The sequence below is a fragment of the Lepisosteus oculatus genome, chromosome 7 (genome assembly GCF_040954835.1).
Source record: "Lepisosteus oculatus isolate fLepOcu1 chromosome 7, fLepOcu1.hap2, whole genome shotgun sequence".
Taxonomy (NCBI): Eukaryota; Metazoa; Chordata; class Actinopteri; order Semionotiformes; family Lepisosteidae; genus Lepisosteus; species Lepisosteus oculatus.
In genome coordinates this window covers 11,175,698-11,319,876 of record NC_090702.1, presented here as the reverse complement: position 1 = coordinate 11,319,876, position 144,179 = coordinate 11,175,698, and the positions used below count along the sequence as shown (strand labels likewise).

The following is a 144,179-nucleotide window of genomic DNA, read 5'->3' as shown; positions in this document are numbered from 1 at the left end:
TCTTAGAACAAAAGAAAGTTCTGGCACTCGGACACACTGGCCGTTCCGTGGTTGTCCGGGCTGAGTCTCAGGATGGTCAGGAGGCGCGCTGCGAGAATGTCCTGCCCTTGGGAGCCTTCTGCTCCTGGGCCGTCCTGCCCTGGAATTCTCCTTTGAATTCCCTTTAGAATTGTTGAATCTGAATCTGAATCTGAATCTGAATCTGAATCTCTCAGGCTCTCTGTGTTGCCTGTTTTTACCTGGAGGAACTTCAGCTCATTGATTGGCTGAAAGTTCCATGGGCATCAGAGTCCCACGTGGGTTACTCGGCCCTACCAGTCCCTGATTGGTTGATCAAGGTGAGATATGAGTCACTTAGTTCTGACACTTAGTAATGCAGTCCAGATGTCCAACTCGCACTCCCTAGACAGATAGGCGCCAATGGATAACCATTGATCATGATAGCCAGGCTTAGCTAAGTGCATCCCCCTTTGGGAGCTGTCCTTATCAAAAGAAAACATCTTGCATGAATGGTTTCTCTGTGGCTGCACCACAGAGATGAACAGAGAAATGGGGCCTCATTTGGGAAGCTCAGAAACACTTAATTCTGCCTTATTATTAAGCCTCACCGCTACACAAGATTTAAAGTCACTGTTCAATTCATTGGGTATCAAAGTATTAAGATGTAAACTATAAGTTTCATAATGGTGAGATGTGTGTTTTCTTTGTGTGAGTAAGGGTTAACATAGTGAGTAAGGGCAATATTTATCTTACAAAGTATAATGTTGGGATAGCAATAATTCATATTTGGACAATATATTTTATTTTCTTGAAGCAATGGCTTTACTTATAATTTGATTTAAATAATTTTGCAGAAAGTGAAAGGTAAAGTTGTAGAGTCTCTTTCAAGGAGGGGCATGTTCAAGTACCATTAAACCAACACATGGCATGAATGTCTAAAAACCTACTACACCTGCAATGACTTACTGGGCAGAACCAGCAGCATCAAACATCTTCTTCCTGCCTTCCATTCCAGACATGGCCTCCACATTCTTACGCCAGTCTCCAACCTCACTGGTAAGTACCTGGGAGGGAAAAGGTGTTAAGAATTATTCTTCAAAATTTCTCAAAGGAAATATTCTATTTGACAACAAAATTAAAAACACATTGGCCATGGGCATAATACCTCACAATATAGTTTTAAGTATTTTTAATACATAATACATAATAGATATAATCATATATAATCATAATCATATTATAATCATATTACAAAAACTATAATTCTGGGCAGTGCAAAACTGCACAATATACCAAAAGTACCTTCTCTGTGTCCTCCTTCTTCACTGACTTGAGGTTGGCCCTCAAGTCCAGGGATGCTTTATGTTTGGAGCCCAGCAGAGAGTGCAATATAGCATCAGCAGAGACACGCACTCTACGCAAAGCAGGCCGTTTGAACTTTCCTCTCAGGTCCATGATCTTCAGGTTTAGATCATGAATCTGGATAACAAGTAGAAGCACAACCAGCAATGAGTTACAGTATACCTCTAGGAGCTTAATGTGAGTGGTAAACTGCCAAACTGGTGACATCAATAAATCTCAGAAGCCCAGAATCTGTGTACAAACCTGTTTCTTTATTGGTAGGCTAATACTGCTACAGTATAATCTTGCAAACATTCTCAACAAATGAACGCCCAAACAGTACTAAATGTTTAGTTCTGAGACCATAAAATTTTATTAGATATGTTTAACATCATGAACTATTTTTAAAAATAAATTTATTGTGAATACCGTGAAAAATATTACTTCTTTTGAGACAAAGAGAGTTCCTGCCAACATTTAAAAGTATTTTTCATTAGGGTGGTGTTGCTGAATGTCCAAATGTCCACAGATACTTATATTGCAGTAATATTACCTTTTAAAAAGATGTTTGAACAGAACCAACCATATTAGCATTTTGCTTAAAAATATAGTATATTAGCTTAAGTGATCTGTCCCCATAATAGTTCAGGTGGGTAGCTGCGTCAGCATGCGTAGGCTGCAAAGGAACAAGTAATAGGTTTATTCCATGCTGAAAAAAAAGAAGAAAGAGAACACAATGTTTCAGCTGTGGAGCCTTCTTCAGGTGTGAGAGAGACAAGGCAGTAGGCAAAGGTAATGTAGCGGGGGAACAAAGGCTGGGAGGGAGGAGGAGTGAGAGGCGATATTGATGTTTTCTAGACATCATCTTCTCCATCAACTATCCCCGACTCTCCACTTTGGTTTATTACAAACCCATGGATTCACACAGCTACCTCCTGTATAGCTCATTTCACCCCAAACACACTAAAAACTCTCTCCCTTTTTCACAGTTCCTTAGGCTATGATGATTATGCAGCGACGACTTCGACTTTGAGAACCAAGCCCTCAAAATGTACTCCTTTTTCATCAACAGAGGATACCCCAGCAGTGTGATTGACAGGGCCCTTGCCCGAGCCAAAAACACCCCTTGGACCATCAACTCGATCAGGAACTCCTGCCGTAACAACCACATTCCTTTGGTGCTTCCCTACCACCCTAACACACGTCCTATCCCCAGGACTATTAACCACAACTGTTCCATCCTACAGGATGATCCCTCCATTGGGGCCCTCTTTTCATATCGCCAACCACCTAATCTGTGTAACCTCCTTGTTCACAGCTCCCTTGACTGCCCTCAACAACCATCCACACCAGGCACTTTCCCTTGCAACAGAGCTCGTTGTATCACCTGCAAGTACACATCCAACACCACACTCATTCAAGGCCCCTCAGGACAATTCCGGATCACACAGATGGCATCTTGTACCTCCAGCAACCTTATTTACTGTATCTCTTGCAGTAATGCCCAGCCACCTACATTGGAAAAACAGGAAGGAGACTTGGAGACCGCTTTAGAGAACACGTCAGGGCTGTGAAGATTAAAGATCTCTCCAAGCCCATTGTTTCTCATTTCACCTCTAATGGCCGCGACCACTCTAATCTCTCTGTCTGTGTTCTCAAAGACGGTTTTCCGAACTCATACATCAGAAACTACCGAAACCAAAATTATTCTGCATCTAGGATCACAGATTCTGCCTTCTCTTCACGACAGACTACTGTTCTTTACAATTTTCTCCATTCATTGGAAGTTTAATTTCACACCTCTCTACACCTATTCTGACTACACATCTTGATTGGTCTCTCTTTCTGTCCCCTGCTCCCGCCTCTCACTCCTCCTCCCTCCCAGCCTTTGTTCTCCCACTACATTACCTTTGCCTACTGCCTTGTCAATTCAATTCAATTCAATTCAAGGTGCTTTATTAGCATGACCGATGGGTACAATCAGTGTTGCCAAAGCAAATAAAAATAATAAAATTAACATAGAACAAAACAAAAAATAGAAGTAAAATAAAATCTACAGACATGTTACAGACATTTACAACAAAGACATATTATATAATATCGACATATACTGTAGGCGGCTGGAGCATTATTGGGAGACGGACTCACTGTTCCTCAGGCTGTGACAGGAGATCACATACTGGGCTGCCAGATCAACTGAGTTCCCTCCTCCCTCTCCCAGTAGGATTGGGACCTGTTGTGGTTTTGGCAGGTGTGGGAACTCTGGGATTAGATTTCTGAATTTCGGGAAGAATGTTTCTCTAATCCCAGAGTATCTGTCACAGTGCAGTAGGAAGTGCACCTCTGTCTCTATTTCTCCCCACTGGCAGTGGGAGCACAGCCCCTCCTCTCTGGGCAGCCAGGTCTGCCTGTGTCGCCCAGTTTCTATGGCCAGGTTGTGGTCACTGAGCCTGTACTTCGTCAGGGTCTGTTTCTGTTTGTTATTTTTTATTTTGGTCAAATATTCAGCTAGTGTGTATTGTCTGTTTAAAGTTCTGTAGCATTCCAGTTTATGTTGTGTTTGTGTGTGTGTGTCCCAGTGTGTGAGATATTGCTGTTTGATCTGTGCTGTGATGTGGTTGAGTCTGGGTTGTGGTGGTCTAGCAGTCCTGTCCTGATCCTGGTTAGTGTCGGTGTGGCTCAGGTCGGTGAGCCTCAGGACCAGCTGGCTCAGGGGGCTCTGTTTTGGGCTCAGCTCTTGGTTTAGCAGGGCTTTGTGGTGGTAGGAATTTTGGTCACTGTTTTTTAGGTGTAGCCTTGTCTCTCTCACACCTGAAGAAGGCTCCACGGCCGAAACGTTGTGTTCTCTTTCTTCTTTTTTTCAGCATGGAATAAACCTATTACTTGTTCCTTTGCAGTCCCCATAATATTCAGATTAGGACTTGGAGTGGGCCACTCAAGAACATTCTCATATTTTTTTCTTAAGCCACTCCATTGCAGATTTGTAAATTTGTGCTTTGGATCATTCTCCTGTTAAAAGGTGAACTTTGGAACTTTGCACCTTCTGTGTTCCCATCAATCTAGACAAGCCTGTCAGTCCTGTCTGATGGGAAGCAAATTAAATCTGCCACCGCCATGCTACACAGTAGGGATAGTGATGATTGAGTGATGCTGTATGCTGGATTTGCATCAGATGTAACACTTTGTATTTAGACCAAAAACTTACAATTATTTTCTTGTTTGACTACTAAAATGTTTATGGTATCACTTAGGTGCTTTGTTGAAACAAAATGCAGGATTTGAGATGTTACGATTCATATAAGTTCCATTTGTGAAGTGACCAAGATATTGTTGAGCCATGAATATTTTCTCTTATCTCAGCCAGTACCCTATAGGTCTTTTAAAGTCACTGTTATCCTCACAGTGGCATGACTTAACAGTTTTTGCTTTCCTTCCTGCTCAGTTAGGAGGGACGGCGTGATCTAAGAAGTGTCAGGGTGCCTTCAAGTTTTTAATAATTCAGTTCACCTCACTAAAATAGATATGAAGGGTTTATTTTACAACTTACAACAGAATTACTTTGAAAGCACCTTGTTCTTCATGGCTACATCTTTCCATCTGAGAGACCTTACAAAGATACTGTAGGTGTATCTATTCTGAAATCATATGAACTACATAGAGACCCCCCTCAGCTAATTTTGAGGCTTGTTAAGGAACATTTCACTGTTCACCTATATTAATCTGGGTTTGCCGTAACAAATGTTTACTACTTATACAATCACAGCTTTTAAAAATTTTGTTTACATTTATTTGCTGTTTCTTTCTTTTTTGTTTTGAATACATCGATTAGGTTTGTGTAGATAATACATTTGAACTGCTACTTAAAAGTGTCAAAACTGCAAGCTTTACAGTGAAAAAACTTTATTTTTGCAATGTATTTTGCTGAAATATCTTCATGCATAAAACATTTTTTGTTTGGTGACGTTTCTTTCCCTCTGAAGAAAGGCTTGTACTGATGAAAAACAATTGCAAATGTTTAAAAACAAGTGTTGAATTGGGTAGTGCAAGGGATCACTTTAGACACTACTCACTCCATTACCTCTCGAGCGTTCTTGTTGACTTTGGCCTCGATGTCATATCGTTCCTCATCCACCACATCAATCTTTTCATGAAGCTGCCTGCACAGTTTCTGTAATCAAGCAGAAGACAATCAAGCTGTTTAAATTTTAGAGCTGAATGAAGATTGGCTTGTGCAGGCACTGCAAAATACCTATCAAGAAATATATCTTGTGCAGTAAATTTGTTCCACTAAAGAACATTAAGTGTAATTTAAAAAGTGTGCAAAAAGTACAAGTGTAAATAACAGACAGTTATAATATTAAAGGGAATGATTAGTAAAGTCATCTTAAGGCATAACCAAAGTTACACATTAAAAAAAAAAACTTTCCTTTAGTTAAAAATGTTCGCAGAATAAGCAATGATATTCTCTCCACATACAGGTGTGATAGTGTAATGAAAACCCTCACCTGCAGATCTTCCAGAGTGAGTCCTGTAAGCTGCAGGGGAGGAACTCTTTCAGCCAGATATTTGACCTTCTCTTCATCCCTGTCTACCTTCTCTTTTTCCAGCTCCTCTTTAGCTTTACCCAGCATTAGCATCTGCAGACAGGAGAAGTTGCCTGTTACTGCAGGAACTGCAAAGGAGCAGTGTAAAGCACCACCCCTGTTCTCCTTTCACAATCCATTGAAGTTCAAGCTCACCTACTTTATACAGTATTTGATCTTTAAATTATTTTTAAAAAGCATTTATTATCTTGGCTGGCATGGTCGTGTAGTGATTAGCATTGCTGCCTAACAGCACTAGAGCCCTGGGATCAATTACTGGGGTGCAATCCGTGTGGAGTTTGTAGGTTCTCCCTGTAGATAGATAGATACTTTATTGATCCCGTTAGGGAAATTGCAGACCCACTGTACCCAAGTGGGTTTCTTCCAGATGCTTCAGCTTCCTCTCACAGTCTAAAGACATACTGGTAGTTAATTGGCTTCTGTAAAATTTATGTGAGTGTGTATTTGTTTATTTATCCTGTACTGGTCGTGTGTACTGTACTGTACTCTAACATCTGGAAAACGGTACCGTAGCATTCGGGCCCGTCTACCAGACTCAGAGACAGTTTTTACCCCCGCACTATCAAACTATTAAACTCCCAGAATCTCTCACTCTCACTCTCACCTCACCTCTCACCTATGATCTGAACTTCACAGTACCTTCTTTCTTACCAAAAACCCAAACACACATTGAAATCTACCTCTACCTTACATTTCAAAAAGCTCACTCCCCATAATTTCTATCCATTGATTTCATTCTGTTGATGCATGTTTTTGCACATCTGATGTTGTTTTGCACATTACCTGTTACCTTTTTGTTGTTTTGCACATTGCCTGTTGTTGTTTTGCACATTGCCAGTTGTTGTTTTTGCACACTGCCTGTTGGCTCTGTCTTTCTTTTATTATACAATTGTGTTGTTGTTTTTTTGTACTACTTATCATCTGAGAGCTAGCTAAATAGCATTTCGTTATACCATATACCTGTATAATGACAATAAATTTGAACTTGAACTTGTACTGGATAAATGAATGGCTGGACTTATTATCTTATTTTCTTAAGTGAGACTTCCATACAGCTGTTTATGCTTAGGTGTTCATTGTGCCCTGCTACAAGTTTCTTCCAGCATCAGCAGAACTTCTTAAACCCAGAAACGAAACAACGGGAGAATCCAAATCACAGTATGTGATGTTGTAAAAGGGCCAATGATGAGTTTAGGAAGAAACCTTGTAATGTCTAGTAAGGTGCATATGCATTTTCACAGCCTGTGTCACTTTTGTAAAACATTGTGTTTCCCACAATATGTGAAAATTTAATATTTAATACTCACGTGACTTATGCAAGAACTGCAATCACCATTGTAGACCTGCCTACTGTATATAGCACCACAACCGCCCAGGTGTGCCACAGTATACAGTATACTGTTTTTAACTGACTGAATATTAACAATTTAAAGTCTTCTATTGTGACAAAGATATTGTATTTAGACATAAACTATGCACTGGATTTTGATCTGCACAGTAAATATAACTGAAGTGAAGGATTTACCTCTTCACTCTACACCACAGCAGGCTGACTGGGAATGAAAAACATTTTCGTGTATACAAATTAGAGTAAAAGAAGGCTATCAACACAATCATTGCTATTGTGGCCGCACTTATTGAGAATAAAAACAACAAGCAAACATGTTTTATTCCATATGGTACTTGGTGACTCTAAGATGTCAGGCCAGTACTTACATTACTAAACACACCATACCTTGAGAGAAAGCTTTCGAGAGGCTGATATCTTTGACTTAGGCTGTCAAACAAAGAAAAAAGACAACATTATTACAGGTATATAAGAATGTGAAGCACTTATACTTCCTTTCTGTTTTGTTTTTGGACATCTTAGGAAATGATTATTCAATTTAATATTTTCACACCCAAAGCATCATTTTACTACAAAACATTTTAAATAACTACAATTACGTGGTATGAAAATAAGAAAGTATGGGCCTAGATACAATGTTGCTTATTTAACCTTTTGAGATTTCATAAGATACAGTATTTATTGATAGTAGTTGAACTACTTCTCAACATGAATTTGTACTTTATACAAAACCAGAACAAAAGACCTGCACACTCCAGACCGAGCACTGTGAGTTTGATTCTCAAGCTTATGTAATGATCCCAAAGAAACTCTTGTTATTGCAAGTCATGCAAAGAGAGAGAAAAAAAAGACAAATTCTTAATCAAAGGTGAGGACCTACTGTAGGTGTCCTAGCTGAAAGATACCTTGTCATGGGTCTCCACTACTATTTTAGATGGTGGTTCTGTATTAGGAGACGGGGCAGCCTTTTTTGGGGGTGCTGGCTTGGGGGGCTCAGGTTCGGGTTCTGGTTCAGCTTCCTGCTCCTCCTCTACTACAGTCTCCATTTCAGTCTCTTCAATGACAGTCTCAGTGAACAGCTCTCCCTGCAGAGACAAGTGAAGAGTTGATTATATAGTGCAACCTACTTACCACATTTCTTGCTCAAAGTAATGTTGAATAATAAATCAGCATTCTTGTTTTGTGAATCTTTTACTGAAAGTTTACTGAAACAAAATTGAATAAAAATATATAATTTATTGATTCTAGATTATAGAAATCTCCTGACTTAAAAAAGTATAGCTACTGCATGTATGCTTCAATTTCTTTGTGAGAGTAATGGTGTTCTCTGGTAGTTTAAATAGTTGGATTTTTATTCTTCATTTATATTTTGGTTTCTGCAATGAAAATGTGTGCATTACAGTGAAGAATTTTGTTTTGAAATTAGATTTAGTATCCTTTTCCTCTGCTGATTCTTTTTCTAATTTCTGACAGGGCTTCAATTGATAATTTGGCAGGTACTATATGTTAAATTAATTCATGGATACTCCGCTCAAGCTGAGTGAAGACCATGTCATGTGGTTGTCGCATTAGGTTCAAGATTTGTAGCTATGAGAACAGGTGAGGGCCAGAGGAAACCTCAGGAAAACTGATGGGCTTTGAAAATATTGTTCGCTTCTGGGATGGTGGAACAAGCAGCAGCAGAAATTATGCCAGGCACAGCTGACATCTGTAAATTCATTGTGCTGGTAAAAAACAAACCTAAAACAGGCCTTTGCACTAGATCTATCTTCACCTGTAGTGGGCGACAAGAATACTGTTATGTATTCCTGTCCTAGCACTATTGTGAGATACTGCTGTGTAATGGAATTTTCATTGAATTATTTGCCACCAAGCACCAACAGATGCAATCACCTGTCATGGTGTTGGGTGCAACTGTGCCTTCTTGTAAACTACACTGGTATTCTTTGAATTCTTTTTAACAATAACCCAGTTACACAACATTTTCCATCATTGATTTCTCGATATCTATACCAAAGATCATCTGCCAAAAAAGTGAACTATTTTAATTTGAGATAGAAGAGAAGGTGGAATTTGTGTCACAGCTCCATCGTAAAAGGCTCAAATAAATAGACATGGACCTCACTGAGCACATGTGGACAAAGCATAGTAATCTAATGTGGCCTTTTGGGTAAGTAACATACTGTATACATGATTAAATAAGCAAAATGGGTGAAATGGCCTGTTCATATTTTTAACATTTTTGCTCTTATAGTCTGTAATTAACATTAACTAACTATAATGTCAATACCGTTTTAAACCGTCTTAACTTTCCAAACATAAAACAGTCACAGTACAGTGCAGTCACAGTACAATCCCATAATCAATAGTATTAAGTATAAAGGGTATATTGTATTTCTTTCTATATTTTCTATATTGTAAAGTTTCTAAAAAGAAAATAAACAAATACCATTAGCTAACAAGTTACTTCTTTATTTTTGCCAATAGTGTCAATACTAGGCTAGACCATATAAATATATAATTATGTTAGCTGGAACATTACAAAGTCATACAGTATGTTTCGAATATGAATAGAATATGGAAAAAAGAGAATAAAAGAGAAAGACTTACCTCTCTTTATTGAAAGTATTTGCAAAAAGGGAAAGGAAAAAATGTTATCGTTGTTTTAGAGACAGGAAAATACAGGATCAAAAGCTTTTAAATGGATGTCAGCATCCCATGAAAAACAATAGCTATATTTCTTAGTCATCTTCTGCCAAATTACATCTGCCTAAGTACTATTTATCTTAAAAGTCATTCATACATGTACTGTACTGAAATTAATCACTTACTGTACAAAGAAACTTTAAATAAAACATTTTTTCATTACGTGGTTCCATTCCTGACAGTTTGTAGAATTCAGGTAAGAAACACTAAATATTAATATGCAATTCTAGCGTTTAAAACAATTCCAGCATGTACAGTACAAACACATTTCCATGAATGCTTAAATCCAGATAACACATTTGCTATGATTATGTATTTTGATTCAAGTTAATATTTAAAACCAAACAGACAGTACTCACTGGTCATCGGTCATTGTTTAAATTTAACCTGCGAGAAAATAAAAAGATACTATGAAAAAGAAGTGTTTAGATGCTCGCAGAAAAGTGCTGCTTTACTAAGGGAAAATATCTTAGCAATGTAGTGATAACTCATCAGTACTCTTTACTTATTAAATTATTAAAAATATTAATTATTAAAAAGGCTAAAAACACATTATAAACTGATACAAAAATTCTTAAATAATAAAATAATCTGAAATAATCCCAGAATTACATACAAAAACAACACTTGAAAAAACATTATACTGCTACTTACCTGTGTGTGTTACAGATCGATAACGTTTCTACAGCCTGTGAGTAACAATGGGTGTTTTTGTCTCTGCGCAGTGACAGGACAATATATATAGCTTGGAAAAACTTGTAGCTGGTGCTCAAGGAATGAAACAATACCCGGCCCGACAATGTGACAGGGTTGGGGCGAACATTAAGGTGACCAACAACCTATGTTCCCGGGTAATTTTACTTGGAAAACAACACTCTGATGACTTTTGCAGCTCAGTGATCGAACACTTCCATGAATTTCTGAAGAATGACAAAAATAGTGGTTCAAACAGTGGCAAACACATTTTTGAGGTAGTTTCAATTAACTTTTTATTATCCCCAAGAGTCTAATACATCAATACAACAAAACAAACACCAACAACAAAGAGTTTAGGACAAACAATATTTCAGGAAATGAAATAATTATTTTATATTATTTAAGAGTGAAATTACACAGGGGAGTCTATTTCTCTTATGCTTTGGAACACAGAAGCAGTAGTATAAACACACAGCGCAAGTGGTGTATCACACACCCCTAAATGCTGTTAGACTTTATAATTATCTTATATACTGTATACAGTATATAGAATACATTTATGTTTACCTGATTTACCAAAATTATATTGCTATTTATGTTAATTATTTTCAGTAATGATGTTAGTAAACCAAAAATAAAAACGTTTTAAAATAGTTCTGTCTTACTTAAATAAGTTAAGGTTCCTTTGGAAGGTTCCTTTTTTAAAAATAGTCTCACAACATTTATCCCATCTTAAATCAATCCAAAATACTTGTGATCATCAGTCTGACCATTTATTACAATGTTGAGTCATTTTGTTTAAAAAAATTAAACTCCAAAGAGAACACATTGTACCATTCAATAAAATAATTTAGAATACGTTAAAAATATTATTCTGAGTTCTTTAATAAGATGACCAGGGGTGCGTCTTCAGGAAATGTAAAACAAAATGTAGAAAAAAAGAATTAGCCTTGTGGTAACCCAATAGAATTGACACATAGTCCACTGCAAAGACCTATTCAAAATGATAGTGTGACATTACAGGACAGTGTGGATAATAGTCTGCATTATTACCCATGTCAGGCTTTGTACATGAGTCGTAGTTTTAGCATTTTTATATTACATCTGCAGTGGCATTTGAATTTTCCTTTAATTTCATTTTCAAATACTGGTATTTATGTATCCCATGACAGTCTTTGTCCCAAATTTTGACAAATTATGGTACTGACCTTCGCAACGAAAAAGTAGTATTAATATAGTTGCCATGCCTTTATATATTTGGGATACTGATATATTTTTTCATGTCACATCTTCTTTTAATCTAGTTCTCATGAGATGATCTGGTGGTTTTCATAGAATACTTTTGTGTGAAGCTTATCTGTCTATACCAGTCTTACCAATAAAAGTCAAGTCCATTTGTATCTGTTTCATTCTCTTTTAATGGGAACACATGACAAAAATGTTGTCATCACAATCATAGTCTACAGCTTTCCGAGCGTTACCAGATGTCTATACTATTTATTCATAACCTTTCCATGGCTATTCATAACCTGCATTCTACATGTACAGTATGTATAATACCTGTTGTTATATTTATCAGTTAATAGCACAGAGTGTGACACAATGATTGTATGTCATGGTAAAATAGTTTCCCATGCATGGATCAAATAAATCTGGATTAATCTGAGCTACTGGAATTAGCACGAAAGGATTCTTGTCACCATGAGAAAAAGTAAATGATATAATCTACAATTATCAGCACTTTTCTTTAAATATAGATCATAATTAACTGTTATTTCCAACACTTTATATTTTCATCTCTATATAATCACTTTCTGTAAATTAATAAGCATCTTCCACAGATTTCTAATGGTAGATATAATTGGTTTAACAATCCATAATTATAGATAGATACTTTATTGATCCCGTGAGTGAAATTGCAGTGCAACAGCAGCTTAACGCAGACAACACAGACAGTGTAACGAATGATACAATAATAATAATACGATACATACAATACAATCAGTAGAAGAGTTACTCGCAGTCCAGAACACACAAAGAACATAACAAAACCAGAACAGATCAGTACACAACATTATACTCAACAATTATACTCAATTATACTCAACAATTCAAAATCTTTTAATCAAAAAAAAATGTTTGAGGGGTAAACTTACAATGATTAAGGTGCAGTATAAAAGATTGATTATGATTCTGCTTTGTTATTTGAGATCTTGTACTAATTTTCTGGAATAGGAATAGTTTTGCCAAGATCACTATATGGCATGGTCTAGATTAGATGGTAAGCATTCCTAGATCTTTTTAAAGTAAAAACACATTTTATTCTTGCAAACCTCAAATATCCAACAGTAATCCCAGATAGGAATTATAGGATATAGGAATATCCAGTCTGGATAGGAAATGAAAATCTCCTGATATACCTGGAAATACGTGGTATTTTTAATAAATTCAACTCTTGCTTGCTAGCCTATCTAAAGTTTTCCCATAAATCAATATGGTGAAGTAATGTCTGGTAAAGCAAAAGGTCCCTGCTGCCATTTAAAACTGGTTTAGGGTGTGCCACCATGATTTTAACAGGAAGAATTGAAAAAACGATTTAATAGCTCAGAAAGAAATGCCTGTGTGCACTGCACCCTGAAAGAAAATGAACCTGAGGTTGGAAAGCACACAGTGGCTGCACCCTCCAGCACCCAGTCAGCCTGAAATACACAGTCAGGAAACAATAATGAACAGGAACTACTGTAACACAAATTTTTCTAATTTTTCTGTCATTAAATATACTCAATTACCACTTGAGTTTATAACAAATGTCCAGGTATCCCTATATTTAATATATTTATATATTTATTTAAATCAGAAAAGCTTAAATAAAAACCAGCTTGAGAGAAGTACACTATTATATAAACATCAGCCATGATACCAGTAGAACAAGCATAAGACATATAGCTATGACACATTTAATTAGATGTCCTTCAGTCCTTTATGTCTTCACAGCTCCATATCCATTACAATTATATTTTTTGCATGGCCTTCTGTAAATGCATTAAGGGAAGATTATTTGATGTGCTATCTGTTCTAGTAGATGTAGTGTGATACCACAACAAACTTGCCAGAACCATTTGTCAAGAATTGCATATGTGAAACAAATTAGAATCCAAACATTACCCCCGTGTGTGTCGTTTTGGTGCAAGGCTTAAGTGATATTTTAACATAAAGACCAATTAAATAACAGGACAAAATGAAATGAATTATGTCTTTTAACAATGAATAGCCTTTTTCACTGACAGAGCCTGCTTCTTACTTTAAAAAAGAAGGACATTTCAGTGGCAGATGTTTTAGAACCTGAGATGACATGACATGGGTGACAATACCTCAGTATGCACCAGCTATTTGATAATAAATCTTCACTTTGAAAAATGTTAAGCCAGTAGCTGTTCAAATAGAAGAAAACCATTTACAAATCACTGGTAGTAAGATGGAGCTTCACAACATGAAACAATTACATCAGTGGATGTAAAGAAATGAAAAAGTAATCTTCCTTATACATAGCCTTCTTTTACTGTTCTTCTGATGTTAAATAGCTGGTTTGTCCTCTACCAAAGCTGGCATGCCTTGACAAGTAACCTTGATACAGATGAACAGTATTTTGGCTGTGAGGGTAAAAAAGGATGTCATGGATAGCATAAATTCTCAGATCGCATAACATCATAACTAAATATATCTGGCTATATTAGCACATCTCCCCCTAAGGCAGGCCTAAATGACCGACAAGTCCAGTGGCTTGTCATTCAATTTATCTTAATCCACGAAACACAGAAGGCTCAATTTTCAACAGCATCTGCTTCCTTCTGATAGTTATCTGGAAGTAAAGGCAAATTTTCCTAAAAGTATTCCAAACAAAACTGGACAGTAAAGCGGTCTATGAAAAATGCTTAGATTATACTGGAGGTTGCCGCTTTTTATGTAACATGGCATTTTTTACACTCAGAATATGTTCGTAATTTTTTTGCCTGTTCCTTATTTCACATTTCTGTAAATTCCTGTAATTATTTGTCCTTTTTCTTAAACATATGCAAGGTGGTTTAATGTTTTAGTTATTTGCATTCAACTATTACATTTTTTTTACAATTTGTCTGTAATATGGAAAATGAAGAGCATAGTCTGTTTCCCTTTACTTTGGGCAGAGATGGCCAATTTTGCCTAATTTTTCTGTTATTAAAATATAGGCATGCACTACTTGAGTTTATAACACAAAATCCAGGTATCTCTATATTTAATATATTTTATATTTTTATCAGATGAACTCCAATAAAAAACAGCTTGAGAGTAATACACTATTGTATAAACATCAGTCAAGCCTTTATTACCATAATGTTGCAAAGGAACAAGTTAAGGATTAGGGTGGTGAACACCCGTAGAACAGTGTATTTTCTTTCTCTTTTCAGCATGGAATAAACCTTTACTTGTTCCTTTGCAGCCTATGCATGCTGACACAGTAACCTACTTGAAATATTACCATTATGTTGTCAGGAAGCAATACTGAGTTAAAGTTAAAGAAAAATCTAAAACTAAAAGGTCATACTGTATGGTTACGGAAATACCTTGATTTAAAATAAGACTTATCCTAGTGTTTCTTCTGGTATTAATTTATTTGTCAGTGACATTTGGGGTGATGTTTTTGGTAAAACATAAAACAGGACTTCCCTATCCCTGCCATGATACCTATACCAGTGTGTCTGTTGGTTTTTGTAACAGATCAGTATTTGATCATTTAGCTGAGCACCAGTTTTAACTAACAATTTACTATTTATACTATACACATTTAATTATTTTTAGCTCTGCAGCCGTATATAATTGTTAAATTTGCTCAAAAATGCATATGTAACCTTATATCTATATTGTCTTAACAGCAGACTACGCAAATAAACCATTTTATTAGTTCAGTTAATGTTGAATTAAACAACAGAAACTTTCACTTCTAGAGTGAAAAACAGCTGACACTTGAATCACCAGGATTAGAACTAGGATATCTTCACAGAGAGCAATGCTTGATACAAACAATGGAAAACCACTGAAAAGCTTAAACAAAACATGCTATTAGGTATGTAGTTGTTTGTGACTTTCAAAGTATTAACTTTTTTCCCAAGGAAATTGTCCAGTAGTAAATATTTTTGAAAAATGCTTCATTGTTGTTTTTTAGCCATTCATGTTGACAAAGTGTTATTGTTATATAAGTTTCTAAACAATGCAAAGCTTGAAAGCGTAAACCCCACCCTTCATTGGGATGAAAATTAAATTCACAATCAGCAATTCTCGAAGTTTCTTGTTTGGTTACTGGAAGGTGTCGCTTTTTTGGATGTGGTGCCATCTAGTGGATGAAATTAAAGCTATATGTACTGCAGTTTACATAATTTTGTTTTCAATAAATGTATCTTGTAATAAAAATAATAATAAAAAAACTTTATTTTATATAGCGCCTTTAAAGGTGGCTTCTCAAAGCACTTTACTGGATGACAACAAACAATAAAAAGAAGAATACACAAGATAAAACACAATTACAATATATAGAGGAGACCGTGGATGGTGGTACTAAGAAGACCAGAGGGGTGAAAAATGGAACCAGTTAAGTAAAGGCTTTTCTGAAGCAGAGGGTTTTGAGTCTGGATTTGAGGAGTTTAGAGAAGGTAACTTTCTGATATCCTTGGGGAGAGAGTTCAAGAGCTTGGGGGCATAACAGGAGAAGGCCCTGTCACCCATACAATGTAGACGGGCTTGGGGGACAGTAAGGAGAGCAGAATTAGAAGAGGTGGGGAGTAGGGCGATAATAGTTCAGACAGGTACTGAGGTGCCAAGCCATGCAGAGCCTTAGATCTTGTTATGTTATGGCAGTTAAAGTACTGTATTAGCTTAATGTGCCGCCTTCAGATTTATTACAAAAAATTGGAGAAATTGGTTTAATCAAATGTCTTTTAATTATGGACACTACCATTTTCTTAATGGTTTTGAGCACGTACCAGAATGACACTATGCATATTTCTGGACTATACAGTAGCACCTCACTCCAGTACAAACCACCACACAAAGCTTTCACCTAACTATGAGATTTCAACTGGTTACTGGGATATACTGATGTTGTAAAATTGTAATCAGGGACCTCAGGTCCTCATTATCTCAATCATGAGTCAAACACCTTGATGATTTTTGTTTTAATATGCCTTGGTATTTAATCTTGTACTTTACTTTGTTTAACAAGGATCTGATGGGTATTTGTTGCTGGTGCTTAGTGGGGCAGTTGTGCTGATTGGGTGCTTCTGCTAATGCTTTTTCCATGTTTCATCAATACAACAGAGTAGTGGTTAATGTCCTGGACATCTGGTTGGAAGGTTGTTGGTTTAAATTCAGAATTTAACCTTTTTGGTGGGATTCTGACTTGGAAGCATTTGGTCATAATACCACAGAAGGTAATGTTGCACCATTGGCCCCTTAGCCCAGCACAGACATCAAATACTTCTGGATCCTCTTGTCATGAGTTGGATTGCTAGTGAGACAAAACATTATCAACGAGGTGAAATTAACATATCTCACAATGGTTTAAGCCTTGCTCACACTTGCTGTCAGTGGGTGAATTGGTGCTGGAAGCTGAAACAGTCGACACTGCTGTCATAAAATTGAGCATGAAATCCCACATGCCAGTTCCAGGCCTTTTCACCACAAATTGTTTAGTTACCCCAACCTTCTGTCTTGTCCTACTCTTTCTATATAGAAAAATAAATAGCAAGGAAGATGCCATTAATTAAGGGAGATATACTGTATAAGGGTGATTGAATATTGTGAATCTGCAAGCTAGTTGAAAGCATTACTTTCTGCTAAAACGAATTAATAATTAGCGCACTGTCATTAATATACTCTGGCACTTTGGGTCAAATTTGCTTTAATATTGCCAATTGTGAGACTTGCATTGGTATTTACACATAAAGCTCTATATTAATTTACAATAAATTGCTTTACACTGTATGCTCTCTTCAGTATATATCTAGGACCATGCCAAACGTTCATTTTTAAGGAAACATTCTGCGCACCACTGATTTGAGTACTCTGATTAGTTCTGCACTCACCATGAATGCATGTTTGCATAGAAACGTTTATTTTTTAGTTAAAAACTTGAAACATTTATACTCATATGTACAACGTTATCTTTTTCGTTTACTCATGGTTTGGTTTGAGGCGTGTTTCTGCGTCTACATTGAACTACTAGACATGATATATAATTGTATTGCATGTGTATTTGTCCTTTGAATACTACTGACAATAATATAAGAAACAACATTTTCAAAAAATGGCAATTATTCTAATAATTAAAATACTTATAATAGTCATACTTAAAAAAAGTAAATTACCGTTTAAATCAGGGTATTTGAATTGTTCTCAATGTCTTTGAAAAGATTCCACTCACTAGAATTGGGGTAGTTAGGACTACTCCAATTTCTGTATCAACAGCAATTTTCAGGTTGTTTCATGATGATCTGTTCAAGGCTATGAGTTATAAGTTTGTTTTCAGAACTGTCTCCACAAAGTTCTATCACGTACGCCCCTTGATAAGTAAAGAATATACGTAAAATATTGCTTTTGACAATTATTTTTAAAGTTTTTTTTGTAAAGCCCAACAATGGCTAGATTAGAGTACCGTGCTACTAACTACGGGTCGCTTACTCAAACAAGCTTCACGCTACTCCAGATTAGAGCGCTGCAAAAATACCCCGGATATCCTTGCTGTATACCCGGAAGTAGTTGTTTGTGACTTTCAATTTGTTCCTGAGTGATTAACAGTCGTGGTTTTTAAGGATACATTGATTTACATCGTAGTATGGTATAATAAATCGTCCCTTTTTTTTCTGGCTTTTGGAATTTATTGTTAGAACCTCATTCATTCATGAATTTCAGTATGTGCATAAAAGGTTAAAGTATAAAGCCAAATCATCCGTAGACCACTCTGCATTTTCATGTTATGGGCAAGAACAGGAGGCTAAGCTGTTGGAGGTTCAGTAATGTCAGACTGAAATTTCGTATCCTGCAGCAAGTTTATGTAACATAGTACCAGGTGAGTACAGTTGGTCTCTAATGTAAAATTGCAAATTGTCTTTTATTGTCTGTCGGTTTTCAAACAGGCCTGTCTTATATTAATTCTAATGTGACGGTTGAAGCATCCGTAAGACGACGTGAATTATTATGTAGTGTTGTATTTTGTTTTATTTATATAGTAAATGGTTATGTACGAATTTTATCAATGGATCAGTGCAATCAGCACATTGGATTTACTGGGTATAGCTGCGTCCAGAAAAATACATTGCTGTCCTATTACACTGCTCATTATAATCGCTTTATAGTTCTCTTTTACCTTTTTCTATTAAAACATTAAAAAAAAGTTTATAGCGCAAGAATAACGAAAATCATCGTTTATGCAAAACGGTAGTGTTTCTAGGTGCAAGGTACTGTCACGAACAGCTGTCAGCAGCATAGGCACTTTAGTTTTCAGAAGCCGGCAGCTTCCATTTGCACCCGGAGAAAAGTAGATATTGGCTGTATGTTATTCTTTAAGATATTCTATAAAGATATGTTTTCTTAACAGCAGTAAATATGCCTGGAAAGCTAAAGGTCAGGATTGTTGCTGGACGGCATTTGCCTGTCATGGACAGGGCCAGTGACCTGACAGATGCTTTTGTAGAGGTTGGTATAAAAGCTGCTAAAAATTGGTTGTACATTTATTTGTATTTGTATGTTTGTGTATATTTGTATGTAGGTTGCAAATAGAATTTCATTTTGTTATCCTTGTGTGTTCATATATTTTTGTGTACATACAGTATAGTAGCTTGTTGGCTCTGAAAAGATTAATGTTTCTGAATACTTACTTTATATAGAGCCCAAACTAAGAAACTTTAAAATGTTAGAAGATTATAAATAATTAGATAAATGGAGTACACTCATCCCTTATTATTCGAGCGCTTTACTTACAAGTACTCGCTAAAAAGAGCGGTACATCTACAGATTTGTTTTTTGTTGTTTTTGTTAACTTTATTAAATTAGTGAGGGAGTTAACTTCCCTCACTAATACGAGTTCCAAGCATGTTGATTCGTTCGTCCATTTGATTTTTTTTCTCCCCTTGGCTGTTGTGATCTTAGTAGAAATTATGCTGTAGAATAATATTTTGAATCCATAATTTGTAAAGATAAAATTGTTTCACAAATATTAAATGAAACATTTATTTTGAGTATGCACACTCTAATACATATTTTTCTTATCTCAGACAGCTGCTCTTTTACAGTTATGGGTTTTATTCCATGACTGCACAAGGTGTATTAACTAAGATACTAACATAATAAACAGTAATAAACTAGAGCTCATGCCAATTTTATTTCTCCACATAACTGCTTTATATTACTTTAAAAATTGTGTTAATTAATGTTACTTCTTGTGACATAGATTCCTAAGTATATAGTGCAAAACTGTTTTGATACATAATATAAATACCTAAACTCAACTTAATTATGTCCAATTTCAAGCACTTGGAACAAATCATGTATTGAAATTTAGCGTAGGTTTTACTGAAATTTTGCTTGTGTTTTGCAGGATGAGTCTACTATTTATTTTGGTATAAATTCTTTGTGTCTTCCAGGTGAAATTTGGAAACACAACATTCAAAACTGATGTTTATCCAAAATCTCTCAACCCACAGTGGAACTCAGAATGGTTTAAGTTTGAGGTAAATTTGATTAAAAACAAATTGTGTGTAAGAGACAGTAGAATTAAAGTTTTTGGCCTGTGATTAACCCCATTTTTTATTTTTACCTATGAAATTTATTATTTGTATTTTCACAGAACGGATTGGAAAAGGGAACATAAGCATTAAGCCAATGAAATATGGGGGAAGCATCTGAGAGGGATTTACAAACAATGATTATGATGTTGATAATAAGTAATATGTGATAATTCCTTTATTGAAATTCAGGTTGATGATGAAGACTTGCAGGATGAGCCCTTGCAGATCACAGTTTTGGACCATGATACCTATAGTGCTAACGATGCTATAGGGAAAGTCTATATAGACATTGACCCTCTGTTATCCAGTGAAGCGGCGACTGTTATTTCTGGCTGGTTCCCTATTTATGACACTATACATGGTAAGTTAATTTTTTAGCTAAAATAAAAGCTGAATTAAGTATACAAAAAGGAGGACGCACAATTATTGTCTTATTTTAGTGAAGGTTTAAGAAAATGCAGTTGCTTTTGTCTGTGAATGCTCGCGTGCATGAAGTCCTTGGACTTCATGGCTTGGTTTTTACTCCGCCATGCACTGTGAACTGTGGGACCTTATAAAGACAGGTGTGTGCCTTTCTAAGTCATGTCAAGTCAAGTGAATTCACCAAAGGTGGACTACAAATGTGTTCTAGAGACATCTCAAAGGTGATCAAAAGAAATAGGATGCATCTGAGCTCAATTTGGAGTGTCACAGTAAAGGGTCTGAATACTTATGTAAATTGGAGATGTCAGTTTTTTATTTTTAATAAATTTGCAAAAATTCCTAAAAATGTGTTTTCACTTTGTCATTATGGGGTGTCGCTTGTTGATTGATGGCAAAAACGAATCAATTCAATCCATTTTGAAATAAGTCTACAACACAATGAAGTGTGGAAAAAGTGGAGGGGTCTAAATACTTTCTGAAAGCACTGTATACCTTTCCATGCCATGCAGTGATTGTATTAAGACAGTAATTGCATTAAGTAATTACATTGCATTTACATTAAGACTGCTGGAAGCATCAGAATTATTGTGCAAACTGCCTTTGAGACATTGGAAAATAATTATTATAGCATAACAAGATATGACCTCACCTAAGTTGATGATATTACCCATGTGATTTTCATTTCTTACCATTTATATAGTTGGATCTTTTTTGGAAACAATCTGAGTGAAGCACCTTTCTCAAGGGTGCCACTTGGGAAGTAAACCCACCATCTTCCTGTTATGACCCCAGAGCCCTAACCACTGCTTAGCTTGAATCAGCATAAAAACTCAGTGACACCTGTATCTTCCCATTACAGCATGTTTTGCATGACCCTGGGTCCTTTGTCAGCTATTTTGAACAGAATAAACTTTTTTAAAAAGGTGTATATTTTTAATAAAAGTCACCCCCTCTAAAACAGATACATACAAGTACATGGGAGCAAATTCTCTATTCTGACAATGCTTAATTAAATACCTTGTTTATACCTTGCGGATTCAATAATATTTGAATTTTCTAAAAGAACACTGCAATTGCTCTTATAATTGTGTTCCAATACCCTATGCAGAATTTAGTTCCAAGTCAGATTAGAACAAGAATCTCTCCAATGTCCCAATATTTGGAGGAGGAGAAAGGTGGTGGGTTGATGGAGGAGGATGGATTTCCTTTTTCTCTTCTTGTTCTCTCCTTCATCTCTTTTGTCTTTCCCTTCTCTCTTTGTGTCCTTTTGTCCTGTCCTGTATCTATGGGCCATTCCTGGCTTAACCTCCCTAAGAATGCCAAGTCATCATTGAATGTTTACAAGCGGCCATCTCAATGATTTACCATGAAGTTAATTAACCAGAATAGCAACAGCCTTTGATCATCTCTGTCTTTCCCTATTGTTTACTTGCCTCTTAGTTCCAGGACAGCTACTAGATTCTGTCAAACAATGCACTTTGTTCAAAGCTTGAAATTTCTGAATAGGGCAGTCTAGGTGGGAAATTGGGAAATGTTGCTAACTTAATCTCCAACCCAGCCAGCTCCCACTGTACTAAATACTATAATGTTATGTAGCAGTTCTTATGCACGTATATAAAAATTAAAGGTTATGTCCCAGACCTTGTGGCATTTTTCATAAACCTATACTCTTTTATTTGCAAAAAATGGGTATCTATTATCATCAATAAACCAAGATCTAATAAAAAATGGCAAGTAGCTTTTTGTAAAGTTTTCTTGTAAATGTGGATGTAAACTCTTTTTAAATCAGTCATTTATGATTAGCACAGTGAACATCATTGTATTACAGTGTAAACATTATATAATTCTGCATCTGTACCTCCTAGGCAGGTAGCTTTACTTAGTATGTCTTATTCAGATAGTTGTCAAGTTCTGACACTCAACTGTAATGTTACTTCCCTTACTAGAAATATGAACACACACTGCCAATAAGCCTTTGACCAGAACTTTTTTAAAGCTGGTAAATTTATAAAAAATGTATCAAAAAGTTTGAAAATGTAGTCAAACAAGCTCCTTGCTGAAAATGTCACCAGGAAGAGAAGACATGTGGTAAACACTTAGTGAGCCTTTTCATTTCTTAGTACTGGTGCTCTTTATTCCAGAAATGGGCAACTCTAGCCCTCAGGGGGCACCAAGTTCTTTTCAGTGTAATTGATGGAAAATATGTGGTAATGTAGTTAGTTATTCTGTTTGTTATATTTTAATCTATTACTAAGGGAAGTATATATGTACAATTTACAGCAGTCTTGGAGTTTACTAGACTATTTTATAATCCTAATTATTCACTGGAAAACAAACTTAAGACCCAATTTTTGGACTGTAAAATGTAATATTTCTAGATGTTACAATTTCAACAATTAAGGCTTCAACCAAGATTCATTCAATTTGATTTTCATAGTTCATGTCTGTCAATAGAGAAATGTTAGGTATGATGTGTAAACTTACACTTCATTTCAAAACACATGGAGACCGTTGTTGATGTCAGCTTTATTCTAGATTAAGTGCAAGATGTTAAATGAACTGATTTTTGCTATTGAACGTTTGAACTACCATTTATGTTTTTCCTTGCATGAAAATATGCCCCTATAACCTGCTACTGTTTTTTTCTATTCCAGGCATACGAGGAGAGATTAATGTGGTTGTGAAGGTGGACCTATTCAATGATTTGAACCGTTTCAGACAGTCTTCATGTGGAGTCAAATTCTTTTGCAGTAAGATGTTTGTTACACTTTTGAAACATGCTTGAATTGTGTAAACATATCAGTTTGAATAATTTATAGTATTTAAAAAAGAAGAGTGCTGGATTGATTTGCTAGGACTAACCTAATTTGGAAGTGTCCTATCTGAAAAGCAATTGTATCTCTTCGTTATGAGAAACACAGTATCTTGCAAAAATATTCTTTATAAGTTGCTTTTGTATTTCGTTGGTCTAAAGGAAGGGTTTTGTTTTGGACAAATTGGTGAAATGGAGCTTAGTAGTTTATCTAAAAGATCTGCCGTGTTTGTTCTTGCTTGATGTCATTCCTCTTTTATTTGTACGCACCACAACTATTAGTCAAATTAAAATAGTTTTGGTTGTTGTGTTAGTGTTATTTCTTAATGAACACTTACTGGTTTGAAATTGTTGCATTGTTAAAACTGTTTCTCTTTCTTTTCAGCTACTTCCATCCCTAGGTGTTACAGGGCAGTTGTAGTCCATGGCTTTGTAGAAGAACTGGTGGTAAATGAAGACCCAGAGTACCAATGGATAGATAGAATCCGAACCCCCAGGGCCTCCAATGAAGCTCGGCAGAGGCTGATCTCGCTGATGTCTGGTACAATATTAATTTCCACCTGACCAAAATCTAAATCTTTGTCTTAAACAGCACTATGTATTTGCATGGTACATTTTTACGTATTGTTTATGTTGTAGGTATTAAGTAAAGGAGCAGTAAAGAGGTTTTGTTTTCCTCAAAAACAGTAAAGTCAATCTTCATACATATCTGCTTTCAGTCTCTACTTTTCTGAAAAATATTTAGCTTATCAAGTTCATTTTTAGCTGATGTCCCACAATACTTCCCAGGTGAGCTTCAGAGGAAGATTGGTTTAAAGGTTCTGGAAATGGGAGGCAATGCGGTTGTGGGCTACCTGCAATGTTTTGACCTGGAGGGAGAGTCTGGGCTGGTGGTACGAGCCATTGGAACCGCCTGCACTCTGGATAAAATAAGTAACCCCTCTGCAGCTAACCTACCTGCATGCAATTCCCCGTCCAAAGAAATCAAAGAGTAAGTATAAAATATAAGGGGTTTATACTCCTGCATGAAGCTAAGTACTGTGTTTGATGGATCTGTGTTCATTTCCTGTATTGCATTGAGAATTGCAATAATTATAGGTTAACATTTCTTTTATTTCAAGATCCCACATTCATAATTTTATGAAGAGGAAGTCTCAGTATAATAACTTGTGAAATTTACATGGTATTCATCTTCCAAACATTGAGTAGAATGAAGTATGTGTGCCGCATAAAGGAATGGGTGTTATAAATTTCATTCATGGGCAAAGTTAGGCAAATGTATGTGAAAAAAAGATAGATTTGAAGGAAATCTACCCATTAAGTTTAATAAAGAATAGAAAAAAAGGAAATTAAAAATCTTGTGAATTGCCGTGTTTGAAGAAGAAGTTGTATCAAAATCTTAAAATAGCATGATAAAGTATGATTTTAAGACACCCAGATTCCTGCTTCCTCTGATAAAATGTGCTGCATCCTGAGAATATAACATTTTTGTTTCTCCACACGTACAAACCTTCCCCTAACTTACCGTTCCTGGCACTTGGCACTGTCTTCCATGGTTAATTTACGCTTGTGCACCTGCATGTTGAGCTTCCTATCAGTTATGTAACTTGAATCTTAGCGCACATACTGTACATTGTTTGGCGAGTAAATCATTTAAAATTTCAAATTTCAAATTTCAAAATTTCAGATAAACATGATATTTAGCCATTGATTGACTGCACAAGTGAAACATATAAGATCGGGGCTCTCTAAGACCACAGTTGAAGACTATGCTGAATATGCCACATTTCACGGTCAAGTGGCTTGGGATTCTGCCACCACTGCTTTAGCCAGCAGCTGCTTGTGATAAGTGATGATATTCAGGGCTGTTTTGCCAGCATAGAGTGGTCTGCCCCAACTACCACACCTCACTGTTTGAACATATAAATCTAAAAAATGTCTTTGGTAATACTTTTTAGCATGGCATTCTCTATAACTATGCATTGTTACAAAGTATATGTGACAAATTATATTAAAGAGCCCATAGCATTGTGTTCCTATTTAAATAGACTATTAATTGCAAGTTATTTGTGTGCCTTCCTTTCTATATAACTGTTCATATTTTAGTCCTATTGGGTTTGGATGTGTGCCGTCCACTGTATTTAATTAATTTAATCCAGATATTCTATATATCTCAACTGAAGTTAAACTGCAGTTGTTTTACATTTGTAGTACATGAGGTCAGTTTAGGTTCACTTGTTTTTGTCCAGCTTTCATTGAATTTAATTCACATAGCTGAACGGAATACATGTTTTTGTAGTACAGTGAAGATAAATTATGTACTTACTGAATTTTTCATTATATATATCAGTGATTTTTTTTAACGCCACATCTTAGCAGCTGTGCTGTATGCAGGTAACTGTAAACAGCACTGTTGTGATATTTTCAAGTACACATACAACCTTAGCATCATTCAACACAAGAAAACCTACCTAACTCACTGATATTTTATCATTTTTAACTACACAGTACTTTTATGGTGGCTTTTGAAACTCAGTATGAATTATTTGGCTACCAACTCAGCTATTTAAACATTTAAACTGGTTATCCAAAGACCTAGATTAAAAACTAAATCAAAGAGAAGCTTCTCATGCTTCAGACTTGCTGTTGTAGACCATGCATGTTGCTTATTTTGCTTTTGTCTTCTGCTATTCATAAACTAATTACAGATTATAGCAGAAAATAGCAGCTACTTTTGACTTGCAGCTTCCTGGAGGAGTAATATTTTATGTGGGGGGAGGGAAAACACTTTTTTGCTGCAATCTGTTGTCTGTGTTGTTTTTCTTTTCTTTCTTTCTTCTTTGGCTGCCAATTGTCTCAGGTCTCCACTGGCTCACCCATCCAGCCACGGATGTCGCTCGACCCACAACAGCCCAATTCACACTGCTACCGGCTCACGACTAACTCAGAACTTCTCTGTGTCTGTTCCTACTCTCATCTACACTGGTATGAGACTGCATAGCTTGGAAGCTGGGGAGACAGGCCTCGAGCACAGGGCTCAGATTCTAAGGTCAGGCAGGCAGTGTAGGCAGGTACCACGTGTCTGTGCTCCCTACCAGCTGGGGAGAGTGTCGAAAATCAACAGGTTGAAACCCTTCAGCTTCCAAGGCATTCTGATCCTGATCAAAGCCTAATCATGGCAGGTCATACATAATCTGTATTTGTTTTTTCTTTTGTTTCTTCACTTTATGTTCATTTAATTTTTTTCAGATACATGATCAAAGCAATTGCATCAAAACATTTTTCTCCCATCTACAATCTTTATAATTTGCTATTTTGTTTTAGCTGCAAAGTATTATTTTTTTTACAGATTGACAGAATTCAAGACAGAGGAATCATATAAAGATCCTACCTGTTGTTTTTTATTTGCTTTGGTTAGCTTAAAAAAAAGCTTGTTTTGATTTTTGTGTGATTATTTGTTTTGTTTTTTATTTATTGCAGTTCTATTTCTGTGTATATTTGTACGTATTTACATATCCTTGCTTTGTTTTCTGAAATACACCTGACTCTCAGCCATTGTCCCTGATCCAGAATTAGAAATAGCCGAGCAGCCATCTTCGGCCTCCTCCCCAGCCTGCACACGCACAGCTGTCGGATTCCCCTGCTCCACTCCACCTCTGCCACCAAAACGGGTCATTCCAAACTTGCTGGCGTCTGTCAGCACAGGGTTACTGAATGTGTTTCCACCTTCTTCTGGCAGGGTTCCCTTCAGTGAAGATCCCAACCCTAATACTCATTCATCTGGACCCTCCACCCCACTGAAAAACCAAACCTATTCCTTTTCACCTTCCAAGTCCTACAGCCGACAGTCCTCCTCTTCTGACACAGATTTGAGTTTGACACCTAAAACTGGTAAGGCTCCTTCACCCACTTTGTTTTATTTTAGTTTTCCTTACTTTTTTTTCTTTCTCCTTCCCACATTGTTTGCTGTTGATTTTTATTTTGCACTGCACCTGTCCTTGATGCCATATTCCATTTAATGCACCACTGATTTTTGGCATTGTTATGATTTTTCAGAAGTTTAATGTTACCTCTACGAAAAGGTAAAATTAAAACTTATGCGCACCAGAAATGTATACATAAATTTTCAATCCAAAAACATTTTAATTCTTACCTCTATTTTAAAAAAAATCAGTATATTTCAGAGAAATATATATTCTCTGGATAGCATATCAAAATCTGCATAGTCATTTTAATCCATCTACAGTATATGCAAATACATATAACACATAATATAAAAGGCTTTAACAGTAAAATGTCATATAAATTCCAGTATTCTATTGTTTGCCCGTTAAGTTGTGTTTGCAGTGGACTATCAAGTGCTTGCGAGGTTTTAAGAGGTGGATAAACAATTAATTTTTAATAATATAAAATTATCTTAGGAGGTTCCTTCCTATCCTTATAAGCGTCTGCTTCTGAAAACATTTCCATCATTTATTCTGCTTGAATTTACGAACCTTCTAAATTGCACAATTGACCTTTGTTACGATTGCCAGGTGATGATGATTGAAGTATTTTATTAAATGCAGGATTTTTGTAAACTTAATTGTTACATGCAGTGAACTGTATAATGAGAAGTGTGCAATCTAGAGGAATGGAATGGGGACCATATCCAAATGGGTCTATGGAGAACAAATTACAATGAACGATGGGGTGAAAACACACGGGAGGAATACAGATTTTTTATTTAAAGTCCTAGGAATGCAGCGCCACCTCTCAGGTGAAGCTGATGCCTGTCCTGTTGTGTGTATTACCATTTTTCAAAGGATTGTGTCCCCTGTGGTCCCATTTGTATGTGTACCCAATTTCGTTGTGCCACTCTTCCCTGTTGTAGCATATAACAACTAAGCTCATAAGCACCCTCTATATTTCTTCTTTAGTTTAGGCTTTGACAGGGGACTTAGGAAATGTGAAATGATCAAAATTCGTAACAAAAATTTAATTCTAAACAAAAATCGCAGAAAACTTACGTCTAGGCTTCTAAATGCAGAATTTGATGTGAAATAAGCTGTGAAATCCACTTCTTAAAAGTTTTGATTAGTGCATCAGCTACCAAAGACACAATTGTTGAACACATCTATTCCTTGCTTGTCTGTAAGATTGTAGAAACGATTGTTACAGCAATAGTTAAAGAGTTTGCAGCATAGCATTAGTTATGGTAATAGAAACCAAACAACATTGTCCTAAATCAGTTTGTCAGTAATCATTAGAAATTAACTGTGTAAATATTTTTTATTGAAATGGCTAGTTAGTAGCTCTTGACAACTATTTGTAAACCCATGAACATATGAGCTAACTGTATCCTGAAAAGTTGTAGAATTTAGAATTTCCTGTAAGGTAATATAATGTCTAATATAAGGGACTAGAATATCTTGTTTTTTAGCAAACGTTTTAACACTTTTTGGATCATTTGGAAAAATGTTCATTTCGTTTGTGGGAGGTTTCCCAGTAACTCATCCAGTAAATACCTCCATAAAAATGTGTTTTCTAGCTTGGGTTAGGTTAGGCTAGACTAGAGGGCTAGTTCAGATTTAGGCTTTGCCATTTTCTAACTGATTTGGAAATGCCTAGCAGCAGCAACATAACATTGGCTGAGCAGTGATTGATTCAATGATGAGTCTTCAGGATCAGCACTGCGTGCCTTTTTGTGTCTTTTGCTCTTGTGTCTTTCAGCTGCATGATTTTTACCTGGTTTTGCTTGAGCCTTTCTGTTTTGTGGCCATTATGTAGTCTTCCTTTTAACAGTCGCTGTACTGAGCCTTGACCATACTGTCCTTCCAGTTTGTCTGTCATACCCATTATCTTGTGTCTCCTCATCTCTGTTCTCTACCACTTTTTTCCTCCCACAGCATCCCCCATGGGGCCTAGGATTTTCCTGTGCCCTAGCTCCCCTGCTCTTTCTTCTGATTTCCCACCTCATACAAACACTATCCAACTTCCCCTGGGGTCTGGGACAACACACAGTTTTACTCTTCCACACTCTGGCCATTCAAACCCAGTTGTGCTGAGAAAAACTGTCTCTTTCAGTGAGGAGTTGCTTCTGGCTGTCTCCGGTAGGACCAAACAATTTATAAGAGATGTAGCTGTACACAGATTCACTCCCCTCTCCTAAGATATAATACTGTAGTTTATTTCACCTTTTTACATTAATTGATTTCACTCTGAGTGCTGTCTTTTTTCTAATTTGTTTAAAGAACTAACAACTTATTTTTGGATGTTCACAAACACTAGATTTTTGTTTTTTTCAGAAATCAGTCAGTACATGGTGTGCAAGTGTGTTGATCATGTCAAAATCCTATGGTAGCAATTGACTTTACTTTCTCATGCACGTTCATTTTTACCTGTATTTTTTCTGTATGGTATGTACAGTTATTAGAAATCATAATTGTTTTGCAGAAATTTGGATTTATAGAACATCCCTCAGTTTTTGCCACAGGGGCATGTGAACTCTCGATTACGTTCCTGAGTTTTCCCCCACGTTGTGTATTTTAAAAATTAAGCCTGGTTTGGTTTCTAATTTTTTTACTTGCTGGAATGTTGATGGATCATTTGGTTACTAAGGAAGGATTTTTCAATGTATTGAATGGTTCTAACTAAAGTTTACTTCAAAATCTTTTAATTCAAGTGTACTTTACAGCATTCATAAGATACTCCAGTTGCCTCATATGATCCACGTTTTGCTGAAAACAATCATTTTAAATAGTGCCGAGAGATGCATTTAGATATTAAAAACTTTCATAAATTTATCTGAACGTAAAAAAAAATGTCGGTGCTCATTAGAATTTGCATTTACGGAAGAAGTTCCCATAGCAAACTGTGTGGGTATACTGGATAATATTAAGCCAGCTTGCCCGAGTGGTTTGCTTTAAAGAGCCCTTGCGGATTGCTCCCACTCCCTAACATTGTTTTTGAGTGAACATTCAAATGTAAAATCGAGGATGTCATACTGTCATGTCTCTCATGATCCAAAACGGTATTATTTGAAGAACATAATAAAAGCACAACTGTTAAGATAAAAGAGAAATCCAAAGAGAAAGAACAGTGGAGGTCACTTATGGCTTTTCTTTTAGCTTCTTGACAGGTTTCCAGAATTTCTCACATGTAATTTTAAAATGCCATTATTTTGGTGAACCTGGAAGTCTTGATTCAGCTCTGTCCATTTTATATTTTATATGAGTTGAGGCCGACTGGAGCATACTTGAATTATTTGTCTATAGAAACACTTGATTTGAGGATGTATTTTGTACCTGTTTACCTTAACAGTGGCCATAACATGGTCCTGTGGATGTGGAATATGTATGTTAGACTTAAGAGCTTACTTTAATGACTTACCTTTCATTAATAAAACCCTTATTGTGGTCATGCTGTTTTCTGTCAATAGCTTACAGCTCTTATCCTGGAAATGCCTTGTTGTAAGCTATTCTTAACATGTAGTCCTACTGAAACTTGCACCACAAAAAAATACTCAAAAGTTCTAAATGCTGAAAATATTTATTGAATTGTGAAAGCTGGAAGTAAAAACCAAGCCAAAGCCTCTGTACTTTAAAAATGTTTTTCTGTCATCAGTTTGAACGAATTCAAGTTAAAATAGTTTGGAAATCAACAGACTGAATCAACCATCATGTTCATATTATTATATGCTTTACTAATGCTTAGTTAGCTTTTAGGTGTTTTTTGATGCCATTCAACATGAATATCATGAAATACTTTTTCTCACATACATAGATTATTGTTTGCTGCTGAAATCGTTTTATTAGAGAAGAGACCCTTTTCTGTAATGTTGACTCTGAGCTGTTAAGTACATTTTGTAGAGGCTGTCTCTCCCATATTTAACTTATAGTTGTAAATAACAATAGTGTTTAGTATAAACACAATAAAGCATGTGGTAAATCAAATAAGCAAAGACATGTGGGAGGATTTTAATTATTTTCTTATCTAGATGTTTTAGAGCAGCATTTTGATAAAAAGAAATCTGCGATTATCTTATTCACTCTGGAATGTTCACATAATGAAGATTTAAGGTTTTAAGAACTAGTCTTGTCTTGATTTTATTAAAGACAAAAGTAAACTTTGTTATTGGGGGGGTGATGTGGTTTTTTATGTTTCTTGCCTTCTACCTTGTAGGAATGGGCAGTGGTGGCAGTGCAGGGAAGGACGGACCACTAAAAACTCTACTGAGACAACAGACACAGTCAGCACTCGAGCAGAGGGTAAGGCTGTTTTAAAGCCTGCGTGAACTCAATTTTAAAAGATACGCATTATTTCATATCATTATTCTATGCGTTATTCAAATATTATGTACACATAGATTAAGCAGCGTTCTTTAAACATTTTAGAATTTTAATTTGTTGCTAAACCTATAAAGCTCATCTTTTACTTAAATAACTATGCTTTAAAAGTTGATTAAAAATAATATTAACTTTCCTTCATGAAATAGTATTAAAATAATAAAGAGGGATTTCAGGATGTTGGAGAGTATGAATGCAAGAGAGAATGAATTTGTTATCTTTGTATAGAGAAATGGGTTCAAGCTTGGCCACATTCACAAGAGAAAATATACATCTTTTACCTTAAATCCTATTACTTCCATTATAAGGAGGTCTTCTATCCAGGTACTGACCAGGCTCACACTTGTTTAGCTTCAGTGGGTTGTCAGTTGTGAGTTGCAGGCTCTGGCATGTTCATCCGTTTCTATTGACTATGTCATGGATTCAGTGAGCCCATCTGTGGGATCCAGGGCCTTGCAATTCACCTCTGTGTCCCTTTTGTGACCCTCTGTCACTGTTACTTCTTGTTTCTTGCCCTCATGCTTGCCGCAGCTTGGGTATTCCTGTTTTCCCCAAGACATACTGACTGCATTTCACCTCAAAAGGAACATTAGGCTATTACCATGACTGGTCCTTTTAAAAGAAATAAAGTTATTTTTCTTCCAAGTCACTTCACATTTGGCCTGGGAGGGATACTTATTTGGCAAAGAACAATTTTGAGCTCTCCGGCTTGTAGGAGAAGAGGGTGAGTTGGGTGACACTGCAAAGTTCAATTGGGTGACTTTGATATACAGTATGTACTTGACGGAGGCAAGGGCACTTTCATAAGAGGTAAGGATTGCATTTATTTTCAGGGAGCAAGGATTATGGTAATAATCTGTTTTGAGTCATGATGTTAAAGAAAAAGAGATGGACTTATGCCTTCTTTCTTACCAAAAACTCAAACACACATTGAAACCTACCTCTTCCTCACATAGAAGCTCACTCCTCATAATCTTCTATCCTTTATTTCCTTCTGTTGATTTATGATTTTTGCACATCTGATGTTGTTTTGCACATTACCTGTTACCTGTTGTTGTTTTGAACACTGCTTGTTTTCTCTGTCTTTCTTTTCTTATACAATTGTGTTGTTGTTTTTTGTGCTACTTATCGTCTGGGAGCTAGCTAAATAGCATTTCATTATACCATATACCTGTATATGAGTATAATGACAATAATCTTGAACTTGAACTTGAATTGGGCTGATTTAGGCTTGAAATTCCTGCACCCTGTAGTCCAGAATAAACTAAAGGATGTAGATTTTGAAGTTTATAGCAGGATTATTAGGTTTCACTCAACTCTGTTATTAAAGGCGGCAAAGGCATGCCAAAAAATTGGTTATTTAAGAGGTTACCATTATAATGGGGGTATAAGACTGGAGTTTTATGATTGTGTAATTAAGGTTTTGTGAAAATCTGCAAAGCTGAGTTTTGTGTTTACTCTTCACTTAAGTAGAATCACCAGCAAATTGAACATTACAGTAATCAATTCTGCTAGAAATAAAAGCATTACCATCTTCAGACATGAGCTCAAATATTGCTTGAGCAATATTATTTAAATGATATAAACACAACATTCCAACAGTGTGAAGTAAAGTTTGAATCTTGAGACTATCACAGTGCATGCGTGGTCAACAAGAGTATGATATAATTATTTTATATGGATTTTCAATTCCAAATCAATAACCTGTTCTGCTTTACCTTCATATTTTTTATTGTACAGTATATGTATTATCAAGGTAACAGGAAATGCATTTGGACTTGTGTGTCAAAGTTCCTCCCTTTCTGGAAGAATGGCATTTTCTCATTTCTCATCTAACTAAAAAGGAAAACAATGGATGTTAGTCAAAATATCTTGTTTGATAACATGAATGCATTGCATTTGCAAATTCGAGTTTTATTCTAATTGTAGTAGACATAAAGCATGTTATGCCTTTAATCTATTTAATTTGTTTGTTAAGTGAATTCACCTGAAAAAATGCTTGGTTCTCTTTTTATTCTAACTTGTCTTTGTATTTTCTGAAGGAATTCCCCTTTTTCACCTTGACATGTTTTCCAATGGGCTTTCTTGTCCATGTTGGGGGTGTCGTCAGTGCACGGTCAGTGAAGCTTCTGGATCGTATCCACAACCCTGGTAGGTCTGCTTATGTAAATGGTTCCAATAAGCTGCATGTAACCCTTCATACTGTCTTGTAGTAGATTTTGCATACAGAAGCTCTTTTTGATTAGATATAAATGTCACATTAAGACAGCTTATTACACCATTAGGAAACAGGTTATATTATACATTTAATAGTCTGACATTTTTTGAGACAGATTAATTTTTCATTGTGGTGGGGGAGATTCGCACTATCTTTGCACCACTGCATTATGATCTGTGCTGTTTTGCTTTTCTATGGTGCTGTCGTTGTCAGTGGAGGGTTCAGTGCATGACAAAGCAAGCTTTGTGTTTTGTAGACAGTGATAAGGTGTCTGCACAATTGTGTCTGTAATAAAGCATCCAACTGGTGTTGAATTCTGCTAGAATGCATTACCGTTACATTTCATTTAATATGATTAAGACTTTATGAGCAGTTGTTTAATAAAGTTTTGAAAACAGAAATAAAGAGAAAATTACATTGTTTAAATGGATTAAATCAAGTACGACAAATGATGAAGTAATTCATTTTGTAATTTATTATCAGAGCTATTAATTTGATGAGTGTCAGGTGACAAAAACAACCTCTTATAAATCAGCTACTGGACGAGTACCAAATCTAGTCAAACCAAATAAGCTAGATGGATTGAGTGGACTCCAGTATAACCTTTGTTTCTTTTTGTAAAAAAAATTGAATGCTGAAAATCTGATCGAAAATCTTGATTATGTATTTTAAAGTATTACTTTGATTGATATTTACATTCTTAAAGTTAAGATCTGCTAGTGCCAAATTCACCCCATCCAGTCACACTGAGTGCAAACATTTAATGAGTGCTCCAATTTCTACAGTAAAATAATGCAAGGGTTTTGGAAATGTAGGCTGAATCTCCCCCTGTTCTTGGATTTTGGAAAAAGTTGTCTTAGAAAGTTGAGGTATGTTTTGACATTTCTCTTCAGACAGCTGGCCTTTGTTGTGCTCATTAGTGAAGGTAACATTAAATTATGTAGTGATCCTAAATTAGACACAAAAACTCTGGGGAAAAAACAATGGCATGATTATGTCTTTAAAGACCAAGAAAAAGTAACAGCATGGTTTGTCAAGCCTTCAGTGATTCTTTTATTAACATGTCTTACAAAATGTAATACTTTTTCACTTAATGCAAGAATTGCTCCTTCAGTCCTTAGAATTGCAGCTGCTTTCCACAGAGCTTTAATTAAATTGAGGACTGGCCTAGTCTTTAGACTGCTGCAGCATGCTCCTTACTCTGTCTTCTCTGAATAAACCTCTGATTAACTCTGTTGTCTGTGTCTTTCCAGTTCCTGTGGAGTGTTGTTGTCCAGTGTTGTGCTCATGTTTGTCTTGTTTGTAGATTTTTTCCTTTCTCTTTTCTGCTCCTTTAACTGATCTACTAATTTGCTGTTTTGAACTCAGCCTTTGTCGGAATTATGGGTAACACAAGATCATACAAACTGCTAGACTGGAATAGTTTCACTGCAGGTATTTTACTACTCCTTCAGTATTGCACATACTGACAGAAATTATGGCAGCTCAGTGAAGTTAGTCTATTTGTAAAAGTGAAACAATCCAGAAATATTACTTTTTTACAGACATACGAACTGGTGATGGGCATCATTATGTTTCTTTTAAAAGGTGTGTAGTAAGACTTTAAATTCTACACTTTGATTTATTTGTCACTTTGAAGACCTCAGCTAAGAGACGTAAGAAATCTTATGTAATTAATTAAGGCTTTCATTTCAATGTGGAAAAGTTAAAATGATTATTGCTAAAGAAACAGAGAGAGAGTTATGTAAACTTATATGTACATTTTTTCCTACTGCAGATTTTTATAAATCACTGCCAAACCAATAAGAAATACTAGGCCTACTATAGTGTAACCTACTCTGTAGATTACATTCTCATCAACTCCCAACATGCAAAATAAACCCAGGTGTAATTAATTGACATAAACAACAGAAAATAATGGGTTTGATACATCAGCTAACTAGTTTTTCTGTCCAGTATTTATATGCTCCAGTTGTCTATTCAATATTTTGTGTTTGGCCTAAAGACTTCTTAATGGATAGTCCTAATTCCAAAGAGCTTAGTTAGGATTTGTGTGTGTTCTGCCTGTAAGTCTTCAAAAGAGGCTAATTCCCTTGGCGGCACAGCTGTTGTAGTGGAGATTTTTTGCATAAGATACACAATTCACTGGAAACAACATTTTAAAACAGTTACATTATTTTATCATAAGCTACGTCTTATAATTTGTTCAATAGCAGAATGTATGCTTTTGAAGTGTGCTTTAGTAACATGTTGTGGAATATTTAATTAACATTTTTAATCTCTTGTGCCAAATTTTATTAAAACTGGTATTTAACAAGAAATGTGTGCACAGAAAATGACCAATTCAGTGAAATTGGTGTGACAATTGGCCAATTGATTGATTGTTTTCTAATATGCTAGATTTCAGTGTACCTTTACTTTTGTTTCTTTAATTAGACATTTTAATTATAATCATTCCTAAATTAATGAGTTCTTTCAGACTAACTTTAAAGAGATACTGTAACTAAAACAGTATTTTTTACAGAATAATTTGTATTTTAATTAGTGTTGTCACTTGGGTCTTTCTGAAAGACATTCTGTGAAAAGAAAGATTCAAGTAATAGTTTTTGTTTTATATCTCCAGTCACTTAAGAGGTATGAAACTTGTGCTGCCCATCACCATACAGTAAAATAGAAATTTGGTACACATGGGCTACATATCATAATAATATGTTTAATCAATCTTTAAAGATTTAAAATTGTGAGTTTGCATCCCTCTTCCTAGTCCGAAGCATCAGTTCTCTTTTGTAACCAACAGCATTCTTGACCACCAAGCATGTTTCACAGATGCTTTTTTGTAAAACAAAACAGTACATTTGTTTAAGCTACTTATGGTTGTTAAGGAGGTTGTTTGATATTTACTGTAATTGTGGTGACAAATTGTATGAATACATTTGCTTTTCCTATCCACTTGTTCATTTCACAATATTTTGCTTAGATGCATTTTTTCACTTCTTACATTTCGGTAAGCTTCCATGACATTAAGAAAGAGTTGGCCTTGAAATGTCAAAGCCTATACAGTTTACTGGTAAATCATCCTGGTCCAATTGCAGTTATTCACTTAGGTTTCAGAAGAAGGATTTGCCTCAAACATTTGTTTGGCTATCTGTTCTCTGAAGAGCAATTGGAAGGGGAAATGCAACGTAAAAATGTAATATCCATGCTAATGGATACAAATGGGTCTGAACTACATGATAAAATATTCTTCAGTTAAGCATGTAATAACTTTGTAGTTTTAACTGTTAATTGGTTGCTTTTATATTTGTATTATTTTAAGGACTAAATTTATTAAAATAGCAATACATTTATACAGAGGAAGTCTAATAAGACTGTACAGGGCTGCAGGAGGTAACATTTTCAACCATTAATGTGTTGGGTCTGGTATTGACGGTAGCATCCAGGCTCAGGATACATTAAATATAGAATTGCATGTTATGCTTTTTTTGCAGATTTAGGGCCATAACTTCTTTAACCATTTCAGTGAGCTGCCATACTTTTCAGTCTGTTCTGTCACGTGACTCAAGCATGCGCCAAGATAACCCACCATTTCTGGTTACTGTCTGCTGAAGCTGCTTTTTGGCATTTCCTTTGCACTTAAATCTAAATGCTTGTCTAAAGAGCATCTTGAAGAACCCTTCTGGAAATAAAATAAATAAGGCATGTGCATTCCTGTATCCCAAGGGCCGTATTCATATTGTAATGATAATTTGAGCCATGCTCCAGGTTACCTCCATGCAGATCCAGATGCAGACATTAGGAAAGATTATTCTTATTGGTTTTACGATTACTTTCCAGAAAATTCCAAATGTGGCAATCAGGTAACACCTTTGATTACTGCTCAGTCAGAACTCTGATCATGGGCAGCAATATGCCTTTTGGGAAATAATTCTCAATACACTCTTTCAGACAGCAATAAATAATGCATAATTATTTTTTAAAAAGCAGTACAAATTAAGTCTAGGATAGCATTTGTCATGTTGATCCAGAGAACCCAGCAGGTCTCCTGTTTTTTTCTAGTTAAGCTCTAAATGATTTAATTTGCCTAATTAGTGCACAATTAGAATACTGTACATTAATGGGACTCCTGGATCTCTGCTCACTGGTCTTTTAAAGCTGTCTCTTCAGATCTGCAAGACTTTGACTCTACAAATTATTGTACTAGTAGGTATTCCTTATTGCAGGTAATGGGTTTATTCCAAGCTGAAAAGAAAGGAAACACAATGTTTTGGCTGTGGAGCCTTCCTCAGGTGTCCAAAAAGGCTCCACAGTTGACACCTGAAGAAGGCTCCACAGCCGGAATGTTGTTTCATTTCTTTTCAACATGGAATAAACCCGTTACCTGTTCCTTTGCAGCCTATGCATGCTGACACAGCTACCTACTTGAACCATTATTCCTTATTGCAGTACATGTCTATAATTAACTGCCAACTCCAGCACTAACCATTCTGGTTATGCAATCTATTGTATCTGTAGTATTTTATCGACAGTAAAATGTAACTGCTGTGAACCAAGAAGATTAATAGATTAAATTTAATATATGTCTTCTAAACATGCCTGATTTAATGTAAAACCAAGAAATCCTGACATTTTTCTCATTTGCTGATTATTTTGTATTTTTAAAACTGTAAACTGTATCTGTGCAGGTAGCCAAAATATTGGGGGAACACCTAGATGAGTGTATTCCTCTCCATTTTAGAGATTTTCATCTCTCCTTGATGAGAATCCGGGAACGTGATCAATGAATATGGCCCTTATACCCCACAGCCAAGGTCTTAATAAAACATCCTTGTGAAACTGTGTGGCTGTTTTGTAAGAAATGTCTGCTGTTGTGGATACATTATGCCAAGATAATTTATTGGGCAGTCTTTAGAATTGTCTCTCCATTTTCTTTTTTCTTTGGTTTCAGTAAACAAATGCAAATCATCTTTTAACCATTCATGTATATTGTAATAGTACTAAACATATTTGAGATTCAGTGTTGGATGTTTCTCTTTAAAATCTTAATGGATTAGTTAGTGGATTCAGCTCTTTTTCTTGTGATTTATTTGTTGCGCACATTATAATTACTACCTTCTAAATGATCAAACTGATCATTGATAGGTTAAAATCTTTCTGAAAATTCTAATCAATACATGGTACTTTATACAGTATATAATCAATCACAAGTGCTTGAACTCTTCAATCTGACTAATAATAAATTAGACTAATTTATAAAATCTTTTGTGCTGTAATATAGCTTATATTTTTATTAATAAGATGTACCTTTTTGTGAGTATTAAGGTCTTACAGGTCAAACATGTTTAATGAAGGAGCCTTTTTATTATTTTGTTCACGGTAAAGTGTATTTGTATCTTTCAGATGAACCTGAAACTCGTGATGCCTGGTGGGAAGAAATCAGACAGGAGATCAAATCTCATGCCAAAGCATTGGGATGCCATGCTGTAGTTGGTTACAGCGAATCAACAAGCATCTGGTAGGTCAGAAAGAGATAAGTCTTATTTTGTATACTCTGTATGTTCTTACATGTAGCTTAAAGTCTAATTTTCTAATAGTTTTAAGCATGCTTTCTGATAGTCATTACCCTATTTCAGGAACTTCAAAGCCACCCTTTGCTGATAAATAGGTGCCACATTAGATTTAGATTTTAGATCACTTTATTAGCCATATACAATTTTTGGCATTTGGAATTTGTCTTTTCGCATACCCCAGCTTGCTCTCCACATTAGGAAACAATTGTGAAAAGAATCATTCTCTTGTAAATTCAAAGAGTTGCAGTTCTTTATTTTTTAGACAGTCCTGTCCTATTTTACTTTCTAGTCATTCTTTCCACTGATGCTTAGTTTTCCTTTCTTAAACATAACGTCTTAGTATAAACATATCATAATCTCCAGTTGTTTGATGTAATTTTATTCAGTTCTATTGAAATTCTGGTGTAAAGATTGTAAAGATTGGCTACAGTATTTGCACCATAATATTGCATAGTACAGATTGCGAACAGATTTATTAGAGCTCTTAATCTGTTTGAGATATGCGAAAAAGGGATCCTTTTCAAGGGATGACTGATACCTTCGTTGTTTGATTTCTGTTTGGCTACAAGGAGCCAGTTTGTAAATATTGACTGTTTTATAGCATTTGTATTTAGATGTTGATATTGTTCATAGGGTGTTCCACGGAGTTCTGTGATGGGACCTTTGCATTTTAGTGTTTACTTATTGCTTCTTAAACAAATATGTTAGCCATCAGGGATTTGGGTTCCACTGCTATACTGATGACTCTCAAATTAAATTTCAGACCAAAATCAGATACTAGTCCTGCAGCAACTTCATTTGACATGTGTCTGCCTGATTTTAAGATCTGGATACTATAGAACTTTCTAGGTAAAGCATGGCAAGTACAAGGGTATGCTCATAGTTTCTCAACATAAACTTATAAAGTTGGTAACGTCAGTATTGTTCTTGACAGTGCTGAAAATCAACCCTTTTCTAGCGGAAGGTAAAAAACTTGGTGCTCCTTTTGACTTTATGTTGTCATTGGAAGTGTTTGTTAGGAATATCACAAGCATTTCTTCCTTCCTGCATAACTTTACTTGATTTAAATCCTTGTTTTGCCTGTCTGATGCTGAAATATTGATGTAGTGCCTCATTTACTGGGGTATCTTCAGGTGCTAAATAGACTTCTTTCCAGAAATCCAGTAACTCCCTTCCTCTGTAAATTTCCCTTACTCCCTGTGCAATTTAGAGTGGACGTCAAGGTTATTCTCTTAAAATTAAAAGCACAAAACGGTCGAGCTCCAGGTTATCTTTTCTGAGATCTCCTCAGTTTTTCGTTTTACTTAGGCAAAAATTGACTTCAAATTATTGAGTGACAGAGCCTTCATGTATACAGAAAGTCATAGGCCAAGTCCATCAGACACTTTACAGCCATCAACATTTTTGAACTTGCTTAAAGACCTTTCCACTGGAAAGGTTTTCACTAAAACTATTCATTTGTAATTAAGGTTTGCTATTTGGTTTTTGAAAGTCATTTTGCTGCGCTCTGTTTTTTTTGCCTAAAATGTACATTATGTATGCTATTGTCCAGCACTTTGTTTTAGAACATTTTGAGGCACATTTTTAAAATTACTTTTCCTGTCCACAGAGATATACTCATAGTGCTATACAATTTTAAATTATATTATATGTGTGGAAATTAATATGATCTGTATTCTAGATTTTCTCTGTTGGTATATATTGAAAATTAAAAGCTTCAGTAGTTTTTTTTTTTCAAATTAGTTTAATTAATAACTCCAGTATATGCAAACTCAGGTAGGAAAACATATTAACTAATATTTGGTTCAATTTTAATTTGTTTTTCTTTTTCTGTTTATTTTGTAGTGAAGAGGTTTGCATTCTTTCTGCATCTGGCACGGCAGCAGTTCTTAATCCCAGGTTCCTCCAAGATGGCTGCTTGGACAGCTGCAGTGAACACAGGTTGTCAAGGCAGCCTGCCTTCTTTTCCACAGGGTCAGAGAAGGGAGAGTTTGATATTTTTCTTCAGAGCAAGGATAGTTCTTCCATGTTAGGGTAGGTTACAGAGCTACAATGCAGGCGAACAGGACCGAATACTTAACTCTACTAATATGCTTTGGTATGTTCGCTATGTCTTTGTTCAATTTATTCTCAGAATTTGTTTCAAAATGACTCTCATTACTAACCAAATAATACCGACCAATTCTTTGTTAGTTTACTGTGCTAAAAAAATAAATATTCTACATGGTTTGATCCTGAGATAGCTGGCTGAACAAATGACTTCTGAAGTACATTGTCCATTTCAAAACTTCAAAAAGTTCAATTTATACAAAAAATAGATTTACAAATGGAGTTTGGCATCTGTCTCCCCTTCTGTCTCCCCATTTCTCAGATTTATTTTTTTAATTGTTGCACAAGTAAAGCATTTTCATCATGATGTTTTTTAAATTTTTGATACTTTTTAATATGCAAATCCATTTACATTTAGATAACAATAGAAAACAAGCAAGACCTGTTTTTTATATACAGTGATTTAATTATTTGGATCGCAGTTCTAATGTCCATCCGTCTTTGCCATTGCAGATTAGAGGAGCCATCTCCTCCTAGCTGTGGATTTTGCCATATTCCTTATGATGAGCTGAACATGCCTTTTCCAGCACATCTTACATACTGCTATAATTGCCGGAGGCAGAAAGTCCCAGATGTTCTTTTCACCACAATAGACTTGCCAGTTGAAGCTGCAGTAACTGGAAAAGGCTGCCTCATCCAGGCCAGGTAATATTCAAAATATTGTATTCAGCCTGTTTTTGTTTTCGGTGGCTATTCCCCCTACCATACCCTTCGTTTTACCATTGTTTCACTAATGCATAACAACATATTATATAGAAAATTTCACTTTCCCTCCCAAGTGCTTTACAGTGTGTCAGATGGCACAACAGAATAAGCATGAAGCACTTTAACAAATTACATATTACAGTTAATCTGCAGTTTAACTATACAAAAACTATTAAAGAATATTTGTTATAAACTATGAGTGTACATTCCCTTTCTTCACCTAATCTTTTGTACAAATGATATTATTAAATCACTAACCTGCACGTGCTCACCTTTACAATTAGTTTAGTGTGGTATCGAAACTAGTCTTTGAAAAGTATCCTTCCTATCTACTATCTCAGGATGTATTACTTTATCCCTGTTTGAATCGAGACAGAACAACTGTACAACAGGTAAACAGACTTTTTTTTTTTTAAAAGTCCTGAGCTCTGTTATTACTTCTCAAATATTCTATTTAGTTCTGTCTGTAGTTTAAGTTTGTGATGTTGAGAAATCCAAGACTATACCGTTTGCAAAGACTTACTGGATAGGTAATACAGATATTTGCAAGAACATAAGGAAGACTACAAATGAATGGAGGCCATACGTCCCATAAGGCATATGAAGTATCATTTTACAGACAGTGTTTAAAGTTTGCATCTGTAGTTTGTTTTTGCTACCTTCATGTAGTACTTGGCTCTGCATTAAACAGAGGTCTTTATACTGATCCCTATCATACTCCATCAATTACAAATCCCCAATTGGACAGCATTTATCACACATTTATTCTGTCTTCTGTCCATTAACCAGTTTTCAATCCAAGAACATCAATTACCTTGAATGCCTATTGCTTTCAATTTGAGAATTCGTGATAAAATATGAACTTAATCAATTCGTCTTCTGAAAATGTGTATGTGCTATACAAAATGCTCTAAGTGTTCACTAGTGTTGTTTTTTCAGCAAATGTTTTGTTTAGTAAAAAAGATTATTGACCCACTTATTCTAAAGCCATGTTGACTTTTCTCTTGATTTGTATTTCCATACAGACAAAACTCTCATTCTTGTTTTTATTGTTTGCAAAACAAAATGCATAATAAAGAATTACTGGTTTTAATTACTTGTTTGAGTTTTTGTACTGTATTTATGGGTGGATTAACATGAGCAATTTTCCAGTGTGCGGGCACTACCCCTTTCTTGAATGACTGTTGGAAGATTTTTTCTGTCGACATATGAATAGCATACAGTAGGTTAAATTATTAAATCAGTCTGCCATTTTGTTTTTGGCAGGCTATGCCGTCTTAAGAAAAAGGCTCAGGGAGAGGCAAATGCTACAGCCATCAGTAACTTGCTTCCATTCATGGAGTATGAGCTGCACACACAGCTGATGAACAAGCTGAAGCTTCGTGGGATGAATGCTCTCTTTGGGCTCAGGATCCAGATCAGTGTCGGAGAAAACATGCTGGTTGGCCTGGCAGTAAGTGTTCGATCCTTAGTCATATTTTTGTGTCTGGATAAATGGATACATTTATTTTTTAAAATATTTTTATTTTTTTAGGTTCATCATTGATGAAAAGCCACAGCAGACAGATATAGAGATGAGAGAGATGGCTTGCAAGTGCTGTAGGAAACCACTGTGTTGGACATATCCAAAACTTAAAACACTTTATAAATATGTACTTAAACATTATCATTGAAGGAATTGGATAAAAATGTAAAATACAAGTGAAGTACACTGAATGTTTGATGTTTTTTTTTAATTTTTTGTTAACATAATGTGATTTTTGTCTTTATTTCATTTAGTCTGCCACGGGTGTGTATTTAACTGCCCTGCCTACCCCAGGGGGTATCCAGATTGCTGGTAAAACTCCAAGTGACATGTCTTATGAGCAGCATATATCAAACATGCAAAAGAAGATCAATGACACCATTGCCAAAAACAAAGAGCTGTATGAGATAAACCCCCCTGTAAGTAACAAACGTTGTTCAGCATTTTTTCATGGCAGTGTTTCATATTATTGGCAATGTTTGATACTATTTCTAAATGTATTAGTTACTGGTGTTACTGCTTGGGTTGGAACTGTAACAGGTACTTTAAAATAGGAGAATCCTGGGCAACAGATACGTGAAGATATTTGGCAAATAAGATGAACAAATTCTCTTCATTTACAGTGCAGGAAATGCTAAAAACCAAAACAAAACCTAACTCGTTTAAAGAACTTAGTAAACATTTACATGTATTAGGGATTATATTTTATAAATATATTAAAATATTAGATTAAAAATAAGAAGCTATGGAAGGTACCATCATAAAACATCTCTTCATTCTTGCAAAATCACGTCCTTAATCCATAGTTACTCACTTGCTTGGCTGCTTCTCCTACTGGTGCAGTACTTTTACTTTTAAATTGTCCCACAGCCTTCTTTTCTCAAATTACAGAGTGCAGTAAAGCCAGTCATGAATGATCAGTTAATCAGTAAGATGCCAAAAATATTTGATCAATAACCAAAGACATACTTTTTTCTGATATTCAGCTGTAATTTTTCCCTGTGTTTGTGCCTAAAGGAGGTAATTGATGAAATAATTGGTTCACCGATCCCAGAGCCCCGGCAGCGATCCAGACTCTTTAGGTCTCACTCGGAGAGTTCTGATGAGGTGTCTGAGCTGGATCTGTCCCATGGGAAGAAGGACGCCTTTGTCCTTGAGGCAAGTCAGACATAGACAATATATTGCAGTTGTGAATTTATGAGCTAAAAGTAACAACAGACCTTAATGCCTAAATTTCTAAATGAAAAACAACACAGTCACAACATACAGATGCATCATTGCGGGCTTCCTGGACTGGACTGTCCTGGTCTAAACTGACTTCATTTTGTACTTACCTGCTTAAAGTTAAAGTTAGCAGCCACTGCTCTCATTAAGTCTTAACAGCATGAAACTCCAATTTTGACTAGTGAAATTGACTTATACATCTGTCTTGCAAGGAACATATCCTTAATGAATTGATCCTTAAGTGAATTAAGGATTAGCTGGAGTTGCTGGAGAAATGCAGTGTAATGGAAGTGCCTAGGTTGACTACTGTACCCATGCTCTAAACAGACTTAATTCTGCTTTATGTATACAGTTGCAAGAAAAAGTTTGTGAACCCTTTGGAATTACCTGGATTTCTGCATTAATTAGTCAGAAAAATGTGGTCTGATCTTCAACTAAGTCACAATAATAGACAAACACTATCTGCTTAAACTAATAACGCACAAACAGTTGTACTTCTTCTTGTCAATATTGAACACATCATTTAAACTTTCACAGTCCGGGCTTGAAAAAGTATGTGAACCATTGTATTTAGTAACTGGTAGAACCTTTAGCAGCAATAACCTCCACCAAACGTTTCCTATAGCTGCTGATGAGATTTACACAAAGGTTAGGAGAAATTTTAGACCATTCCTCCTCACAAAACTGTTTCAGTTCATTGATATTTCTGGGATTCCTTCCATGAACAGATGTCTTCAGGTCATGCCCCCGCATCTCAATTGGGTTGAGGTCTGGACTTGGCCATTCCAGAACACGCATTTTGTTTTGTTTAAGCCATTCTGTTGTTGATTTACTCATGTGTTTTAGATCATTGTCTTGTTGCATCACCCAACTTCTATTAAGCTTCAGGCGACGAACCGCTACCCTGACATTCTCCTGTAAAATTTCTTGATACAATTTTGAATTCATTGCTCCCTCTATGATAGCAAGCTGTCCAGGCCCTGAGGCAGTAAAGCAGCCTCAAACCATGATGCTCCCTCCACCATGCTTTTTTTCTTCCAAACATAGCATGCGTATGCCAAAGAGTTAAACGTTTGGCTCATCCATCCGCAGAATATTGTCCCAGAAACATTGTGGAACATCCAGGTGGTCTTTTGCAAACTTGAGATGTGCAGCAATGTTTTTCTTGGAGACCAGTTGTTTCCTCCTTGGTGTCCTTCCATTAACACCATTCTTGTTCCGTGTTTTTCTTATAGTGGACACATGAACAGAGACTTTGACAAGTTCAAGAGATTTCTGCAGGTCCTTTGCCGTTACCCTAGGGTTCTTTCTTACCTTCTTCAGCATTGCACGCTTCGCTTTTGCCGTGGTCTTTGCAGAACGCCCACTCCTAGGGAGAGTAGCAACAGTACTGAATTTCCTCAGTTTGTAGACAATATGTCTTACTGTGGGTTGATGAACACCCAGGCTTCTAGAAATGCCTTTTCCAGCTTTATGCATCTCTACAATTCTCCTTCTAAGGTCCTCTGATATTCCTTTTGATCAGGGCATGGTTCACATGAACAGCTCTTTCTTGAGAAGCGCAGACTCTGTCAGTAACCAAACTTTGTGTGCCTTTTTAATAGGGCAGGGCACCCCCAACCCACACCTCCAATCTCATCTCATCTCATTGATTGGAACACATGTTAGCTTTTGGAGAAGTCATTAGCCTAGAGGTTCACATACTTTTTCCAACCTAGACTATGAATGTTTAAACAATGCATTCATTACTGACAAGAAGAAGTACAATTGTTTGTGTGTTATTATTTAAAGCAGATTGTGTTTGTCTTTTATTGTGACTTAGTTGAAGATCAGACCACATTTTTATGAGTAATTAATGCAGAAATCCAGATAATTCCAAAGGGCTCTTTTTCTTGCACCTACTGTATATAAACTCAAACTCAAAGTTTGCAGTCATGGACAGCGTTCCAACCCTTAGTTGGGCTTATCTTCATTAATGGTCACATTTCCCTAAAATATTTGTAGTGTTTTTACATATGTGTTAATTAGTGGGGGCTGGAGGGTGAAGAGAATATAGTAATTTAAAAATCTTATATTATTTCTTATTTAAGCAGACAGTTCCTGAATTTTCATAGCAGCACTTGATGTGCTGCTCACAATGAAAACCACAATTCTGTATGAACGCAATCATTTAAATATTCCCTCCAATATGTTAAGATTAAAATAACAATTTGCATTTGTGAGCCAAACATCCCTGAGGTACTCATCCACATAAACTCTGACATTGTTGCTCTCTTTTCAGATTGATGATGCCGATGCAGTAGAAGATATCCATTCTTTACTGACAGATGCTCCTTTGCCACCAGGTACAGGAGAAGATTATTGGACAGGGTTCCTGTACAGCTTACAGAAAAGAGATGGTTCTTAGACACTGTGTACCTTGATGTTTTCTTTAAATTAGTATTTATAATTTTTTATTATTTGTTCTTTGTGGATAACCTTTTTCCTGTTGTGAATTCACTTAGTCCTCTAAAGTATTTTTTTTATTCTTTATAGGGTTTTATAGTTGCAATACCGAGATAATGCCAGGGATATACAACTGGACAGCTGGAGTGCAGGTAATGCTACTAGAATATTTTTTTTGTTTCTCGGTACTTAAGCACCTGTTTTGGAGTTTAAAACATCTCTTCTTTTGCCCTTTAGATGTTTACCTCAGTGAGAGTATTCAGGTTAAACAATGCGATCTTGACAAACCAGGGACTCAACAAGACTTTTAATGATCTCTGTGAGAATCTGCTAAAGGTATGATTTTTCCCATATTGTACTGAGCATAATGGGGTTTTAATGAACTTTGTGAAATGTACTTAATGCTTTTCTTGAATTATTCCTTCTCTAATGTGTAAACAATACTTAAGCACAGTTATTTACATGTTATCGGGAAATGATGTATCATAAGATTGATGTGTTTGGATTTTGAGAATTTGGGATTAAGGCTTCTGTCTTTGCCTTACAGAGTCTATATTTTAAACTGCGTTCCATGATCCCTTGCTGCCTGTGCCATGTGAACTTCGCTGTGGCTGTGCCTGAGGATGAACTTATTCAGGTTGGATAACAAGATGTTTGTTCATCCTTTCTGTGATTGTCATTAATTGTATTTTAGGGGGTAGATTTATAGTGAGTTATAACATGCAAATTCTTCGGTTCTTCATTTTATAGTTCTTCAGTTGAGGCATATCTTGAGAACATAAGAAGTAATTCTTTCCATCTTGATTGCTTGGTTGCTACTGATTGTTAAAGATCTCATCCACACAATCTTTCTAGAATCCCACTGTGAACCCTCACATGGCTAGTAAGCAGACATTTATAAATAAATTTACATTTATTTCCAAGAATCCAAGTTCCCCAGCAGCACTGGAATAGAAAGTGTTTTTTTCTGTTAAAATGGTATTAAAAATCCATTACAGACTACATTATTACATTGATGTAAAGGTAAAATATTACACTTGATATTGTCACAAATTTCATGAATTATTTCAGGTGGCTGTCACTGCTGTTGCAATGACTTTTGACAAAGACCAAGCCCAAGAAAACTGGAAACTCAGTGTGGATAAGTCACTCATGAAAGGTATGATTTGTTTATTTATTAATGTGTTATTATCTATGTATTTATTAATGTGTTTTATCTTGTTTTATAGTAGCTTTGTACAAAAGTTTATATTTAATTTAATGTTAACAGTGACCATAAAATTATTTTGTTTGCACAATATATTCTAAATAGTGTGATGCAAGATTGTAAATCATGTACTGTATGTCTAAGATGGGAAATAGGTGTGTCATATTTATTAAAGATCATAATGAATGAAAATCAGTTGTAACTGCAATTTGCATTTTGCACAGTAAACAGGTGACCTTAATTATTCCGTTGCCTTTTATTTCAAATTATTTGCAACTACCTGTAAGTCTTAAACCAAGATGTTATTAAACAAGATATTGCTTCATTTGTTGTTCATCACTTAAAAACAGCCTGACCTGTTATCTACAGCAGTTTGGGTTTGTGTATCTAAACAGACAAACTACATCCTTGAAGATTAATCAGCATTTTCTTTGAAAAGATTATGGCATCGTTATTTCAGAATACATTAGTTTTAGTTAAAACCACAAGCTCTAAAGCCCTAAACCTAAAGGTTTGCAGTGTATATAAAAATGATAATTCCTTCAGCTTTGTCTTATTAACATATTTTAGGTTGAGGAAGAACTAGCATATTGACACAATTATTTAATTCCAAATTATCTGTACATATTTATTAATCTTTACATATTTTACGTATTATTATAAGTAGATTTATAAGGAAAACAGTGTTGTCTTCATGGCATTGCAAGGAAAGATATTTTGTGTGATGAAGATTTAATGGTGGTAATTTAAAAAATTCAGATATCTGATATCCAATTTAAATTCAGATATCTAATTTGATCAGCTATCTAATTTCAATTCATTATTTAAATTAGAAATTCAGATATCTGTTTTTTTTTTGCAGATCAGATTTTCAGTTAATCTGGCTGTGATTAATGTGTGGGTCAGCAACCTTTCTTAAAAAAGCTTTATTTTTAAAAGCTTTTCTTTCAATGGAGTCCAAAATAGTGTGAAGTATATAATTTGTTTTCAGTATGCAAATATATACGTATTTGAGTTTCAGTTGGAAGACGTAAGATTCAATAAGAACGCTGATAGATCACAGCTCAGCTTTTCATTTGTTGCCTGAAATGGCCAAATCAAATAACAGAAAATTACATTTTAATGGTTGTTATTAAAAGGTGAATATTCTCCTGGTTTGTAGGAATGGAACTTATGTATTATGTTAGATAATGTTACTTGTTTTTTATTTTTAAAGTGATAAGTGAAAATGAGGAACAACTCCAATTTCCATTAGAGCTGTGTTCCGACTCCCCATGTGCAAACCCCTTCTCACCCGGGAAAAGCACAGGTACGTAGAACCTCACAGTTCTTTACTGTACATTCACTGCATGTAGTAGAAGTAATCACACTAACAATACATGCAATCCTTATTTAAGCTGCTTGGAAATCAGTTCAGCATGTTTGAAGTAAACTGCATTCAGAAGGACTGCTGAAAATAGCATACATAACATGCCTAAAGTAATTTAGGGGAAATGTCCTTTTTGCTGCCAACAGATGTCACTTTTTTCCTTGAAAATGAATGTACCAAATGTAAATTACTGGACCATAGCAACCTAAGCTGCTATCATAACAGAAAACTAATTGAAGAAAAGACTATTTAACCCATCTTGCTTGTTTGGTTGTTAAATAATCCAAGAGGATTCAGATGTTCTTTGAAGGATCTTAGGGAATCTACTTCAGGAAAGTGGAAGGGTAGTTTTCAAATCTCTTTATTTTCTTCCTTGTTCAGTGCTGAAAAGATAGTTTAACCCATCTGTATTTGATGAGTTATTGTTCTATGAGTTTATATCTGATTTCTTTCCTGATCAGTGGTGTTTTTTGTAATACTTTTTACTTAAGTACAGTGACATGTTCTTATAATATACAAGCATGAACATCTTTTATCTGATTAATTTTAAAGGGAAATTTTGGATGGGTGTGTTTTGAACTTTAAAAGTTTAGAACATAATCTGCTACACTTTCAAATCCAGTTTCTCATATTACCCAGGGGTCTGGGACACAGGGGTATCCTGAGTGACTCTAGCAATTACCCAGAAACAGAAGTGAATGGTTTTGCACAGTGGACCTCCTTCATCAATATTTATGATGCATCTTTCATCTGTATTTCTTTTTTAAACAATTAATAATTAGTAGTAGACTAATGTCTGTTGCAGTTAAGGTAGCATGGTGGTAGCAATGCTGCTTCATAGTTCAAAGATTTGATTTAAACTTTACAGAATTTGTATGTTGTATTCCAAAGATGTGACGTTTGATTGGTAATGCTAAACTGTCCTTTTCCGTGAGGTAGTCTTCCCAATGACAGTCTATGGTTAGTAATTGGGTTGCATATTGACTTGCAAATTTCAATATTGGGAATTCATCATTATTCCCATAGGAATTATACAGACAGGCTTTGAGACATGCAGCAGTGTCACTGAATGACTGCATCTTGTAATTGATTTTTTTGGTCTTGTTAGGACTTCAGGAGTCCACAGGCATGCACACAGTCCCTGGTGCTCAAAGAGGTTAGTTATTTCTGCTTTGGCTCATTCTAATTCATTGGAAGAGGGTGCTTTAATTCTTTTTTTCACAGATTATTGATTCATCAGAGAAGCACTGAAGCAACAGACGTCATCCATATTTTCTTTTTTCTTTGTCTTTTTTTTCTGTCTGTGTGTTTTCAGCCACCTCAGTTGATTACAGTTCCTTTGCAGACAGATGCAGCACCTGGATAGAGCTCATTAAACTGAAAGCTCAGACCATAAGACGAGGATCAATTAAGACAAGTAGGAAAAAATGCTTCTAGCTGACTATGGTGACAATCTGAGCGGTACCTGTGACCCCTCAGTGGTGACAGGGTGGACTTTGCTGCCCAGAAATGGCATTGCAGATCAAGCACAGCTGATTTCAGAGTGTGAAAGCTGAGGAATGCACTCCTTCAGGTTCTCCTCTGTGGAGTAATGGTGACAAAATGTTTTGATTACATGAATGTGTAATGAGGCAGAATAAAAGTAATCTAAAATTATTTAAGAAAAAAAACAATCCACGTCCTGTTAATTTTGCTAAAAGCCTGTTGATCTGTTGTGGGCAAAAATCGATTTGCTAAAAATAATTAAGAGGTTACATTTTAACAAATGTAACATCTTTCACACTCTTGCTCCAAGAACCTTTCTTCAGCAGACAACTTTTTTGTGTTTCTTTGTCTTCATTGTCTGATTATTGTTGGTAAACCGTGGCCTGTTGTCCTCTTTTCTGGCAAATCATTTATTTCAATCTTTTTTTCTATTTACTGCATGCAGTGCATGATTACATTTTCCTTCATGGCAGGCCATGCTTGATGTTACATCGCTGAAGCTTCAAAGATTGCTGAATGCCATCATACAACTACTCTGATACACAGTGAATTCTTGTCTGCGTATTATGTATTTCATTGTATTCATCTCTCCTGTGTTGGAAATTCATTCTACTAAATCCACTATCTTTTCTGTTTATTCTTACCTCTTTCTAGCTTCTTCACTTGAAAAAGCCAGTCCTCTGGCTGAAGGTCACTCACGTCTTCGTTCTACTACGTCATCCGCAGGCTGTACTGTCACTGTTGTCAAAATGACTCCGCTCTCTTTCATCCCTGGTGCAAAAATAATCAAATACGTTGGCATCATTAATATGTTCTTCATCCGAGAAACCACATCGTTGCGGGAGGTGAGCAACAATGTAACAGACATAGGCAGATATAGTCCTCAGGGACTTAAAGGTGTGGAGCTAGACACCAGTTAGGTATAAAAACTGCCCACATAGTTGTTTCTTTCCAAATGAAAATAAAATAAATTTTGAAGGTTTTTTTTTCCAAATGACAATACATTTCCAAATGATATAAGATAACGCAGCACAGAGTCTGCCTTGCAGAGTTGGGGCCCTGGGTTCAGTTCTGGAGCTGGTGTGCTACGTGTGTGGAAATTCTATGTTCTTCCCGTGTACACACGGAGTTTGCCTGGGTGCTTCAGATTTCTTCCCACAGTCCAAAGACATACATGAAGGTTAATTACTGTAGCTTCTGTGAAAACTGGCCCTGTGAGTGTGCACCTTTGTTTTTGTGTGTGCCCCGAGATATACTAGCGTCCTGTCCAGGGTGTATCGTTTCTAGCCGGGATAGGCTCTGGCTCCCCCTTTTCACTGTATTGGATACCATGGTTAGAAAATGGATGGATAAAATAATGCTAAATATGTGATTTTAGTTTTTCTTAGAAAAATGTTGCATAAAATGTTTTCTTGCCTTTGCATCTTCTGCTGAATGTAGTGATTGGTCAAAATAGGCCTGTCACAGTAAATAATGCTTCTCTGTTTTTGTCTTGGTTTGTTAAAATTAAAACTGATTGATTGTCCATTGCCAGTGGTGTTCTTTAGATAGATTTGTGAAATGTTTTGTTTTTAAAAACCTAGAAAAATAGAAAACACGGTCATGGTGATCTGTTCATTCATGTAACTGAAACATTTAATATTTTCATTCCAAGGTCCATTGTCATGCATCTTGCAGAGACTCAGACTTAGACTTTTTTGAGTATTTTTGAGTGATAACCATCATGCCCAGCCATGGGCCTAGAAGACCTCAGTGCAAAACAAATATATTTATTTTCTGTGATTTGTGTGCTTCACAGATTCTGTATGTCGGTTAAGATTTGATGTTTGTTTTTATGCAGGAGGGTGGTGTCAGTGGCTTTCTTCATGCATTCATTGCTGAGGTATTTGCAATGGTCAGAGCCCATGTCGCAGCACTGGGTGGAAATGCTGTGGTCTCTTACATCATGAAGGAGTGTGTTTTCATGGAGAATCCAAACAAGAATCAGGTATTGCTGCTGGATTTTTAAACTGTACTGATTTTAAAGCTGTTTGGCTTTTTATTTAATATACAACTGCCTCATTTACTACTTACTAAACTTTAATTTAGTGCAAATAGATGCAGGATGCACAACTCAGTTTCTACCTGTACTGTATGTGCATCACAGGCAGACAGACATTTAGCTTTTAATGCAAGTGTATTTGTCGTAATTTAAATAATGGCTAGGTCAATGAACGCTATGATGAAATAACGATAATAGAAGCGTAATAGTGTGAGGCATTGCTATACTCACACATTCATTAACTATTTTTGCATTTGTTTTTTTCCCCCTTAGGCTCAGTGCCTAATCAATGTCAGTGGTGATGCAGTGATCTTTGTCCGTGAGTCTGAACTGGAAGCCATGCCTGTACAGCCACAGACATCAACAGCACAAAGTTCCAGCAGTGGAGGAGACATTACTACATGAAGACAATTATGTGCTATTGCACACGTAAACAAAATCAGTTCCAGGTTGTGGCTGCCTTAAATCCCGATTGCTTCCTTTTCAACACTCCTTTAATCTATTTTTTTTTTCCACTGAGGAGTGAATTGGTGCAGATCTTTCCAGTACTCAAGAATCAGGAGCCATCACTCACTTAACCATCATTTTGCATTTTTGCATGAAAAGGCATCTTTAATTAGACTCAGATGACTTTCCCTTGTTTGTAGTTAAGAGCATAGAAGTTCCTTTTGTGAGAGCATGGGCAAATTTATGTCATTTTCAATTTAAAAAATCTGTCATTGGAGACTTCTAATGTTTCACCCTACATTTAGGTACTAAAATTCCTGTTTATCAGTACTTATGTTTATTGTTGTTTTTTTTTTTAATGCAACGAGACATGCCACTGTTACAAAAAATTGTACATTATGAACACCAAATTAATAGTCCTGCTATTTCAATTTCAGTAGCATTAGCTACAGTACATCTATAGCTGTTCTACCATATTTTTTACATTAATTCTTTCCACTAGATGAATCATGTTAAATTCCCGTTTATCATCCTTGACTGTTATTTTGGTACTGGGCTTTATCTAACCTGGCTAAGGGACTTAGGTATGACTGACTGAAATGCTGACTGGTTTTGTTTTTTGGTTAAACCACAAAAGCATTGCTGTTAGAGTTGGTAAATAGCTTTAAAGGAGCTTAAAATGTGTTTTTGAAATCTCATGAACATACTACTGAACCTTGATATTTTTAAATTGTCAAATGTTAAAGTTTCTGACTGCAGTAACAATTTGTAGAATAGGTGCCACAGAAAAATTGTGTAAATGTACTAAAATCTAAAATAGTATTTTTGTAATGAAGTGAGAAATCAGTCTAAAGTCCATATTTTGCATGTGTATGTGCAACTTAATCTTAGGTTTTGAATTTATATTGTTTGAAAGGTGTTGGTATATAATGAGCGTATTTGTTGGTAAAGGTAATGCAGGTTCAAACCAATTGAGACTTGAATGTATATATAGACTGCTGCGTAGTTTAATTGGCAGCTTGCTGACCTTTCCTGTCAACCTTTTTCTTTGTTTATTGGCTTGAAGAGTCTATCTTGAAAAATAAAATCATATGTTGAAATAATATACCATATACAGCATTTCAATGTATTTTTTAAATTGTATTATTTTGCTTTCCAATAAGAATCAAGCACTTGGTATAGCTTTATTGTTATGAATTGTTTGGAACCAGAGAGACAGTTATTTCCAAGTTGCATATTAAATTAATGTTGTGGTATTTAGATACTCAAAATTAACTATCCAGAATTATTGATGAATGATTTATGTAGAAAGACAAAGTGATACTCTTATTGGCATTTCACTATACTTTTTCCATTTTTCATGGCTGCAGATGAGTACCAATGTCTCATTGATTCAAGCTTTTGCAATTATGTGCATGAGAGTTAGTGTTTACATTCTTTGTGCTTTGGAAATGTCTTATAATGATTGTGACTATTGAAAAATCCAGACATCTTACATGAAAAGGATTTAAGTTTGTTCCTTGCTAAGAAATGTCCGATATGTTCAGACAAGCACAAATATGCAAATAAATGTCTCAAATATCGCCAGGAAATAGTTGAAAGATGGTGTTCAGTAATAGTAGAATGAAGTGATTCACCATCTGTGTTGCTAGAAAGAAACCATTCATCGACAGAAGGAAACGTTTATTAGGCATAAAATAGTATGTTGAAACTGGCTCCAGTTAGAGCATTTGGCTTTGCCTGCCAGGAGTTGTATGTGTTCACTTATCCTAGTAAAGACCCTTGTGGCAGAATTTTGTGTAAGCAGTAGCCAAATAATGCTTGTGTTGTATATCCTGAAAAAAGAGCATTATGGTTCAATCTGAAATCATGGATTAGGACAGAGAAATGTGTGGCTCAAAAAATGTTTCCCAGATTCCTTTGGATTTTATATTGGCTGTTAAGAAACCATTTTTAGCTAATTATATTTCTGTTGTGTACCTAGTCAATCAAGATACTGTATCTTCACAGAGTTTAGTTTCGTAAATGTCGGTAATACACTCACGGAAGACTGATATTGGGGTATTGTCACCAGGCTTTGCACACTTGTACAATTTTGTATCATCAACACTGTTGTAAAAGTAAACCATAAGCTTTGTAACTAATATGACTCAATGGTAACCTATATAAAGAAAATAAAATTGGATCACAAATACAACTGTTTTAAAGTTTTATAACACGTTTAAGCTTTCTTGCTAGAACTGGAGCAGGAATCCATAAATAGTACTGTATTTCAGAAGTGTGGAATTCAACATAGGCTTCAAGTCTTTGGGCATTCTTTTCTTAATGTTCTTATATTGAAGCAGTCTAGCAAAAACAAGATAAAACTTTTAATTTTAGGACTTAATATAGTTATTAGATTGTAGTTTGCAATTCTCTGCAGCTACCTCCAACATCTCAGGATCTTCATGCTGTCCAATACTTCAGTTCTCAGTGTATTGAACATGACAATGCAGTGCTTTTCTACAAAGTCCTAATCAGCTAGGGGCTGGAACAAACAATTCCAACTGGAATCCCACAAATGATAGGGTTGACTTTTAATGTGTTTTTCACAGTTCATTGTAACCAAAATAACCAGTATAGTCTAATACAACTAAGCGGAAAAATGCAAAGTACTATATCCTACAAAAGATTTGAAAATGAACCAGAGAAAAATAGCCTGTGCTTTACAGGAGCAACTAAGCTTTTTCTGAAGAGGGGGAAATGATCCATTCATTGATGTGAGAAAGGCTTGATATAAATGTCTCACAAGAGACATGATTGTTGTATGTTGCTCTGGTGTATCATTGAAGACAATGTCATTGTCTCTTTATGGTGTGATATTCAGACAAGGACTTATATCCTTAAGGAGCCAAATATATACTTGGTATTACATATTGGTTGCAGTATGGAATTGCATTTCTGCAGATTGGTCTTAGTTAAGCTAGCCTTTTCCAGTACTTCCTTTCACAAGAATGTTTGTTAGATGCAGGAACAGGAATCATCACTCACAAAGCTATTCTTATTTAGAGACATAGTTAATTCTGCATGCTCTACTTTTTGAAACTTTGTGTTAAAACGTTTTTAAAAACAAGATGAGAAATTTGCTCCTTAGGTCTTTTCTCTGTTGTATTAATATTGCTAATATAATTGTTGAACTAAATAGCTGTTCTACATATTGCATTAATGTTGTACCAGTACTTTTAAGAGTGATTTTAATTAATTCATCCACATTTCTTCTGAATAAAATAATAGTTCCTGAAGACATATTCTTCTACAGTTTTCTCCCTTGTATTTTGCTCCTTTTATAGAGCTAAGTATTGTACACTTGGAAATGAGAAATTTGTATTTTCCCCTATACTGTGTCTTGCAAAAATATTATTTCAAAGTTTTCACATTTTGTTGGTTAAAAACTACAATCATGACACTTTATATTATTTTTTAAAATATTTTTTTTCATATACACAACCTACTCTTCACATGCAAGGCAAATACAAAAAGTACATTTTTCAAATATTGAAAAGTCATAACTGCAAAGTATTCAAACTCCTTACTGTGGCAAACAAATTAATTAATAAAGTAAATTAATAAAATAAATTAAATGACAAGGGACCATTTGGACCATCTTGCTCTTTAGGAATCTAATTGAAAATTTTATCCAGTTATCCAGCCATTTTAAAAAGGTTTTAGGACTTTAAAAAGGTTTTTAGGACAGAATTTAGGACTCAACCACCTGGCTGGGAAGACTTTTCCAGTTCTCTTCTAAATTATTTTCCCTTAAGTTTCCAATTGTCCTTGGTTCACTACTGAGTGGGAAATAGTTCCCTTGGTTGAACTTGAAGAGATTTAGTTCCTGCAATCTATCCGTATATGACAATAACTCAAGACCAGGAATCATTTTCATTTCTTTTCTTTGAAGTCTGGTTAAGGCTATAATATTTTTTCTATGGTATGGTGACCAAAACTGAACACAATGTTCTAGATGAGGTCTTTCTAATGAATTGTAGATCTTAAGCATAACTTCCTTGGATTTAAATTCCACACATTTCGCTACAGTTCTCTTAAAAAGTATTTGCACCCTTTCCGATTTTCTGAATTTTTGAAGATTTTTGCCACTGAATGGTATCAGATGTGGGTCCTAGTGTACGGTAAAAGGAGTCTACGTAAACCAACACCAAAGTTTGGTGCTTGTTTCATTTATTTTGTAACAAAGGTCAACCAACATCCTAAGTAACTGTGTGAAAAAATTAACACCTCCTTTGATTCAGTAAGAGGTTGCACCATCTTAAGCTGCAGTAACTGCCACCAAACACTTCCTGTAATTGATGATTGATGAGGTTAGGAAATTTGGATGTATTCCTTCACGAGAAACAGCTTCAACTCAGAAACATTTGAGAGTTTTCTTGCATTAACTGTTTCGTATCCTGCCATAACATTTTATGGTTCAGGGGTTTGTCCATCCGTTACCAGAAAGCCATTTATCCTGATGATAGGGGCCTTCCCCAGAAGGATATAAGATGTTGAGTGATATTAATTTTTAAAGATGCTTTTAAATCATACTTTTGATAAGTCTGGATGTGGGATTTTCAGAGTTTTAGCAGAATAGGTTTTCTAACAAATCCTTCAGGATGTTTTCCACCTCTGATGACAGTTTGATTTTGTGGAAAGACCTCTGGTATCTAATATTCTAAACACCCATCCCTGCAAATTAAAATTCCAGTGCCTTCTCTCTGTGATCCCCCTTGGCGAACCATAGAACACAATACTAATTAAAGCACACAACTCACTGTTTGGGAAAACAGAAATGCTGTAGGGGGAATGTTAGATAATAAAAAACAATAATTTATGTTTAAGAGAGGGTTTTGTCACCTGCTGCTCATTACAGTTAAAAATTAACTGCATTTGGTTAACCAGCTGAACCAGCTGTCACTGGAGCCACTGCGAGCTCTTCAAGCTGGATTTAATCTCCATTCCACTGGTAAAGCTAAATCAGTTAAAACATGAAACTGCCATAAAATGCTCACTATTAAATGTTCACTCACTAGGCAACAAATCAGTTCTGGTTAATGATATGGTGCTTGACCTGACCTGTGCCTACTAACAGAAACCTGGCTTAGACCCACTGACACTATTCCTTTAGTTGAAGCCTCACCTAATGGCTATACTTTTTTACAGAAAGCTTGTTGCTCAGGCCGTGGAGATGGCCTAGCAACCATCATCAGCGAGTCTCTGAGAATTGAATTCAAAACTATTAATGACTTTCACACATCTGAAGCAGTGCTTCTTAAAATAGCACCCGGATCATCTACATTCTTTTATTGTACAGACCCCCAGGACCATATGCATTGTGAATTTGGTGATTAAGTCATTAATCAAAGTTGTAATATTAGTCAACTTTAATATACATATGGACATACAGACAGACACCTTCAGTAAAAATGTATTGTCTCTCCTTGACTCTGTAGATTGTAGTCAGCAAGACTAACACATGTATACAATCATACACTAGACTTAATTATCACTCATAGTGCTGATATTCATCATGTACTAGTCCATTCCATCAATAACTCTTTTTCTGACCACTCTTTAATTACTTCTGAGATTCAACTGCCCTTGATAGCTGCCAAGGACAAGACTATCATAACACGACACATCAACAGGGGTACTTAATTAAATGTTATGAACACGATGAACAATGCTAGCTTCATTTCCAGTATAATGTTCACGAATTCACACATAACTATAATACAGTGGTCAGACAGGCCCTTGATGAAATTGCCCCGTTAATGCTAAGGTAGTCAAAACCACTAGACACTCTCCATGGTATAATGATCACACACATTCCCTTAAACAGGAGTGCCGCAAACTAGAGCGCAAATGAAGGTCAACTGGTTTGCAATTATTCAAGTCGGCATGGACTGATAGCCTGCAACAATATAAGAAAGCCCTATATAGCGTTCGTTCAGCTTACTATTCTTACTACTTACTACTCAGAATACTACTTACTACTACTAATAAAAATAACCCTCGCTACCTATTTAAGACAATAGCTAATCTTACAAATAAAACCGATTCTATAGTACCATCTAGTTTTAGTAGTGACGATTTCATGAACTTCTTTTACGATACAATTAACAGAATCAGACTTCAATCACAATCAAATAAGCAACAAAGAAGTCTGGTACAGACACAATAATCGCACCTCTTTAGTGTTTTTCAGTTAGTTCATGAACAAGAACTCAAGAAATTAATTATTAAGACAAAGTCAACCATTTGTCAACTAGATTCCATCCTCACTTGGCTAGTGAAAGATTCCCTCAAAGTACTGGTAGGACCTATAATTAATATAATATAAGGAACACATCCCTTGCCTCAGGCATTGTACCTGATCAATTTAAGATACAGATGCAGCCATTCAAAGTGAGCGGTACAGACACGTACCGCAGGTAATTGGCTGCGGTGTCGCGTATCATGACGCCAGATGACGCAGGGTACCGTGGTGCATGATTGGTTGACCGACAGGGGTACTCGTGGTCCGTTGGTCTGTCGTAGAAAGACTTACAGTAAATGTCTTTACTGTGCCCGTTGTAGATATTGAATTTCACCACTGAAGGGAAATCTTAGTAGCTGAGAATAAAAAGACTAGGAACATACTGTAACGCGTGTGAAGGCCATAAACGATATTAATTTTGGAACATAAACATACAGTATATAGCTGGTCTTGGTACTTTAAAGAAAAAATACACACCAGTATTCCATTTCTCCCTAAACATTTTAAGCTTCGAAGTCTTTAACTAACGTGATACCGGAGTCAACAAGCATACTTTTAGAATTTGATTAATAGGGAATATAATATGGAATCGCGTATCTAAAGAATTTAATAATGGTATGATTATATTTGTGTACTGCGACAGGGCTGTGTAGCGCTGTTTCGCCTCCCTGTTCATGTGAGTTGTCCTGTAGCCTACTGGTCTATGTGCCTGATTAACAACTCGCAGGTTGTGGGTTCGAATCTAGCTGGTGCTGGACTTTTCTTTTAACAAACATTTCTTCGAAAAAATAGAATAGCGATATTATGGACAATCAATTGACTTTTATATTTCAAAATATCACAACATGATCGATTCTAAGTCATTTTTGATAACAATCAACAAACAAACATTTCTTTGAAAAAATGAGACGTTTCCCTTGGTCAGAAATATAAATATATAATATATAAATAAATTAAATTTAACTAGCATGTAAAATAGCGTGAGAAAAAGTGGTAGTTTTAAGCTTTTCTGCCAATATAATATGGAATCGCGTATCTAAAGAATTTAATAACGATATGATTATATTCGTTTACTGCGACAGGGCTGTGTAGGGCTGTTTCGCCTCCCCATTCATGCGAGTTGTCTTGTAGCCTACTGGTCTATGTGCCTGACTAACAACTGACAGGTTGTGTGTTCGAATCCAGCTGGTGCTGGACTTTTCTTTTAACAAACATTTCTTCGAAAAAATAGAATAGCGATATTATGGACAATCAATTGACTTTTATATTTCAAAATATCGCAACATGATCGATTCTAAGTCATTTTTGATAACAATGAATAGTCACCTTCTTCCCTTCTGACAACGGTCCCTGCTTCTGCTTCCTGCTTCTATTGTGTGTGTGTGTGTGCAACAGAGTAAATTTTTATAGAGAAATGGAGGCTGGACAGTATGCGTTACAATATAAACATTTATATTGATTTAAATCGTGTTCTGATTTAAATCGCAAATGCGTGTTTAATTATATGTGTTTTTTAATCATAATCAGGCTAATGCAACATAAATTGATACAGTATCTTTGTCTTCTAAGTATCTTAATAAACTTTCAGCATAGCTTTCTACCCGTTAAGATTTATATTTCTTGGGATTTTGGGATCAAACGTGGAAGGATTAGATTGTATTATATTCCCTATTAATCAAACTCTAAGAGTATGTATCGGCTTGTCAGTCAGGTCTTTTTTCTCTATTTGAATTGTCGTTTACACCTCGCACGACTTTAAAAGCTAGCAAGACAGGTTTCGATTCACATTAGCTGGCGAGCCTTGTTAACAAAAAAACTAATAATAATGTAACATGCCACTGTTTGTTCATGAACAAAGTGATACTGAGATTTCCTTAGATATGCGATTAAAAAATAAATAAAAATGTGAAACCCCGGCGGAACACATTCCATAAGAATCAGCGGTTTTACAGTATATATCGCCTTTAAAGTTGGCTTCTCAAAACGCTTTACAGGATAAAAACAACCAGAACAGCAACAACAACAATATTGTATTTCATTGCACTTTGAAAACCAAGTAATAACTTAACTATACGTGCAAACGTTTCATATGTTGCTGTAGTGAATGCCTGTGTACCCATAAGTATCTTATTTGCCTTGAGTCCTGGCTATCTCTCTCCCCCTCCCCCCCTCTCTCCCTCAATTCAATTCAATTCAAGGTGTTTTATTTGCATGACAAATGGGTACAATAAGTGTTGGGAATGTATATTTTGATATTTACACCCGGCGCGGCACCGAGGGAGCGTCTGCATTTATAACTTAGTTTTTAAAATTAGTCAAGCAATATGAAGCATCTCCTTTTACTTCCCTCTCACTCTCTGCTGAATGAATAAAATAATTTTATTGAAAACGCGTTTGCGATTGTCTGGCATTTACTTTGATCCCTTTTAACTGTTTTTCGATCTACTGTATTGCTTTGAGATGCCACTTTAAAAGGCGATATGTAAAATAAAGTTTTTTATTATTGTTATAGAGAAACATGATCAGATTTTAAATGGTTCAGAAAAAAGATCTAAAGTGCTACACGTAACTTTCTTAATTCGATGTATTTAAAGCAGTGAACTACTGTAGGTGTCACATAACATTCAGAAATACAATCACGTATTTGACAAATATAAACAATTACAATCTAATCCTTCCACGTTTGATCCCAAAATCCCAAGAAATATAAATCTTAACGGGTAGAAAGCTATGTTGAAAGTTTATTAAGATACTTAAGAGACAAAGATACTGTATCAATTTATGTTGCATTAGCCTGATTATGATTAAAAAGCACATATAATTAAACACGCGTTTGCGATTTAAATCAGAACACGATTTAAATCAATATAAATGTTTATATTGTAACGCATACTGTCCATCCTCCATTTCTCTATAAAAATTTACTCTGTTGCACACACACACACACAATAGAAGCAGGAAGCAGAAGCAGGGACCGTTGTCAGAAGGGAAGAAGGTGACTATTCATTGTTATCAAAAATGACTTAGAATCGATCATGTTGCGATATTTTGAAATATAAAAGTCAATTGATTGTCCATAATATCGCTATTCTATTTTTTCGGAGAAATGTTTGTTAAAAGAAAAGTCCAGCACCATCTGGATTTGAACACACAACCTGCAAGTTGTTAGTCAGGCACATAGACCAGTAGGCTACAAGACAACTCGCATGAACAGGGAGGCGAAACAGCCCTACACAGCCCTGTCGCAGCACATGAATCTAATCATATCATTATTAAATTCTTTAGATACGCGATTCCATATTATATTGGCAGAAAAGCTTAAAACTACCACTTTTTCACACGCTATTTCATATGCTAGTTAAATACTTCGATGCTTAAAATCGTTAGGGAGAAATGGAATACCGGTGTATTTTTCCTTTAAAGTACCAATTCCTGGAATCTGACTGGCTGACACCCTTCTGAAGTTGTTCCATAAAATCTGGTATACGGAAAAGAAAGCATTGATAAATACAAGTGTCTTTTAATACACTCTTTGCTGTGCTCTTGAGGATCCTTGTGATATTTTGAGCTCTAGTTGAATGATAAGTGTCACATTTTAAATCATTTTCGTAGTTAGAAATTATGAAACACCTAAAAGCAAGGAAGTTTTTATGCCCGTTGAAGTAAAACAAAATGCCTGACAAAGTATGGCTTGGACAGATTCCAAGTGCTTGTACAAATGTGCTAAAGAAATTATACTTTGAGTATACAGCTTGTCCAAAGTCATCCATTATTAATACTATTAGTAATATCTTCAGTAAAGGCTTTGATGCATAAATATTTCTGATAAAGGTAGGTTGTGTACTTTTGTCCAACTGAGCAATCTTGCTTTCATAAAACATACCAACATTTTAATGACTTAGGATTAACATGCTGTAATACACAGTTCAAAATTAAAGGCTGTACATGAGAGGTTAAGCTCCCCCTGGCGGTTTTACAAGGTGACGCCGGATAGTTTCCGGCAGAGCGTCAAATGACGCGCGATTAACCGCGTGATACCGCGTGATACCACGACACATCCACTGGGTTATGCAGTGAAATACCTCACCCATTTTGAATGGCTGCATCTGTAGCTGTTGTTAGACCACTCCTTATAAAAGCGAAATATGGATCCACAAGTTCTTAACTACAGGCCTGTCTCAAACGTCCGATTTCTATCTAAAATTCTTGAGAGAATAGTTGTGGCCCAACTTCAATCGTATCTGGACTCAAATAATATACTTGAAAAAATCCAATCTGGTTTCCGCCCAGGCCACAGCACTTAAACTGTATTAACAAGAGTCGTAAATAATATTCTGTTAGCTACTGAAGCGAGGAATGCAACAGTGCTTGTTCTTCTAGATCTTAGTGCTGCCTTTGACACGGTTGACCACTCTGTTTTGTTACACAGGCTTGAGTTTGAGGTTGGCTTATGTAGAACCATCCTTAAGGGGTTTACTTCATATTTAACTAATCATTTCATTATGTTCAAATATCTAATAATTATACTGCTTCGTCAATGTCACCAGTTTAATTTGGGGTACCACAGGGATCAGTGCTAGGACCAATATTGTTCTCTCTCTACATGCTGCCCTAGCCGGGCTGGGCACCATCTGAGTTGAATGCTGCATCACTGCCATGGATCCAAGAGGGACATCGTGGATATAGCTATCGTTTAGGAGGATTTTGCTGGTCCACAGAGATCTGCATGGAGTACTGACATACAGTAAAGAAGACATGATAAATAGATTAATATTCTCATTTATTTATTTATTTATTTATTTTTTAATTGTATAATGTTAGCATGCCCGAAGAGCAGTCAATTAACCTTGGACCCCTAGAGTTTTTTTTCTCCTTACTAAGTTTTTGGTTCCTCTCTCCGTTGTCTTCAGGTCTTTTCTGTTCTGTATTCACAACATGTATTGTAACTTGCAGTGTTAAGAGCCTTGGGGCAGCCTTGTTGTGAAAGGTGCTATATAAAAACAAATTGAATTGAATTGATTTGAATTAAATGTTTCCCTGTTTAGCTGCTGATATTCTGCATGTGTTTAATTAGAGCAGGACTCCTAATGACCTGTTTTAAGTAGAAAAATGAACCTTAAAGCTGTCAGTGGAATATTTTAAGAGCTATGTGACTTAAATTAAAATTACATTCTACATACCATAGAGATCCTATTCATATTACAAAAGGCTAAATTAGTGCCTGTTTTCACAGGTGTAAAAAATATACCATTGATGATTGAATGCTAAACATATTTTTGCTAGGATTTCAAAGGTTTGCAAGAACTTGATCAAATATGCTTTATTTAAACCAACTCTTCAGTAGCCAGCAAAACACTATGGAGATATAACAAATACTTCTTGTTCACAAAGACATGATATACCTGTATGTACAGTACATAAGTTACCATACTAATAACTAACTTTTGTCACAGCAGGGTCCATAGCATGCCTATACAGTATTCTCCATAATATGTGTATATATACTCTCGAAAATTATTATACAGTGCCTTTAGAAAGTATTCACATTTCACATAAGTTTTACATTAAAATAAAATATTTTTATCCCTTGATTCACACATTTGCAACAATTTAAATGTCACGCTCTGTCAAGTTGAATAAGGAGCATCAGTAAACTAAAATCTCCAAATTCTTCCACAGATTCTTAATAGCATTCAAGTCTTGGCTTTGGCTAGGCCACTTAAGGACATTCACTTCAGTGTCACTTTGGCTGTATGCTATGTCATCGTCCTGTTGGAACATGAATGTTTGTTGCAGACTAGGTTCTTATAATAATTCCTTACACTTATATAGCACTTTTCTGGACACTACGCTAAAAGTGCTTTACAGTAATGGGGACTCCCCTCCACCACCACCAATGTGCAGCATCCGGCTGGATGATATTACAGCAGCCATACTGCACCAGAACACTCACCACACACCACAGATGGGGAGGAGAACAGAGTAATGAAGCCAATTCATAGATGAGGTTTATGGGAAATTTGGCCAGGACGCCTGGGTTACACCCCTACTCTTTTCGAAAAACACCCTGGGAATTTTAATTACCACAGTGCATCACTACCTCAGTTTTATGTCTTATCCGAAGGACAGCACCTTTTTACATTATAGTGTCCCTGTCACTATACAGGGCCATTAGGACCCCCTGCACCCCCTGCTGGCCCCATTAACACCTCTTCCAGCACCAACCTTAGTTTTTCTTACTTTCTCCATTCAGGTACTGACCAGGCTCACACATGCTTAGCTTAAGTGGGTTACCAGCTGTGAGTTCCAGGGTTATATGGCTGCTGGTATTTTTCTTGTATTTGGCTCCATTTTTGTTCAATCTTCAGAAAAGTCCTCCAGTCCCTGCCACTGAAAATCATTCCCATAAGATGATACTGCCACCACTATGCTTCATGGAAGGGATATTGTTACACAGGTGATGAGCTGTGGTTGGTTTGAAGCAGTTTGGGAGTGGAGTAATCTGGGAGCCTGTTTAGGAACAGTCTATGTGGTTTCTTATTATTTCCATTATCCTCAAAACTCTGTTACAGGGGTCTACACCCTAGTGTTCATGGTAGATTTTCTGATAAATTATGTCAACTAATTGTCAAATCATGTCAACCAGGTGAACTAGATTCAAGATTTTACAGTGATCTCACAAGGAAATTAAATTTAACTTGGAATGTCATTGCCAAAGGGGGGAAAATTTTATCAGATAATTTGGTGTATGAATTTACATTTCCTGTAAAAAAATCGTATTAAAAAAATACAGAACGGTCTTTCAACTTTGAGTAATTTGTATAGATCAGGGATAAAAACTTATAAAAATTATTCAAGTTTGCAAACAATTGTTATAAAAAATCCAAGGGGTGGTGAATACTTTTGGATGGCTTATAAATTAATGTAATTGTAGCATCATAAATAGCCTCTGTGAATGTGCTTTGCTAACTACATAAGACTGTAAATGAGGGAACCAGTTTCAAGGCTTAAGAGGTTTATTACAAGATGTGATTTACAATTAAGGTTTAAATAGTGTGCCTAAATGATAAGGTACTTTTTCTTTTCACTTGTCTATTTTACACTCTGGGTGATGTGTTTCACAAGATATATTGCAATTTTCTGACAGTCACGGGTAACAGTAATCTTTTTAATATCTTTTATAGTTGACAGATTGACTGGCTGCCTGAATATTTGCTCAGCTGTTTTTGTTCAGTTTGCGTGCATCAGGCTCTTTTGAGTCTTTGTAATTCTAACTGCCATGTCAGTTTTATGACAACTGCTGATGTTTTGTCCCTGGCAGAATGTAATCATATACATTGTCTTTCACACATTGCTAAACCAATATTGTAGGAGAGTATCAACAGTGTTCCCAGTAAAGAAATGATTTTAGGTTTTGTGGTAAATTATGGTACAGTAGGAAAGGATTAATTAAATTTTTCAAAATCATATCTGGGCTGTGTGAAGAGCGGGTGTTTCTATTTAAGATGTTCTCTTGATTGACACATCAATATACATAGACATGCCACAGAAATCTAAAGGAACCGTTCTCGAAGAGTTCTCATTTTAATGAGGACTGACTTTTTCTTTGAAACAGAAGTGAGGGTCACAGTTTGAGATGAGTCAGGGTGGACTTTTTCAGTACTCGTTTCAAGACAGCCGAGTCTTTTTGAAAGCTGGGCATTGAGGTCTGTAAGCTCTGGACATGATGGCAGTAGAGAGGATGTGAATGAGTACCATTTCTTGACACGTATGCCTTTTTCGAATTGTAAGGTTGATGTGACTTGATTAAATGGACATTTTTTTTAAATTGTATAATGTTAGCATGCCCAAAGGAGTTGGGCAGCCAATTGACCCCTACAGGTTTTTTTTCTCTTTACAAAGGAGTTTTTGGTTACTCTCCTCCGTTGTCTTCTGGACTTTCTGTTCTGTATTCACAACATTTTTGGTCACTTGCTTTGTAAAGTGCCTTGGGGCAACCTTGTAGTGAAAGGTGCTATATAAAAATAAATTGAACTGAACATATGAACTCACATGTGAGTGAGTGGAAATGAAGGAAACTTCACATTCTATCTTAACAGTATGTAAATGCAGTTCAACGAGTACATTTTTCATTTAATCATGATTTTAAATGCTTCATAAAATCATTTCATAATATAATACATTTAGCTCCTGACTGGAAGGTCCTGGGTTCAATCCCAGGTAGGGGCAAGTGTTGTAGATTGCTCTAATTCCTTCCAGGTGTCTCCCATATCCACTCAGCCCGCTGACCGGGGGTTAATAGGGGATTGATAGACTTATTTCAAAATGGATTGAATTGATTCTTTTTTGCCATTAATCGACACACAATACCCCATAATGACAAAGTAAAAAACTCGTTTTTAGGAATTTTTGCAAATTTATTAAAAATAAAAACTGAAATCTCCAATTTACGTAAGTATTCAGACTCTTAACTATGACACTCCAAATTGACCTCAGATGCATCCTATTTCTTTTTATCATCTTTGAGAACTTGATTGTAGTCTACTTGTGGCAAATGCACTTGACTGGACATGATTTAGAAAGGCACAAACCTGTTTATAAGGTCCCACAGTTCACAGTGCACAGCAGAGTAAAAACCAAGCCATGAAGTCCAAGGAACTCTCCCTAGACCTCCGAGATAGGAGTGTATCAATGCATAGATCTGGATAAAGGGTATACAAAAATTAGCAATGAATTGAAGATTCCCAGAAGCACAGTGGCCTCCATCATTGTCAAATAGAAGACATTTGGAACCACCAAGACTCTTCCTATAGTCCTAGGAATTTGGCCTTGTCCAGCCAAATTGGGTATTCGGACAACAAGGGCATTGCTCAGGGGGGTGGCCAAGAACCCAATGGCCACTCTAACAGAGCTTCAGAGTTCCTGTGTAAAGATGGGAGAACCTGCCGTAAGGACAACTATCTATGCAGCACTCTATCAGTCAGGTCTCTATGGTAGAGTGGCTAAACGGAAGCCACTCTTGAGTAAATATATGACAGCCCATCTGGAGTTTGCCAAATGGCACTTAAAGGACTCTGAGAGCATGAGGAAAAAGATTCTCTGGTGTGATGAGTCAATCATTGAACTCTTTTGCCTGAATGGCAAATGCCATGTCTGGCAAAAACTAGGTAATGCTCATCACCTAGCTAATACCATCCCTACAGTGAAGCATGGTGGTGGCAGCATCATGCTATGGGGATGCTTCTCAGTGGCAGGGACTGGGAAACTGGTCAGAATTGAAGGAAAGATGAACGGAGCCAAATACAGAGAGGTCCTTGAAGAAAACCTGCTCTAGAATGCACACAACCTTGGACTATGGCGAAGATTCACCTTTCAGCATGACAACAATCAGAAGCACACAGCAAAGACAACGCTGGAGTGGCTTTGGAAAAAGTCTATAAATGTCCTTGAGTGGCCCAGCCAAAGCTTTGACTGGAACCTCATAAAAAATCTGTGGAAAGACCTGAAGATTGCAGATCACTGACGCTCCCCACCCAATCTGACAGAGCTTGAGAGGATCTGCAAGGAATGATGGGAGAAACTGCCCAAATCCAGATCTGCAAAGCTGGTAGAAGCATACCCAAGAAGACTCACAGCTTTAATCGCTGCTAAAGGTGGTCCTACAAAGTACTGAATAAAGGGTCAGAATATTTATATAATTTGGAGATTTCAGTTTTTTTATTTTGAATAAATTTGCAAAAATTCCTCAAGATGTGTTTTCACTTTGTCATTATGGGGTATTGTGTGTTGATTGATGGCACAAAAAAATCGATTCAATCCATTTTGAAATAAGTCTACAACACAACAAAGTGTGGAAAAAGTGTAAGGGTCTGAATACTTTCCAAAGGCACTGTATCAGGCCAATTTTTTCCATCAGCTGAAGCTGAAGTGCAGTTTGATCACAGAGCAATACAATAATCCCAAACATACAAGCAAGTCTACAAGTGAATGGAGGAAGAACAAATTCAGTGTTTTGGAATTGCTAAGTCAACCTCCAGACCTGAACCCCTGAACCATAGAAATGTTGTGGCAGGATCCGAAACAAACAGTTTATACTAGAAAACTCTCAAATGTTATTGAGTTGAAGCTGTTTCTCGTGAAGGAATATGTCCAAAATTCCTAACAGTGCTCATCAATTACTGTATGATTGGCTTGCACATACCCTGCGATGGACTGGCGCCCCGTCCGGGGTGTACCCTGCCTTGCGCTCATTGCATGTCGGGTAGGCTCTGATTTCCTGGACACCGTAAATGACACCGCAAATGACATGACATAATACATTTATTCTTTTAGGCCAAAAAAGGATGTTCAGCTACCCGTACTAAACTCACATGACTCCTTGCCCTATTACATTCTTGTTTTGTGTTTTCTGCTAATGGTTTTTCTTCCCTTAAACTACAGATTGTCCATTCGTTACCAGAAAGCCATTTATCCTGATGATAGGGGCCTTCCCCAGAAGGATATAAGATGTTGAGTGAGATTCACTTTTAAAGATGCTTTTAAATCATACTTTTGATAAGTCTGGATGTGGGATTTTCAGAGTTTTAGCAGAATAGGTTTTCTAACAAATCCTTCAGGATGTTTTCCACCTCTGACGACAGTTTGATTTTGTGGAAAGACCTCTGTTATCTAATATTCTAAGCACCCATCCCTGCAAATTAAAATTCCAGTGCCTTCTCTCTGTGATCCCCTTGGTGAACCATAGAACACAATACTAATTAAAGCACACAACTCACTGTTTGGGAAAACAGAAATGCTGTAGGGGGAATGTTAGATAATGAAAAACAATAATTTATGTTTAAGAGAGGGCTTTGTCACCTGCTGCTCATTACAGTTAAAAATTAACTGCATTTGGTTCAAGAAGTGAACCAGCTGTCACTGGAGCCACTGCGAGCTCTTCAATATGGAAACTAAACCTTTCTATCTGTGCTCACTATCATCTCTTGTATTCTCTCAGGTCGCAAAATTATTACAAAATAAATCCTACTTTCTCTTTTACCTGTATCTTTACTTGTATTTTGTAAAATGGAAACCTTATAGTCACATTTAACTACTCTCTCCCTCACTGTACTTATAATCTTAAGTTGTTTGTGGGCACTGCAAGTGCATTAAAGGTTATATCACTTAACACCATGCTGACTCAGCTAATAACATTGTTTACCACTGGGTTTACTGTAGCTAGCTGAAACTATAAACTACATTTAAAATAAGTAGCTAGCTGCACATCAAAAGTAAGAAACAAGCTCCAATTCAGAAGTGAAAGCAGCAGTGTACACGCACAGGATGATAATTAATTTTGAAGGCTGGATAGCTGACTGAGAGATGAGGGAAATTAGTACACTTATACAGAATACAGAGAGAGAATTCAATGTATCACATTAGCACAGTAATAACACAGTAATCAACAAATTCAGTACATGAAACATACTGTAGCAGAGAAGACCAGAGTGATATTGTGAAATCACATTAATAATGATTATGTTTTACTTAGAAAACATATTTCTGATCTTAGCAGTCAGTAAATTAAGTGCATCCAAAATAATGTCCCAATTATGCAGATAAATACAATTATGTTATTGCAGCAAAGACAGAGCATTTAGCCAAGAGGGATGTTTTGAACCACTTGTGATGGGATGGCAGACTGACCATATGGACCAGGTAATCAGAATTATATACATAAAGTACTAGAGTAGACCTCCACATACTGAATTCTAATTATTAACTTAAAACATAATAAAGATTGGATGTTAAACTGATAAGATAGTTAATTTATCAGTTAAGTCTTTAAGATTGTCGCTGCTTGCAAGGAGGGAGAAGCTCAGCTGGAGCAAAGTGCGTTCTTATGATCTTAAGAATCCTGGGTGAATTGTGAGAGGCTGGAATGATACCTGGATACTTGCTGATGCAGGGCTTGTCATGAGAACACTTGCAGAAGTTGTGACTAGTATTAAACATTATATAAAGATCCAGACATAAGGTACAGGAAGTGGGTTTGGCACTCAAGCCAGTCAGTTGAAATGTGAGTGGTTCTAATGTAGCTTTGATTACGTCAGTGTAACATGCAGTTTCATTATTTCCAAAGTGAGAGTATCCTTATTGTAATGTTCATATTATTAATACTGCTAAATAATATGAATGTGCATTTCTGTATTTTTTAGAAATGTACAATTGCAGATAATTTTCATACACACCCAATTAGGTGTAGGCAATTGTGTATTTTTATCATGTCTGAGCTCTCTGCTACAATCCCTGTAACCACACACAGGAGAGAATGAGGAAGTGTAGGCATACTGCTCTGACCCATCCACCTTTGAGTCACTTCTCTTTTGGAGCATATCACAAGCACAACAGCCCTGTACCATAAGTTTGCTTTTGAAAAAGACTTGTTTATGTTGACATATCATTAGTAATTCGAGTCCTGTAGGTAGCTGTTTCAGCATGTGTAGGCTGCAAAGAAACAGGTAAAGGTTTATTCCATGATGAAAGGAAAAAAAAAGAGGCACCACATTTCAAATAAAAATAAATGAATTGAAGACCCAAGCTTTCCCTTTTTACACCATCTCCCAAGCCTCTTCTGTAAGCAACTCCTCACTCAGATTCTGTTTCCAGTTGTGTTTCCATTTTCAGCTTGTTCAGGGACTTGTTCTTGATTCTATACACTGGCTTCTCCTGCTCCTGCTTTTGAGGTATCTACGAATCAGCTTCCTTATGAAATTCTTGCAAAAAATATTGTTATATGTAAGTTATTAAAGGAATGGTTTGTACATTCCTACTTTTCATGAGTCTAACTTTTAGATTTGATTTTACATTGTTACTATACAGTATACAAAACTATAAATACACAATGTAATCACCTTCTCTCCCTCACATGTCTTTTGCATGGTGTTATAATACTTTATCTTACCTGTTTCACTGCTGTTGATTCCACCTCGCAACGGATCTTCTAACCTGATGCACCAATGAAAACCTTTTTGATCTCAGTCAGGAATATTGACTCACCATGTTCAGCCTATACCCACAAGTTGTTTTTTTCATCTGGTGCTTTGGCATCTGAACCAGTCACGTTTCCTGTTCAGCCAACTTCGTTGCCAGGTTATTTGTGCCAAGATTCCACGCCTTGCAGAAATCTTCAAACTACCAGTCCTCTTGACAGTCTCCTGCTATTTCTCCCTCAAAATACAATCTCACTGTAAGATTTACAGATCGTCTCCTATTCCTTCCAAACCCTTTTCTGCCATTAGTAACAGGACTGAAGCTTCAACAATTTCTTTAGAACTATTAAATTCAATTTTAAAGGAATTCATCAAGAAAGAACTGTTTTCTCTGTACCTATTCAAGATTTAAAAGTCTAACAAAGCTCCGTGCCTCCTCATGATGTCATCTGCGATGCTACACTCCAGTCGGCTGCAAGGGTCTCTGAGCTGCCTGTGCCTGCTAGGCCTCTCTTTGTGTTTTGTCTGTCTTTTTCTGTTACCTTTTCTATGTCTGGGTCGTCTTCCTTTAATTTACAGCCAACGTGGGTTTTCTCTTCTCATTTTTGTCCTGATCAATCCTTTCAAACATCTCAGTCCACTGAGTCTCAGGCCCCAGATTTAGCTCCTCCCTCAATGTTACTTGATTTTTTCTTCTACCTCTGTCCCCGGCATCATATTCAGCCCATAATCATCACTTTTGGTTCCCTCATTCCCAGTTTCCTTCTCTTTGGTCCATGCTGTTCCTAATGTGACATAGTGTTACACTGTGAAATGTCGTTTTTTCATTCATGCATATGGCTCATGCACTGAGTTAAAAATTACATGCTGTGCTTGGGTTAAGTATACTCTTCCTGTTCTGTTTTAACACCCTTTAAAAGTAAAAAAGTGTTTTCAAAAAAATATTTTAGACATTAAATTAATGAATGCCACTTACTGTCACAATTATAGTTCCCCCTCCTTAAGAGCGCTCCAGCCCTTTCACTTTAGACTTTATTCTGTGCACCTGATCCCTATTCCCAGCCCACCTTAAAAGCCAGGCGCTGACGCTCATCCGGACTCTGCATCTGGTTTCCGCACCGTGCGAGTCCGGGACCTGGAAGCGCCTGGTCCCGTTAATGTTTTAATCTCTGTTCCCGTTCCTGTTCCTTGTCCGCCGGTTCCGACCCGGTTCATGGTTTTAATTCCCTGTTTGGATGGATCTCCTGGCTATGGACTTCCTCTTGTGTTTTTGGATACCCTCTTTGGATTACTCTTTTGGATTGTTTGCCTCGGCCACACCTTCCCCGTGCACCAGCGCACCTTGGACACGCCCCCCTGTTTTTAGCCCCGTATTCCTGCATGATGTTTCCCTAGTGTTTCCCCACTTCTTCGGATTGTGTCGTCCGCATAGGGTCCGGAAAGAACTGTTCGTTACACTTACTAAATCCAAACGTATTGTAAATATTTGTCTTTGTCAGAACTTGTTCTCAAAATATATAATAAGGGCTTGGCAGTGCAGCATGTTTGAAACAGTAAACAGTAATAATTTCTAAAATGTCCTTGTCACTAGCTGCTACCAAAAACCTAAAAACATGGACTGCAATCGATTAGAAGCTGCACGGCTCACAAAAGAGCTTCTCACTATTGTGCATCACCATTTGTATTGGGGACTTATCAGATATTAAATTGAGAAAAACACTTTTATCTAAATTCATCAGACACCTGCAATGCATTGCTTAGAACGAATACAACAATGTCACGAACATGGACTGAAATCCGTGTCAGATCTCGTAGAAGACCCTATGCAATGCGTTAAGAGCTGGAGAATACAGGAGGCATGGTAAAAGGGAATATTCAGGGGTTTAATAGTGCACAAAATAATAGTGACAGTCTGTGAGACAGTGTACAGGGAAGACAAAATGGCATCCAAATCCAAACTGGTCCAAGGGCAGGTCAAAACACAGTCCGAGAGTCCATCAACAAGGAATCCATCCTGGGACGCGACAACGTTAAAATCCCCGGGAGGGGGGAGCACACGGACAAACAAAACATGGAGGTCCAAGGGTGACAGGGCGAGATCCTCCAGACCCCGGGCTCAGGAAGCGGGCGGTGTCGGGGATGAGACCTATGCCCTCAGGAGACGGACGTAGGGTTTCATGGCGCTAGGCGGGCCTCGCGACATCTTACCCCAATGATGAGCGCCGAGGACTGGAGGAGCTGGTTTTTAAATAATAACGCTAAAAGGGCACACCTGGAGAGCTTAATCACAAGGACAATAATGGGAGCAGTGGAGCGCCCTCTAGGGAGGGATGTCGGGCGTGACAAACAATGCCTTTACTTCCTCAGACAGTTTAAAAAAGTTGGTCTATCTTCAACTGTCCTTACCACAAGGTGAGCTATTGAGAGTGTGCTCACTTGTGGCTTTAGAGTGTGGTTTGGCAGCATCTCATTGTCTGAATAAAAGGCTTTACGGGGGGGTAATCACGTCAGCCGAGTCCATTATTGGAATATAGCTCCCCTCTATTGTGGAGATTTTTACAACCCACAGTCTCTGGAAGGCTGGAAGTGTTTCTAAGGACAACAATCATCCTGGTTTCTCACTTTTCTCCTCCCTCCCCCCTTGTAGGCATTATAGGAGCATAAAGGCATGGATCTCCAGATTCAGAGACAGTTTCTTCTGTCAAGCTGTCAGTCTATTGAACTCTACCCCTCCACTGACTAAACTCATTTACATTATTACTACACCTACTGTACATTACTACTCACGCTGATGTGTTTTTTCTCTCCTCACACTGTTTGTCTGACTTGCTTTTTTAAAGTTGTGTTATTTAAATTGTTGCTGCTGCTGTTCTGTGTTTATGTTTTGGTGATTCCTTTATGTCTTTGTATCGGAGCACACATGCAAATAAGCTTTTCATTGCACTTCTGCATATGACAAATAAACTGAACGGAACTAGGTTTAAAGTTTAATTAGAAAAAGTCTGAACGAGAGTCTCTGTTTGGAAACAACCCTTTTCTTCCTGATGGCCCTGGGGGAAATCCATTGTACTTCCCCCAGTCACCAAACAGCAGGAAGTACATCTAGGAACAAAGGACAGGGAATGGGCCCAGGAAACTAGCCTTGGGTTCATTCACATCTGAAAAAACAGAAACTCACGGAGAAAGACATTTCCCTCACAGGGAAAATGCCTTGGATTGGTAAAAGATTTAAAGATGTTTGAATCTGAATGTTGGAAAGTGATTCTAAATAGTAATAAATAGTAAACATTGTTGTTTTTAAAACCATACATCTACAATGCATGGGGAATAGCACATGCTGGAAACATTTGTTTTAAAAAAAACTTCGAAGGAACAAGTAAAGGTTTATTCCATGCTGAAAAGAGAAGAACACAATGTTTCAGCTGTGGAGCATTATTCGGGTGTGAAGGCCCAAAGAAGGCTCAACAGCCAAAATTCTGTGTTTCTTTTGTTCTCTTTTCAGCGTGGAATAGCTCTTTGCTTGCTCCTTTGCGGCTTATGCATGCTGACACAGGTACTGTACCTACTTGAAGTATAAAAAAAACTTCTACAGCTTTCAAGCAGTTTGCAACCATGTTGCTCCATAAATAGGCAAATATGACTATGCTCGTATTTCTTACCTGGCAACATATTTTCACTTTGAATTATGAGCAATTACCTTTTAGTGGAGTCCCGAATCCTACAGTAAGCGCATTCTGCAAGCATCCTGGAAAGAAATCCCTGCATTTTCATATTTATGACCATATTTATATTTAGTGGTCCCATCTGTGCCAACAGTTAAATTAATTTCTTTTAATTGTTTGACTTTTATATGTTGCCAAGAAATGGGTCTAGCTTCTAACACAAGATATTTACAAAAACTTTCCCTTGGGACCTACAGTAACTGAATACCTACCAATTTCTCCATAACTATGCTACTGTTAGACTACTGTTAGCTACTGTTATTATTCTATTGACTATTAGAGAAGCCTTCAGTGTACTATTGCCCATGTTTGCTAATAAATCCATATAAGCCTCTCTGACAGCATGGCTATTCTTTCCTTTTTCATGTGTGCGAGTATTCTGGCCCTGTCTAACCTTGATCTTCTCCCTGATATAAGTGCACCTGTTCATTCCGGTCCCTCACTCTGGGTGGTAAATCTGCTTCGGTATCGCATTTCTTTTTGTAAAATGCAATTTGCTGTGATTCCTTTTTTTGTGCATATCTAAGCATTTGAAACTTCCTGCAATTAATCAATTCTCTTCTCTAATTGTGCCCTTTCCTTGTCTAAGTCACTTTCCTGCTGTTCAGTACTGACTGCCCACATTCAACACAGTTTTGCTCAAGCATCTCAAAGACCTTTTGTTCACATTCCTAACACTTTATGTCTGAACTTTTATTTAGTCTTATTCATTTTTTTGAGATACTGAATTTCATCTTCAGAATTACCCACAGCTCATGACTTGTAAATCTTAAGTCTTCTCTCTTTTTTTCTTGTATAACCTAGCTCCTTCATCATATAGTTTCCTGCAATCTTCCACTTACCTTCAGTAAAAACATTTCTATACTGTGTTCCTAATAAATGGACTACTTCATTAGTGAACTTTGCATTACTGAATTTGCTCTATCCTGATATAACATCACAAGCACGACTAATACTAGCTGACTCATGTGGATCTTCTGCAGCAGACATTTCACTGTTCACCTTTCTTATTTGAGGCGAGAGTAAAGATCTGGAGTTCATAATCTTTCCTTCCAGTTACCTTTCAGTTATCCTTAAATGTCCTTAATTCCTTATTAATAGCCCTTTGTATATAAAAAATAATCAGTCTTTGAATATATTATTTTTTATTCAATTTGGATACCTAGATCTAAATTGTGATTAAAAATATCAAAAGACATTTTTTTCCATCACTGCTCTGTCAAGATTTTAACATCTAATATTTGGCTTTGTTCAGATTTAAACTCAAGCTCAAACTATCTTTTGTGCTACTGTATGAGTTAAACAAATAAAAATATGATCAAATATTACTGAAGTCTGTCTTTGTGATGCTGTAGCATTTCCAAAGTAGTTTTGAAGATTTGTTATGAACTTCTTTTGTCATCTTAGTACATAGTACCCCTAACAAAACATATAATCCAATTTCCTGGTACATTCTTATGTTTATGGATTATCATTGAATAAAAAAAGGACAACACTAGTCTGTTAATGTAGATGTTGCTCAATCTAACATTTTTAAATACAGTATGTAGCTCAAAAGATGAGTTGTAACTTTAAACATCTTTGGAATTGCATATGTATTTAATGTTAAAATGTTATTTTATGAGGGGAAAAGTTTTTGGGACATTGAGCTTTCATGTGAATATGCATAAATGTTCAAAATAGTTTTTGAGCCCTGCTTTTTACTGTGACAGCATAAACATGCATTGTATCCTCATAACCTGTAAGTATTACAAATGACTGTGAATCAGATATTGTGCTTAATTGATTCATAAATGATTAAATCAACAAAAATGAACATGTTCTGAGCAATTTGATCCCATCACAAATCCTCTTCCAATCATGCAATGACTCTGATGCCCATGAAACTTTCAGCCAATGAACAAGCTGAAGTTCCTCCAGGTAAAAAACAGGCAACACAGAGCTCTGAGACTATCCTGAGACAAATTCTAGAGACTATTCTAAAGAGAATTCTAAGGAGAATTCCAGGGGTGCGAGACAATTCCAGGGCAGGACGGCCCAGGAGCAGAAAGGCTCCCAAGGGCAGGACATTCTCGCAGCGCTCCTCCTGACTCAGCCCGGACAACCACAGAACGGCCAGTGTGTCCGAGTGCCAGAACTTTCCTCTGTTCTAAGACTCTAGAGCGGAGGTTGCCAGAGAGTAACCAGAGGATCCACCCGAGGTTAGCATCAGCAGCAAGCCTCGTGAACAGGTCGGAACTGTGGACAGCTGAATCACTATTCAGAACTAACGCTTCATCAGGAACAAACCGGTCCTCTTCCTGACTTGCTGGGACCCACAGTCATCTTTTCTCCTGTGCACAAACTTTGCAAGTTAAAGCCAACACTAACTAGCCGGTCAGTGAGCATCAGCAGCGCACCGTCACAAGCCGCACAGCACAGCCTGGCACGGAGCCAGAGAGCCCGCAGGAGATCTGGATCTGGAGATCCCCAGAGATTGGATGAGTATTCAACTTCAATGCATTACAGCTCGAGAATTCAATTGTTATCCCAACCAGTTAATATCAATTTAATTCCTAAGAGTTATGTACTTGTTTTCAGTATCTAATGTAGAAGTTGTAACCAAGTTCAATTTATGAAACGGTCTAATTGAATGATATACCGAACGTATGTCCTCTTGATTCAATTCAATTAAATTCAACTTTATTGTCATTAAACTTACACAGGTCCATAGTATAATGAAAAGTGTTTCTCATTAGTCACTCAGGTGCAGTATATAAATAGGACATAAGATAAGACAATAGACAGTTACACAATAGCAATAACAGTAACATGTAATAACATAACATAAATAACATGTAATCAAATAATCAAAACTGTGCAAAATTCTGCAAACAGAGAAAATATAACAGGACAAAAACAGTGCAAGGTAATTCTTGGAACAGTGCAAAAAATAGTATGGTTAAAAGTAGTATGGTTAATTAATAAATATTAAATATTATTATGCCTGTTACAGTTTTACTGGGGTATCGAGGGGACAGTACAATTTCGGCTTACATGTGTGTGTGGTGGTGTAGGAGTACAGCCATTGTGGGTACAGGAAGACGTTAGGAGAGATCATAATAAGGTGGAAGGGAGTGGGGGCGTCACCAACTTGACAGCTCTGGGGAAGAAGCTATTTTGGAGTCTAGTTGTGTGCGACTAGAGTGACCAGAACCTTCTGCCAGATGGTAGGGGAATAAAGTCAAGTTATGACTGGGGTGAGTGGGGTCAGACATAATTTTGGTGGCTTTTTTCAGACTCCTGGTGTTGTATATTTCCTGGATGGATGGTAAGGCACTGCCGATGATGTGTTGGGCAGTTTTGACCACCCGCTGTAGTGCCTTACGGTCGGATGTGGTGCAGTTGCCGTGCCAGACTGTGATGCAGGTGGTCAGTATGCTGTCCACCGTACATCTGTAGAAGTTGGTGAGGATCAGTGGATGTAGGTGTATTTTCTTCAGCCTTCTCAGGAAGTACAGCCGCTGTTGTGCCTTCTTGATGAGACTGGAGGTGTTCAGTGTCCATGTAAGGTCCTTAGAGATGTGAATGCCTAGGAATTTGAAGTTATTCACCATCTCCACCCCAGACCCATCTACAGTATGTAGATGGGGGAGTGAACTTTTCCTTGTCTTCTGAAGTCAACAATCAGCTCTTTGGTTTTGCTGATGTTGAGACATAGGTTGTTGGTTCGGCACCAGTCTGCGAGTTGTTTTATCTCCTCCCTGTAGGCAGTCTCATCGTTGTCAGTGATCAGGCCCACGACTGTGGTATCGTCAGCATACTTGATGATGGTGTTTGTGCTGAACTTAGCAGTACAGTCGTGGGTGAACAGGGAGTAAAGCAGTGGGCTGAGCACACAGCCTTGAGGGGCACCGGTGTTAAGGGTTAGTATGTTGGAGGTGAGGTAGCCAATCCTGACAGTCTGGGGTCTGCTAGTGAGGAAGTCTAGGATCCAGCTGCAGAGGGTTGTATCTAAACCAAAAGCCCTGATTTTGGTAGAAAGTTTTATGGGTAAGATGGTGTTAGATGCTGAGCTAAAGTCAATGAACAGCATTCTTGTATAGGTGTTCCATTTATCCAGGTGGGTTAGTGTGGTGTGTAAAGCTATAGAGATTGCATCCTCTGTGGAGTGGTATGTGCGATAGGCAAACTGGAGAGAATCCAGTGTTTTTGGAATGCTAGCTTTAATGTGCGGAATAAGTAGTTTTTCAGAATTACAGAACTGGTGCCTCGTGAGAGCACACTACACCATACTATGGCTGTTGTACTGCAGATTTGTGGATTTTTTAAAAAAAGAACCCAAAATATTCCCAACTCTTATATACTGTATATCAATATTAAGCATAGGAATGCTGCAACTTATTATGCAAAACCAGTTCTTTTCATGCATGACTGGCACATCACATGTGGGATGCAGACAGTATTAGAGCAGTTCATAAGTATATACATTAACAGTATATAAGTTAACAATCTTGGTTCAAGTGCTTGAAAATTTTTGTGCCAACGCTGTCTCAATTTACATGGAATATTTTGAAACAGCTAAAACGTTGGTGTAGACAACCCGCTGAACATATGCAATGTTTAATTTACAACCAGATTCAGCTGTGATGACCTTCATTCAAAGCACAAATATATTGCCAGACAAGACAAAAAGGTGTAGACATATCTGCCTAATTTATGCAATGACATGGTTGCAAACTGCTCTAAAACCATAATACTGTAGCTTTTTTAAAAAAAAGTCAAATGTATATAGAGCAGGTTGTTCCCCATGAATTGTAGTTGCATTGTCAATAAAAACAACTATGTTTCTAAACAGCTTTCTAACATTCAGATTCATAGGTTTGTAAATCTTTTAATAGTCCAAGGTATTCTCCTTGTGAGGGAATGTCTTTCTCCGTGAGTTTCTGTTTTTTTCTGATGCGAATGAACCAAGAGCTAGTTTTCTGTGCCCATTCCCTATCCTTTGTTCCCAGATCTACTCCTTGCTGTTTGGTGACTGTGGGGAGTATTGTACAATGGACATTCCCAGGGGCTAGCAGGAGGAAAGTTTCCAACCAGATTTTCTCACTGGTACTTCTCCATTAGTTTCAAACTACTCCTTTCTTCCTTGTATGAGTGTATGAGTGTGTGAGTGTGTGTGTGCTCTGCCACAAAACAGAACATTCTGTTGATTTTTTAAACCTAGTTCAATCCAATGAAATATGTTGTAGATATTTGATTAATTAAATAAAAAAAAACATGTTCTTCTCAATTTAGTATATGATACTGTAACACCCCAATATAAGCATGAACGTGTTTGTAAGCTAATCAGCTGCTAATAGATTGCTGTATACAGTATATCTAGTTTGGCTTGGTAGCAGGTAGTGACATTCTGCATCCAGGAGGCAGCTTCCGTTGTCCAGGACCCCAGGGCTCTGTCCATGCAGTCCCCTCACCTGTTTACCCACGGCCTAGTTTTGTTCCCGTTCAGCCCTGTCCCTTGTACCCTTTCTGTTCTCTGTCCACTTTCTTGGCCGCCCCTCTGGCTCCTCTTTGGGGCAGCTTCCTGTCTTGGCTCAGTGCTCTTTGCTTTTCCTTAGTCTCTTTTCGGGGTCCCAGTGGAGCCTTCAGTTCTGTCCTGGGGAGCCAGGCATCCTGTGTCCACTTTCTCCAGAGAGCATTTCCCTGTTAGCCTGGTCTCCCTGAGGATGTTTGTTCATGGTCTCTTACTGGGACCGCTCCCTGTAGTTGTGCTGACACAGGGCTCTGAGAGCTGAGAGGGATCTTAGGACTGGTCCTTGCCTCTCGTCCTTCACAGATGTCTCTCCCACTTGATCCAGAGGATGCCTGGGTATCTGACTCCCTTCACACCTGGGCGCCTCAGTCAGATAGTGAAACCTAAGAGACTAAGCTGACAGCGCATGTCTGGTCTGGTCTCAGAGGAGGCATGCACCTTGAATCAGTGGTTCCTGGCCCCCCAGACTGGACCACAGCGTGGGGGTTGCCTGCCCTGGCAGCTCGACGAGACGCCTCCTCTCAGTAAAACCTCTGGGGTCAAGCACAGCTGTGCCTTGAAGAGACTTTTTTCTTTTCTGGAACAAACTGTTTGAACAAACAAACATAGTATCATCCAAATATATCTAACAGGGAGATTTATGGGTAATCACACAACTCAAAGAGGAGCTTAGGCATTCCTTTCTTACTGTTTGTGTTTTAGTGTAATTTTAAAGCAAATATAATACTTACGTCTCTATAGAGCCTGACTGACTGTTTATATTTTTGAAGATGTGTCTATTGTGACATCAATGTTACCCTAACCTTCCACCCGGCGTGTTACGCCTTAAGTATTCCTCCAGCTCTCTAACTAGTTGCTGAAACACCCACAAGTTCAAGTTATACATCACAGAACATTTCCCTTGTCTTTCCTTTGTTTCTTGGTGGTTTGGATTCCTGCTTGTTTCTTTTTGGTGGTCCTAGGCTCCCTGTCCTATGCCCAGGAGGTTAGCCCTCAACCAAACAGGTTAAACCAAACTTCCTGTGACCAAAATACTATATAAACCTTTCAGTACTCTTAATGTTTGGGTGTTCTTATTGCTAGTGAACCAGTGCTTTGTGATTGTTTTGTGATTTTCTAGTTTTACTAGAAAAATATCAAAACTATATGAATGAAATGAAATGATACTCCACTAGTACTCCACTAGTGATATTATCCCAATCATCAAAAATATATGAACAAAAACAATACAATTTCTATTTGTTTACCGTATGAGTGAATATTTAACTCTCTTTGATATGAATTAAGTGTAACATTTCAAATCTGAAAAATGTTTTTTGGGGATGAGATATATCTTTGCCAGCACTGAAGAGAAGTATGTAAGCTTTATTGGCAGGCCGGCCTGTGTTGAACTTCAGAGTTGTCAAGGATTTTACATGAATAAGCAGCATGATGTGAATACATCTTTTCAAAGGTAAAAATAAGGCGAGCTGTGTCATTTTTCAGAATAGATCTTAGATGCCCTTTAATTTCAGCCACACATCATATCTAAGACAGACCTGTCACCACATCAGTAAGACAGGGTATGCTAACCAAACTGTTAAACCATTCATGGGGTCGCATATTTAAATATAAATGAGTCTTCGACGTGGACAGCATTCACTACTTATCTCTGAACATTTTATAAAAGGCTTGTTTTAGGAATCATATCTTCATTTTTGTAGTTTTAGACTTGGCGATATGTTTTTCAACAGTATAATTAGTCACATAACCTTAAAAGAAATGACAAAATATTGTTTTTTTCTCTGTAATGACATTATATCAGTATATCAAAAGTAAGAGTAAATGTGAACATATTTAAATACATATAGTATGATAACCATGTTATTTAGCACATGCTTTATCATAATATGGATATTTTCTAGCTTTTTACATTTTTAACTTAGATGTGTGTGGTTATAAGTGATAAGATTTTTCTAAAGGAAATCCCTGCTAATATCAAATCTGTGATCCACTCGGCAAGTCACCAATTAATGGCTGTTTTCTGTTATTGGAGAACGTTTCTCCTGGTCTTTTAATGCCAATGTATTATTGGAAGGTGAGTCAAAAATTTGATTTAATCTTGACCTAGTATTAATAATAACATGAAATAATATATAGTTCATCAGTCTGCAAAAATGTAATTAAATATGCCTTTTAACAGAAAGACACTTTTTCTGGAATGGCTTGTTGCTGTCCAGAGCCTGGGAAGCCAGTCCATTGCAATATAATAGGCTGCTATTTTCTTCCCCAGCCTTATTTTTATGGTTTAGAGCCGTAGTAATTTTTAATTTCAAAATATAACAATTCTTTTAACTGTAAGTACTGTAAAGAGAATATGTGTTTTGTGATTTTGTGTTTGCTAGGCAATTATCAGGGAACTCTGAGAGGGAACTCTCACTTTAGACATACTGACAGAAGTTTGCTGATGGAAATTGAATAGGTTTTGACCAAGCTGTAAGTTTTCCTATTTCCTGGCCTAATTTTATTTTGGCCACAAACTAAAAAAATCTATACTTATATCAAGCAGTTCATGTAGGTAGCTTGGACTTTGGGCTTTCTTCTCTTTCTCACACCCAAAGAAGGCTCCACAGATGAAATGTTGTGTGTCTTTTCTTCTCTTTTCAGGAATAAACCTTTCCTTGTTCCTATATATCAAGCACATTTTTATTACAATTAATGCATATTAATGCAACACACTGGTCTGAATAAAGAATGAGGTTTGCCTTGGTTTTTGTAGGTTTAGATATAATACTTGATAGGTGCCTTTGTGGGTGTTTTTAAATTAATACTATTATTTACTAAGAAAATATAGCAATTATTAGTATTATACTATATTAACTATGTACTACAAAGGAACAAGTAATAGACTTATTGTATGCTGAATAGAGAATAGAGAAAACACAAAGTTTCAACTGTGAAGCCTTCTTCAGGTACAGTATATAACTATATACTATATTATTATATATAAACACATATATAGATGTTTTTATCTTTGTAGCATTGAGGATATAACTTTGTGACTGATCAGTTTTTCTTCATGCCCTTCAATATGAGCATTTATCAATTGTCAATAAAATAATAAAATATTGTTTTTTTAGTTTTTCCTTTTTTGTGTATTACAATATTCAGGGATTGCACTGACAACATTAGTTTGTTTACTAAAACTTTAAAAGCAGAAAATAAACTGCATATTGAAATACCCACAAATCCAATAAATTAATTTAAATTAATTTATTTGCTAACATAATTTAAACAGTGTGGGCAAGTGTGGGTCAATAAATTCAAAGACAAAAAAAGGACTTTGATGAACCCCTTCATCACCTTATATTTCAGAGATCTCCCAATTTCATAAAATTAAATGATTTGTGACAACTTTAATTTTATGACTAATCCTCCCACACATGCACCCACAAAATAGACAGCTAATTAATTGATAGTTGTCACACTAAATGAAGAAGCGTCTCAACTTCCTTTGAAAAAATGCAAATCTACCTATAATGGCTCTAATCACTGGGGCTCTATAGCACTTTTCAATATGGTTTAACTCAATTTAAATGCTCCGGACTCTGTTCTATTTCAAAATGACTGTGCCAGAAAGACCGATCTCTTCTGGTGCCCCCACTAGCCATGCCCTGTTGGGCATGTTTAAAACAAGTTTTATATTCATGCAGGAACAACTTTATCCTAGGCTGTGTTATTCACCATCTCGAACCTGTAGTTATCAATGATGAGTAACAGCACACCTTAGTTCATCACAATTTTTCTACCTACCTACGGTACACCTACCAAGAAGACTTGCATCAGCCTTTTTCTTTCCATCATATTATCACTATACTTAAATTTCATGATAGTCTTATTACATGTTACAGAGCAGCAGGACTTGTAGTGTTAACAGTGGTTTAGGACACAAGCGAGTGGGGTAGGGACAAGCCAGAGCTAGCAAAGAGATAAATAAAGCTATGTATTATGCATGAAGCTATTAGAGAAATCGGCTTCAGCTGACTGTAAGCTGATTTCTTTAGAAATTGATTCATCAACTGATAAAGGATGTCTTCTCTGAGTTTGGAATAGACCAGTAACATTCCATGGTGAGTAAGCTTGCTAAGGTAAATGTAGTCTTTAAAATGTATAGTACAACTTAGAAAAACTGAATTACGATGAGGTTAAGAATACTAAAATAACTTATCAACTGCACCTCAGCGGCTCTAATATTTCAGGTTTGAGGTGCCTTCCAGGCCATCGAGGATCGGCCAATTAGATTAGGACTCCAGGAAAAAAAACTCATCAAGGTCAATAACCTACAGGACAGGCTAAGGTTGGGAAGGATCTAACATTGGGGTTGGTCTGAACCTCAGCCCCAGGTCTGCACTTTCCCTTACAAAACAGGGGGTTTATACAGTATGTGTAGGTCCTCCACACCATGCTTCCAGGTTAGGAGGATCTGATACAATAATCAGATCCAACAGCTGTTGAAATTCCAGACAATTGTTGCTATGATCCTGTATTATGAGAAGTACTTGATTTCTTGGGTTCCACTGTGCTTTCACTGCTGGGATTTTTGTTGGCCTGAGTGTTCCAGTGGTAAATCCATATCTCATACTCTGCAATCAGATTAGCAAGAAAGTTAGTAGGATCCCATTATTGAACATTTCTAGGAGATGATGTCTTAATTTCTTATGTTGCTAAACATGAGTATTTTAGTTATTTAGACAATATTATGTATATATATATAATGCTTGTGTACATTCTGCATGTATCGTATCAGGACTAAAAACCCACTACTGCCCCAAAATATGTGTAAATAATAAATAAATACCCACCTGCTGGGTGACAGGTACTTAACCTTGAAATCCTCAGGAAGTGTAAACAACTTTGGAAAGATGAGTACCTACGAAGGGGCATGATACCCTTGTTGGTAAATGCCATTAAAAATCACATCAGTTTCACTAGGAATGACAAAACCCAAAATTAAAGCATCATGAAATAATTATGGCGGTAAATTATGGCTTAACCTGCTTGGCCGAGGGCTGACCTCAGGGCCATGGGAAATGGAGGCCAGGACCCCCATGCAGGGTGACCAAGGGGTAGCTGTAGAGGTGGAAGTGGGATGCAAGAGACATGCACGAGAGAGATATAGGGATCTCGTAGATATTTATAGCATTTGGGAGAGGAATTGATGTCAGGAGTGATTGCAAATTAACGACAGCTGGTTGTTGTCATCCCTCCCAAACTTTCGTTATAAACTCCATTACAAAATGCTGTGCAGGTAGTGCTCTTTAGGTGTGGCTGTGAAATAGAATAGAAATGGTGCCCCAACGAAGGCAGATGGACAATACTTCTCCGCAATGGCTACTACTGTGGCATAACATGTTTATAATGTATTTACTTGTGTCCTTCCTTTTGACCCAACCAGCAAGGATTCAATACCCAGGCACAACAGGTAACCAAAATCGACCACACAGGCAATTGCAGCCATGCCCTTTGGAGAGAATGCACCATCCCTGCTGGTAGCAGATATAACCTGGAAGATGGCAGTTCTAAATTATAGGGCTTTGACTTGAGTTGTGGAGTGGAGGGTGCGATGGGCCATCTTTGACAGGGTGAAGAAGGGTTTTCTACCGATCAGCTATTGTCTTACAGCCAGGTAAACCCTGGGAAGTTACTGTAGTTGTCTACCCACTATACTCTGTCTGGCTCACTGCGTGTATGTGGTTAGGTTAATAATTAAAAATCAGACAGGAATCTTTGCACCTGGCAATGACATGAAACAAAAAACATTCTGGCTCTGAAGCTAAATTTCAAATCTACAGTACGTATACAGATTTAACAGACAACAATGTGAACATTGATTAATTGACTGTGACTTTGCATCATATTATCACAATACAAGAGAGTTTTAGGCCCTGTCAGCCCAAATATATCCCTTTCATATTGTACAGTATTGAAGTCACTACAGACAGAAACATGCACATGTGTCATTGAGGTGAATACTACACAAAGCTGTACTAAAAAAAGAAACCTAAGCAGAGAATCACTGAATCAGACATTAACTCTGCTGGTCACACCCGAGCTAGATGTGGACCCACTGTATGAGGCCATTAATTAATTATCAAGTGGACAGGCTACAAAACCAACCACTGCACATCATCTTCCCACAAGAATTTCATACTGACAATAATTGTTTTTTACAATTTTACAGTTCTAGAAAAGATCGGGTATCTATCAACCCCGTTACTGTATACAGTATGTTGTTATTTTTCATGTATTGCTTCCATGACAACATGAAAGCAACTGTTCAGTTCAAAAAATGAAAAAGTGATGAGAAATGCCTGAAAAAAGATTAAATACTTGACTCTGTGCTCTTTTATTCAACTCACATAGCTTTTTGTGGGTGCTAGCTCACTGGTTTTCAGGCAACAATTGTATCTATTTCTTGACAGAATATGCCATTTCCCTACTTTGTTTCTTTTATTCTGCTAAAGTCCATCCTAACCTTAAAGAAATTCTGGCAAAATACAAAGCTATGGGTAAAGTTGAAATTCCTAGTTATAGTAGAAATTAACCCATTTAAACACTGATGCACAGCTTGTGTGCTTGCATCTTTTAGAATGTCAGTTGCATGTGAGTCTCTGGGTTGGACAGTCTTCTAGGATGTGCTGCATAGTTTACTCCATCCCAAAGGCACAAAGATGGCTTGCACTAATCTCCCATCTGTGGAGGCTGGTAACACATGGACCATGACAAGCAGTTCAGAATGGACCACTCTTTTCTTGGGAGGTGAAAGGTGGGAATTGTTGAGTAGAGCTTGTGATGAGAAGCTTGTTTATTAAGTCAGTGCTTCCCACTCTTGTGTCCAATTAGAGTCTGTGTTGAAGTCTTTACTGGGGAAGGTTTTCACAGATTGACTTTTTTGACTTTCTTTGGAGGGTTAACTAGCATTCTGGTCCTTTTAGAGCATTTTCTGGGTTATTGTGAGTCATCAAACATGTGAATGTTTGCTGGGACTGGAAACCAGAGGAGATTGGGCTGTAGTATAGACTCCCAGTGATTATGTAAATAGTGGCATTTAGCTGGATGTCTACTCTGTGAGTATGTGATGATCTTGACCAGACAGAGGCTTAGCATTCTGCTGCAGTGAATGCAGTGCTGAGGTCCCATGAGTGATAGTGGCAGCGCCCCATGTTGTATCAGTGAGTTTGGAGATCAGATTGTTCCTTGATTTGACCTTGGCAGTAGTTGTCTTTAAGTGTTCCTGGAAGGTCAGTGTCCTGTCCAGAGTCACTCCAAGGTATGTTGGAGTAGGATTTCTGATTGTTCATCTGAACGTTCAGCTCTTTAGTAGCTTTTACTTTTACAGTACTTACAGGTGAAACAGATTGAGTACTGTTTTGGGTGGGCTTGGTTTGAGTCCTCAAATGTTGCTGTACTGATCAGGTTTGGAAATGTCCTCATTTAGGACCTGGTCCATAGTGTCAAACTTGGGGGCTTGTGTTGCCAGACAGACATCATCAACTTAAACTTTCAGGATGTGTGTTTTTTGGGATGTCATACTGTATATATATCGATGAAACAAGGTGGAAGCCAATATTGGTGCTTGAGGTAGTCCATTTGTCTTTTCCATGTGCTTACTTCCTGTCTGAGGTTAATTCTCAATTGTATGTTGTTCAGCAGAGTTGGGATTATTTTTGTTTGCTATGACTGTGTCACAGGCTGCAATGAGGTTGGGGAACACAGTGTCTGTATTTATGGTTTTCTGAATACCATTTCTGATGAAGGTGGAGAGGGCCAGTACCTCTTCTGTTGTGATACTGTACATTCCCTGTGTAAATCAGCCTGGTCCACACTTCTTCCACAACTTGAGTTATGTACTGCAGAATGAGGCACTCAAGGTTTTCGTAGGGCACTGACAGGAGGAAGACTGGGTCACAGCTGGCTGGAAATCTGGGGACTCTTCCAGGTTAAGAAATGATATTTGCTCTACACCATATCTTTGGGATGGTGTTGGAGTTCATGATCAGTGTGTAGAACTGGGTCGACAAAGTGAAAGCTTATGAACTGTGGCATGCTGTTGTCATATCCTGCTGCCTTGCTGCACTTCAGGTTCTGCAGAACCTTCTGTAGTTCTGTCACTTAAAAGAGACAGTGCTTTTGTTCCCTCTGTGGGTGTGATGGTTCAGGCCTAATTCCCATCTGTCCTGTTTTTTTGGTGTTTATGTTCAGGAGTGCCTTGGTTTATAACAAGAAGATTGTTTGGATGAATGGCTTTTGAGCAGCACCTGCTGGCTTGTTAGACTCCAGCACTTTCTGCTGGAGCATGTGAAGTTAAGCTCCACTTAAGCTCCACTTAGCCTGGTGTACGGCATTTAGAAACTCAATAAGATGATCTGCTATCTTTGGGTCTCCTGATGCTTTGTATGCCTTTAGAAGGGCTGCACTCTACATCTAGGCATGGGATGAAAATGGGTTGGTAGAACATGTGATGTTGTAGACAGTACCACAGAGCCTGCTGTATGCTATATCCACAGTGATATTTTGTAGTAGAATTATTATAAATGCTGTGCTCCAGGGGTTCACTGTACTTGCTCCAGTCTGATCTTCTTATCTGATCTTCTTATTCTTCTGATCATCTTTTTGGGACTGTTGACTACTGTGATACTGTACATAGGCCTACGTAGATGAGTAGAGGGGACATGCTGGCTGTGTGGGAAATCTTCTAGGGCAAGGCTCTTTATAGGAAAGGGTATTCTATTTAGAGAGCTCCTCCACCACAGGTCAGAGGAGTAGTCCTTGCTCCATATGTTTTTAAATTCTAAAGTAGGGTTATATGGCACAAATCTGGTGTATGAAGCACTTTGCCACATATTGCTGTGCAGCCACTGAGTTCAAAGTCTTGATGTTGCGAATACACCAATGCCAGTTTATTGTTTTCATCTAAGTCACTGGACATATGTGTCTGGTTTGCTTACATTGTAGATACAGTATGCCCATTTTTTATCACAAGCATTAACTTGCCAATAGGTGGTGAATTATATACTCTAGGGGCCAAAATACATAAAACATCTAGCTATGAATTTGTATTTATATTTTGCTATTCATCAAAGGATCCCAAAGTGATTTACATATATAGCGGACCCACATCATCTGTGTCTGGTGCAGTATCCACCTGGGTGATGAATGGTAGCCATTTTGCACCAGGAGCCTCCCTACACTGCACACCAGGTAGTGAAGTGGGGTCTTGCTTCATCAATTGAATTTAGGGGAAACATTATACAGTATGTGCCAATTTGTGCAAATCCAGAATGGAACATGGCCACACTGTTATCCATGTGTTATCTGTGATCTTCAGAACAGCTACATAGTATCTTTAATAAACAAGTATTCACATGGCAAATCCTATACAGATAAAAGAAACATGAATTATTTGAGAAATTCATGAGTTTTGAATAGCAATTTGTTCATATACCAAATAGGCTCCCTATTTTTTTGTACAAAAAGGACAAAATAATGTAATAATCTACAATGACTTTGTCAAGAAAGATAAGTATAGAAAACTATTTTTCGTCAGCTATCTTTGTCTACCAAAATATAATTATAATTCAAATTCTTTCAGGAAAGCATCCTGTGCCAGTCTTTACATAATCTACTGTATTTAAGACGTCCTAGGCTTCCTTTACATTTGTCTTCCACGTAGGATGGAGAGTCCAGCTGAGGGCAGCACTCGCCTATGGACACACCTCCACAGACGAATGAGTGACAGGCAGTGTGAGCTGCGGTTGCTGCACTAAAGACAGGAGCAGAAGAGACTGTGCTTTGTTCTGAGGAAGGCAAGGATTCTCCATCTAGCTTTGCAATTTATTTGGGTGGTTCATGTATTTAGCAGAAAACAGAAGTTCAAAGAATGCGACTATGCTGGACACGCAGAGGTGGAAAAATACAACTGGGATACCAACGCGATGAAATTGCTGAGCTTGGAGCACATTTTTTTAAGAACTCTTGAAGCAAGGGAAGACTGCAGTGGTTTTGTAAGGGATGTAATCATCGTCTGGGGCGCAGAAAGAGAGCAATGAATCTGACAAAGCTGAAAAAAATATATTTCTGCACTGACTTTAGTAGAAACCCATCCAACGTGAGGATATAGCATTTTAAATGTTCTAAGCAAAACAACGTGTTTTGCAGTTTTGTAAAAGGACCAAACACATGAGAAAAAAGGAAGAATTTGATGTTACCATTTCGCAACGAAAATATAAATCTTTATCCCCCTCGTACCATCAGTTGTGAAGAAAAAACAAGACATGAAGAATTTCTTTTTTAAACGGAGGTAGTAATCCGCGGCGATTTTGCTAATAATCTGCAAATTCGTTTGAATGGATATTCTGTAACTGTGTATATACTGGTAATGATGTTTTTAAAATGCCCCAGAACCAAGTTGTCCGTTTGGGCTGCACTGTGTGTTTTTGTGCTGTGTTGGCTGTACATTTTCCCAGTATACAGGCTCCCAAGCGACAAGGAGATTGTGAATGAAGTCTTGCGGCAGGGAAAAGCATGGAACAAAAATTTCACGGGCATCTCAATGTTCAGGTATATTTTTTCCAAACAAGAATTTAAGTGGTAGAATATCTGTTTGAATTGATATAGTGCATAACGAGAGATGTGTCTTGCTCTTGTTACTATGTAACAATTGGCCAGTTCTTAACTGAATATGCTTTTTTACTCGCCCGCAGCAGCATCCAGTGAAAAAACAAAGGCAAATCTCAGTAGTTTGTGGTAATATTTACACTTTGACGCACCGCATGCTTATCAATGATAAAATAAATGCATACAGTCGTATTTAAAGCTGGCGAAAGGTATAATTATAATCAGTTCATTTAATTGTATTCTATTTTTCCTCAGTACGTGGCTCGACTTGAATTTAATGTATGTTAATATTGAGAAAATTATGTTTAGATTCATTCCTTTAGCAAATCAAATACCGTAGTACGAAATAATTTGTGTAAACACATAATATGAAAAAAAATCGTGCAAATATGCTTAAAATACTCTTTGCTAACAAATCCTCCCTATATGGTAATGTAACGCAACGGTTACAGTAATAAAAGTTTTATTGTGCAACGCCAAGCGATAACTAATTTGGTGAACTGCCAGTAATTCACTGCTGCAGAGCGCCAAGGTCGTCGATGAAACTAAAGTAGTCTGATAGTTGATTCAGCTTATGAAGCCTGTTATTCGTCTTTCATTTCTTTTGTGTAATGATATTGACGTCGAGGCCATTAAGTGTAATCTACTATTAGTAACGTCGAATTTTGATATTGGAGTAAGTAGTAAACTATCATATCACAGATAATTTGCATGTACGTGAACATTCTGCTGTATATCGCAGTTTGTGGTCCGTACGAGTGAGATCATGCTCTAATCGAAGCTTAGTTATTTCACGTAAGAATATTCACACAAGTGCAAGAATAATAATGCTGAACCATCAGCATTACCGTAAAGGATTTGTAGTACAGTAATAAACAGGTCGCTTTTGTTGAGATTATAATTTTAAGACTGCCGCCTAATTTCTGTTTCTAAGTAACCCGAGGAACTATTACAATTACCCAGCGAATTGTATTCCAAGATACAAAAGAATGCGCATTGCGATGGTAGATTACTCCGCTACGTCTGAAGCAAAAGTGCTTGCAGAAGACTGACTTTATTTTTGTAAAATATAACGTCTGTATCTCTTTGCACAATTCAAACCATACCTTACATGAAGCAAGGACCTACTAAATAAACGTTTTATTACATGTATTAATTTAGATTAGATAAAACATGATTTTTTTATATTAACGTGTTGGTGTTCTGTCACCATCTTCATAGGATGTTTTCTGCTTATTATTCCCCATGATGAATTATTTAAACATTGCTTAAAACTGCTAGGATTTAGGAATTGAGTTACACAAAGGAGGAGGTTTAGGCATCTTGGTGTACACCCTGTGAAAGACCAATTTTTTACTTTTGATCATTTCTTTAGGCTGCTGATTGTCATGTTATATTTAGCTGAAAACTGCACATTTTACATCCTAATGTTGCTTTAATGTTATTTAAAAACTCATAAAAGAAAAGTGATGGGTACAGATTGGATAGTGACCATTTTTCATTCCCGAGAGCACTTCACCTTGTTAAGAGAGGAATGCTCTGAGGAGAAGTGCTACATTTGAAGTTAACTTGTGGGAATTTGATGCAGTGTTAGTGTTTATTTGCTTAGATTCCTACCAAAGCAAGATCCATTAGTCACATTTGTTTTTTATTTTGCATGGTCCCAACATTTATTATACGGTCTGGCAGAAATCCATCCATTTTCTAACTGCTTTGTCCAATATGGGGTCATGGGAGAGCTGGAGTCTCTCCCAACAAGCAAAGGGCACAAGACCAGATACACCCTGAATGGGATGACAGTCTATTGCATCGTACACATGGACGCAGACATGCGCACACACCAGGGCCAATTGTTTTCCAGAAGCCAATTAATCTACCAATACTGTATGTCTTTGGTCTGTGGGAGGAAATGGAAACACACAGAGGAAACCCACATGAACACAGGGAGAACATACAAACTCCATGCAGAGCATACAGTTCTGGAACTGAACTTAGGGCCCAAGCACTGTGAGGAAGCATTGCTAACCATTGTGTCCCTGTGCCACCTGGCAGAAATACAGTTCCAATTTCAAAATATTTCTGTTTTTCTTCATTTTACAATTTTGCTCCTTTTTTGTCATCCTCATGCATAACTATCACCCAGGAGTACATGTAATGATGTCACATTAACAAACCCAAATCTAAATAACCCAATTACTGTTTTACAGGTAGTTTCAAAAGCATTTCTAAATTATAGAGAGTAGTTAATCTGTGCATAGATTTGGTCACAGTGGTTTCTGTGTCACTTAAAAAACCTGTAATCAAGGACATACAAATTGCTTGTTAAATACCTAGTGAGAAGTACCATAAAAATAAAGTTATAAAATCATTACATGAAACTGACAAAACAAAGTAAACTTTTTAAAGCCATATTGTGCAGAGTTGCTTAGCCATAGAAGAGTAAGTACAAATGGGCCTTTTTTTAGAAGCTGAAGTTAAGTTTCTGAGGAAAAGTTATTTTCTATTTGGTAAAAATACAAGGAAGAAGGGGTGGGGTAAAGTGGGAATTATGGAATTTCAGTTGAGAAACCTTCTCTGGGAAAGCACATTGCTGATATATATTCTGATATCATTCCCTAGTGGAGGTTTTTACAGAACAAAAACATTCTTAAAATCCAGTTCATATTCTAAATTAAATATTCTAAAAGTAAATTCTAAAACGATTATTTAGAAACATTATTTGATTGTATATGAATTTATACAGTTCACTTTAGTCCCACTATGAAATGATAGGCTTACACCATCATTGTTTTACAGAATGTGAACTTTCCAAACTTCTGAAATACATGATTAATTCATAACTAAGAGGGGTAATTATGTCATTTACAAGTTACTGAATGAGAACATCTAAAAGATGCTGATAACACAATTTAAGAACTACATTTAAACAAGTTATATTCCTGTGGAGTAGAACCTGGGTAAGATGTGGGCAGTCATCTGTGAATTTGCAAGCAGCATAAGACAGTTATCTATTAAGACTGATCAAATCCTCACAGGAAAATTGGAGATGACATACAAGTGCTCTAAAGCATGCAATGGCTGTCAGCTTCTAGTACTGCCTACCACACCACACCAAAGAGGAAATGGATCTGGTGCAGCTGTCACTGACACGACTGCAGGTTCACAGGGGTCACTGGTATGCTGCCAGTTTCAAACCCATGCAACCCTGGCAGTACGCTTTGCACAATTTGGCTTGGCAGTCCCTGTGAACTCTGCCCTTACAGGTGCAGCCTAACTTGTGTTCTAAGCAGTTATCTTTAACAGTTGTGCTTCTTAGGAGCCTATATTTCAGCTCTTGATTAAGAACAGATTCTCATATTTATGTGACCATACTCCTATTGCAGTAATTTCCAATTAGCATCTGAGCTGAATAGATGAATAGCTACTTTAGATTTGTTCTCTAAAATGTCTTAGAGCCTTTCTACTTCCTACTGAATTTGAGTGCAGTGTGTAAAAGAGAGCAAATGCCTGTTAGATAATTCCTCATTCTTATTACATTATCAAATTCTTTGTATAAAACATTGATCTGTCAAAACTAAAATCTTTGTTACAGACTATCATTAATGTATTCAAAACCCTTCCAGATATATGCAGTGGTTTCCCATAAATGACATTTATTTTTATACTTGCTCAAAAGCAGAGTCCTCATTTTTCTTCTTGCCTGCTGAAGATGAAACCATAATATAAGAACCACCTTTCTTCCACTGCTCAGGGTTTGTCAAAGGCCTTTCACCTAGTATGTCATCATTTCCATCTGATAGTGTAAGCAAAGACAATTAAGGCTTTGCATTTCTATTTTTTCCTATATATAACAACAACATTGCTGCTGTTAATGTTATCCCTGTTAAAGTGATGGCAACTTTCCTGTTTAAGATTAATGCTGTCAAGACAAGATAAAACTATGTGAACCTCTCAATAACTCCATATTATTTCTTTAAATTGGATACATTGATTACAAAAGACCTTCTCATTTCTTTTTTTACACATTAAATTAAAAAAAAAGAATCATCTACCATGAAGTAGTCCAATTGTGGCTTGTATTATACAGTATAGCAACATAGTAACACAGCTCTTGTTATTAGTGCAGCTTAGGTGCAAACTTGAAATGAATAAAACCAAAGGACAAACTGTGAACAAAATGGATGATTGAGAACTTCTTGTATTCTTCTACACAGTCTTTGTAAGTTATTTCTGTTTTTTGGTAGATAATTATTTGTAAAAAGCTAATTCAAATGCAGTCTGAAAAGGAAGCAAGATCATTAAAAGCATGTGAAACAGTAAATGAAAGGGAAGCGAAAAGTTCTATGTGCTTTCAATTGTCTAAGCATATCAATATTGTATGACCACTGATAACTGCTTTCTCTTGGACATTTACTGAGAAGTTTTGGCTTATTTACTTTTAGGAAGCTTCTTAGAGACTGCTGTGATCCACGTAACCTGTTTTCGGTGACAAAGCAAAATGCTCCCCCTGGGAAGATCCTCTGGTATGATGGCGAGTTTTACTACTCGCACACAGTCAACAACGATTCCTACTCTCTCTTCATTGAGGTATGAGAGCACCTGTTCTAATAAATCACATTTCTGGACTTTATGTACTTTGTATGTTACAGTATGTACTTTGAATGACACCTGTTAATTGTCATTAATGTATGATGCTTTCAGATGTGTGAGATAGAAAGTTAGTTTCTGAATTTTCACTCTCATTGAAAGTAAGCAGTGTTTGTGCACATCTTGTCCTTTACATTGCAACATGAAATCTCCATACCAGACAGAAGTAGTTTCACCATAATTTGCCACACCGGACAAAAATGTAGTAGATAAAGCTTTAATGATCAAAAGTCCAAAGAATAAATTGTAAAGGGTAACAAGGTTAAAAGGGTAGCAAGGTTTAAACACAACATCTTGTGTTGTATTACAAGAAGCAAGGTAGCTTTTCCACCATTTAGAGTTCACCATATAAGAGACGTGCAAACATTTAACCTTTCAGTTAAATCTAATATGAATATTTCATTTTTTATTTATTTTTATTTTACACATTGCAGAACAGAGACACAAATACAAAAAGAAAGAGGAACCAGGAAATTGTGACAAGACCTGGAACAGGCAAAGATCATGCTCATGAAAATATCTGATAAAATCTTCTCTTTGTTCAGAAAAAGAGAAAAGAAGAATTACATTTAAGCAGTTTGTGACTATTGAAAATAAGAGATATGATTTCATGAATCTTTCGGCTGAATGTTAAATCTTAATTAACTGAGTAATTATGATGCCAAAACACAATTTACAATGCTGAAGAGATACCCTGGTATAAATTAAAATCTTAAGGCTGGAGGGACCAGACTTGCTTCTAGAATGTTGCCAAGATACTGGAGTGTCAGTGCTAAACCAAAAAGACAATGAACAGAAAAACAAACAAGGTGAAATAAAATTGAAAATGCTGTTTACTATGGTAGCATGAAAATATAAAATATTTCAATACCAAGGTTTCTAAGGTGTTCAATCAATGGCAGCACTAGAGGTATGCTAGCTTTCTCCACTGCAAAATGTAATGGCAGTAATGCAGTCTTAGACCAATAAAGTTTATACCCTGATAGAGTACTGAAGTCATAAAACATTTAACAGAGCTTGACAAGTGCCTTAAGAAATATCAAACTGGAAAGAAGACTTGCCTGTAAACAACATTGGTTTGGAATATACAATTTTAAATGTATTAATGAAACCTGATCTGAACCCTGCATAATACAGAAATCACTATGAATAACCCCGCTTAACTTAATCAGATGTCTTCTCTGCATCTATTGATAGAATTGTTTGGGGGTATACAATATATGTAGTTTTGTGTGTAATGTTGAGGAGAGAGCAAATATGATCACGTTACAGGTCATTTTTTAAAGCCTTTCTGGTCATAGTTAGCTGGATTATAACTGAGTTATATAGATTTCCAACCAGTGAAACAGCACTTCAGAATACAGTTTGACATCTGAGCAAATCTGTGTGATGAGACAAAAGCTGTGTGCCATCTTTATCTTATTTCAATCTCAGATATAATGGCAGTATTAACATCCTTCTAAAAAGAACCCTTTCTCAGTGGCAGTATATCAAGCAAAAGAGGACCTACAGCTAAAAAAATCGAGATAGGATTCAGGAGGGATACCATCAACTCCAAGTGATTTACTTAACTTTGTTATGTTCTGAACTGCCTGCTTCAGTTTAAACAGGAATGTAGGGTTCATCAGTACAGTTGCCTCTGTGTGAGAAAAATTATGTAAAGAGCTTGAAGAGCTTTCATACACTTTCCTTGATCAAACCAATAATTTATACTAAAATAGTAACGTGTAAAGGTTGTACCCTTGTAAAGGAGTAGTACGTGTAAGGTTGTACGTGTAAAGGAGTAGTACCCCCTTAGTATTCTAATTGCGAAAAAGTATTAACTGATGTGGAGTCTCAAAGATAGTAAATGGCTATGTCAACTACCAGACCTGCATATGAGAAAAACTGCATGATGTCAAGGCAGTAAATGTATTCTTTTAAAAGAAAGTTAATTTCTAGGGCAGTGGCGTCAGAAAAGGTGAGTTGTTAAGTTTGAAACAATTTGGTTGCAGAAATTTTCATAAAATAAAATGTTATGAATAATAAAAAGCAGTTGCTTGGGTTATCTTCAGTTTTCTTCAAAAGCATCCCATAAAATAGAATATAAAGTCCTAAAATTTAGCTTGAATTATTTGTCTGAAACATTTCATTTGATAGTGTTATAACATCAAGGGGTGAATGTAAAAATGTAAATAAATCTGTAGAAACTGGCATGGTATTTTGTTAGAGACAAGGACAGTGTTTTTCTATTCCGTACTATAGAAACAGAGAATGGTTGAAAATATAGTCAGTGACAAAGTATTATTTGTGTCTTGCAAAAAACTAAATAATTTTTACTTTTTAAATGCTAAAATGTTGTCTCCCACACCCATCAGAATACATAATACCCAACAAAATGAGTTGGAGATTCAAAGCCAACTTACAATCCAGTCAAAAAACATCAGAAAAAATTGTCCTCCCAAGTAGACTATGAAAAAAAAGTCACTTATAAAAATAATTAAACTGTTAATGTGCCTAAATTAAGAATCACTAAAAAAGAAAAAGACTTGCAGTTAAAACCAAATTAAGAACACGCCCTGAAAGAAAAATATACAATCTAAACAATAACAGATTTAAAGGTTTAAATAGCACCCTTTTGAGGGTAGAAAGGATCTATGTAAAATAAAATCAATAAATCTCAGTTCCTGATAATGGCAGTAACACAGAAACTATGAGCCGACACTCACTATGTACCCAAATCTCAGTCAAAGACAGAATTAAAAAAAGAAAAATGGTCTGGAGTCTGCAGTGAGTTTTATCTCACACAGTCCCCGTGAAGCAGACATTGTTCACCAATGTGGAAGACATCAGTAAAATGCTGCAGTAAAGACAACACAGCAGCCTCCCTCAGTGATCTGCTGCATGGGTGCCTGTGTGCTGGGCTGCTGCTGACCTGTAACTGGCCAGCTACTGACTGAGCCAAGCAAAAATGGAAGGACTGACGCTCTTTAAAAGAGTCGTCTAATTTATGTACCAGAAAATTTGAAGAATAAAGACACAGGACTTGCTCATTCTGCTTTACTTCTGTGCTTTCAGGATTTGCCATCTTCACTCTGGGAGTATTCAATATTTTATGCGCCAAAAACCCAACCCAGGACAAAGTCCTGTTTCAAAACAGCTCAGAGTTTTTGTATTACATCCTTATCGATTGCGGAAATGCTGGAATCCCACTACCTATCTCATTTTACACAAGAGGCATTTGCCTTTTCATTGTCTGCCCCAGCTGAGTGGCCATCTCAGCTAGTTTAGTAGAATTAAACACTTTGTGATAGAGGGACAAAATATGTGTAGAGTATTTGGTGTGACTTGTCTTTTTGAAGGAATGGGAGTCTAGCCATGAGGATGGACTGCCCAAACTACTCCTCAATATTGTAAGGATTGAGCTAGGGAGTTTCCTCCAAGGGCTTAGAGGTGTCAGAGGGTGGGAGAATGCAAGCAAATTTGTGAAAGAAAGTCCTGGGTGTAGGACTTACAGAGCCAGAATTTATTTTATCTTTATTTATTTAGCACACAATCTCCAAGTGCGAACCAAATGTTAAAAAATTCTGAAACGTAATTCAAAGTGGAAACATTTGAGTTTGAAAATGTTTTTTGAAACTCATTTGAAAAATGAGTTGAATAAGTGTACACACCTTTTAGTAATAGCAATTCTGAATTAGTTCTGGTGTAATTAATAACCTTCCAAATCTGGTGTAACCAATAGCCTTCCAAATCCAAAACAAGCTAATTGCCATCCACTTGTGTTCAAGTGTCGTGATTCTGATGATTTCAGAATAATAAATCTGTTCCTGTAGGTTTCCTCTGCTGGGTAGTGCATCTCAAAGCAAAGAGTAAACTTCTCTAGTAATAATTATATTAATAATAATTGCTTACACTTATATAGCACTTTTCTGGACACTCCACTCAAAACGCTTTACAGGTAATGGGGACTCCCCTTCACCACCACCAATGTGCAGCATCCACCTGGATGATGCGACGGCAGCCATAGTGCGCCAGAACGCTCACCACACATCAGCTATCAGTAGGGCGGAGAGCAGAGTAATGTAGCTAATTCATAGATGGGGATTATTAGGAGGCCATGATTGGTAAGGGCCAATGGGGAATTTTGGCCAGGACGCCGGGGTTACACCCCTACTCTTTTCGAGAAACGCCCTGGGATTTTTAATGACCACAGAGAGTCAGGACCTCGGTTTTACGTCTCATCCGAAGGACGGCGCCTGTTTACAGTATAGTGTCCCCTTCACTACACTGGGCATTAGGACCCACATGGACCTCAGGGTGAGCGCCCCCTGCTGGCCCCACTAACACCTCTTCCAGCAGCAACCTTAGTTTTTCCCAGGAGGTCTCCCATCAAGGTACTGACCAGGCTCACACCTGCTTAGCTTCAGTGGGTAGTAGTAAGTAAAGTGCTACAGTCTCGGCATAACAGTGCCTTGATCTTCTTTTTGTACTTGTACACATTGGGAAGATGCTCTCTGCTTATAATATGTTTTATTTCTTATGGCCTGTCTTCTAATCATTTTGTTTTGACATATTTAACTATATATTATATTCAGAATGAAATGAAGAAAAAGGCACTACTGCCATTTTTCTTTGCGTATCTTTGTTAATGTCTTTTTTGTCAGAAGGTACATTATGACATAGCATTAAAAGCCCTTTATATAAGAAAAGCAACTGCATACAGTTATCCCTCTATTTACGAACTTAACTCATATACAGAAAACTGTCAATAAGTGGAAAATTCATTAATTGACAACATATTTCCCATAGGATCCCAAATTAAACTTGGATATGACCTCCCCAGAAAATAAACAAACAGTACATTGTACACCTGGCAAAAATGTCAAGCAACTGGAGTTCGTCTCACTGACCAATCTGTTCCCCACAAAAAATGTCTCCACCTTTCTTAAGGGATCCAGTTGACATTGAAGCAACTCTCAGGAGAAGATTTACGGATAAATATTGACAAACGTTTTGTTTAAAAATTACTTTTAGTACAACTGCATAGACTTGTTACATGAATAAATAAATGACTTATTTATGATTGTTACATTCCACATCCCTCCTCTAGAGGGCGTTCCTACCCCTTTCTGTTATGATTAGTTTGTATTATTTCCTGGTGCGTCTCGTCTTGTTTTTGGCTAAAAGCCTAGCGTTTCTGCGGTTCCTGTCTCAGTATTGGAAGATGAATGCCACAAGGCTTGCCTATTTTCTGGGTAGCCCAAAGGCAGGTCTTATTTCCCAGAGTCCTGACCGCCTGGGTCCGGGATTCAGAGCGCCTGGTCCCATTATGCTTTTAGTTCCTGTTCCTGTGCCGGCTCCGACCCAGTTCCTGTTTTTAACTGTTTGTCTTGGACGGATCTCCTGGCTCTTGGATTACGGACTGTGCCCCGACTTTCCTTTTTGGAGTTCCTTGGACTTAGTTGCTTCCACATTTCCCCAAAGCACTTGATCACTACAGTTACCGCCCCCTGTCTTGTTCACCTATCCAAACCCCGTTGTACCTTCCTCAGTTGTCATTCTCCAGTCATTTCCGGATAATACCGTCTGCATAGGGTCTTTAATAACGCACTCCATGGGAGTCAGAACTGGCTCCCGTGACAATGATTTACACATTTTGACTTGTGCTATATTTTTCAGGAGTATATTCCTCATGTAAATCAAGAATTATCTCTACTTTGTCACTACAGTTTCCTAAAGAGACTATAGGCAGTAGTGTCACAGCACCATTTGCTGGCTTCTTTTTCTTATTTTTGAAAACCTGTTGCACACACTGTCAGCAGTGATGGATTTTGTAAGCTTCTGGTGGAAATGCACAGAATTGCAACAATGTGGCATGCCTTTGTTAATTTCCATTTTCAAGAAGCTCTCCACATTGTCATTCCTAGAATGAAATTGCTTTTGAGCCATTTCTCATTATCTGCAGCTTTACCACAACTTCCCCATACTTTCACAAGACCGCCTGACTTCATGTGTGTTAATCACTGGTTATGGGAACATGTGAAGAATCAGGTATATCACGATTGTATGGCTTCTATGACCATGCTTGCCATTTCACATACCATTAGCTTTAATTCCTAGAGACATGCTTAAACAGCAGTCTCCTGCATCATGATGTTTTAAATCAGCTTTTAATCCAGGATAGGATACATATGAACCAGTGAGGTTTTCTATAATTTGACATTACCTGATTGTGTTTTTTTCCTCTCACATTTCACAAGGTTACATACTTTCATTGGAGGTGATTGTAAGACTGTAGCAACACTATTGAACACAGTGTAGTTTATTTTTCAGCACTGACATAATAGCTTTGTTCATACCGTCCTTCGGATGAGGTATGCAGAATATCACTCTGTGAGGTATCCGTCCTCTGTGAGACGTAAAACCAAGGTCCTGACTCTCTGTGGTCATTAAAAATACCAGGGCGTTTCTCGAAAAGAGTAGAGGTGTAACCGTGGCGTCCTGGCCAAATTTCCCATTGGCCCTTACCAATCATGGCCTCCTAATAATCCCCATCTATGAATTGGCTTCATTACTCTGCTCTCCTCCCCACTGATAGCTGATCTGTGGTGAGTGTTCTGGCGCTCTATGGCTGCCGTCGCATCATCCAGGTGGATGCTGCACATTGGTGGTGGTGGAGGGGAGTCCCCATTACCTGTAAAGCGCTTTGAGTGGAGTGTCCAGAAAAGTGCTATATAAGTGTAAGCAATTATTATTATTATTATTATTATTATTATTATTATTATATGCCACCAGGAAAAGCAAGAGCCTCTTAGAGTGATATTCTGCAACACTAAACTAATCTGGGCTTCAGCATTTTTTTGCTACTTTTTTATATAGACAGATTTTTTTGAAAATAAGAATATAAGCAAAAGCTGTAAGAAAATGTTTTCTCAGCATAGATGGGGTACACATTATTCATGGAACATTCAGTATATTACCAAATACTGTAGTTCAGTAAAGGGTTGACACAGCATTTAACATAACTTTTGGAACAATAATTTATGTCATATTTATGAATATGCTGTGGTTGAAGAAATCTTATGTTCAATGAACACAGGACCAGAGTTTTTAACATTAAACCCTAACTTTCACTGGAATTACTTTTTAAATTTTCTATTACATTATAACAACTGGCATAAAAGGATGTCATTCTTACTTAAGGAACCACAGGCCCAAAGAAATTAACGTGATGGTGTGTTATAAATGGTTCTAAGAAGAAGAGACCAGTTTAATTTCTATTCAAGACTAATAATAGAGAAAGGTTTTGCTTTAGTTGATATCTCCTTGATTAAAAAGGAACAACTAAAAGATACAGTATGTCAAAAGTATTTCAATACTTTTTATTAAAATTTAGGAGCTCTCAGGTGGAAGGTGTGTCTGCTGTTAGGTTGAGCAGAAGGGAATCCCATCGCATTATAACAAAACTGAGTGGACTAATAAAATAGTAGCAGACCTGAATGCTTCTGTGTCAGTGGAACAGGTTTGGGCTATGGTTAAATGTCACTGGCCAAACAGAATCAGATGGGGAAGATTAGACTACAACCGATTAAAGTTACTACTGCTAGAGGTCAAACTACATGTTATATGTTAAAGATGATGTTTAACAATAAGGGAGAGATGAGAGCAGGCTGAGTTTTCTCCTGCCCAGAACGCAGATGGTTTCAGATATGGTTACATAACGCGGAGGGGGTTTGGTTTATCGGGGCTTCCAGACTCCGTGGCAGACTGTGGAAGGGATACTGTCCCCGTGTGGCACAATTCTGCTGCATGTAAATGAGGCAGCTGCAAGGAATCCCTTGAGTGTCAGTCCAGTGGTTTGGCTGTTTAGGAACCCCTACAGTTTCGACGATCTGAAGTAGCATAGAGCTAGAAGCCCAGCAGCACTTCTCGTGATCAGTTGCCTGGGAAGAAGAGATGCAGTTCAGCTAAAATGCCATAATATCGAATTCACATTCCAACAAACCAGGACTATCAGGCTGTGAGTGATGCCATAAAATTGCCATAGCACTCATGCTGATGACAAGCAAGGATTTCTACTATATGTAAATTAACTTAAGGAATGACTGTCTGTGTTTTCTGTTGATTACAAGGCTGGCTAATACACGGGGGGGACAACAAAATTTCTAGCAGGGATGAAAGTGCAGTTCTGTGGGATTCTCTTTTTGGTGCACTGCTCTGCCTTTTATACAGTTTTTGGGTGATAGGAAAGTAAGAGTAGTTTCTGATGTTTTAAGGTTCTTAAATTCCTAGAAGTTTGAGACCATGTGGCGCCCATGGTAAAACAAGTTTAGCATTGTAAACTACTATGTTTCATGTTGAGAATAAAACTGTGTGGCATGGATGTGAATAACCCCCTCCCTGCAAAGGAAAACTATTCAAGTATAGTGGATTCATATCTGTCAACATCTTGGTATAGCAGACAAGCGCTTACTAAGATAAATTGCTTGGCTATGTGGGGCTTCAAGATTGTTAAAGTTGCAGTTTCAAATAAATTAAAATTGAGCTAATTTAAAAAAAAGTTTAATTTTTGCTGGCTTCAGAGGAAAACAATACAAAATAAATGATGTAATTGATGATGATGATGCAGTTAACCTCTTCTGGGAGTTGTAATGAATGCTTTGATGGAATTAATGTTTTTAGCATTGATAGATGACAGGAGAATGGAAACTTCATAGTTCTTCATAGTTTTCAGAGAAATAACTAAAATGCATTTCAGCAATTATGTCAAGCATAATTCATCTGTCAGACTATGGAATCTTTATAATACTAGATTGATGGCTGATACAGATAAAAAGGGAGTGTTTCATGCTGAGAGTAACTTGGCAAACAAAATTGCATGCTACTAAAACCAATGCTCTGGTTTCATTACAGAAGAGGCTTGATAGTGTAAAACTATCAATGGATTATTGATGGATTACGGCCATCAGGACAAGGGCTTAATTTTCCATCAACGCTGTTCTGGATTTCTTACTGGAATTTAATACTTTCACAACCACAAGAGAATATATGAAACCATTTTCTGCACGTCATCAGGAAAGTCCTGGATTATGTAATTGTTTATTCACCAGTGATTGTGTACATGAGTACAGCATTACCAAACTACACTAACTTCTCTTTGAGACTAAGAATAAGAATACATTGTTAAGACATTTAACAAAATACTAATTAAATCTTTTGAACTGTATGGAATTCTGGAAATAGCAGAGGTTTTGTTTTATCATTAAAATGAATAGCTTGAAAATAATTGAGGAAACAACTAAAAAGTCTAATAAAGATGAGATAAAGTTGGAATGAAAATACACACACCGGTGTCACTAGGCCCATGATGGAAAGCCCTGGTTTAGGTAAGCTGTAATGTTTCAGAGCAGCGAACTTCAAGTTCTAGGACTCAGCCCCCTTTAAAAGCTTTGACCTAAACAGGTCAGTAGTCACAAAATACTTTTGTTTATTTTTCTACATTTGTAAAGTGTAGCACTGTAATAAAACACAGAAGTTTATCAATCAGAAATTTCCATGGCCTTTCCATTGTTTTTGATAAAATAATTACAAATGATATGGCTTCAAAAGACTAAACTTTTTAAAAAGCACATGTATTGTATATTGGTATATAATACTTACACTCTTACACAAAAATTTAACTTTTTTTTCTTGTACCTAATTCACTCTTTGTGTTGTTTGTTGCATATGTAGTATAGTAGAGATATGCCTTGGCCCATTTTGTCAAATGGCAGCCAGGTGTCTCAAGCACTGGTTCTGGAATGTCCCAGTTACACAGCCTGACTATTACATGTATATCAATAGTTACTAAAGATTTGGAAGAATTTCCCTGTGATCAGTTAAGCAATTTAGAGATCACGGGGGACCACAAATCTACTCTTTCATCTTCAGGGATGAGAGTTTTCTTAATGAAACAGACGACTTGCTTAATATATTAGGTTACAGGTCTTCAGAAACAGGTAATATATATATACTAAGATGGAATGGAATGGGGCTCTCCAGAAGAGCTCTGGGGTAGACCTTTTCAAAATTTCAAAATAGAAAACCTGGTGTTTGAGTGCTCGGTTCCTGGGTTCCTGCTGGTTAAGAGGCACCTGATTGAGAGAAATACTAGAAACAAATGCTGCACTTGAAGACCATGGTTGCCTTCCTCTGCTGCATCGCCAGTTGGGATGAAGAGCTTTGTCCTATTTCTGCTTTGGGCAAGTTAATCTTTTGATAGAAATAACAACCTTTAAAATTTTGTGAGAGCCATGTGAAACGGCACTTCAAGCTCTTTGTAATGCTCATAGCAGCATTAACTTATCTAATTGGTCATTAGACTTTTTGCTGTTTTATTAGTTCCAGTGTAAATGCAAACTCATTGCATTCACCATTAACTTAAAATGTCCTTGTCAGGAGGAGAGAAGCTTCAAATTAAAATGACTGTTTAGAATTCCCTTTAAGGGACTACTTTTACCCTTGTTCCTACAGTATGTGGACACATGGAATAAGAGTGGACTTTTAACAAGCTGCTTTTTAAAAACATAATAAATATCATTTTTATTTCAGGAATTTAATTGGCTTTGGCGTATTCTGTTCTTTGAAGAGAAACCTAATGCATAGCTTTTGTCAAATTAAAAATGCTATACTTCATGCTGCTTTTATTTGTTCTGCTTCTTAAGTTAATTGTATTTTGAATAAAGTTTTTAAATTTAAAAGCTTAATTTGTAGAATGAAAATAGTAATTGTCTGTCAACATTAGAGGAAATTAACTGGATATTTTATAATTGTCTCATAGATTATCTCAAAATACTTTATGGTGTGCTTCATTGGAATGTCTTGAAAAACCAGGAAGCTGAGTCATTTAGATTCATTCACTAATTTCACAGGGCCTTACTAATGTGTGCTCTGTAAAATGTAAAATGGTACACTAAATGCAGCTGTAAATGAACCATTAAAAACTGATATCACATTTTATATTTTTGGACATGGAGTGAGCTGAGGCAAATGCACCCCCAAGAATAGATAACGTCAGATTTGCAGTGATGTTGTGTTGCTACTAGAGATGTTCAGGTGAGCTTTAGTAAACACCACTTGTGACAAGTTGCCGTTTATTTATTAGCGATGAAAAAAATGACATCTTGTAGTTTGATGTAACACCTTTTAAAGAAAAGGCTGTCTAGGATGTGCCTTTACCCTAGTCTGATGAGGTAATAGCACTGACCCTGCAGACAGTTTTGCTGTCTGAGGAAGATGCACCATAGTAAATGTCCATCCATCATTGTTCTAACTGCTTCTTGCTGGGGAGAAAGACCCTAACCAGAGAAGCACTGGGTGCAGGGCAGGATACACCCCAAATGGGAAGCCAGTCCATCATGGGGCAGACAGACCCAAACAATAGATACTCACACTCACAATCACACTAGGTCCAATTTAACCAGAAGCCAATTAATGTACCAGTATGGTTTTGGACTATGGGAGGAAACTGGAGCAACCAGAGGAAAGCCATGTTAACACGGGGAGAACACATAAACTCCACACAGATAGTACTCCAGGTCTGCAATTGAACCCATGCAGCAATGCTAACCACTGCGCAACCACGCTACCCAACTTGGTAAACCATGAGGGAATAAAAACACACATGTTCCTGCATCATGCTATAACACAGAACTTGGTGTAACGAACAGTTCTTTCCGGACCCTATGCGGACGACACAGTCCGACGGAGTGGGGAAACACTGGGGAAACCTCATGCAGGAATACGGGGCTGAAGACAGGGGGGCGTGCCCAAGGTGCGCTAGTGCACGGGGGAGGTGTGGCCGAGGCGAACAATCCGAGAGTAGTCCTTAGGGAAAATCCAAAACGCAAGGGTAAGTCCAAAACCAGGAGATCCATCAGAACAGAGAATTAAAAACCCCGAAGGCCGGGTCGGAACCGGCAGACAAGGAACAGAAACAAGGGTTAAAACCTTAACGGGACCAGGCGCTTCCAGGTCCCGGACTCGCACGATATGGAAATCGGATGCAGAGCCCGGATGAGCGTCAGCGCCTGGCTTTTAAGGTGGGCTGGGAATAGGGAACAGGTGCAGAGAATAAAGTCTAGAGTGAAAGGGCTGGAGCACCCTTAAGGAGGGGGAACTAATATCGTGACAGTTGGGGTTTTATGTGAAATAAAGATGTCTGGCACACAAGTTAAATATTTGAGAATAGGATCCCATGTTTATTATGTTGTTAATTTATTTACAGACACAATTTTCATAACAAGTTGTGGATGGCGGGCATGGGAGTCTGGGATCTTGAAATGTTCTAAGGTCATAATTAAAAAAAGGTAATATTGCAGGAATCGCAGGCCTAGGCCTACAAAATAACAAAGCCAGTAACTAATCTGTAATTACAAAATAATAAATGACTTGAAAGGCACCTAGCATGACAGTTGCTTAGGATAGACCTTCATCTTGTACTGTGTAAGTCACTTTTAAAGCTGGCCCCTCTACCTGATCCTGGATAATACCTCTGCACTCACAAAAATGGTGGCTTATAATCAGCTGTGAGAAATCTGCATTTTATGCATTTACCCTGAAGTGCTCTTGCTCCCCACGACTCACCTTACATGTGTTGAAATACTAAATAACAACACAGCGTAAATCTGCTTGTAATAAAGTTGTCATATTTTATCTAGAATTTATCAGTAAGTAAGGACATCTCTTCTTTTATTTCACCTGATATTCATCCGGATTTGGCCTCTATCTTCTACAAATGAAAAAGATGATGTTGTCAGTATGTAGCCTGTTTAATGACACGCCTTGCTTCGTGTTGCTAGGAAACCCCCTTTCAGCAGCCTCTGAAGAAGTGTTCTGTGGTTGGCAACGGTGGGATCCTGAAACACAGTGGCTGTGGAAAAGAAATCGATCGAGCAGACTTCATTATGCGGTAACAAGGCCTTCCTGTTTATTTCTCATAACACTTTTATCATTTTATCGTTTTATTATTGTTCATTCAAACCAGTACATTACTGCTGCTGAAAGATCTAACATTTACAAAAGATAGAATACAAATTTTTTGTAGTGTTTAAGGCTTGAATTTCCCTTGAACTGTCCATTGGAGGATCTCTGCTGCTTGTCACTAATGATAAAGTCAGCCATCAGAGAAAAGTGAGATTCACTTCAAAGATCACAAACATATAAAGTGTGTTTACAATTTTACAGGTTTTAATTTGTAATGGTTCTGCATAAAAGGGTGTGAAAGGCATTGATATTATATTGAAAGAGTGACATGTAACTGTGATTCTAATCTGTAATGCCTAAAACTACATTGACAACAGATAAATTGTAGTTATTAATTGGAAATACTAAAATATTTAGAAGAATGACAATTTAAAATGTTAAAATGGTATCATTGCTATACAAAGAGGCTTGCACATAGAACAAGTCTATGCTATTAAAATAAGCTGGCCGGATGTTTTATGCCTCCATGTCCATGAAATACTGTGTTTTCTCTCAAACTATACTTTTGTTTCAAAGATAAATACTGTAGTTTTGATAAAACAGTAGCCTCACTGACCTATGTTCAGGACACTTATACTCAAGAGAGCTTTTAATCTCTCATTAGTTTGAGCATCCCTTCTATCAAGAAGCAACATTCATTTTAACCATGCAAATAATAAATCAAGCAATGTTTACAATAAGTGCTTAAAATTATAAGTCTGTTATCCTGCACATTCATCTACCAGTATAGAAAAATGTATGTATGGGAATGATTTAAATAAATATATCAGTTCAGTTCTATGGGTGAATTACTATGGATAGTTAGGATTTCTAGATAAGGGTGCATTCATACTAGACTAATGTTGCCCACGAAATGAAAATAATTCTGAATAGTGCAATTAAACACAGAGCCCTGTCTGTCCTTTTTCATTCAACATGGTCTACCAAATGACCTGCTCCAGTTGGTGTATATTGAGGAGATTATCACTAAGAGCTCTAAGCTTTTATATAAATATGTTTTTTGTTTTATCAGTAGACATTTTGTATTAAATGTGTGATAGTGTTTGAAATGTCTTTTTGTGCTTAATTAAAATATTGAATTATTGAGACTTCAGAAATGTCAGCATTATTAGTAATAATGAACTTAATTAATTTTTGTTCTTTATTCAATTCAAACCATTCTTATTTGACGTAAGCAAAATTCAGCAATAAGAAATCCTATTTAATATAAACATTTACAATTTCAACATTTTTGTATAATACCCATAAATATTCTTCTAAATTGATAAATGCATTTTTGTTAAATGTCAAAATCCCCACAGTATTAGTAGATGAGGCTTGTAAAAGGTGTTACTAGGCTGCTTTTGATAGTTTATTTCTAGTTACATGACCAAAACTAAATAATGAGAGGTTCATAGGGCATATGCCGTATGAACTAATATACGCTTGATCGAGAAGCTGTTTTTTTTGTTTTTCTGATTTAATAAAGTGAATATTTCTCAAAGGAACATATTGTCATACTTATGCTGATCGAGTCAAGCCACTGTAAGCCATCATTTTAAGATGAGTTAAAGTGTTTTATTCCAAAAATGGAAAAAAGCAATCATCTTCTTTAAGGTCATTCAAAAGTCATTTTTTAGACTTACTGAAAAAACACACTTAATTCTCCAACTGGTGTGACTTGCATATTGAGTATAATGCCTGTACAGTAAACGTAAACTCTGCTGTTTATAAGTTAAAAGAAAATGAGGATGAGTAAAAGTATAGTATTATAATGTCATGATGAGTTCGTTTTTTTATTATAAATGCCTTTTATGAATAGTCCAATTAAAAACTTTCATGGTGAATAAATTACATTCACCATAGGCATGAAAATGGAGAAAAAAGGGATTTTTGTGAATATTGGTCTAAGTGGTCTCTTGACATTGGCAAATTTTCCTTATTCTGAATAAGGCTGTCTAAAGTTGTATTCTGTAGACCAGTGGTTTTTTGTGCTGTGCTCTCTGCAAATAATCTGAATGAGATCTTTGTGTTGCATCATAAAAGACCAATTAAAGTACTGGCTCCACATTTTGAAAAACTTTCCATATTAATGAATAAAACATTTTGAAACCATACAGCACCTTCACTGAAGGAGTGATGTTCTTCTGAAATCTTACTTTTTTCCTAAGATGGTGTAGTGCAAACAAAGCAAAGTTCTTACAAAATGTACTTGACGATTGAAAGGTGTTTCCCAAGATGCCTGCACTCCTCCTTCTCTGTCCAAGCATTACCTAAGCATGTTTTGTTTCACCTTGTGTATAGCACATTGGCATCTCCTCATTTAAAATAAATGTCTCCTGGGGAATAGATAAATGTAATAAGTACGAAAGTACTCACACCACACACTCTTCTTTTATTTTCGTGAGGTTTCCTCCTTTTCCTTCGTTCGTCCGTCTTCCAAACCAGTCCGCAATCCGTTTTCTCTGTCCTTGTTCAGTCTGTGTTCCAAAAGTTCGTAAGATCCAACAACTCCGCGCCGAGTCCAAATCACAAGCCGTATACCGTTATCCTTTATTTATTCCGTAAATCCGTTGTCCTTAAATCTTTGTCCACTCCAACCAAACTCCACTTTCTTCTCCGAAATGCATTCGCGCCGGTTCACTGTTTCCGGGGCATATATATTTTGTTTCCTGATGAGACCCACCTGCGTCTCGTTGTCTTTCAGACTGAGCCCTTTCCATCTGCAGGTCAGCTGGTTTCTCTTAGCGGCCATCTTGGTCAGGTCTAAGTCAAGTATAGTGAGCAAATCGTTCCTAAAATACCTGTCCTGGATGACCCTTCCTCTGGTCCTCTTACACTTGCTTTGTACTGCAAGGTGAGGAAGAAGACAGCAGTTACAGAAGTAGTTCCATATTCTTATACTGTATGTTGGTGCCATACAGAGCTCGCAGGTTGGTGACACCATCCAGGAGGTTAAGCTTTACAACAGACTTTGGAAACCTTTATAGCCCATTGTCTTGTCTGTTCGTTGCTGAATGGGAAGTCCTGGTCAGTCTGTTGATGACATAGGCCATTAATACTAAGCTATAGGGATCATCATGTAAATCGTTCTCTAACAAATATATATTTTTCAAATGTATATGCAAACCCAATATGGAATCATGTTTTTTGCAACACAGCTCACAGCAGAAACTCCTGCTCTGTACTTGGAGAAGTGAGGATGAGCATACAAGCTCCTCTAACCTGTCAATGCCAGAGTTGTGTGCATGAGAGTTGGTGCCTATGGAATGAATTGCCTATGGAAATAGGCGGAGCGGTGGCTCTGTGGCTGAGGATTCTAGCCTGTGGCCGGCAGAGGAATCCTAATCCGTTGGGCCCCTGAGCAAGGCCCTTAACCTCAGCTGCTCCGAGGGTGCTGTATAAATATCTGACCCTGCACTATGACCCCAAGCTTCTCTCCCTGTCTGTGTGTCTCATGGAGAGCAAGCTGGAGTATGTGGAAAGACAAATTCTGAATGCAAGAAATTGTATATGGCCAATAAAGTGATCTTAATGTCTCATCTGCCACTGATGTCACTGTGAACTTGTGAAATCACTGGAGTCAATCTTTAGCCAAAAAGCACTAGACTGATAATCTGAGATCTGTCCTCTACAGAACTCTGCCAATTGTGTGTATCCACTTGGCCAGTCCTAGTCACAGGTATGATATGATTCAACTTGTGAGGTCAACATGTACTTCGAGCAAGTATCATCATTCTAGCAGCTACATTACTCATCAACCCTTGAAGCATTTCACATTTTAGAATACTTCTACTTCTGCATCTATATTTCCTGGAAGTATGGCACCTTAGAGGAAAGGGCAGTAGAAAGCAATTTTAGAAAGGAAAATAAACAATTGAATTGGATCCGTTGGATTTCCTTCAGATTTTTACCATTTTATGCTACTCAATAATCTTAGTCTTCTCTTGGAAACAAAGATAACTGCACTTCCAAACAAGAGAAGGCATTTGGGCCATCTGGTCATCTGTAGCTAATTGATCTGAGTATCTCACCCATCTGTTCCTTGACAGAAGCAATGGTATTAGACAATATCAGAAGTGACAAAAAGATTATTCTAGAACCCCACAGCCCTCTGTGTAATACCAACATAAGTAGGTTTTCAAATTAAAATATAAGTGACACTCATTAACAGCCTCATCTTGCATCTAATGATCTCTTTTCAGTCAGCAGCAGTACTGAAACTGCCCTTGTTAAGGCACTTAATGATTTTCCTTTGTCTTCTGAGTTATTCTTCTCCTTTTGTACATCAGTACAGCTTTTGATTATATCAGTAATGATATTATTTATCAGGGTATCAAGGTATCAAACATGAAAAATCATAAGGAGATCTCTGGTTATTCCCTTTTAGGGAAGCCTATTTTAAGGACTGCAGTAGGTATGGCTCCTATTTGGCTACCAGGAACCAATTAGAAAATCATGTTGTTTTAAATCTGATGTTTTCCACTTACTCATTGTATTCCACAGGTAGGATCATTACTATTTAGTATTTGCATGTTTTCTCAGATTATTTATTATTCACCATCATAGACATGGATTTCACTGCTACCTTGATTAAAAAGATTTGCAAACCATACAAGAGACTACTGCTGTGTATTTTGCACTACTTTGCTTTTATGATATTAAGGTATGGATGCAACAACATATTGAAGCTAAGCTGTCACAAGACTGAAGATAATAAGTTATGTACTGTAAAGCTTATATTATTAGGTTCCCAACCTTGGCTTCACAAAGCTAGTGGTTTCAGCGCTTGTTGTTATTAACAGTGCCGAAATTAAACAGTTTCATCAAGATTTGGCTACTCGCAATTCTTACTAAATAGTGTTTTCTAAGGCATCTTCAGAATAATAAGACTCATTTCAAACTACAGTAAAGGCATTGTGCATGAACACATAAGTCCCATCCTCTGTAAAATGCACTGGTTTACACTGTAAATCAAATGGGATTTCTCATGCTTAAATATAAGGCAATGATTGGTTTATCCCCAGATTATTTCAAGGATTAATTGCAATATAGCCCAGTTTTTCAAATGAAATCTGTTCATCCAGGCCAAAGACCAGGCTCACTAAATAAATAGTTAAATAAATATTAGTCAAAGATAACACAAGTAAACACAAAATGCAGTTTTTAAATGAAGGTTTTTATTATTAAGGGAAAAAAAATCCAAACCTACATGGCCCTGTGTGAAAAAGTGATTGCCCCCCCTGTTAAAACATAAATCAACTGTGGTTTATCACATGTTTGGAAAGCTGAGTTCAATTTCTCTAGCCACACCCAGGCCTGATTACTGCCACACCTGTTCTCAATCAAGAAATCACTTAAATAGGACCTGCCTGACAAAGTGAAGTAGACCAAAAGATCCTCAAAAGCTAGACATCATGCTGTGATCCAAAGAAATTCAGGAACAAATGAGAAACAGAGTAATTGAGATTTATCAGTCTGGAAAAGGTTATAAAGCCATTTCTAAAGCTTTGGGACTCCAGTGAACCACAGTGAGAGCCATTATCCACAAATGGTGAAAACATGGAACAGTGGTGAACCTTCCCAGGAGTGGCCGGCTGACCAAAATTACCCGAAGAGCGCAGTGAGGACTCATCCAAGAGGTCACAAAAAAACCCAGAAGAACATCCAAAGAACTGCAGGCTTCACTTGCTTCAGTTAAGGTCAGTGTTCATGACTCCACCATAAGAAAGAGACTGGGCAAAAATGGCCTGCATGGCAGAGTTCCAAGACAAAAACCACTGCTGAGCAAAAAGAACATAAAGGCTCGTCTCAGTTTTGCCAGAAAACATCTTGATGATTCCCAAGACTTTGGGGAAAATACTCTGTGGACTGATGAGACAAAAGTTGAACTTTTTGGAAGGTTTGTGTCCCATTACATCTGGCGTAAAAGTAACGCAGCATTTCAGAAAAGGAACATCATACCAACATTAAAATATGGTGGTGGTAGTGTGATGGTCTGGGGCTGTTTTGCTGCTTCTGGACCTGGAAGACTTGCTGTGGTAAATGGAACCATGAATTCTGCTGTCTACCAAAAAATCCTGAAGGAGAATGTCCGGCCATCTGTTCGTGATCTCAAGCTGAAGCACACTTGGGTTCTGCAGCAGGAAAATGATCCTAGTGGCCTAGTCAAAGTCCTGACCTGAATCCGATTGAGATGTTGTGGCATAACCTTAAAAAAGCGGTTAAGGCTCAAAAGCCCTCCAATGTGGCTGAATTACAACAATTCTGCAAAGATGAGTGGGTGCTGTAAAAGACTCATTGCCAGTTATCACAAACGCTTGATTGCAGTTGTTGCTGCTAAGGGTGGGCCAACCAGTTATTAGGGTCAGGGGGCAATCACTTTTTCACACAGGGCCATGTAGGTTTGGATTTATTTTTTCCCTTCATAATAAAAACCTTCATTTTGTGTTTACTTGTGTTATCTTTGTCTAATATTTCAGTTTGTTTGATGATCTGAAACATTTCAGTGTGACAAACATGCAATTAAATAAGAAATCAGGAAGTGGGCAAACACTTTTTCACACCACTGTATATACGATTTTCCTTCTATTAGTGTGTCTATAAATGCAACTTTCTTTGCCAAAGTCATCACTTTCTTGTGTCTTTTAGGTCCAGGATTACTAGCACAAGAACTAGAAGTCCATTTATATCCCATATTTAATAAAAATAACACAAAAAATGTATTGAAGAGCGCTAACAGACACGAAAAGGCACAAAATATGGACTAATACACTGTAGCCTTCCCCGAATTCTTTTTTGGGGGGGCGGCCCGCGAATAAACGAAACCAACTGGTACGAACCCGCTAAAAACCAGGGATGACTGTATTCCTGTGTGATGTATGCTGTTTGTTCAGACCTAAGAGACTACAACTCGTCAACAATTGTAACTTTGCTTAAAGATTTATATTTTTATCAAAGTTTATAATGTATAATTTAGCTTTATTATTGGATTTATTGTTAAGTTTTTGTGATTAATTTTTCTTTCTTTTTGCTCTTGGTATGTAAGTTGTACTCTTTTGTAGAGCCTTTCAATTTTTTTTCAAATGCACACAAATAAAATTACATATTATTTTTTCTACAGTTTCCTTCTGGATTAGTATGTATTGAACTTTTAAGGCAATACATTTTAGGGAAAGATGGCAAAAAACTAATGTTAGAGGCTTATGAATTTATAAAATATTATTTTGACTATAAATAGTGAAGCATGGGAATTGGGTACTTAAGAGTACTTAAGTATTTCATTTTTTTGTTTTGTGTTTGTTTTTTTGTAGGTGCAATCTGCCACCACTCTCAGAGGATTACAGGGAGGATGTGGGGACCAAAACGCATTTAGTGACTGCTAACCCCAGCATTATTGAAAAAAGGTAACAGTGTATTGTTTCTTTTTTTGTGGTTTCAGTATTATCAAAATAATAATGAAAATAATTGTATACAGTTATTGTTAACACAAAAATACCAAAGTATTTAAAAAATAAATAAGACTTTTTTCACTTAGTTTACGTATCATATAAGTGTATTTACTGCATGCTGTGTGAAGGGCTTGCTCAGGCTCATTAGTGCTGTGTGTGTTTTCACTACAGATTCAAAGCTATGCCTGGGGGAGCAAGGTTGAGTTACATTTTTCAGGTTGAGACCTGGCATCGAACTAAAGCTTTCATCTATCATAAATTATATGGCAGTGGTGAACATAACAGTTTACATGATCACTGTCAACTAGAGCATTTTTTAGTGTTAGTGTTGCTAGGCTATATAGTGTAAACTGTTTGTACAGGGAATGTCTATATTCTGTATTTCGCAATTTTCTTTACACCTAAATAACGCATAGTGTGAGGGACCATCAGCCAGTGTCTTTAGGAAGCTGCAGCTGTAAAGATTGATGTCTTGATGAGCTAAAGCTGTGGGTTGTCTTATGCCCGTCTAACTTCTCTCGAGAGACTGCTCTGGCCCTCTGAGAGGGAGAGAGAAGAAATATTATTCCCCTTGACCAATCAATGTGTTTTAAAGGACAACTCCCCCAAATCCACAGTTTGTGTGAGAAGCGGTGGGGGCTGGGTAGGTTTTGCTGGCCAGATGCCACAGAAGTGCAAGGAATGCAGCCAGTGATGCCAGCAAGACTGGCATATGTTGTTGGAGATACGGCCAGGAAAGGCAGCAGAGTTGTTTGAGATTGCGTTGGCTGTGTGAATGAAGTCACTAGGAAAGACAATTTGTGTGCAGGTGTGGCCACGAGGGTGTGTGAAATACATCTGGAATATGGTCTGGGATCTGAGGGAGAGCACAGCTAGATAAATCCATGAGCTGGATGATGGTGCATGTGTTTGAAAGAGTGAATGGTATGCCAGGAGACAACAGGCGTAGATGTCGGAACAACGTTGTTGTTGTTGTTGTTGTTGTTGTTGTTGTTGTTGGAACAACGTAGAAGAGGAACAATGTGTGAATTCCTGTAGAAACTTGAAGGGGTACAGACAGAAAATGGTTTTCAGTACAGTGGGCTTTCTTTCCTGTATGATAATACTCAAGTAAAATGTGTCTGAAAGAAAGGGTTTGTAGTGCATGTGTATTTGTGAGACTGGAGAGCAGGAGACTCGGATGTAATCCCCTAGGCCTGATGTAGAAAAGAGAGGGCTAATTACTGTATGTCTACTACTGGACAGTGTGTTAATATGGGTGTTGTGAGTATTTAGTTGGTAAACCCGAGCTGAGGACACTGAGGTATATTACTCCTGAGGGAAGAGGGTCAGGAGTGCTGATTGTTTATCTCCTGGCTCCTGTTGTACCATGGTGTGAAGACAAGACAGCAGGAAGTGAAACCAGAAGGAGCTGGGCTCTCTGGCAATAAGTGAAATTTGGTGTGTCTTCACTGCCAGGACATAAAACTGTAGATTCTGTGTTGTTGATTGGAAAAAAGAAATAAAAATAGTGCAAAAGTAAAGAAACTGTGTAGTAAGACTTTGAAGATCATGTAACGTACAAACATAACCACAACAAGTTCACCTAGTGGGGTGGGGCCTGTCAGGTACACATAGGTTTTGTGATATGCATCCCCAGTTGTAAAGATATAGTAGTAATTTAGACATGCTTGTGAGTATCTTCATAATGTTATAGTGCTTTAACATTTATTGAGGTATTGATTAGATTAATGAATTTCAACACAGCCAAAAAACAGCTAGATTGCTTTTGGGAAGCAGGTGGAAAATGGACTGCATGACAAAAAATATTAAAACATGGCTGGAACGTGCAAATCCCAAAACAGGAAGGCTGTAATTGGACATAGGGCTATGAAACTGTAAGACATAATCGCCTTGCCTCCATTCTACATCACTGCAGATTTAGTGATTCATTTCACTAATGGGGAGAGGGGTGCTTTCAGTCTTTGCGCTTAATGGATCTGGTGAGAACCTCACCATGATAAGCAGCCTAAATGGATAATGGATGAATAGCTGTTATGTACAGTGCAGATGTAAGTTGGTATGCTGTGGAGCTACTGCACACGTACTTATTTAGCCTTAAATTGTTTTTTAAGTTACAAAAGTGGACAGAAATTTCCCCACAGTTTTTTCCCCATTACAGAAGTAATTATATTATGATTAAAGAACAACAGTCACACATTACACTGGCAATGTAATAAAATGCTAAGTTGTTGCTGAATTTGTTGTATGTATATGAATTACTCGTATAAGTTTACCTCCATTGCTTTTGTGCTTTTATATGGCCTTGAAATTATTCAGCAGATGTACTTTAGGCAAAATTATACATGTGCTTTTCAAAACCATTGTTCATTCACTCAGACTCTGGGTTAAATTTCATTTTACTTAGTCATTCAGAGGAATGACTCTGAAATATATTTTTAACATTGATTTTGTAGTGTAGCCTATCATGCTGACCGGTGTATCCCTGGGGATCTCTGTGGAACGTGTGTAAGGTAGTGTGCATGGTGTTAAAATTGTGCTCAGGTGAGAACAGGCACTATTTAGGGGACATTACTGTAAGTAAAACATTTCCTGAAATATCCATAAATGTTACAACGTCATTGAAATAGCACAAGTAAAATACACAGAAGAAAACCATAAAAAGACAGCACAATAATGTAAAATTAGATTTTTCAAAAGTGCTGGTTTATGAAAGAATACAGTAAAGTCTTAAAATTAGGTGCAAATTTTGAGTTCTGGAAAAGCCTTTGTAAAGGACTCTTGGGAGCTGTGGGGAAGAAGGCATAACTGAGAACTGTAGCATGAAAGCATGACCAGGTCTTGGGTGTTAGGAGACTTGGTTGCACAGGGTCGTGCTTCCCCATGCCTTCCTGGTGCTGAGGAACTGCTGTTGCTTGAGCTGACTCGTTAACCACAGGCTACTTCATTTCAGTTTTCTGTTTTGGGAATATTTTAACATGTACTTTCAGCTCTGAAAATACTGAATGACGAGGTCTCCCAAGTTGTTTTTTAAGTAACGGTGCTTGACCAAGTGCAGGTTGAACACTGCTTGTAGGGTTGAGTATGAGCTGTGTCATGAATTCCCCCAAGTGGCGACGAACAATTGGCAGAGTGTTGCTGAGAGTAGGGTGGGATCAGAGATTTCGTGGACGGTGGCATGTTAGCAAAATGCTTTGTATTCCTCCCTCACAGTAACTATTGGGAAACTGGCCCTGGTATGAATATGTGTCTGTCTGTATGTGCCCTGTAATGGGTTGGTGTCCTGTCCAGGGTGATTCCTGCCTTTTCCCTTACTTATTGGGATAGCCTCTTGTCTCTTGCTTCTTCTCTCTTTTTGGGTTTGTTTTATGTCTTGTTCATATGCTTACTTAATAGTAGCCTTGTTTTTTTGTTTTCTAGATGTACAAGTGTTAAATGGACCCATCTTAAAATAACTCAGCTTGTGTAGTTACTGAAACCTTTTAATATTCCCTTCTAGGCTTTGGCATTGTTCAGTATCACATTGTTCAGTATCACTAAAGGGACCTTCCTGTCTGAAAGCTCTCTTTTCATTTACGCCTTGGAAACCTGACTTGAGTTAAACAATTAGTACTAATTGGAAACCAATAAGTACTAAGGTTCAAGGGGCTACTGAGCACTCTCTGCTTTGTGGTTTATTTTATTTTTCATTAGTGGTGATTATATAATACTATAAACAGCAACCAATAAATTAAAATGATTGATTCAAAGACAGATACAATTTCTCTGAAGCAAATAAAGATGGTAACCTTGTTATTTTCTAAGTACAGTATATGGGCACTAAACTCTGAGCACAGTCAAAAATTACCCTCAGGACATATTTGCTTCTTGAGCCAGTCAATGGCCAACCTAAGAGCTACTTATTTTATATCCTGTGGGTGCTGCAGGCAGTTAAACCCCATGATGCCCATTCTGCTGATATCTGGAAAATAAACTTTTCTATTTGAACTGCTTTTCACACAAAGTACAATCAGTTAATTTTTTTTACAGGTTGAATGTAACACTTTGTAACACTGTTTGTTAACAGTGGAATGAGGGACTTGGATTAAGGAAAGTAACAATCGTAACAACATGTATGGAGCAACAGCATTTTCATAAAGCAATAAAATTAATCATTGTTTCTGCTATGCAGTGTAATGTTGAGGGGATACTTTCTCTGGAATAAACTGGGGAATAAAGTTGGGTACTTCCAAAAGTTCAGCCCCTTCTATGGTATCCCATTTGGTGAATTAAAAAAATTATGGATATATTTATTTGAACTTATTTTAAATAAATACTTCAACTAAATAAATCTTTTTTTTCAAAACCTGAATGTGAAAACAGAAAACGTCTAAGGCTAAGATGAGTTACTGTAAATGTCATTTAAAATTTAAATATGTCCATTGCATGAGTATTCAGACCTGTGAACTGATAATTTAGCGTAAGCATTTTTGACAGTAGATACAGCTACATGTCTTTTTGGGTAAGTCTCTACCAACGTTGCATGCAGCCTTGGTGCAATTGTTGCCCATCAAACATCAAACTGGCCTCACAGTGGCATCCCTCCTTGCCAGGCTGCACAGTTTGAAGGAACGGCCTGATCTATGCAGTGTCTGGGTAGTATGATACACCTTCCGCTTCTTAATGATCAACTTACCCGTGATCAAAGGGATATTCAGTGTCTTTGAAGCGTTTTATATTGTTGTGTTAATCTGTGCATTTGTCTTCGACTTTAGCTCGAACTAGAACTTTGTCTTCATGGCTAAATTCTTGTTCAAAATTTCCTGACCAAAGGACCCTACGGAGACAGATGTATTTATTATGACATCATGTTAACCACCATTATTGAACACAGTGGCCACTCAGCTGACTTACTGGTGTCTCTTACTGGTAGGTTAATTGGCTTTTTGGAAAACTAGCCCTGATAGGAATGTGTGTGTTTCTATGTGTGCCCTATGATGGAGTGGCATCCCGTCCAGGGTGTGTCCCTCCTTGCTTGCCAAGATAGGCTTTGGCTCCTCTGCTACCCTGAATTTTGTGCAATTAAATTAATTTAGGTTTGCAACAGCAATGGGTTTGAAAACTTGTGCAATCACCACTTTAATACTTTTAATTCATATAATCAGTTCACTTCTTTCCTTTTTTTGCTTTAAAAGTACAGAAATAGTTTGAAAATAAATGCAAGAAGATTGCTAAGATATTAATTAAATTATTCCACTAAGAACAGATTCAAACGGATTGAAACGGTTGTCAACAAACAATAGTCTTATTTATTACAGCTTCCAGAACAAGTACTCTAGCACAGTTTCTCTTTGGTTTGGGACAGCTGACTCATTTACCAATAAAGACTTTTTAGTCTTTTTAGAACTAAATATTTTTTGATACACTTTAAGTACACCAAAGTTCTAAATGATGAGAAATAGTTTGTAACGAACAGTTCTTTCTGACCCTATGCGGAAGACATGATCCAGGGAAAAGTGAGGAAACAATAGGAAAAAGATCATGCAGGAATACAGGGATGAAAGTGTCCAAAGTGCGCAGGTGTCCAGGGGAGTGAGTCCGGGGCAAACAATCCAAAAGTAATCTAGAGGGTAATCCAAAAACACAAGAATAAGTCCATGGCCAGGTGATCCATCCAACAAGGGATTAAAAAACATGAACCGGGTCGGAACTGGCAGAAGGGGAACGGGAACAGAGATTAAAACCTTAACGGGACCAGGCGGTTCCAGGTCCCGGACTCGCACGATACGGAGATCAGATGCAGAGCCCGGATGAACCCAGGGGACAGGTGCACATAATGAAGTCTGAAGTGAAAGGGCCGGAGCACCCTTAAGGAGGAGGGACTATAATCGTGACAAGTTTATAAAAAGTTAATTTTTAATCATAGAACTATTTGGAAATATAATTATCCCTGATCCTTATAAAACATAAGGTTTTATAATGATACAACACAGAAAGGTTTTGTTGCATTATTTAAATTGACTATAATTTTAATAGGGATGATTCAAGAACTAACGTCCCTTACATCCTGGTGAGGGATGTATAGTACATCCCTTATCAGAAAAATGAAAATGTCAGTGACATTCTGTGGCTCAATTCCAGCAGAAATCGCTTTTCCTTAAATGGAACTAAATTTCTATACTGATTTGTATTAATACAGAACTAACTACAGCAGCTGCTCTGAAAGGTCTTACCCTTTCTCCGTTTTCATCTTAGCAGCTGTTATGAATTGTGGAGATATTTGGAGATGTTTAGATACAATTGGGATGATTTCCAAAGTGTGACCTGGCTTGACCCTCAACACAAGCATTTTTTGGCTATACTCAGCAGCAAAACCATTTTTTTCCCTTTAAGATACTTTTTGTCCAGTTTGGGTACTCTTTTTTTCTGTTTAGTTTAGTTTTAGTTTCTATTTCATAACTATAGACACAATATTTTTTGGTATCTGCTTCCCTTCCTAGAGGGAAGACTTAGACTTACATTTAGAAAAATTAGACTTACATTTATGATAAAATATATTTATAGACATAATCCCTGAAATGAATAGGCCAAGTGTAGACTGTACATTCCTGGAGCAGAATACAGAGTGGGAGTGTTGTGGTAAATGTGATTCATCGCAGTGAAAAATTTTCACTTCTCGGATACCATTATGAGAAACTAGTTAATAAATTCCTGAGATTGCATCTTCCGGGCAGCAATCTTAAAAGTACTATAAAATTACATAGAGGAAGCAGTGTGGAGTACTTTTTAATACTTTCTTTGGAGTCTGGATTTGAAGTTGGAAGTTTGTGGTTTCAAATGTACACAGATGGCTGCTGAAGTACTAATCAGGCTTCCATATGTTCATAATTATATGGCTTGTGTGATAACTAAATGTGAGTCGCATCAACATTAAACTCCTGTCTTCAGTAACTTGCTTCACCGGGTTCCTGTGATATTGAAAGTAGACAATCAGGTTCTTCTGCTCAGGTATAAGTTACTGAACGGTCTAACTGGATTATTTTAAGGATTTGTTGCATAGGGTGGCACAGTGGTGCAGTGGTCACTATTGCTGCCTTGCAGTGTGTGGGCCCTGGGTTCAGTTCCTGGGGTGTTATCTGCATGGAGTTTGTATGGTCTCCCTGTGTTTGAGTGGGATTCTTCCAGGTGCTCCAGTTTCTTCCCACAATTGAAAGGCATGCTGGTAGGTGAATTGGTTTCTGTCAATTTAGCCTTGGTGTAAGTACAGTATGTGTGTGTATTTGTGAGTGTATGTGCCCTGCAGCGGACTGGAGTCCTCTCCATGTCAGGAACAGTTCTTTCCGGGCCCTGTGCAGATGACGCGATCCGGTTGGTGAAGACACAGTAGGAATAAAAACATGCAGGAGTAGGGATGGAGACAGGGGGCGTGTCCAAGAAGTGCAGGTGTCCAGGGGAAGTGAGTCCGGGGCGAACAATCCAAGCATAGATCCAAAAGGGAAATCCAAAACAGGAGACAGAGTCCAAGACCAAGGGATCCATCCAAAGTAATTAAAACCAGAACCGGGTCGGGACCGGTGGGGCAGAGAATCAGGAACAAGAAACTAAAACCATAACGGAACCAGACGTGGCAGGACCCCGGGCTCTCACGAGGATTCAATGAGAAGCGTCGGGGTGACGCCTGCGTCTGGCTTTTAAGGTGGGGCGAGAACTAAAACAGGTGCAGGTAATAGGGCAGAACAAGGAAGGGCTGGAGCGCCCTTAAGAGGGGGAGTAGCGATCGTGACTCTCCAGGGTGTATCCTGCCTTGCAACCTGAAAGGTTCCAGCTCCCCATGCCCCTGTATTGAATAAAGCAGTTTGAAAATGGATGGATGGATTGCATGAGTATTGTCCAAGACTATATCTAAAACCTGCAGATTTAGGCCTTCTTACTGTAATGTAGACCAGGCTCCACAGAGTGGAGAGTGAAACTCATTGCCATAATCCTTTAGAGACTCAGTAACTGTTAGCATTTTAAAAAATCTCCTAAATACCCACCATATACAACTGTTGACAGCAACCCTACCACATTGTACCCAAAGCATATCAGATCTAAGATAAAGCTAAACTAGGTTGCTGCTGTACTGTAAATAGTGGTTTTCCCTAAAACAATGCCCTATTACAGTGACAGAGAGGTGTGCTGTTGAAGGTGCTGTTCTTTATGATGTTACACTGAGGTCCTGTGTACTTAGTCATTAAAGATCTCATGGTACTGATCACAAAAGGGGAATGGAATTAGTTCCAGTGTCCTGCTTAAAGTTCCACCTTAATTTAATTGTTGAAGTAATATTTAACTTCTCCCTCTCTGATGTGCAGTGAGGCACCACCCAGGTATGTGCTGTACTTCAGTAGAAGACTAGGTTCCCTCCTACACATGAAGCACTTTTCTGATTGTTTGAAATTAAAAGTGCTATACAAATGCTGGCAATTAGTCATTATTTATGCAGCAGTAATGACTAAAGGCCTTCGGGCCTTGAAAACATGAACACCCCTGACTCGCGGAGAGTCGCTTGAGAGGCCCTGCCTCATGACTGGGAGCTAGCCCCTCAGGGGATAGAAAGGAGGAGATAGCCCCTTGACACGCTGAGAGTCGCATGACAGGCGCTGCCACACGACTGGGATAAACCCTCAGAGGACTGAAGGAACGAGAATTAGTAAGTTAGAGTTCCCAAGAATAACTCACGGATCATGCTTGAGAAAGGCTGAAGGTGGCACTGCCATCCTCTATGTGTGAGCCTGACCGCACAGTGGAGAGCAAAAAACCCCAACATGCCAATTCAGGGGAAGACCTCTGGTGGCCCTGGTGGAACAGATGCCCCCAATCCGGGCATACTAGCAATAGATAATGAGTAGCTGAAATCCCATAGAGAGTGGTGTTAATTTAAAGGTGGACTGCAGGGGAGGACGACTGGCCTGTTTAAATAAGGTGAATATGCAGGATAGCTCTGGCAGTGGAGATGGCAGCTCCAATTCTGAAGAAACGAGAAGAGTAAACTGAGGTTTGAGACCAGCGTTGGAGATTGAAACTCACAGCTGAGGAGAAAACGTGTATCTGGGTAATGAACTCTTACAGGTGCTGTCTCTGGATTCCATGAAGTGCAAGATGGAGTGCTGGAATAGAAAGCAGTGAGGACATTAAAGAGATTGAAACGTGAGGCAGAACTTTCGCAGAGGAAAGATTTGTTGCACTTGGAAAACAGTGAGGTTAAAATTTAAATAAAGGTGGCCAGTGAAACATGGGAAAGGTAGAGCATGCAGTCTTGGCAGAAGAGTAGGCTGTGTGGGCAGATGGGTAAAGTATGTAGTAAAATGTCCATTGAACCTGGGTGGAGATTTGATTCTAGATGGCAAAAGAATGTGGAACTTGGAACTTGAAGGGGAAAAGAGCTGAGATGGGCATGAGGATGCAGGATTTGGATAACTGCAAACAGTAAAAAAGCATTGGTTGTAGCATTGGAAAGGCCTGGGAGGTGATCCTCTCTAGAGCTGAAGGAGATCCAGATGACATGGCGAAGGAAACTTGAAATTAGGGAGAGGATCTTTCTTTATCAGTAATGGAAGTAGTGGATTTAATATCAGAACTAAGATTGATCATTGGTCCTGAGGTGTCACAGACATGGATGGCAACAACAATAGGGTAGTGCTCTAGAAGGGCTGACCATTATGCAATGACAGAGAGAAAACCAAACCACTAAGCATTACATAAAACTGAAAGACTGACAGAAGCATTATAGAAAAGGGGGAGGTCATTATAAATCGGTTCAAACTGAAAATTGAATTGGGCAAAATAAAGAACCACCTTAACAAAGATAAGCAGTAGTAGTCCACTCCTGGCACCGCGGAGGATGGAAAGAACAGATGACATCCCTGAAAATAGAGAAATTCAGAATAAATTCACCTAGAGTGAAACTTAAGAAGATGTGGATCCCACGATTTAGAGCAACTGGAGATCTCCAGATTCCACCACTCAGTAATTGTGATCAGAGCCATCTAATATTAGAGAAATGGAATTGACATCTTTACCTTCAAGGATCTGGCGGCGAAAATGAGGGTGGCCTGAGAGCTGCATAGATTCTGAGGCTTTTGCTGTACTAAGGGTGGAAAAAAAAATAGAGACGGGGCTGAAGGAGGCAGAGCTGAATGAAGGGAATTTTCAAGCTTGAGCAGACAGGAGGTAATATCGGATACAGAGTGAGAAAGTGGTTTGAGAGTTTGGGAAATCTGCACAGAAAGAGAAACTGCTTCTGTGGAGCAGCAGGAGGCAGAACTGGAGAGTTGAGAGAAGGAGGAGGGGCTGTACGATTTGCAGAAAGTGGAGCTACAGGTACTGCTGTAGTGAGAGAAGGATGGAGTACTGGTTGAGCTGAAATGGAATCGCATAAAAGTAGAATAAAGGGGCTAAACGGCCACAGTGATGGGGAATAGGAAAACATCTGTCAAACAGCGATTTGAGGAGCCTTGGAAGAGACGTCCTTGTAAAAGAGATGAGTCGGCGTACCCAAGGTGGTGCGGCGGTGTTTTGACCGGTGTAAAAGCGGGAGGCTGGATGGGAGAAGCAGAAGCATCGGCAACGGGGGAGAGGAGGATAAGGTTGAAAATTAGAAGGTCGGGATGGTGAAACAGCGGAAAACGAACGACATGGAGAATCTTCAAGGTGCTGGAGGAGAGAAAGGCAGTCTGGAGATGTCGGAGAATTAGGCCTGCGAGCCATTATAGGTCTAGCGCTCAGAATTCAAATGAGTTGAATTAAAAAACTCTAGATGTGTGTGTTAGCAAGGTTAAGGTTTAAATAGGAAAGAGATAATTAAATGATAGTGGAAGGGGCAGAGCACCCCCTGCTTCTCCCCTAGAACAATGCACATGGTCCGTTTTGTATGAATCTAATTGACTTATTTTTATATTTGGGAATTTGGATGGACATAATGGTAAGATTTGTTGCTCTTCAGATGATGGAGTCAGTGTTTGTTAAAGTTCTTTGCTTATTTGTTTTTTTCTTATTGGTTAAAGCAGGGATTGGAAATAAAATGCAGTAAATATGCTTCTTTTATGTAAGCTACACTTATTACTAAGCAGTGTTTCTGGCTGTATATTCATCTGAGTCAAAAGCAGAAGTAAGGTTTAATTAATTTTGGGCTCAGAAATAAACATCTGTCTGGTGGTCCTCCTTTTAGTATCCTTGCCAGTTTTGTTTGCACAGTTGCAGATTCTCTATATTTGTTGCTCACAATCCTCAATTATGTATAGCTTTTTACTTCCAAAAGTGCATATCATGCTCTGCATGAATTTTGATTGTTTTTTCTCCAGACATCAACCTCGATCATTCTGTGAAATTCTTTGCTTAATCAGAATAAGTGCATAGTAAATATTGAGGCTGTTTTACTCCTCACTTTTAAATCAAAAGCTAAACAGGGAACTGAGGGAGATGCCTTTGTGCCTTTTTAAAGTGAGCAAGGCTGACTCTGCAACCCCTCACCCTCACCAGCCTCCAGAGGGTATTACCTGTTATACCCCTAATAAATATAGCTACAATGCCTTCCAAAATTGTTGAATATTTATTCTTATAGAAGAGCTCTCATTTAGTTGGTAGATTCCGTATTCAGTACCTTGTCATGTAACACTACCTTATGTAGATATTAATTTCTTTAGATACGCGATTCCATATTATATTCCCTATTAATCAAATTCTAAAATTATGCTTTTGTTTACTCCGGTATCGAGCGTATTCGCAGAAAAGCTTAAAACTATCACTTTTCTCACAGAGTACTGTATACTGTATAAACGTACAGTAACATGGTCAGAAGGAGCAAGGAGCACGTAAAAACGTTTCTGAAATAACCACATGTAAATTGATGCTTAAAATGTTTAGGGAGAAATGGAATACTGGTGTGTATTTTTTTCTTTAAAATACCAAGACCAGCAATATACAGTTTACATAATATGTTTATGTTCCTAAATTAATATTGTTTATGACCTTCAGATGCGTTGTGCTCCTATTCTTTTTATGCTCAGCTACTAAAATGTCCCTTTAGTGGTAAAATTCCATATAAATATTCAATACTAAGTGGATTAAAATGTGCACAGTAAAGAGATTAAATGTTGGTCATTTTGGCCAGCCAATCACGTACCGTGGTAGGGCGCGGTGGCACACGTGTAGCTGCCTGCAGTATGGGTTTGTAGTGTGCATTTTGAATGGCTGCATCTGTAGCACTTTTAAGCTAGCTATACACTTTTGTACAGCCAAAGCCATGCCTTAATTTCACTTGCAGTATCGTAGTTTCTGTTTCATCTCACTTACAGTAGCTTTATAATACCTTTCAGTAGTGTCATGCTTTTTTACCTAATGTTCCAAGTGGAAGTTGTTCATAACCTGCACTGCTCGTGTTTAAATATGAAAGATAATCACTGTACCTAGAAATTTAGGAACTTCCCTTTGAGTGAGATTTGTATTCTGTTCCACCTTGAAAAATTGCCATTAAAGATATTGGTAACAAATGTTGGGTAACCTAGAATCAGCTACTTTGTTTTTTTAAATATAGATGGTGCATATTATTATTGTTGTTGTCATCAAGAAGGTAGGATGTCTGAGAGACCTGTTAGTGCTGATTTAGGGTGCTGTTTTGTCCCACAGTTAAGAAATCATTGGTATGATTTTAGTTTATGCCGTTAACTGGTCTTAACTGAAATTCTCCAATCATCTGCTCACAGTAGTATTGGCACTACTAGGATTGTTTGGGCTCAAGCCATACTTGCCCGGTGCCAGGCACTTGAAAGCACTGTTGAACATGGAGTGTAAAAAATATGGAGGGGTCTTATGTGTACATACTTTAATTGCTCAAGATTCTCACCACCTCTTGCCCCTCCTCTGTCATGCTGGTATAAGACTTCTAGGAATAAAGTAAAGTATATATTCCGATTATCAAATAAGAGTATAAGTTTAGTCATGTACAGTAAATTATTCAAAATAAAGCCCCATGTTAAAAAATTTATTAATGGAGTATCAAGGCTGCTAATTGTAGTGCTCTGGAGGAAGGAGGGTGGAGGAAAAACTTTACAAATAATAATAAAACCAATATTATTATTAGGTGGTAAAAATAGTTCACCTCTCCCAATATCAAGAGAGAGAATTTTGATGGTTCTCCCCTTTTCAAGACCGGTGTGGTTATCATCCATGATGACATGTGGCCAGTAGTTGCTCTGACTCATTTAATGATTGGAATCTCTGGCTAGCTCGTATGATAAACTGAGTCATGGTCGAATGTTGGCCTGTACTGTCAGTTGGTAGCAGCACTAGAATCTAATGATAGCACATAATTGGTCTCTAACTTCACATTGTCACAATACTGTGTTCCCTCTCCCTTCTACTGAGTGCTTTTATGTGTATATCATCTTTGTACATGGAAACTTAAACCATACATTTTGTGCTCCGCTTGTTTTGTCACACATGTAGACAAGTCACTCTCAGGAGATAACGAGGAGGCAAAATGGGAAGTGCTAAAGTATTGCAATACTTTACCTTACTGCCTTACAATGTAATACTACCTTCATTAAACTGTGAGATTATAGCCTTGAATTGCCTTGGAAGAGAGTAATTATAAAAATGGGCAAAAGAAGACAAAGACAATTCATTCAATTGACGCCGCATAGTTCATAACTGGCTTATGGTCCACAATTAAGAAATATTTCAAACATTTCAGAACCTAAACTTTATTCTGAAATTTATGATCCTTAGTTCTGCGAACTGTGGATTTCTGACTTTAATAGGAAACATACTGTACATGTGTGTCTTAAATACAAGACTGTCCACGCTTCTCATTCTTATTTACAGAAACAGTTTTGTGCATTTTCAGTTTTGTGTCTAAACTGTCTTTAATTAAGAGAAATGAGCATTTATTAAGGAGAGAAAACAAATAGCTAAATAAATGAAAGGTAATCTTATTTGCAAATGAATAATGATGAAAATATTTGTACAGTATATAGTATTTGTACTTTTAAGAAAAAAACAAAAACCGTTTCGCTCTGTGTAATTTTCATATGCTCCTTATATTACGTTGTTTCTCAAACCTTTGGTGAGCTACATTATTATTTAATCCTAATAATTAAAGTCTAATACCCCACAAACAATAGGTGATGTAATGTTTTGTCTTTAAACTCAATCTAGAAGTGCAGAAGATAGCGGTAAATAATTACTTCAGATTTTGAACAGAAGTGGTTTGTTTGAATATGATTCCAGGATAAGATATCTAAGTAGTATAATGAAACCTAATGATACTTTTCCGCACATCAATTTTGCATAATAAAAATCTTAAATCAAGCGGTTGTTTCACATGTGATTTTTTGCTGAAGAAGTGCACATCTCTCATAGCATTATAGAATAATAATTGGAATAACAAGTACCACACCTTCATATGTTTCTGTGATCCAATTTCATGATTTGGCATTACATTTAAGCTTTATCATGTCCTTTGCAAGCAAAATCAAGTCAAACTGTGCCCCCAAGTGTGAGACAATGTATGTATAAGGCCAACAATCTTTAAACATAGTGTGCATGGACAGGTGGAAAACTAGCTTATTCAGTGAAATGCCTTGTGTGTGGGTTTTAGTTTTGTAATAAATTGCTCTGAATTCATTTATATACCTATTGATAAGAACTTTAAGAAATAAAGATGCCTGGTTTTCTAAAACACTTGTATCATCTTGACCGATTTTGACTTTTTTCTTTTAAATTGATATTATATTTTAACTCTTGTTCTTCTTTTTTCAATATAGGATTTACGTATCCTATTGTCCTATTTATCCATAAGGATTATTATCCTTATGTGGACTATAGTTAAAAGTTTAAACTACAGTATATTAATAAGAATTTAAAATTTTAAATAATTTTAAATAGGAAAAAAACTGAATAATCTGCATTTGTCTTATGTATTATGTATTTTCCCAATTTACTTCGAAGTAATGCAAAATTAATACTGATTTTAATTTATGTGGCCTTTCTGTTACTGAATTCATGCCTCATATGGAAGTTGCTAGGATCTGTACAGTATGTGTCACTAAATGTTTGGTCTTTGTTACATAAAAAGCCCAGATCTACTCACACTGTATTCATATTTATAATAATCATTGTGTTTTGTTCATTAGTTTGTGTAGTAGCAACAAAGCCCTGTGACCGCACTTGTTTTTTCCTGACTTTATATTCCTGTTTATATTACTATTACACAATATAACTTATTAGTAAAGCAGATTCTTATTAATTTTAGCACCATCTTTTAGTTTTTTATACCCCATATTTATTAAAATTACAGTTTCTAACTAAATTTGTAAAAATACTGTATAAATAAAACAAATGAATTACTACTGATATTCATTCAGTGTGTTGTAAATATTTTCAAGGAAAGGCTTTAATGTTTCTGTTGCGTTTTTCAGATTCCAGAATCTTCTCTGGTCCAGGAAGAAGTTCGTGGAAAGTGTAAAGGTCTATGGCTCCAGTTACATCTACATGCCAGCCTTCTCCATGAAGCCTGGGACAGACCCATCCTTCCGGGCCTATCATGCTCTGTCTGACATTGGTGCCAACCAGACCGTCGTTTTTGCAAACCCTGACTTTTTGAAAAATGTGGGCAAGTTCTGGAAGAGCAGAGGGATCCATGCAAAACGCCTTTCCACTGGCCTGTTCCTGGTCAGTCTGGCCCTGGGACTATGCGATGAAGTTACTATTTATGGCTTCTGGCCTTTTTCTGTGGACCTGAATGAAAGATTTATAAGCCATCATTACTATGACAACATTTTGCCTTTTTCTGGGTTCCATGCCATGCCAGAGGAGTTTCTCCAGCTCTGGGTTCTTCACAAGACTGGAACGTTACGTATGCGTGTTGGCCAGTGTGAAGAGGAAACTGGATAGCTTGTTTATCTTACCAGCTGAGAATATCACCAAACCCCATGCCTTTCCCGTGCAGCCCTTTTGATGGCATAGGCAATTGGGATTTGCATGGATCGTCTATCCTCATCTTGCTTTGTGTTACGTTGACAGGGCTGGTAGTTTCCACAACGGGGATCATAGCTTCGTGATTAATTTATTAAAGAGTGAGTTCTCTTTCTACGTAGCGGCGCAGGGATTTAGCCTAAGGCAGAAGGCAAATAAACTAGAGGGGAAACAATTGCTAAACACTACTTGGAATTTCCTAAACTTATAGTATATGAAAGGTGTTTGAGATTGTTCTGAGCTGAAACTCCTTGAATTAAATATCATAAATAGATAAAACAAAGTCTTAATTCTAACTAGGTCCACTTAAGGTAGTACTCTGCCTTAAAACACCTGAAATTATGCATTTCAAAATATTTTAGCAGCAAAGAAGAGGGTTCTGAAAAATATTCTTGAGTTAAAATAGATCAGATCAGTTGTTTTGCTAACAGGACATTGATTGATGTACGGACTAAGAATATGAAAAACACTCCCGTTAAATGTACTGTATATACAAAAGCAACAAAGATGTTCAGTTGCTTAACAGCATCACAACTCATTGCCATATACTTATCAAACAACCTATTAAGGAGAGAAAATATTTCTGAACTAATTAATTGAGTCTGGAGGCAACATTCATATTGGCATAAAGCCAAGTTACTGCTTTTATCTTGTAAAAAAATGTTATTATTCCCAGATAGATTTTCTACAAAGGATAACAGTTCTTCCCTGAGAAGGAAATGCCACATGAGACTAAAAGAGTTCTGAAGAAAGTCATTTGATTTAATCAAACATTCCCTTACATATCTGATTTTGTAAATGCACTGCATTCCAAACCTTAGTGTGTGTATTTTAGTGTTCTTTAACCTAATTATAGTTTACTGTTATATTAAAAGTATAATGTGTGGCTCTAAAACCTGAATGGATGACACACAAAGAGGTTGTAATTTTGCACTATAAAGAACTCCAGGAATGGAAGTCAAAAATATAAACATTACAGAGAAATACATATTTTGGCCTGGTCACTCCCCAGGTAGGACAGAAATGAGGCATAGAAGAGCTTTATTGGAGTAACTAGGCTGGCTAAATGCTAACATCTGTAAGGATGGGGCTGCTGGATATTATCCTCAAATAATAAATAAGTCAGGGGAAGTAGCTGCAAGAGCTGCAAAGATGGGGCAAAGAGGGACTGATGCAAAAAAAGTGGGCAGATTAGGTTTTGACCTCCTCTCACATGTTTATGTTCAAAACTCCATGAATACTGGACACTAGGCTGTTGAAGATCTGATTAATGATTGGTTAATAGTAAGAGCATTTTGGCAAGAATATAAGGTTTTTAAATTCCATGTGACATGTCTGCTGGTATTGCTCTTGCTATTTATATTGTGATAAAACTCCTACAGTCTAATGACATACTGGTAGGTTAATTGGCTTCTGGAAAAATCTTCCCTGATTTGAGTGTCTGCATGGCTGTGTGCGCTGATAGACTGGGGTCTCATCGAGGGGGTACCCCATCTTGCACCCTTTGCTTTCCAGTATAAGCTCCAGCTCCCCTCAACAATTAATTGTTTAAAAGAGGTTAGTAAAAGGTTGGATTGATGTCTCCTAGTAGAACACATCTACAAGTAACTGTCTTTTTTAGTTTTCAGATACTTTGTCTGCTCATAGGGAAAATTTGCTTGAACATAAATAAATGCTACAGTAATTGAGCATTAAACATATTAAAAAGTAAACAGCTTTTTTTGTTCAAATGTTGCAGATTGCTGTTAATTAAGAACAATTTCATTTACATTATATTAAAACATTTGTTTGCTAACCATCCCTGAAGCTAATAAAATAGTTTGTTGTGGTTTTCTTGAGCTCACTGAGACCAGGCAACAGTGTACTGTGGCATGAAATGAAAACAAATTCCAGTGCTCTTCTTGAACTTCACAGCTTCTTGCTAAAATGAAGATATTATACAAATGTTTATGACTTCATTCAACACTACATTGAAATTCTGTAGTGTTGCATTGAGTCGTAACGTTTTTGTAAAAAGGGTGTTTAATACTTAACCAAATGAGTCATGTGCAGGACGTAATACCTTCTAGTGCTGCTGGAGAGTATAGGAACTGCAGCTACTGTACAGCTTGTCAAGTAAACCCTTCTCATGTAATGTGTGAAGTGGATGTGAACAATATTTTCTACGTTTCCTACCCTCTGCTCTGCTTAGTTCAGCTGCCTCTATAGCCACAGCTTTTACTCTGTGCAAGTGAACAGCTTTGGATTCCCAGTTACCATTAGGCTCCATTTCTCTGAGAATGCTTTGTTTCATTGTGAAAGAGTATCTCTTTCAGCAGATTATGTGCAACCACTCCTCCAAGCAGAGAATTATTTTACACAGCAACTCACAGAAGATCTTTAGTGCTAGTTCTGTGCTTTTGAGTAGCATATTTCTCCAGGAAACTCATCTAGCTAAATCCTAACATATCAGCGTGGGAGCAGCATATGAAACAGGTTGGATGGAAATGTTTGGTTTGTTTTGTTTGTTCTGCTGCTAAAGGTGTACTGATCCAAAAATGTCAGATGTTTTACAGTATAACCAGGAGGTTGCTAGCTCCAGACCACGATGTGCCACTGACACTGAATAACTGCATTAATAAAACCTACATTTTGTCATAAATGATAGGAGTAACATAGTTTGATGCGTAGTCCACCCATAGTCTTCATAATTTTTTAGATTAAAGAATTGGGGATTTAGGGAAATCATTATTACTGTTAAGCCTCATTTGACTATTTAAAAGTGCATATTTTCCATCAGCTGCATATAGAGAAACTGTACTTTTTATTTTACTTATCATTTCTCATTTTATTGTTTTTACTCTTGATAAAATATTTAACATAACTAACAACGAAATGCCATTTATTTTAGATTAGCAATGAGCATTTTTAATATAATGAATATTCATGATTTTGAATAGAGTTAATTTTTTATTTGACAATTTTCTGGAGTGATGATGTCCTTAGCTGTTGTTGTGATTGCCCCCAAGCTGGAGCACATGTGGGGGAGTTCTGCCCAAGCAGGGCAGATTTGTGTTGACCTGTGTCCTGGACTGCCTTGCAGCATTTACATGCAATGTGTATGTGGGCTTGCAGTTTTCCCTGTGAGAACTGCTTCACTCCCTCTTACAACTGATGCTTTCTCTTCTTTTGTTAATGTGAAGTATGCAGTGTGAAACATGGCAGATGGGCTTTACACTGTATATTTCTGAAAAGGGGTTGTAGCAATAAAGCTAAGTTGATTGACAGTTGGAAACCCAGATTGGAGGACATAAAGAGAATGCTTGATTAGGGTTCTGATCTGCTCAGATAGTAAAGGAGCTGTTAGTTCGTAAATTGCTGTATGTGCTCTAAAAATTCAACAGCAATTCGATTACCTACAGTATATGACCCCCAAACATTAATACAATGCACATCTTAAAATAGATGGTTTAATACAAATATAAAAGCAAATTTTTAATTGTGAATAAGTGCCTACAGTTTGCAATACAATGCTTGCCATATTAGCATTACAAATAGCTGTAAGAAAGTCACAATAAAATGATAATTACCATTTTTAATTTTCAGGGAATATTGTTTAATCATAGAGGTGGCTTTTATGTAATTTGTGTAATTATTGCAGTTTGTCATTCTTTCATTCACTGTGTCACTACATCTTGTTCATCGTGTAAATCCAGTGTACCTAAGATAGAAAGATTAATGTAGATGGGTCAGCAAAGTGCATACTTAACTGCAGTTAAAGTGACATGACTGAGCGGTGAATAACCTGAATTTTCAATGGGGAGGTGCTAAGCTCACTTCTTTCAGTTAGCATCCTTCTACATACAGTATGCTTTTGACTGAAAACATGCACTTTTAAGTTGTCATTACATACCAAATATTTAATGGTTAACATAATTATCACCAAAGTGACTCTGTAACCTAAGAGGTTTCCTTTTATGAGTCTGTTCACTATACAGCAGAGACCAGAGTGTGCAAGTGAGTGTTAATTTTTATCAAAGTAAGATTTTGTGAATACATAGGGCAAAGCTTAAACTGTCAGAAAATATATATATAAAGGAGAGGAATCTTTCAGTAAGGAAAGTGGTAGGGAAAGCCATCAGTAATGTATTTTGGAACATAGAGAACATGATTTTTCCTCATAAGTTCATGTACTAATTGGCTAGAGTGCCAAACATTAGTTAAGAATCCAGATTCCAGGTTGATGCTTAAATGCTTAGGTACATTCAGTAATAAAAGTATTTTATTCTGTATTTTGTCAAACAGTATTATCAGAATGTTACTACATTGTTTATATCTATAATGATTAATTACAGATGTTGTTCAATCTGTAGCACTCTCTCTAGGTCTCACAAAAACAAAACCAAGTTAAAAATGAAGGGCTTTTTGGTGAATAACAGCATAAAACAGAAGAAGGGTTGCAAATGAGGGGAGGTAATTTGGCCCATCTAGAAAACTTTGGTTAGTTGCTCTCAAGCTGATTCTTGAAGTAAGCTAGCAAAAATAATACAAAATCAAGTGTTTCAGGATCAGTAAAATAACATATTTAAAAGGAAAGAGTTACATAACCTATGTCTTAGTACCTTATATATTTTTATTAGATTAATATTGATTTTGAGTGCTTAATCATACCAGTGCAGTACAAGTGCAGGTACTGGAAAGATTTCCTTTTACAGCAAGTAATATCTGTCAAATCACAAGTACTGTCTTTTATAGAGGCAATTTAATAACTTTAATCAGACTTCCCTTCAGGAATATATAGAAATTAAGATACAATATTTTAAAGTGAAGTATTCACATCTATAAGGCAAAAAGGAAAAAAAAAAGGAAAATCCTATCCAAAATCTGGAAAATCCAGATTACTATATTAACTAGGTTATTAGGTTATATTAACATTCAACCTAGGCTATCCCCAGGGGATATTTGGGGATGTTCTTTAGGTATAGGGCCTGCCTTAGTATACCCGGTTTTAATTTTATTTTTTTTGAAAGGTTATGAAATAATGTGTAGTTCAGTATTTTAATAACTAAAATTGGCAAATGAACTCATAGAACTGGAGCACAGAAGAACTAATTCTGCACCTTTAAATATGTCTAATCTCTTGAGATAATGTGCATTATTATTTTCAGAGACTCAGATTGGGTAAGAGCATGGCTAACATTCTGTTTGGAGTGCTTGATGTGGCTTTTTAAAAAACATTCAGGAACAGTTTCTTGAATATAAAGCATTACTATAGTCTATTATCTGAATTATATTAACAAATCATTTTGTGATACCATGATTGGAAATGAGATAAATCAGATTATTTCCCTATTGACAACATTTGTAATGCCATTTGAAATAAAATCAGTTTTTGTACAGTTAGAAGATCTATCTTTTGCCTTTATTTTTTCATTTGTATAACTAGACAATATTTTGTCTCTCAACTTCAGAAGCTTCTTGAGTGTTTTTGTCTTTCTGCTTTTTGAAGCAATGCTGAGGGTTTTTATTCCTTTTCTCGAAATCTATAAATCTGTAGATTTATAAGTGTATTTTGAAAATTATGAGTTTATTTTTTTCAGAGAAGTATTAAGTAATTTGTAGTTTCTAAAATTATATTTTTTACAGTATTCATGAGTAATGTTTTTTATAAAAAACTTTTTTTAAATCGTAAAAGTCTAAAATATTACCACACTTTAAAAGCAGGGCACTTAAAAGAGCTGTTACCTGCCTTTACCTGGAAAATGAAAACAATAATAAGCTGATGGACGTTTTTGTTTAAAAAGAAACTACCTCATGTGCAAAAGGGGGTTATCTGTAACCCCATTCCCTAATAAAATGATCAGCTTCACTAAGTATTGCATAGCAGTGGCTCATCGTCCTTTACTTGTTTTACAGTGTACTGTAGAAAGCTGCAAGGTTTTATATAAATCATTCCTTGCACTAATCTGAATGCCCTTGAATACCATTTGAGGTTTTCCTAGCTCTTTCCTCAAATGGTCTCTGACCTTCAGAATCTTCACTGTAATCATTCTGTATGTTATGTGCCAAATCTTATTTTGCTCTTGAACAATATTTTTTGCTCTTAATATGGTTATGTAACTGTGTACAGAAATGTGAAAGCAAGCCTCTCAAGGGATACTGTACAACAAGCTGTTTTGCAGGATCTTTTAATGTGCCCTCTGATGAGTTGAATGAAAGAAAAATTTAAGCCTTGAACGTCTAAGAGCAGTGGATTTTGCAGTTGTAGTTAATTTGAATATAACTTTGAAGGTTTAGAGCCAGGGACGTATAACCTCAAGATATGTGTGACAGTCCTTTTACTAAAATAAACAGTTGAATAAATTCAACAAACATGCTCATACCCAAAAATACATTTGGCAAGGAAAATGATACTAGATAAATTGTTTTACTTGAAACAAAATCCATTTCAGGTGTGATTAAAAAAAAACATTTGCAAGATTTGATTGAAAAAAGACATTGTAATACACTGGGCAAAACAAATACCGTGCCTATATCTGATTTATGTGTATACAGTGTGTGTATATAATGTATATCAAGGCTGAGAATACAAAGAAAGCTTTTTTAATACTAATCTCACCTGGCTCCACTGAGCAAAATTGAATTGTCATTGAAGGTAATAGATATTTTTGGGAAAGGTAAAAAACATTAGCAGACATGTCTGGCAAGCTTGTATACTTCTTGCTATTTCCTAAATCTGTAATTCAAGCCTATTGCTTTTTGTCTGATTTACAGTGAAAAAAATGTGTTTTGTATTACTGTTAAAACTGAGTCTTATTTTTTCAAGTCTAGTGTTTGTGACAGATTATTATAGCTATTGCATTGTGTATATGCCCAATGAGGTAAATAAATGTGAATGTCTTCAGAAACAAAAAGTGGGTCCATGGTCAGGAAGTGATCACGGGATTGTATTAATGGCATGTGAATAAGACTTTTAGACTGATGCATGTGACTTGATTTAACAAACTCAAAATCTGAATAAGTATTGTAATTAAGTTTCTACATTCAGTCTTTGTAACTACTGAAAAACATTTGTTGGTGAGCTACGATAAAAAGCTAACAGGAGAACAAAATTACTGAAATTGTCTGAAGACAGTGTGATGCTAGAGTCATATCTACTCATCATCCAGCTTTTTTATCTCCTCAGAATTTAGGTTGTCACCTATTTCAAAGATTTCACATCCGATAATTCTTATTTAGTGACCGCAGCACTGACCCCAGCTTGTGAGTGACCTTAATTCTGCTTCTCATTTTCTCATATGACAGTGGCTTTATAAATACGGGGCATAATGCATGTCATAATTTGTGTACACTGAACTGCCGACACTGTAAGAACTGATTGTATTGTCATTTTTGGCATAGAAAGCCACGCTATCTATATTATTTTACAATAATTGTTGATGACTACTAAAAGGCACTATTTTAGTCTGTTGACTTGATCAACATGTTGCCACTAGTTCTTCTAATAGAATCTAAATTGATGCGCTAGTGAAGGTGTTTGTCAGACAGGGTACAGATTTAGTTTGGCACACCAATATGCCTACCTAACAGATGGCAGGCCATTTCTAACTATATGTAATGCTTTTGTTTGTTTTGTGTCATGCTAAGTTAAATTAAAAATAAACAATACAAGTAATGCCTCAGTAGACCAGATATAAAAATTCTGTGAAGAGTATTGTTGCAGTTACTGTATTCAGTTTTAAGAACTGCTTGTGAGAATCATTTTTAACATCAGACTATGTTAATTCTCAGAGATTACTTTAGCTTTACAGGGGGTTCTGCAGTATGGGTTCTCATTTATGCCTCTATTAGCTATTTTAGTCAATTTGTTATTAGCTGCTCTGTTAATTAACTCATACTGTAGGTGGGTCTGCTAACTATAAAAAATGTTTAATAGTTCAATAGTGTGTTAATGCAGCACAGTCTTTAAATCCATAAATAAAAGATTCAGTAGGTAGAGAAAAACAGCATAACCTTTACAAACATATTTTACAATGTTTTCTTATTCCCTTAAGAATTCTGAATTTATTTATTGCTTTAAGAATTAAAGAAGGTAAATAAAGGATGTGATCTGCTGACAATATTTTAAATAATTTCGTATACTTTTATTTTAAGAAATACTTTGAAATATTATTTTTTCATTGAAACTAATAAGTGCTACTACAAACTCCTTTGTTGACCAGATGTGTAAGTATACGGGTATTTCGGTTTCATGTATGTAAGTGGCTTAGAATGAAGTCATGTAATGCTGTATGTTGCTGGATGCTGTGTAGATATGATTTCTGGGTGAATGAAAATGTTTTACGTAAAGCAGATATCCATTTTCTCTGAGTGTGCATCCTCAAAACCATTGAAAAAATATTTTCTTGTTCATATTTTAGAATGTTTATGTGATATTAAATTGACTTTTCAACTGTAATAGTCCCTAAATACTGAAAAAACTGCAAGATAAATAGCAACATTCATGTAATTTTAAGAAATTACCAAATTACACAATCATTAATATAATGTACAGTAGCATAAAACCACCACCTTTAGCCCATCTTCACAACCAGTGTTATACTAAAAACCAGTCTATTGTATCTACATAACCATAAGTTAAATAACCATTTGCTCAAAAAAGCAACTTTCACAGTATTACAACTCTTAATTGAAGACTGTTATCATACCATTTCACACTTGTGAAAATTACTCATCTAATTCTGTGCAATACAGCTTGAAGCCCCTTAACTTGGCAAAGACTTAGCTAGTCAGTTAGGTAGGCCAGCATCTTTAGATAAGTATTGTAGTTAGAGTATATAACTGGTAGTAAAATGTTGGTAGCTTCACCTTTAAATATGACTTCCAAAAATGTACTGGTTACCTTTAGGTTTTCTGTCAATTGTCCAGGGTGTGCTATCAATAAAAATCATTATAAAATATTCTTTTCTGGATTTTTTTTGTGTGTGCGCTTTACAAACTGAAGAAAGTTGATTTAAATATTGAAACTTACATTTAAAAAAAATACACACTACAGCTGTGTGTGCAGTTCAAAATTACCATGTATTCTTAAGATCACAAGAAAATCTTTTGGTTTACGCAGCAGTGCCCAATTAAAGAATTAATGTCTATTCTAATGTTGTTTTTGCGTAAGTTTCTATGTTATAGTAGTGTGTTCAATTAACTCAGTTAAGATCACAAACGTCAGTTAACACTTGGCCCAGCACTCAGAGTGGAAATGGGGTCTTGGTCTTTGAATACACAGTGTTACTGTATACACAGCTATCTTACCTCTGCAGTGACTTTTCTGGAGAGATGCAATATATTTAACAAGTTAAACTGATTATATACTGTATGGTCAGTTCTTCCTTACAGTTTCTTCCTGGCCACTATTGTCACGCTCGTAAACCCCTCTTCTTAAGGACTCTCTAGCCCTTCCTTGTTTTCAACTGATCTCCTGCACCTGCCTCCAGTTCCCGCACCCTGTCGTATAAAAGCCAGGCGTTCCTGACAATCTGGGCTCAGCTTTGGAAGATGGAC

At 36.9% G+C, this 144,179-nt stretch overlaps 3 protein-coding genes across 13 annotated transcripts in view; 2 read left to right on the top strand and 1 right to left on the bottom strand.

Annotated features, from left to right (window-relative positions):
* tnni1c (troponin I, skeletal, slow c) overlaps positions 1-8,374 on the bottom strand; it is an 11,914-nt gene extending 3,540 nt beyond the window's left edge. Inside the window, exons 1-6 of one of the 2 annotated variants that reach the window (XM_015353156.2) lie at positions 8,199-8,374; positions 7,681-7,722; positions 5,847-5,978; positions 5,420-5,509; positions 1,303-1,479; positions 967-1,064 (exon numbers count right to left, since the gene is read on the bottom strand). In XM_015353156.2, the coding sequence (XP_015208642.2) occupies positions 967-1,064; positions 1,303-1,479; positions 5,420-5,509; positions 5,847-5,978; positions 7,681-7,722; positions 8,199-8,339 (680 nt within the window). In that variant the 5' untranslated portion in view covers positions 8,340-8,374. Of the gene's footprint in view, positions 1-962; positions 1,065-1,302; positions 1,480-5,419; positions 5,510-5,846; positions 5,979-7,680; positions 7,723-8,198 lie in introns of those variants that run through there. The other variant, XM_069191969.1, reaches the window with a different exon arrangement.
* A 10,106-nt stretch (positions 8,375-18,480) lies between these two features.
* c2cd5 (C2 calcium dependent domain containing 5) lies at positions 18,481-57,697 on the top strand. Of its 10 annotated transcripts, none has more exons than XM_015353205.2 (28): positions 18,481-18,793; positions 19,325-19,419; positions 20,367-20,453; positions 20,700-20,871; positions 23,588-23,683; positions 24,131-24,286; positions 24,535-24,736; positions 27,485-27,636; positions 29,634-29,837; positions 31,909-31,994; positions 34,115-34,223; positions 39,688-39,802; positions 41,703-41,891; positions 42,420-42,611; positions 43,938-44,124; positions 44,451-44,615; positions 45,214-45,354; positions 47,702-47,765; positions 47,956-48,017; positions 48,103-48,201; positions 48,413-48,502; positions 48,937-49,024; positions 50,289-50,381; positions 51,550-51,597; positions 51,757-51,858; positions 52,581-52,771; positions 53,767-53,913; positions 54,241-57,697. In XM_015353205.2, exons 2-28 carry the CDS (start codon positions 19,330-19,332, stop codon positions 54,370-54,372), a joined length of 3,459 nt encoding a protein of 1,152 aa, XP_015208691.1. In that variant the 5' UTR covers positions 18,481-18,793; positions 19,325-19,329; the 3' UTR covers positions 54,373-57,697. The 10 variants fall into 10 exon arrangements, with proteins under 10 accessions (XP_015208691.1, XP_015208692.1, XP_015208690.1 ...); XM_015353206.2 differs by having other exon boundaries at positions 19,322-19,419; positions 41,703-41,798; XM_015353204.2 differs by having other exon boundaries at positions 19,322-19,419.
* Positions 57,698-92,709: 35,012 nt separating this feature from the next.
* On the top strand, positions 92,710-143,581 carry st8sia1 (ST8 alpha-N-acetyl-neuraminide alpha-2,8-sialyltransferase 1). The gene is made up of 5 exons (XM_069192157.1): positions 92,710-93,510; positions 98,010-98,154; positions 111,036-111,145; positions 118,512-118,604; positions 134,087-143,581. Exons 1-5 carry the CDS (start codon positions 93,329-93,331, stop codon positions 134,559-134,561), a joined length of 1,005 nt encoding a protein of 334 aa, XP_069048258.1. The 5' UTR covers positions 92,710-93,328; the 3' UTR covers positions 134,562-143,581.
* The last annotated feature ends 598 nt before the right edge of the window (positions 143,582-144,179 follow it).

Coding starts and splice junctions, on each gene's coding strand:
- c2cd5 (XM_015353205.2), top strand. CDS start 19,330: ATGCCTGGAAAGCTAAAGGTCAGGATTGTTGCTGGACGGCATTTGCCT. Junction 42,612..43,937: donor GGCTGCCTCATCCAGGCCAG/GTAATATTCAAA, acceptor TGTTTTTGGCAG/GCTATGCCGTCTTAAGAAAA. Junction 50,382..51,549: donor CTCACCCGGGAAAAGCACAG/GTACGTAGAACC, acceptor TGGTCTTGTTAG/GACTTCAGGAGTCCACAGGC.
- st8sia1 (XM_069192157.1), top strand. CDS start 93,329: ATGATGTTTTTAAAATGCCCCAGAACCAAGTTGTCCGTTTGGGCTGCA. Junction 98,155..111,035: donor CCTACTCTCTCTTCATTGAG/GTATGAGAGCAC, acceptor TCGTGTTGCTAG/GAAACCCCCTTTCAGCAGCC. Junction 111,146..118,511: donor CGAGCAGACTTCATTATGCG/GTAACAAGGCCT, acceptor GTTTTTTTGTAG/GTGCAATCTGCCACCACTCT.